This window comes from Stegastes partitus, unplaced genomic scaffold (genome assembly GCF_000690725.1).
Source record: "Stegastes partitus isolate 25-593 unplaced genomic scaffold, Stegastes_partitus-1.0.2 Scaffold77, whole genome shotgun sequence".
In the NCBI taxonomy this organism is placed as follows: domain Eukaryota; kingdom Metazoa; phylum Chordata; class Actinopteri; family Pomacentridae; genus Stegastes; species Stegastes partitus.
Window position 1 is genome coordinate 760,809 of NW_007577808.1, and position 113,184 is coordinate 873,992.

Here is a 113,184-nt window from a genome sequence, read left to right on the forward strand (position 1 = left end):
TTAAATGTCAAAAAATTTAAAATTATTCTTTCAGTTCCTGCCGCCCTTGTGCATATTGTCCCTTAGAGAGTGATTGATTTGTTTTTTAGGAGTCAAAGTTGTACATTTATGGAGTTCAAACAGTTAAATTAGGGAAAACGAGCTTCATGATGGTTAATCCTCGGGAGATTTTGGCCTTTGCTGACGAAATTATGCGTGCCTCTATGTGCCAAACAGTCATCTGTATGTAATGTAGAACCTTCTAGAGGTTCACTGAAAGTGACCACTGGTGGAAAAAGAACTTTTTTTAAAGCAAACCAAGCGAAGTCTCGCTCTGCAGCCAGTCATGCTGAAACACAACAAGAACTCTCACTTAAGGAACTTGAGCTCGATTAAAGGGAACATTCAGTCCAGCTTAAAATGATCATTTGCGTTTAACCACCATCATTTCAAGTTTTTTTCTTTTCTGTAGGTGATTCTTTAGCTTCTCTGCATCATAAAGACTGCTTTCTGGCCTTGTGCCTTTGTTAGTGTGTGTGTGTGTGTGTGTGTGTGTGTGTGTGTGTGTGTGTGTGTGTCGCATGTTTCTGTGGAAGGATCTGAGTTTGTGTGTGTGTGTGTTAGCCTGGTGAATGCATTAGTAAGATGTCAAAGGCGTCCTCTGAGAAGCGAAGCTAGAAATGTGATTCTGGGTTGCTGGGGGAAGGTTGCTATGGTGAAGCTATGCTGAGTAATAAAAGATGGGCTCCGGTCTCTCAGACAGATGGGCTCTGGGGAGATACCTCCCCTAGTCGGCTCAGTCTCTTTCTCTCTGCTCGATCTTTTTATCATCATTCCTCTGATTATTTCCTCGCTGGCCTTCTGTGTATTGATCCAAAGAGTGTTCTTGGTCCTTAAAAATTCTACTGAAACAGGGTTAAAGAGGTAAACAGTTTAGAACACAAGAGGGATGTGGGTTTTTGAGGCATGATAGTGGTGAGATAGAAAAGAGTGTTGGGGGGGGAAAAAAGAAGTGTTGAAATAGACTGAAAGAGTGAGACTGAGAGCGTGGAGGCGACAGACTGACTCTGGCGTGTTTCATCACTTTATCCCTGCTTCACTTTAATTCTCATTCCAAGCTTTCTCAGACGTTACCTGTGAAAAGCGGTGAATTTCGCAGACAAGTGACACATCAAAATTGCGTGCTGGTGGTCACAGAGACATAAATTAAACACGCTGAATAGGAAATGTACAAGTTGCTCTGCCTGTGTTTTGTTTGCACTCATTGTGTCACATTCTATGTACTGCTATAGCACAACAAACACGCTGAATGCATTTCCTCCCTCATGAAACATTTCTGCCCCAAAATGTGTAACTCATCCAAATGAGCTGTGTCTCTCAAAATGCCATGCAGCCAGACGCTGCGTAAAGCCACTCAGGCATGGAAGAAACAGCCAGCGGTTGCAGCTAATCAGCCACACTGATTTTGATTTTGCGGCCACGGCTCCGCTCACTGCTGGTCACGCTCACAACAAATGGTGTAAACGCCCTCACAGACGTCACCAGAAGACCTGTTTCCAGGATTTGTAGAAGCACATTTAACCAAGGCTGAGTGACAGCGAGCAACAGACAGACTGGTGCATGTAGTAGATTGGCTTTAATGGTACCCTGGAGATCCCTTTTAAATATACCATCTTAAAAACATTCAGCCACTTGTTAAAATATTTAAACTCCTGCGTTTTTCTAAGGGTTTCAGTAGAAGGCAGCTGGATGGCTCCTTTTGGTTCTTGAAAAAGCTCCCACTTTCATTCAAGAAGGTTCCACAGTTCTAATGGAGGAACAGTTCTAGCAGGTTGAACTCAGTTAAAACCGAGGAAACCTCTTCAAGGAGAGGTGCCATGTTTTCAGGAACCAAAAAGCAAAGTCCAGTTGCCTTTTACTGAAGGTTTACCATGACCTGGAGAATCCACACAGACAAAATCCTTTACTATTTAGATCCATGTTTGCTAGTTTTTGTTAGTTTAATAGTGTTTCTTGGTGTGTTACGTCTGTCATTTAATGATAAAATGTAAAACCTCTGGAGGGGAGGTCTGCCATTTATAGCAGCACTGCTTCATTGCGTAAGTACTGATCAAAAACTAGCACAAAAAACTCAGACAGAAACAGACGCACATCACTGAGAGCTGTTGAAGTACGTATATATAAGAAGAAGAAAACGTAATGTAATATTTATTGCATGTCTACAATCTTTAAATTCAAATTGACTAAATTAACAGAAGGTGAACAATGTTTTCTTACAGGCTGACCTTTACTTGGCATGTAACATGTTCACATTAGCAATTTGGAATTTACACATTTAAAGAGATACGATATGATACGATACGATACGGTACGGTACGATACGATAAGAAAAGATAACTTTATTAATCCCAAAGGAAATTCTTGTTGCCAGATATTGTTCAGGGAAAAAAAGAACTAATGAGATAACAGAAGAAATGCAGTGCCTGAAAGTAAAAAGCAATAAGTATGATAAATTACTGAAATTATGGAAATAATTGGCTGAAATGAGGCTAGAATGGAACAGTCAAAAAGTAATTCTGGCAATTATTCGGGGGTAATTAGTAGTATCACGCATGATAATGAAAAAAATGAAATATTATATTGCACCTGAAAAAAGAAAATGAAATATTGAGCATAAAACTGAAACATTACACCAAAGAAATGAAAATATGAAATATTGCACATGAAATGCTCGACATGATATGGAAACTGATGTTGCACAAACTATTAAAAAGGAGCTATACAGACTTTATCATGATTTCAGACATGCCTATGCCTTGGTTTGGTTTCTAGTATTATAATTTGTACTGTATTTTTAAGCTCATCTTTCCACTACAAGAACAGAGACTTTATTTTAACAGCATGTTCTGAAACTGCAACATGGCGCATCGAACATTTTCTTCTACCACAACAATATCTGAGTGGTTTTCATGCTGCTACATTCTCTCTAACAGCATATGAGTGTATGTGTGAGAATCCAAGTCAAGTCCAGTCAAGTCAGTGTTATTTGACATGACTTGACTTCAAGCTGTGTCCGTCCGTGTCCAGCTGCATTCTAGTTCGTGTTTGTACGTCCTAACGCACATGAAGCATGTGACATCTGAAGGTGTGTTTCAGGTGTTTAATGCGGCGCCACGGCAGCTAACACGGCAACAAAGGCAGACTTGAAAGGCCGTGACGGCAAAGTCAGGAGTCAGACTTTTAATTCAAAGTCTAACCTTTCAATATTCATAATCCTCCAATGTTTTATTCTCTTAAAAGTGGAGGGAAGATTTTCTCAGTGAAGAGACCGAGATCTTTGAATAGAAGGTGCCCGAGGGCTTGAGAACTTCAGAACCTCAGATCCACAGCAGTCCGTCCTCAAATGGTTTCTGACATGGTTAGAGGTGAAAACAGGACATTTCAGCACAAGCTTAGATATTCTTCATCCAAAAAAGAAGGGTGGAAGGAAAAAAAGACTCCTGCTTTATACAACTTATTTGTCTCGGGATCATAAAAGTTGCATGCTGATTGAGTGAACGGTCGATGGGTTGTTCCTTTCATACCCTCTGTCTTCTCGTGTCAAACTTCATTAAGGAGACACAGTATTTTCCCCCGTAACTGCTGTCATTTCTTACCTGCAACAGACTGCTGCTGCCATCAGTCACGTTCTCACTCGCCGTGCTTTTGGCTTCTCCACAGGTATCAACAAAGGAAGCTGTTTTCGTATCAATCACTTTCCAGAGGATAACGACTACGATACAGACAGCTCAGAGTACATCTTACGTAAGTCGCTGCAACCCTCTTCAAACACTTCAACCCCTTAATCCTCTCTTTTTTATCCTGAGTGGTGATGGAGTTATCACAAGGCTACTTAATGTGTCATGACATCTCTATCCGTTCCCCATAAAAGCCTGATGTCATGACAGTAATTGGAGCCATAGAGATGATAAAGTGTGCTGGGTGAAGGGAGTAGTCTGGGGGAAAAAAAGGGGGCAGAGTTTACCCATATAAGAGCAGGTTTTATGTTTGACCAAAGTATCGTAGAAAGAAAAAAAAAAACCAAAACCTTTCAACAGCTTCATTCCAATCAGTCGAGCTTTGCGATCAGCCACACTCAGCATGCTATATTTTGTGTCTAGTTTGATTCCCTGTAGCCTGAGGCAACCGCTGCCATTTATACTGTTGTCTACATTGATGAATTTCAATAAGCTCGGGAAAATTAAATTATGTGCTCACTTGGTCAGTGTTATGGAGCGGCTTCTGCAAATTAGGCCTTAGCATTTATCTTAGTTTACGTAGAGACGTTCATCCCTTAAAACCTGAAGTTTCTTTCACTTCTTTTGTTCCACTTGTAGCAGATCTGCCATATGGTGCTATTTCAGGAGCAGAAATTGCATTAAACCGAAGTGTAAGTGGTACAGTGCTGTGCATGCATTATAGTAGTTAGACTTCTTATTGAATCATGTCTGACACAATATTCCCTCTGTGATAATTGAATGCAAGTTAAATGTCTGGAGATGTCTCCATTGTGTAACAACAACTGATTCTAATACTAGCAAACTGTGCTTAAATTATGACTTTATGAGAATAATAATAATAGAAACACAAGGTGAATAAATAAATCAAATGCTTTTATGAATATAATAAGTACTGTCCAGTGAAACGTGACCAGTCCTATTGGACATTTAGACCAAAGCCAGTGTTGAAATATGAAAGATCAAATCTAATTACAATGGATTGGTAAATGGTCGGCACTAACTCAACCAAAGTGAAAAGCACTTTACAATGTGTTTGTCATTGACCCTGCCATCAGTGGGAAGTTCAGTGTCTTGACTAAGGGCAGAGTTGTGGGTGTGGAGAGGAAGAGGATTGAACTGCCAAGCTTGCTATTAGTGACCAACCTGCTCTACCTCATGAGCCAACCACAACTTAAACTCAGCAGACATATTGGTGCTTTTTCCATCTAGAAAGAACAACAGGCCAACAAATAGAAAATGGGGAAAAGAAAACACACAGAAACATTCCTGGTTAGGACTACTGACATGTTATTATCAAAAGGTTGTGGGCAATGGTCTACGTAATCTGAGGGGGATATTTTCCGTTATTTATATTACTTTATAACAACAACAACAACTACGTTCTCCAAAGCGCTTTCCAAATGTGTTGCTTATCACCAGCTCACACCTCAGTAGCAGTAGAGGTACTTGACTGCTATCAGAAGAAGTTTAGGGTTCACTGTCTTGCCCAAGAAAACACAGGGAGAGGCCGGGGATCAAACCGTCAACCTTACAATCTGTGGACAACCTACTGCACCATCTGAGCCATTAACCACCTGTGTAGGTACCCTGGTGCCACCAAACAGATTTAACTGGTCATGACAGGAACATGGGACCTCTAAAGGTGTACACTGGTGTCTGGCACCAGGATGCTGTGGGTCCAGTGGGTTGTAAGATGGGGCTTCTATGGATTGGATTTGTTCTGGTGCTCTGTGGAACGTGAAGGCTGGGTTAACCATAGATATGTATAATAAAGGCTAGATGTCTCGCCCACGCTGTCGGCCAATGGAAACGCACAGCCACACTGGCGGCCATCTTGGTACGGTGCGCTCGCTCACCCATAGCATTATGTTGTCGTGGTGCATGTACTTTTTAAATAACCATAACTTGCTCAATTTTCTACCGATTTTCAAACGGTTTGGTTTGTTCTAAATGTCAGAGGTGTAGCTATAACACTGCGCTTATGGATAATTATGTTACACTCTCACGACCAACAACAATTTGTATTTTAATTATTTTGTATTTTATTAGTATTTTTGTAATTTAAATTGTAGCCACATTAATAACGTTTGTAAGAAACCAAACCGTTTGTAAAGATTTCAGCGAGATAAGAGTATTTATGTGTGCAGATCACTCACCTTCCTTCACGTACCACAGGTTCTGCCAGAGAACTGCCCCAAATCAAGATGGCCGAAGGGTGATCCCATTCAAAACGCTGCCTTAAGACATCTAGCCTTTATTATACATATCTATGGGGTTATCACTTCTATCTCTTTGTAGTGTTGCTTGTTCTAAAACAGGGTGCATTGTCCTGCTGTTAGGGAGTGCCATTGCCCTAATGGCACTCCCTAACAGCAGGACTCATAGCAGCAGCACTTGTGCAACACTGTTCAGATGGTTGGTACATGTCAAAGTAACATCATACAGTAATGCCGATGTCCCACCGGCACACTGGGATTGTCCTGGTATGCCCAGCAGCCAGTACACCACTACTTGTCAGCCAACATGTCTCCATGTGCCAACACCAACGTATTTGTGTGGCGAGTAACATTGTCCAGCCAATTTAGTGCCTGGCCTCTACTTTAGAAGTGATTTATGATCTCATTTGCATTGACAGGAAAGCTTCACTCTCTCTCTGTCTTGTGTGAACAGGTATAGTTCGTGCATCAAGCCTGTTCCCCATCCTGAGCACCATCCTTCTCATGTTGGGCGGCCTGTGTGTCGGGATTGGACGCATCTACAGCAGCAAAAACAACATCCTGCTGAGTGCAGGCATCCTGTTTGTGGCTGCAGGTAGGACAAGACTGACAGTGTGCTTTAGATAAAAACACAAACTGGTAGAAGCAGATTTTGTGCAATGCCACAAACTGAAAGGAGGAGAAGGACATGAATTCAGTTCAGTTCAGTTCATTCAAAGACCTCCTAAATTTTCCTTTATACAAAAGAAGATATTTCTTCTACTTTGAGATCAGCAAAAGAAGTGTGTTTAATTCTTATACTGCAGCTTTGCACACCCACACAGTGCTGTGACCCACATGGAGAGTTGTAAAAATATATATCCACTATATAACAACCTTTAGGTTTTAGTAATAATTGTTCTTATTAACCCTCTGACCAAAAAACCCTAAAAAACACCAAAATGACAACATTTGTCAGAGCCAGAAACTGCAAAAAGAGAAAGATTTCCAACTTTCTGACAGTCCTTGAACTACTCATCAATGGCGTGCTGTTCCACTTTTAAAATTAGGCAAATCTAAGCTTAAAAACCTGAGTGCTCCAACAGAAAGCCATTACTGACTCATCTGCGATCAGTCGTCACATGACACAAAGTCAAGGGCTGAACTGCAGGCTGTGTAAAACATCCATGTGATGTGGAGCCCCTGTTTTTTCTGTTGTCGGTAATAGCTGTTAAACAGGTTGTACTGTTGATTCCTTTTATTTCTCTTTCTTTTTAAATAAGCAAGTAAAAAAAAACAGCTTTAGTTTGTTTGTTTTTACAGTTTGTGACTTTGTTGCACTACACATAAGACATTTTTGAGTTCTTTCTGCTTCTGGCCACGATTCTGCTGTTTCCATAGAGATGCAAATAAAAATGTCAGGAGCCAAAAACCCCCCAGAAACTGCTTGGGGGGCTCCGAGAGTAAACAGTGCTTTTTGTTATTCTTAGCATCTGAGTATTAATATTTCTCACTACATCTTTCCTTCTCTTGTTTGTCCCCTTCTTCAGGCTTGAGCAACATCATTGGCATCATTGTCTACATCTCCAGCAATGCTGGAGATCCCAGTGACAAGAAGGACGAGGACAAGAAGAACCAGTACAACTACGGCTGGTCCTTCTACTTCGGTGCCCTCTCCTTCATCGTGGCCGAGTCGGTGGGCGTCCTCGCAGTCAACATATATATCGAGAAAAACAAAGAGACGCGCTTCAGAGCCAAACGTGACTTCATCAAAACCACCTCGTCCTCGTCCCCGTACTCTCGCATACCGAGTTACCGCTACAGACGACGGCGCTCACGGTCCAGTTCGAGGTCAACCGACCCGTCCCGTGATCCGTCCCCGGTGGGACTGAAGATTGGTGCAGGGGGAGGAGGGGGAGGAGGGCTGGGGATGGGTTTGCCAATGGGGGATGTATCCCTGTACGCCCTCAGCAGGGACCCTTTGAAGGGTGGGAGCGGGACTGCAGGCCCCTACAGCCCCGAGAGGGACTCTGGGTTTTTACAAGTGCACAACTGCTTCCAGAAAGACATGAAGGATGGAGTGAACCGGAGGACCACGCCCGTATGAGGTCAGGAGTCTATTGTTGTGCTAAACAATAAGCTTGATGGAACACATTAGAGGTTGTACAGTTGATGAGAATGGACAATTTCTCCCCAGGACTGTTCACACGGTAGCGATGCTGAAAGGTCAGAGCTCAGAATAGGTTTTCTCACATCCCTCTGAGACAGAAAAGTGCGAATGCTTCATTTGGTGGAGGAGGAACGCTCATATCAAAGTCATTTTCTTTGATAGGACTCTTTAAAAATTGGTTGCAGAAATTTTGTAGCAATGTTTGAAGAGTTTTAAAATATGACGCCTGCCGTTTGAAAAGAAAGGAACTTCAGCTCTTACAGAAAGCCTTGAAAATCTTTTACCTGTACTGGTATCCTTTAAAGGTAGTCACTCAGTGGCTCTGCCTAATAAGAGGATTAACCTTTTGTAGACTTAAGGCTCGATATATTAAAGATTCAGAGTATTGAATTTATGGTAACAATGTTTTTCTTCTGAATTGGTGTTTTAAAATGGAAAGTGATTCATGTGATTGTTATCGGAGTATTATCGTGTTGTACTTGTTTGTAACTTAACACAAATGGTGCTAATCTGTTCACCTTTGATGATCTTAAGCCTTCTCGACTCCCCATTTAAACACTTTTATTGTATCTCAATAACCTCTCTCTCAAACTTCTATGTGAGTTCTGTGATAAATGTTGCAGTATGATGTGAGTGTGTGTTACGGCTTTGAAACACTGCCACACTAAGACACATTCATCCTATGAGTATGGATACCTGTAGATATGGATTAACGAGGATGCCGAGGCGCGCCGTACATTCAGTACATTCCAGTATGCTGTGAGGTGCATTAGTGTAGACATTATTTGTACAGACAGCCCGTGTAGTTTACTCTCCATTCACTCAGGGACGATGTAGGGAACTAATGAATTCCTTACCGAAGCCAGACAGACTGTTACAGTTGGTGTGCGTGTTAAAGCAGAGGTGAGATCATGCTCTGTGTGCGTTGCTGTTAATTAACTCTTGTTTCTGCATTTACTGCCTTTGTGTTCAAAGTTTTTTTTGTTTTGTTTTGTTTTGTCTGGTACAGATTCTTGATCATGCTGCAAGAAAACACACTTGTAGATTCATATGTAAAGTATTTCTGTATTGCTCCCCATCAAGAAGAAACGATGATTTTCAAAGAATTGACGAGAAACAATAAATCATTTTGTGTCAGGATGTAGTTACGTGGCTTTGTTTTGCTGCTTTTGCATAATGGATACTGGGGGAAAATTATTATGACATGTAATTGCTAAAGTTGTATAAAGAACCAATTTTTTTTATTTGGTTGATTTTCGTGCACAACTCTTGAAGAAAAAAGTTTGTCCCGAACATTTCTTTTAGGGTGTTTTAGAACAATGTTGGCTTGATCACCTCTGATTTTCCTAAATTTTTGATTGCAGTAAACATGGATATTTAAGAATGTATTTCTCATTGTTATATCAAATACTTAACTGGACAAAATGATTAAAAAAAAATAAAAAATCAACCCACTTGAAAATTCAAGGCTCTACGCTGCAGATCAAGTAGATCCAAAGTAGATCAAATAATCTCTGATAATGGGTGAGCTCAAATATGAAGATGTGAACTATTTTGAAACTCCAGAAATCTGTTTTACTTGGATCAGGATATCAAGCAATATTTCTGTTAGGGCTAGGGTGAGGCTTTAGGGTAAGGGGTTAGGGTTAGGGTAAGGGTAAGGGATTAGGGTAAGGGTTAGGGTAAGGGGTTAGAGTAAAGGTAAAGTACACATTTCACATGTCTGCTGTTCCAAAACATCTGCTCAGGAGGAGTTCAGGTGTCCAAGTTAAAACTCGAAGCTCCTAAACTACAGCCCCTGGCCTCACCTTCTGCTGCCCCCATCACGATGCCTCCTGTTACCTCCACCAACTACGAAATGGAATATTTCATTGGTCCATTTGAAATGGAGGAACAAAAGGACAATAACCTCTAATAACTTGTTTAACTGTACACTAAATTGTATAATTCATCCCACACCCACCCAACCGGTCGATGTAGATGGCCATTCCTCCCTGAGCCTGGTTTTTTGGTTCCTTCCCACTCTTGCGGGCTGCTGACGCTTATAGGGAATCCAAATGTTTTGGATTGTTGGGTGTTCCTGCCTTTGTTAAGCGCTATGAGATGACTTGTTGTAAATATGCACTATATAAATAAAACTGAATCGAATTGAATTGAATTGAATTGACTTGAACCTGTTCAATCAGTTATGAAAGCTCATTGTTGACCACTTTGGTCTGCAGCTGAGGGATGGAGCTCCGCAACTCAACTGAACTCTTGATTGCTGAGACATCAGATCGGATGCTGTCGATCAGTTCTTTCATGCAGTCTGGAGTGATCACGCCGGAGCAGGTGCTAGCTTGTGAGCTAACATCGCTATGGCTAGTCGTGTCTCGCTGTTTTGTAGTTCAAAAACCCACGCACTAATTCTTAAGATGCTGTATGACCGACTTCTGTTAGGTTACCTCACATAAGGATCAAATAAATAATCATTAACAAGAGGAGCACATGTGGAGACACCGGATCTCCCTGAGTTATGAAAGTTCAATTAAACAACTTAATACTGATTAAAACTGCTAATTAAAAAGTATTCTTTATGTTTTGCTCTGTAATATTATGACTTGCACCTACATGTGGTTCAGAAAGTATCACTTGTCGACTTCTGCATTATCAATGTTTCTGTTAATCTCTGCTCAAAGATGGGACTTTGTATGATAGGTTCAATGTTTTTCATATTTCAACTCAGCCATAATTAAAAAATGTTTTATATACTTGTCCAATATTGAGATTCCTAAACCATGGCATGATTAGAAATAACAGAGAAATGCTTTTACTTTTAACAGTTCCTGAGACATTGTCATCCAAACATAGCTTCAAATTTCAATGTGCAAAAAATGTTGTGGAAGTGGGTTGAAAAGCAATTTTAGAACATATAAATGTCTAGGGAAGTATTTATTATATCTGAAATATCGCTAAAAAGTCACAGATACCCTTTTAAAATTAAATTTGTTATTGCAAAAGACAAAGAAAAGCAGCAAATTCTAAGTAATGACCAGCAGTCTAGCTTGAAATGTTAGCATTTAACATCCTTAGCTGAACAATTAATTACCTAAATAGTTTTTTTATACCTTTACAAATGCTAGGTCAGCTAAATGTGGAGGCAAATTCCAAAAGTCAACTCCATAATTACAGCTAACTTCACTCGTACCTTAAAGCAAAATACGAGCTGAGAATTGGTCCGAAGAGACAACATGGCGTTTTTTTTCACAGCTTTTTGCTTTTCCTCATAGAGGACATATTTAGGTAATGACGCAGGGTTGATGGGCCTGTTATGTTCTGCTATGAAGCTGCACGGCAGACAGTCGGGCAACCACAGGGTGTTAAAGGAAATCGGCATCAGCCAACTTAATGCTTGACTGAACTAACAGGCTCCCAAATGCTCATCCAGACTTCGAAAAGCTTGTCTGCTTGTCTCCAAACAAGAGCTGGAGTAAAAGGGAGTTGTTGTGTGTGTGTGTATGGAGTGCTGGTAGAAGTTCAAATTACTCATTTTTGTTATCGTGCACGCTTGGCTGGCTTCCATATCTGCTTTACGGCTTGTGTCCCAGTTGAATATTTTCTAGCAGAAGCTGCAATTGGCTTAATTTGGCTGTTGGTTTGTGAATCGGGGTCAGAGAGGTTGCTGTGTGGGTTTGGACATGCAGGGCCATGAGAGGACATGCAGCAAGTTCCTGCTCTCCCAGCTATAGCCGTCATTCAAGCCATTGAGTCGGACAAGAGGATGCCTTGAATTCTAATCGACTTATTTCCACCCTGGATGCATGTGATGTATTTTTGTTATGCCAAACTGGTTTGATGACCTTGTCTCCCTTTCCAAATCCGAATTTGAGCAATTCTTCTTCACCCTTCACCCGAACCGTTAAACCCTGTGAATTTGAATGCCCTGGACCCTTACTGATATTTTCATCCACATTAAAGCTGCTGCCCCTCCCTGCTGTCGTGTGCCAGCGAAACATCACCCGTAATTGAGAGGAAAATGGCGCGGTCACCTCTCCGTGCAGTCGCAGGACCGGACGGCGCGCTTGTTAGCATCGGTAGCTCGCTGTGCGGGACGGATGAAATGACATAACTCGTGTTCTGTCTTTGTAATGGTAGAAGATAACAGTTTGTGCAGAAGCTATCTATACACCAAACCTGATACATGACATGCCATAACAGAGCATTTACAGCCAGCGGTGACTTTTTTAACTTGATTTTAAAAAGCAGCTGTAATTGTTATCATCAAAATTCTGCAACATCCCAGGTGGAGAGAACAACGCCAAACCCCATGTTGATGTTTGGAGAGCATTTCCATTCATGCATATGAGGGAAACAGCAGCACACGGTTTAATATGATAACTTTATTAGCACAGCGTGTACTTTGAGGCTATAGAATGAACGTGAAAGTCAGACGTGATTTCCCTCGGCGAGATCATCTCCGCGGGCCCCCTCTCGCTGTACTCCGAAGTTCTTTTTGAAAATTTAAAATGGCTGACATTTTTCCCAGCAGGGGGTTCGATTCCTTCGCTCCCTGTTGATACCGGTGCCATACTGTCGATCCGGGAACCGCAGGCCTCCATTAGGATGACATCTGTCTCTGCGCTAAGACTGGATTTAGCCAGCAGCAGTTGGAGCTTAACCCCTTTTTTCATCCGCTGTGACACATGAAAAACATCAGATGTGGATGGTGCGTAGGTGTGCGGCGCAACGCGGCTAATTATTTTACAGTCCAGCTTATCTGATGTCAAGCTTCCCTTAAAAACTGTGGAAGTAAAACCTTTAAAAATGCTATATGTTGCAGAGTGGTTAGGGTGCGCGCCACATGGGTGTAAGTGCTGTCAGCAGGGTTGGAGACCCCCAGTGCCAGGCAGACCTTTCCTGCATGCCATTCCTCTGCAGCTCCTTTTAAATAAGGGCAACAGAAAAGAAAAAAAAATCTTACAAGGTGTTCGATGTGTCTTAAGAAGCAGATAGAAGTTTTGTAACAATTTGTTTGGTTAAAGTTTAGAAGGTCTTTCCAAGAGAAGTGGGATCCAGTGACACCATTTTTATTTCTAAGATCCAAATCAGTGCACTGACTGGGGGAAACAAACAAGAGAAATGGCGTCATTACAGCCACAGATGTGAGATTAGAGCAGAGAGATTTATATTTCTGTTACGTAATTTGTCACAACCTTCCGCCCTCTGTTGCCCGGGTGGAGCACTTTCATTGTTTCAGCTGAAATTATAAAATATATCAGTGATGTATAACATATGGTAGTACCAAGCCTGTAAATACAGAATGGCTTTAATTGCTTCCATGTTTTTGTTTTGTTTTTGTTTTGCATCATTTTTGCTGAGAAATTACCCTGAAATAAAATGTAAAAAAAGAGTTAAAGGAAATGCAACATCTGTTTCTATTGCTTAACAGGCTGTAATGATCTGTATTTTAATATATGACGTTTGTGACACATTTATGTTTTTTATTGTTGTTTTGTTTTGATGTGTATCATTTTGCTGAGAAATTGCTCTGATTTTTTTTTTTCTTTTTAATTTTAAAAGAGGACTAAGTGGAAAAGAAACATCTGTTTTATTGCTTCACAGGCAGTCATTTCCCCATCATAATTTACTGAAGTCCATGACACACAAGTCGAGTTTCTTACCATTACATAATATCACAATACAACAACTAAATGAATTTATAGGTCCGATTATGGTTTTCAACCCCTAGAAAGAAGTCCCTAAGAAGAAAAATTTAAAAAAAAAAAAAAAATGGACATAACAACGGAAAGCTGGATCTGTAGAAGGCAGCGATCGTCCTTTAGTCCTGACAGAAGTGGTGAGGTCTGGTGGATGTCAAAAGAAGAAGAAAATCACCTGAGAATGGCCACAGTGGCAAGATACACAATAGAGCTACAGCTCACCAGGTTGAGCTGGCGTCCCATGTACAGGGCTACAGTCCCAATGTGGAGGTCATGGGTTCAAATCTCGCTCATGACCCTTTCCCATACGTCTTCTCCTCCACTTTCCTGTCTCTCTGCACTACACTGTCAAATAAAGGCACAAAGGCCAAAAAAATTACTTAAAAAAAGAAGATACACAATAGAGAGTTGAAATTGCAGTGCGGCGTCCCTCAAAAAAAAACACTCTATGAAATGTTTCAGACTGTGTGAAGAGGTGTTAAAGCAGTGTTTTGAACATTAAAGCATGAAAACATATTCTAGTAGACCCAAAACATTAAATTATGAACCTGTAGGATCCTTGTAATATTTCTATCATCAAAAGTCAATCAGTGCGCTCAAATAGCTCCATGTGATTGATTTAAGTGATCGTGATCATCAGTTATTACACCATCATGTTGTCCGTGTCCACATTTCAAGAAATAAACCAGCTTTCATCAGCTGAGACCGAAGATGACCTCATAACTTTCCACCAAGTGATCACTGGCTCCTTTGGCCCACAACAAGGTTTATCGCTGCAGTTGAGAAGCCGTCATGATAAGCCATAGTCGATGCTGCCTCGCGTCCTCTGTGATTACAATCAATGGATTTAGTGGTTCAGGTTCTGTCCACACCATTAGTCCGCAGGATGAGATTGTGTCCCTCCTGGAAGTTATTTGACGAGCCACAAGCCTCCCTGAGGACCCAGAGTCAGACCTGCAGCTCCAGTGTGGCTCTCCCAGCGCAGCAAAGGTCAGAGGTCGACCTGGCTAATGTATCTGAGGTCAGGTGCTGTTGCTCTTTTTAAAGTGATTATGTCAGCGCCATCAATCAGAAACAATGGTGAGGTGTGTGAAGGACTAATTAAGGCTTCACTGAGGGTTGTTTATCTGGTAAGTCATCCAGGCCAGCGCACACAGAGTGTCACATAGCACACCTGAATACACACAAACACACAGACAAACCACCTGCACTTCCTCTACTCACAGAGACACACACATTAAACCACCTATACTCAAAAACTGTGTATCAGTGGTGATCAACAATAACGACATTTGGAGAAAATTGAATTTTTAAAGAAAAAAGGTAAAACATCAGAACTTACAAATGACAATGAATCTAATAAAGTGATTTCTAATTATTATCATATATACATAAAACATAAATCACATAAACTCGGTTCGTTGGAGATACTGACCCATCTACTGACAACGTTTTTTCCCCACATTTTTCACTATTACTGATCTGGATACAAAAAAAATCCCTGGTAGGGGCCTTCACCTCTTGGGCTAGTTATAAAAACAAATTATATATATTCTGTAATATTTACAGTAGCATCAAATGTTTGATTTTGTTCGAAATATGTGTTTCTGTTTATGGAAACATTCACTCAGACTGCAAATAAGAATGATCTACATTACTGGATAATCTCGAGAATATTTCTATGACAATATTATTCATGATTTAATCTTAAAATGTCATAAAATAATAAAAAAATGTTTTCAAATTTGGCTGACCTATAGTCCTAAACTCATTTTAAAGAAAGAAAAGGGGTTAAAAAAACAACAACATATAGCTGAAGACTAAAACAGTGAATGTTCAGTATTATTCCTTCATCAATGACAGTTAATCTATTATCACAACTTTTGACAGTTACCTACCTATTAATTGAGCATCTATTTCAGCCATAAAATCAATTTAGCTTTAACATCATGAAAAACAAACAAAAAGTGTCTCTTTTCCCACCACAGCTTCACCTCACATGAACTTCAGCACATCAGAGCCTCGTAAATAATGCAGATGAGGGAAGAACATGCAAACTCAGGCAGCAGCTCGAGGACCTTCTCGCTGTGAGGCATTTAAAGTCACAGACTGCCTTCAAATATCCTTTACCTCATCACAATCTGGAACATTTCCCGCTGTGATATTCTTCTGAAGAGAGACGAAACACATTAACGTTGTCACAATTTTGGACGTCCAGTGACAGACGATCGATGAAGCAACTCATCAAAGGGAAACCTGACACTTAATGATTTAGCAAAATGTGGAATCAAGTCAGGGCTGCAGGGTGACGCAGTTGATAGCACTGTTGCCTCGCAGCAAGAAGGTTGCCGGTTCGCGTCCCGGTGGGGGCACCGGAATCTTTCTGCGTGGAGTCTCCATGTTCTCCCCGTGCAGTGTGGGTTCTCTCCGGGTTCTCCGGCTTCCTCCCACAGTCCAAAAACATGCTGAGGTTAATTGGTGATTCTAAATTGTCCGTAGGTGTGAATGTGAGTGTGCTTGGTTGTCTGTCTCTAAGTGTAGCCCTGTGATAGACTGGTGACCTGTCCAGGGTGTCCCCTGCCTTCGCCCTAAGTCGGCTGGGATAGACTCCAGCCCCCCACGACCCTCGTGAGGATTAAGCGGTGTGTAGATAATGAATGGATGGATGGAATCAAGTCAGCTTTACAGTGGAATCGGTGAAGCGTCACATCAAGCAGCTTTAGAACACATCTACTGGAATCCATTTGTGAAAATCAGTTATTATCTAAACATCCATCAGCTCCACTGCTAGGATGGATGAATGATTACAATGGACACTTTGGGAGAAGACGCCTCCGATTTAATGCCGACATTCTGGAGGTACCATTTGAATTTACCAGATGATCCAGCTAGCAAAGTGAGACAGAATCTATTGTAAAGTTGCCCTATCCTCACGCTGCCACATCTCAGTAAAGAGTCACCGTCATTAGTGATAGTAAGAACGGCCTGATTTACAAACAGAAAGAGAAAGAAAGTGTAAAACAGTAGCGCTACCAACAACAGAGTCAAAGTGGAGCCCTGCCTTTTCATTGAGGACCTTCAGAAGTCTGTTTTCAGGAACATACAGTAAGCGGGTGAATGTAGGTGACTGACGGATCTCTCAGCTCACACGCATATGTTTGTGTGTCACATGTGCTGGTTTGCACTGATTTCTCAAGGTTCTACTTGGTTGCTGTGACAACTTTTTGACTTTCACTGGTGCCTCTGCTCACACCGGGGGGAAGTGGGTCACGATTCTTATAAAGAGACTCAAAGTGGGCCAACGCTTATAAAAAGAAAGAAAAAAAAAATAATGTACTAACATGAGTTACCGTAGAGGAGTTATCAAAGGGATTAACACACCTTTTGTGCTTTTCTTATCTGAAGTTTTCTCCCGTCTCCTTTTCTCCTCCACTTACTTTACAGCTACGTTTGTGGGGGGAAAAAAGGAGCTTTTACATAAAATATTCTACTTTTTAATGCCAGAAAGCAGAGTACATTTTTAAGTGTTAAAGAAAAACTCTGTGAAAGCTTTCTAGATTTCACAGAATATACCTTTTGGTGATGTCGTTCTGCGACCACTTTGTTGTATGTTGATTTATCTTTCATATGAGCAAATGTAGAAGAGTGCATGTTATACAGTAAACTGTCAGCCATTACATTAAAACCACCTAGTAGGTCCCCTCTTGCTGCTAAAACAGCTCTGAATCACTGAGACATGGACACTGGGCCTCCATCGATCAGGCTTGTTTAGGTGCACACCACACATGCTACATTAGATTAGATTTTTTTTTGAAGTCCACACCTTCAGCTCTGTGTCATGTTCCTTGAGCACTTTTCGTTTGCTGTTGCCAGTGAGGGAGGCGTGAATCAAACTAACATCCACATGAACGCCAGGTCCAGCAGAACAACACACTGTAATGAAATTAGCGATCCACTTCTAATGTTGTGGCTAATTGCTGACTATCATTAGAAGTTTCAGACCTTGTTTCTAAACTCGTTTTACACCGGCTGTGAAGAGTTTGCTTGGCTGTGACCATCAAAAATGAAATTTGTTACCCTGACACAACAGAGTGGAGAGCTTTCAGAAAGAAAACAATATCTAAACATGAATTGTTGTATCAAAAGCAAATGTTTTTAATGGCATTACCAACGGCAGTATCGTTAACAATACAGTAAAACACCAGTTCCCTATGACACTTTTGTTCACATATCTTTACATTCTACATGACATTTGGCCTCATTTGCTGCAAACTTGATCGACTTTAGCTTTTATAACACTTTTGAAAGCTCAGTTATTCTTTTTCAATGATTAAATATTGTCATTTCTACTATTGTGGTAATTGTACCCATACTCATATTCCTTAGGTACAACAGGATTGATTTCGTTGTGGCAGGAGAAGCTTATTTCTAAACAGATGTGTAGCAGCCATCCGTGGTTTAAGATTTTAAAGCCACTTCTGAGATATCCTCCCTAACTTGGGGACACATTAAATATACACTGGTTCTGTAGAGATCCCACAACAAGCAGTCCAATAAAGCAACAGTTATGATTGTTTTAATATGGCCTACAAGCACGGTAACAAGTGGACATCCTGACAGGAATTACTAAAAGCAGTATTGTTCCATCGGGGAAACGCTTCTGTTGTCGGTTGGAGCCTAGCTGTTGCTCTCTATAAACACATCCACTTTCTTCTTATAAATAGTTTACAGAGACAAATCCGCACGAAGACGGTGTCGAGGTGAGGCACAGAATGAAAACACAGCCAGCGTCGATGGATGGAAAGTAGACGTAGGGGAAACTATTCTCACAATGCCGAAACATCCATTTTGAAAGTTTGCGTGTGAATACAGTCGTAGGAAAACTGTTTATGTTGGTCCACTTATTGTGGCACGTTACACATCTCCACCCACTGGCAATGTAACCGGATAAGAAGACAGCCTGACAGCTTGACTCACCAGTCACATTTATAGCATCCGACACCCCCAGAAAAACACTAACACTTGCAACAGCCCCCACACCCATTGCCCACCATGGCAGGCAGTTTGGTCATCAACTTCCCTGATCTACCTCAACAGCTGTATATCTAAACTTGCAGCCCCTTAGCTGTGCGGCAACTCATAGTGAGTAGGGAAAGGGGGACTAGAAAGTAGGACAGAGCAGTCTGGCCCCTTTCCTTTCGAACCAGAAGCACAGATTTGCGGCAGGGGGAGAGAAGACATTAGTCTTGGGTGGAGAGAGGAAAAGAGAAGAGATTTTCTGGGAAGCTTGCTGCAGTCACTGAGGAAAAAAGCCCCTGGGACACAGACCGGTGTGTCCACACTGCAGAACATCACATTTTATAGATTTTTTTTTTTTTTTGTTAAATTATATCAAGGGGAGAATATTCACTGAACTGAACTCTCATCACCTGGAAACATGCACAAGCGTACAAAGATAAAGATTGCCGTCTTCGTGCTGCTGGTGGGTATGGCATGCATGTTCACTGCGGTGGTAACGGACCACTGGGCAGTGCTTAGCCCGCGGGTGGAGAAAGTCAATGAGACCTGCGAGGCGGCCCACTTCGGCCTGTGGAGGCTGTGCAAGAAGAACATCTACATCAGCTCGGAAAACTTTGTGGAGGGGCTCGGCTGCGGACCCATCAGCCTGCCTGGAGGTAAGAGAAAATCTGACTGGAAACTTTTTAGAGCACGTCAAATGAAATGAAAGCCGAAAGACATGTTTGGCGTCTTGTGTCTGGGGCTGTGCCATTTACAGCAAAGGTTTGGTGCTACGCTGCATGAACATTGCATGTGCATGAGGTCCTTCCTGCAACCCAGCCCCAGTTCATGAGGTATGAAGCTACTAAGAATAGAGGCTCTGGGGCAGGATCACTGAACAGGTCATATGACTTTCTAAGCTTCCCCATGTAACGCAAAGAGGATCCTGTTATCAGTCGCATGTTTGTCGCCTTTATTAATGGAATAAACCTCTTTCTGTTTGCGATCGGCTTCAGAAACACACGTGAAAAAATAAATGTTTTCAAATGTGTTCTGATGAAGCAGGCGACGGTGACACACAGTCTTAGAGTTTACATTATGCTCCAGCTACCTCGGTGGTCTGCTACTCCTCCTCTAGACAAACAACAGGGCGATGGTAACAACATCCAGGCTGACCAACTATGACCAGACCTTGAGAGGACGCCTGAGCGCTCAGTTAGCCGCAAGGACCTAAACCGAACACAGCAGATATTTGACATCAACCAGACGTACCCAAGCTTATAATCCACGGGGTTACAACAGACTGCAGGCAACACTAAACACCACAACAGCTGATTCTGCTCGCTGGCTCCTCCCCTTTGGCAGATGATTTTATTGCTAAAACCAGCTGCCCTGGAACTTGCTGACAATTAATAGTGCTAGCTGTAGATACTGATATCCATAAAACATGGGTGCTTGTTCCTAACAGGCACAGGAGCAGTAAATAGTATTTACACAAGCAGTAGTTCAGAACAACGTTGAGCTACTTAACACAAAATGTGATCTTTCCCACAATATTCTGACTAGTTTTTAAAGAAGAATGCAAGATTTTTTTTCCCCTGAAGTGCAGCATAATTAGGTAGTTACTGGAGAGAATGTCGTTTTTTAAGCAACATAAGAATCTTTCAGTGAATACGCAGCAGGTCAGTTAAAAAAAGAGTAAAATTCATCTTCCTGTGCAGCTGTAAGTTACATGCAGCATACATTTTAGTAAATATGAAGAATGATACCACACATCGAGGCGAATGAACAGCCACCCAACAACACACGAAGCATTTAAATGACTTTCCCGCTCAACGTGCTAAAACTTTAATATGTTGCTCAATTATTCAGTCGGGCAATCTAACATACATATAACGCAACACTCTGATGCAGACCGTTCTTCTGCTGATAATACAACTTGTAAGGGGATCTGTTTACACTGTGGTATTAATACATTAAGTGAATGATCTGAACACTTTGTCCATCGCAGCTTATAGGTCATGTATTCTGATGTACTAACAACGCTTCAGTATGATGCGCTCCTGCAGCTGCCTGAATAAAAAGGCACACTGTAATTGAATTAAATGTAAGCAGGCTTGAGCCATTGTTGACTAGCGAAAGCTCACATGTCAGCGATTCGTGATGAGAGTCATTTGTCTGTAGAATTGGGGGAGGTGGGGGGGGGGAAGGGGACCCTGCTGGCACATTTATTGTTATCCGAGAAGCAATTGTCTTATCTTTAAATGCCATCTAAGCTTGTTGGTCGTTTTTTGGAGACGAGTCTAGACGACCCACCCAGATTCACTCACAAAGAGAAACTCCCAAAATACGTCCTGACTGATGGTGGCTGCTAGACGTTTGGAATCCCGGACGCTGTCGGCACCGCAGGGCCTTTCCAGGAGCAGATGCGATGCCTGAGGGCGGTTCACCGGCGCAGGCATGTGCTGAATATTCTATATCAGCTTGACCCGCCCAGTCACACAGGAAATTCTTCAGATGACAAGCGACAAGTGGCAAATGTTTCAGCTAAATGGTTTTATCCTCAGTATTTCATTTTTGAATACATATAAGCAGATTTATTATTGAGGCCTTTTTTTCAGTAGCAATGTGCTGCTAACAAATCTAAAACAATACGTGTGATTTGTGAAGGCCACCTTGGCAACCTTTGTTTATAAAGCAAGGGAATCTGATAGATGTTCCATCAGTCTCCGAGGGATTCCCTCAGGCCCAATAGCTCTATTTGGAGAGGAACATTATTGTTTACCATTTGCCACATGTCCTGAGAGACGTGTCAACCTCTGATCCAAAGCAGGACTTAAACACCGTGTGACGAGACCCGGTTCCCTGGGTGACACTCAACTGGAAAATATGCGCCGACTTGTTTAGCTCAACTGCTGACAAAGCACGAGCGCTGAGGTGATCTCAGAAAAACTCGTAATATGCGCATAACGCAGATTTTACAGTTTATGTTGTGTCAGCTCTAAGAAACTTTGCATTTACCTGAGGTCTGCTTTGGGTTTGAGTTCTCTGTCCTACTTCATTCTGGATCTCTTTTCAGTTGGCTTTGTGAGCTGTTGTGAAATGTAAATAGGCAGCGCCAGATATTCTATTAAGTTGTGAAGCTCCTCCGTGTTGCTCACCCAGTGTTTAATTTTCATAGAACTTCAGAACACTTGGAATTTTGTGATCTAATTACATTTTGGTGGTTTCAGTTGCCACAACAAACAAAGATGGCACTGCAAAAGGGTTCCAGAAAGTGTGTGACATGCAAAATGATTTTTTTTTTATTAGATTGTGAGGAAAGATGCATTACGAAGCTTCAGAACAGTCGAGACTCAAACCATGGACTGCCTATGCTACTGACGCCCATGTGGTCTACACCCTAACAGCTATCAGGTCTACCCGAGCGTGTGTGGTTTTTTTTTTCTTTTCTTTTCTGAAATAAAATTGTGCAACCTGCTCAGCAAGCAGTCGCTGTAGTTATAAATATAGGCCATGTAAATACTCAGCTGTGCAGGGTGAAGCCATGAGGGTCAGGTGTTCATGCCAAGTCCGGCCGTTCCCCTGACTGACGGGGCCGCCTGAAAGAGTCAGGCATAACTTTATGGCCTGCTGTCTCACGAAAGTGTTCCCACAAGACCTTCCTGCAGCTTCACATCTCCAAGCAGCCCACACAGTCACTCAAATTACTTTACACTCCCTTGGGATGGGATGCAAAGTCCAAAAGGGAAGTGGAATCACTGGTATTTTTGCCTTCATAGGTATTGAAGTACCATACAAATCCAGGGATAGGCATGGTATATGAGGACAGGATGCCAGTGATGTCTTCAACCCCTATATAAACATCTGTCCATATGGGATTCTCGGTTTATATAGAGCTAAAAGCTTTACTTATTTGGAGGGAGAGTGTTTACATTTACGGAGCCAAACTCAGAAGTAAAAGCAAATGTAAAATGTACAACTTCCTTCCTTTGATTTTGGTACATGATTTACCAAAAAAGTTTCAAAAAGCCACTCTTTTGCCTACAATGGATGCAATTCCAGTGATACGCACATTTATCTTGATGCTGCAACGCAACTTCACCTGTCATGAACTGAAGAATGAGGAAGGCTACGACAGCCAAATATAGGCAACATAGTAAAAACATGGGCTCAGACGTCTGGGCCAAACTTAGCTGTGGACAAAATGGATTGACAGCACACATCGGCGCTATAAAAGACATTTCCCTGACACGACAATGTGCAGGGATGCTGCTAATCCCATGTCCTCACCTGATCTTTGGAAAGATGACAGATTGCCCTATTTGAAACGAGGGGAGGCTTTACGCGGCTTGTCAGTGCGGTCTAGCGGGTCGAGGACCAACAATAAAGTGGCACAACGCTGGTGGATGTGTGTGCTTGTCTGTGGCAGCCTGAAGAATGCGGATTCGTTTGTGACCACGAGGTCGTCCTGATGTTTTTTAATTAAAGCATGTAATCTAAAGATGACACAAAAAGTGGCGACACACATAGTCACATACAGGGAAGCCATTCACCTCCAGGGTATCATAGTGAGTTGTTCCCTTCAAACATACACAACAAACAAGGTATGCTTTGATTTCGAGAATAAAGAGACGATAGAACTCAACCTGGAACCTAAAAATGAACCCTTATCTTATGTTTCCTGCCATTAAAAATAAAGCTTTTATGTTACAGCAGAGGCATAAAGAGGGCACAGCTGGATTAGCATTTCTTTAAAAATGCGAACATTTAGACTTTTAAAGCACTCAGAGTTATTTTTCCAGCCTCTCTTTTGACTGCGAAGTACAACTAGACGACAAACGTCTGTCACACCCTCATATGTGCCTTCTACAGTGAAAAGCAGTGGGTCTTGTTGCTTAGTAACAATCTCTGTGTTTTCTCTCTCTCTTTTTTTATTATTTTTTTTTTCGTGATGGCCAGTCCCTGTCCTCATTCATAAAAACATCATTTTTTTTTTTTGTATGTGGACCCACGCACACAGCATTTTTGTAAACATTGCAATGTTGCCTTGGAAAAAAAAACATGATTCAGAGATGTTGTTTGCGACTATTATATTAAATTACTGGCTGTTATTTCCTTTTAGGGGCACCTGACATCCCTTTTAGCTTATTTTCATGGTTTCCAGGGTGCACATAAAAAATGACTATTCCATCCCAGCATGGGTCGCCAGGCTGGTAGCAAAATATGATAGCGTGCAAGTCCTACGTATCTCCATATGAAAGCATTTCACTTCCTGTGACAGGAGCGTTCAAAAAAAGGGATTAGGAACATGCGTCTGAGTGGAGACTTCATACCGCCGAGATCACTGACGTACACGTGACTTTTGCATGAGAGGTGTGGTGTTACATACATAGACGTTCCTATGATCATACAAACCTTTGTGTCATGTCTTTTTAATACCAAGACATCCTTATGCTTTCAGAAACTCGTGTTGCGTGATGTGCAGCCTCAGATGCTAAGCGCGAGCCGCCCTGTGTGCCCTTGATCAGCTGCTTTAAAACCATGTTTACATTTTCATACCACAATCGCAGACGTGGTGCGAGATAAGTCACACGTAATCAAGATCCGACAGTAAACCGAGCCTTGTTTCTGAACCGGATTCCAGTGTTTTTTTTATACATATACTTGGCAAAGCATCAAAGAGCCTTTCCTCCATCAAACCGCCGTGTGATCGGATAAGGCGGTTTGGCTTTATTTGTGCAAATCCCTAAAGGTTTAACACCTTGTCTGCATGAGAAAAATTTGAAAGTGTTGTCTGTTGTAACCACGTTTACTTTGACGGTCAACCCACACAAAGCAGACCAAGAATGTGAGATAGATCTGAGTGAAGCGTTCGATAGATGTTCACAATGGCGGCAGGTGGAGGACAGCTAATAATGGAAAAGATCTGAATAGAAAAGTTTAGCGGGTGAGCAAAGTAAGAAGATCCGGCCCTAAGCACAACTTTAGATTATTAAGTTTTTTGTACATAAATTAATTTGGCAGCTGTAGGAGGAAAGAAAAAATGTGAGACTTACCTCCCACAACATCAAAAGCAAACAATGCGGTTAGTTCAATGACAAGGTGAACAATTTCTTTTTTTTTATTTGACAGCAATTAAAATTTGGTTGAATTTGAGAAACTTGATGTCAATTAAAGAAACATTTTGGTAAATAATGGAAGAGAATAAATTATCATGCATTAAAAATTAGAGACTCAGATCATCATTTGAGAGTTTCCAGAATCGTCCCTGTTTAATTAACTATTGATTATGCTATTGTCCCTCCAAAAGCCTCCTTTGCCTTTACGCACACAGCATGTATTTGCATGTGAAGCAATTTTGACTTGAAATTTCATGAGACAGGACCAACTAAAAACAACACTGATTCTGCAGCTCTGTGCTCTACAGACAGTTTCATTGTCATTTAATTCATTGCATTCATTTTACAGCCCAGAACTTGACTGATTTAAACGGTAGTGGGGAATTCAAAAGAGCTTCGTGTTTAACTCTGGAGCTGGTGGAGACCAAAACAGAGCAAAAAGAAGAGTGGATGTTTGACTTATGTTCATTGTGTGGACACAAGCATGACTTAAAATAATGTTGCTCCCACATGTGCTGGATGTATGCTAACACACTAATCCTAACAACTTTTTAGGTAACAGTATGTCATCGTTGTATTTATAACTTATTGTGCTGCTAAAATGAGATCTAAGAACTTTGTACAAAATCCTGATTTCTTTCTTTCCACAGAGGAAAACTGCACCTACTTCAGGCACTTCACTCCGGGGCAGGATGCCGAGATATTCGAGTACAAAACACAAAAAGGTACATTTTCAGTATTGGTTTTACCGTTGGGGGTTGCTTCATTCAATCCTGTCTGAAAATAATAATAATATTTCCTGAATTAATTCTGTAAGTATGCTGCTTACTCTGTGTGAAGTGAAACATCAAACGAGTCCGACTGGCCGCCTCACAGTTTCCCAGCTGACCTCACCTGCTGCTGTTCGGCTCTGTGTGAGTTCAGATGTTTCACTTTGACCACGGCACAGCCGGCGATGTCGCAGCAGGAGCATTCAATGACAAAATCTATCACAGGACATAATGAAATCCCAACTGAAAAGAAGCTGGATTTTCCATTACGTTTTCCCAACTCTTTTCTGCAGCTTCTTATGCCTAGCACCACCTCTTTGCAAAAATAGAGCCACTGTGCTCTGGCACCGCATTGCACGCTACATATTTCAGTTATTACAGAGTAATGGCATGCCTCAAACATTTTCTTGGAATTTGTCTCCTGTGTGATAACAGCTGCGGATCATTCACAATGTGTACAAACACGAGGCTGACAGTATTTCACACACGATACCTCAGGAACCATGTAAAATATGTTCTTAACATAAAGTGTAGTCAGCGCTTCATAGCTTTGTGCATTTCTTTCAGCACTCATTCCCTTTATCTTCCATCCCTCCCCGATCCCTTCGGTGACCCTGTTACCACTGAGGCCTCACCGAGCCAACGCATGTTGTATGACAGCCCTCCCATGTAGAGTGTGTAAGTGGGCCGAGCACATGTGGAGCTCTGTCACACTCAATTATTGGGGTGTAAATGTGAATTGACTTTTTGCATGAAGTTGTGCCCCAAACCCCGAGACGTTAATGTAAGGATTAATGGGTACCCCTCCCCCAATCCTCCAACCCCCACCCACACACACACACACACACACACACACACACACACACACACACACACATATGCAGCTTCCAGTTGCTGATGGCCAGCCCTTGAGAGATATACTGCAAGTTTACTGGAATAATTGCAGCACTGACTTAAGCTCCCTACAGCGTTATTCACTCTTGACTGAGCCGTTTGGCTGTACCATAATGGTGCACAAGGCTGAATGAACATAGTGTATGTATGTCACTGCAGACGAATCTATACGTACAGCAAGACTCTTGTGAGCCGTCGGGATGTCGGCAGTAAAAAATAAATGAAGTGTGTGAAGCGAACAGCTTACAAGTTAAGAGAAGGACAGAGGCTATAAGAAATGGATCTGTAGCAACATCAACTGTGTTTTGTAATTTCATGAAAGAATTAAACTTGTTCTTTTTTATCTCTTACTCTGAACATCCACATGTGCACAAGACAAATACTAAAAATCATCACGTACTTTATACTGCAATCAGTGACTTCCACCTTAAACACTTTCTGGCGATTCCCTCAAAACCCAGTCCTTCTCTGGGGCAGAGGGTCAATTGTGTCACATGTTTGTATTTCTGCAGGCTGAGAAATCTTTTCCAGTGAAGCAAGTCCCGCATGAAGCGCTCATACCTTTTTGATGTCTCTTCTGGTGTCGAGAATCTTCGGTGTTTTTTGAGACTCGAGTTAGCCAACGAGCTCCACACTCGTGCAGTATCTCAGAGAACACAGAGCGTTCGGGGTGCGGCCCATCTTCCCCTGCCAGCACAAGATGAAGGCTCCATCCCCCAAAGGAGAGCCTCTCCCCTGGGTGCGGTTCACAGGCGAACAGGCGGCAGATCAAAGGCCTCCCATCCGATCCACCTCTCGGCTCAGAAAACAAGCCAGCTGCTGTTCCAGCTCGACAGACAAACTGTATCTGTAAACACAAAGATGTTTAGATGTTGGGATATTTGTGACTGTCAAGATTATCTCCTTAATATCAAAAGCACTGGAGGATAAGTTTTGTGATTTCCTATGTTTTTTTTTTTTTTTGCTATCAACAAACCCCATGAAAAGATCAAATAATGAATTTATGTTGCCTCTGTGCCACAGACCTCTATTGTTGTGGAGACACACTGTTGCACTGGAGTGATGTGATGACACTTCCAGTCGATCCCATCTTCTTTGCCCTGTAGCTGTAAAAAAAAAAAAAAAAAAAAAACGGTGGAATAAAACTGTCCCACCACTAAAAATAGTCCAAAATAAATGTGCTATTTAACCCTGTTTGAGTCGAGGCTGCAGCTCGGCTGCAGTTTTAAAAATGTAACTCAAAATAAAACCATGTGATTTATTTATTTTTTTTAAGTTTTATGTCTTCAGCAGAAACGTCAGAGAGACTCAAGTGTGTATTGGTCTCTATCTCAGAGTCAGAAAAGAGAAACAATGCTGGAAATGTTGGGCTCAGTAATGCATTACTTGTTTACTCCCACTATTAGCTGCTTTGTTACTCTACTTCATACATTACTTTTGCGTTACTCCACAACATCACATGACGTGCATTGTCCCATAAATGCCAATTAACAATATAATTAAACCTTACCTGTGCCCATAGAGCAGGGGTGTCGAACTGCGGTCCTGGAGGGCCGCAATCCTGCATGTTTTAGACGTTTCCTTCTTCCAACACACCTGATTCAAATGATCAGCTCATCATCAAGCTCTGCAGAAGTCTGATAACGATCCTGATCATTTGAATCAGGTGTGTTGGAAGAGGGAAACATCTAACACATGCAGGATTGCGGCCCTCGAGGACCGGATGTCGACACCCCTGCCATAGAGCAATCCCCAATCTACTAAGGAGGACACACATATGCTGTTTCTTTTATGCTCTTTATCAAAGTGTTACTACAAAAAGAACAGCAAAACCAGCACAAATGGCACTTCTCAGAAGAACAATGTGGTTAGAATGAGGTCTCAGTTGCATGTTTAATAGAATCAAAGCTCTGCTGCTTCGGAAAAAAAGCACTGACTGATTAGTGACTGTATTCTCGTGGCTGAATGTGTTAACAGCTTCACTGCTTTACAGGTAAATGTAATGTGATTACAGTAATGGGTTACTTTGTAATGTGTCATCCTGCTGCCTGATTGCTGAGCAGAGGGAGAGAGAGCACATTATGCCCATTTTAAAGTCCATCCAATGGCTGCCTGTCAGCTTTTGTGTTCATTCATGATTATTATACTATAATATACTTTAAAGGACGTCATGGCCTTCTTCTTGTCTCATACGCTTCCAGTGCAGGAACCAGGACAGTGTCTCGGGTCCTTTGGCAGAACTCTTCTAGGCCTGTTTTTACTTAACCCTATTCAGGACTTTCATGTTGCCATACGTAGAAGGTCTTTCAGGGTTCATTGGACCCCAAGAAAGAATATGTGCAAAATATTTGTTGGTATTCAATATAGACTTTTATACTATCCATCAATCCATCCATTATCTATACACCACTTAATCCTCAGTAGGGTCGTGGGGGGTTGGAGTCTATCCCAGCTGACTCAGGGTGAAGACAGGGGACACCCTGGACAGGTAACCAGTCTATCACAGGGCTACACTTAGAGACAGACAACCAAGCACACTCACATTCACACCTACGGACAATTTCTGGAGAGAACCCACGCTGCACGGGGAGAACGTGGAGACTCTACGCAGAAAGATCCCGGGTGTCCTCACCGGGACGCGAACCGGCGACCTTCTTGCTGCGAGGCAATGGTGCTAACCACCGATCCACCTTGCAGCCCTCTATTTGTGTTTGTTTTTTAAAAATTCATTCGACACTTTTTCATTTTCTTTGTGCTCTGGTCTCAGAATCTTGTACTTTGCTGTAACCTGTGCAAAAAGATGTGATTTTTTTCCCTGAGCCACAAAAGGTCAACACTGTTGGTTTCTTTCTCTCCAGAGTACAACATCTCAGCCGCAGCCATCTCCATCTTCAGTCTGGCCTTCATGATCCTTGGCTCTCTGTGTTTGATTGGATCGTGCACCGGTAAAGGCAAAGGAAGAGACTACCTCCTCAAACCTGCTGGCATGTTTTTTGCATTTGCAGGTGAGTTTAGTTAACCAACAAGATTATATTTAGATATATAGTTTGGGATGCAAGAAAAAATCTCTTTTCCTGTATGGTCACTTGGTGGAAATCTGCAGTTAGCGCTGCTACCTGACTCACATTTCCACCTCTCTCTCCCTCTAAGGTCTCTGCTCCTTCATCTCACTGGAGGTGATGCGTCAGTCGGTGAAGCGCATGATCGAGAGCGAGGAAACGATCTGGATCGAGTACTACTACGCCTGGTCCTTCGCTTGCGCCTGCACCGGCTTCGTCCTCCTCTTCCTCACTGGCATCGCGCTCCTCATCCTCTCCATGCCCCAGATGCCCAGGAATCCATGGGAGACTTGCATGGACGCCGAGCCGGAGCAAGTTGAGTGATGAGCGGACAAAAAAAACCAGGACGAGACTGATTTTCTTTTTGTTTTGAGTACACGTTAGATTCATTTCAAGAACAAGAGCTTGTCATCAAAGAGTAAAGTCAAAAACGAGGGGAAACCGGTGCTGATGTTAGTGAATATTTACCATGATGGGAAATGTACCTGACACTGAATACGGGCCTTTTGTATGAGTTTGGTATGTTTGTCTTATCTCCACGTGGTCTTCTGCAACACCTTTATCTTCTTTATCAAACCTGACCCGTGGCTTTAAACCAACCTTGCTTCTCAGTAAGAGCAGAACTCGCCCACATGGCATTCACAAACATCCAAAGGCACTTTCAATATGCTTCCCTTTCCCTGTAACAACTCAAACTTTACTGCCGGCACGTCTAGAAATAATGTTGACTGATGGTAAGTTATTGTTGCGTAACTACAGGCTCCCATGTGTCATTGTCATGCACTTCTTAGCTTTAAAAAAAACAAGACATTAACATTTTGAGAATAAAAATAAATACAGTAATGGCCTGACATGGAGGTAACTAGATTTTATGTACTGCATAATGTATGATATCTTGTACATAGCTAATGTATTTTTTATGGAGTCACTCAAGAAGTCCCTCACAATGTCAGTTAAGTAGGTCAAGATCTATATATTAAACTATAGGATTCATAAAGCTGAATAACGTCCACTTCAATCACAAGTTGAACCAATGGTTTTCGAGCCAAGCAGCTACTCAGAGCAGGTTTGTGTGTGTGCGGTAGGCTGAATGCTAAACACCCACCCAGTCTGCAGCACCAGTCATGTTGGAAAAGGTTCAGTTCTAGCAGGTGTACATACAGGGGCCTTTTACTTTTTATTGACAGCTCCTGATCCAACGAGGAAAAAAAAAAAAAAAAAGAGACTGTGTTCATCTTCATGCGGCATCCTGACCTGTATTTGCATCCACAAATTGTGTGCGTTTAAGAAAAAATAAATAAAATAAGTAACGCAGAGAACATCCACAATCTGACGGAGGAATCTAATCCTGCATGCCGAGCTGTCACCGGCTGGATTCAAACACGATTTCATTATCTAGCTGTGAACACCAATGCAACTCTGAGCGGTGGAAGTTTGTCATCTTTAAACCACCAATATGAGTCTTTTACCTGCAGCTTAGGATACATTGTGCAACAAGAATCTGCAGTATTATGAACGGCAATGCTAGTCGGCCACAGCTTTATAAACATTTTGGACAAAAATGAACAAAGACGAACATGTCGTGAGATAAAGAGAAGCAGAAAAAAATATATCTGAAATCATAGACAGTCATATTCAATTATTTCCAAATGCAGAGTTCAGAAAAGAAGCACTAAGATTTCCAAACAGAAAACTAATTATCCCCCTAAAACTGTTGTGTACACCGGTTGTGGGTATTGAGACACACCGAAAGCCGTCCCCTATGCTGTCCTGTGCATATGGAGATGAAAGTTAATATATTTGACCTTCATGTGCAGAAATCAGGTGTCGTGTCAAAGCAGAGCACGCTGCTGGTGATCTGTCAGAGCAGCAACCGTTCATTTTACGAGCCTCTGAGCATCGGGGGCAAAAAAAAAAACCCCAAACTATCTTGTATTGTTTATTTTAAATTACTTTTGGCTTTAATATTCAGTTGAAGGATAACATACAGGTAAATAATCAAACAGAAATACTTTCTATACTGGCAGTTTTTCTTATTTTCGTTGGGTATGGCATGTTAAGGTTACGTTTTGGAATGCGGTAGCTTCTGTGTGTGTGTGTTTGTAATTTGCTATAACTTTGTAATGAAAATTAAATCTTGATAAGCTTTGGAAAACTTGTCTCTGGGATTGCTTTTTTTTTTTTTCCCCCAAAGTAAAAAGCCTCCAACAGACCCAGGTGACCCGGCTGATGTATGCAATTTGGGCACAAAGGGTTCTTTTATGCCACCGTGTGATGCACGAGATGAAAAGAGGCCGAAGTCAAGCGATTTCAATAAAAACACTTTAATAGAGAAACAAATAAAAAAAAACAAAAAAAAGAAAAGAAAAGAAAATAAACCTTTAAAACACAGTCTAAATCCTTTATTATAACCACCACCAACTGAAATGAAGAAGAGTAAAACAGATCTATTCATTATTTTTTGTACCCACGAGGGAGAAACCAATGGGACTGGGAAGCTGGGAGAACAGGTGTGCCATTGATTCACTGCAGCGAGGGAAGAACAGAGGAGAGCCAACAGATAACAGGAAAAGATGGCGTTTATAGAAGGCTGAACACAGTGCTCTCTGCTAGCTGGGCAAAAGGTTGCTCCCTTTCCATGCGCCACACACACACACACACACACACACCAGTTGGTTTCACCGTTTTCTTAAAAAAAAAAAAAGGCAAGACAGAAGGCTTCCAAAAACATATCAAATTCAGATACGGGAGGTGAAAATATTCAAAATCGTTTTCTCAGTTTTACTAACAAACATCCAGATTTTTTTTCTTGTTTTTCTGTTTGGAAAGATTCTTGACAGGGCAAAAAAAAAAAAAAAAAAAAGTGAGGCAATTAAAAATAAACCAGCAATAAAGAAAAATTGAAAAATAAAATCCCTTTAAAATGTCTTTGGCTCAATCTCTTCTGCTTCCAAAAAATCAAAAATAAAAAAAATAAATAAAAACCGTAGCTGATGAAGCGGTGAAATATTCGTATTGCACAACTTCAGAGATTAGCCAACAACCGACTGCTTTGTGGAAACCTTGATTCCTCCCCAAAAATGAACAAATCCTTTAGAAACACGCCAGGGAGCAACCTCAGCTTTAGCCCTGCTAAGTAACCGCAGAAAAAAAAAAAACAGAACTTACATGAACCATTACATATTTGATTGACACATTAGTAAAATAGTATAATAGTTTTGTTGATAATGTCACAAGTTATTGTACACATCAAATAATATACCAAAAAATTTGACTCTGTAGGTTGAACAAAAGCTTTTTTTTTTTCCTTTTTTTTTGTTTTTCAATCCATAAATCAATACAAACTGATAAAAACAGGGATAAAAACCAGTCAGGTCATCTCAACATGCATGAAAAGAAAACAAGACTTCACATTTAAAAAATAAAAATCCATGTTGATTGTTGTACAACTGTGAAGTGATGAGAAAAAAAAGAGGACAAATCCAGCAACATGTACTTAAAAATACGTATTGTACAGTGAAAGAAGTTGTCTTGTAACAGCTGCAACGTAAATTCTCCTCTGCTAAATCAGCCAGACACCATCTTAAGAAAAAAAAAGTAAAGAAAAAGAGAAAAAAAAAACATCTAAAAAGTCACAACAAGATGCTGCAACTACCAACCGGGTTGTTGTCCGTTTCTAGATTTATTCTTTTTTTTTTTTGTGAATTTGCATAATTAAAAAGGGCATACCTCTTCTTTGAACAGCTTCTACAAAATTGAGGCGCTCCCAAAGTTCTTGTTTGTAAATACCTAGAAAATGCATATTTACACGTGTTCTCTGCTAAGTCAAAAAATCTGGACCTTGGAATTACAATGTCAAAATAAAAACCAGAACCTTGTGTGAAGCTCTCCGCTGACTGTTAAAAAGTTATTTAGCCGTGGGGGGTTCTGATGAAGTTCTAAGAGATTAATCAGCCATGAAACAGCAGCATGAGTTCCTAAAATTATTTTATATCAATTTGTCGATGGGGGCAGTGGCGTTTTAACAGTTAATGAATTACAGAAAAAACTGGATGACTGCTTCCAGTATTGCCTTTTAATCGTAGCATTTCAAATAAAAAAAACTGGCAGAATAATCAGCTGCTCACAAGTAAAAAAAAATCATGTGTGGCCTTGCTTGTGTGTCAACCAATATAGAGGAAAAGGTATAGAGAGGAAAAAAAAAACAATGTGGCTGTAGCAAACGCATCATCACAGCTTTTTTCAATTCAAATAAATGAGATTTATCTACCGCTGCAACAATAATATACCAATCAGATCAGACAAAAAGTGGATAATTTCACTCTGTGGATGACCAGGAGTAACTTCCCCAACGTCGCCAGTTCATTCTTAATATGCACAGCCTCAAACGAACATACTGACAGTCAAATGTTTTAGCTTTATGCTACTTTTCTGCATTTGAGTAACTGCTCTTCTTTTAAAAAAAACACCCTGAAATTAGAAAATATAACTAAGCCTTGGGAAGTTCCTTTGACCTGATGGGAAACGTGGTGGAAATCAAACATCAGGAGGTGGTGATTATTGTTCAGAAAGTTTATAATAATCAGTATCAAATGTCAAATACAAAGTGTGCCGTTTGCCGAGTAAAATCCAGACGACGTCCAGAAGTAAGAAGGAAGCCAGACAGGCTTCACATTTACAGTATTCTTCACATGTGTATTTTCAAATTTCAGGGCTCTCCAGTTAAAAACATACAAATCAAAACAATGCTAATAATAAGAATTTTGTGAGTTAAAAACATTTGACTGGGAGTACTGGTCACCCCCTCTGTTTCAGCCTGCCTGTCATGACACACCACTCTGACCTCGCCAAGCTCTCTTCACGTACACAAACCTTCAGAGTACTGTAACCTTAAAAAAAAACAACAAAAACAAAAAAACAAAACAACAACAACAAAACCCCTTCGCTGTCTGTTAGCAACATAAAACACATCTCACATGTCCAGCAGTTAGTGGAGCAGCGTCCCTACTACAGATCCGATGACATCCCATTACCGTCTCAAGGGGGAGATAAAAAAAAAGAAAAGTTTAAAAAGAAAAAAAAAAAACACACAAACAATTTTTTTTTTCTTTTCTTTTAAAGGACTGCGCGCAAGCAAAGCAGTTCAGGATAATCTTATCACAGAAACCGATGTCTTTTGTTTTCTGATCTATAAAGCAAGGAAAGGAATGACATGGGGGGAGGGGTTTGTATTTCTGACAAGTTCACACTGGATCTATTTTTTTTTTTTTTTTTTTGCTGATGGTGAAAAGTAAAAATATGCAATCGATAAATCGTATTGTTAGTTTTTCCATAAATAATCACATTTACTACGAAATCACGGAGGATGATTCCCAGGTAAAGGATGTCTAAGAGTTGAAGAGGAGAAGCCGAAAAAACAAGAAAAAGAACTCAAAATGCAAAAAAAAAAAAAAAAAAAATGCTAGGAAGCTAAAGGAGTTTAAGGACATGTCTGTGGCATACAATTCAGTCTTTTATTTTCTTTATATGTACAGATTAGAGGAAAAATTTGTATCTACTTCTATACACTGTTCCATGTAGTTTCTGTCAGTTGACCACTTAGCTTTTTTGTCCGTTACCACGACTACAGTAGTATGAAAATCAAGACGTAATGTCCACTCAAAACGGAGGAATAAAAAAAAATAAAAATAAAAACGTCAACATACTTATTTAGTAATCAACAAAACCAACTTCAGAAGAAAAAAAAAAAAAGAGCTGGTAGCTAAGTGGTCAACCAAGCCTCACCTTTTTAATGTTTTTTTTTTGTATTTTATTTTTTGTTTGTTTTTTTTATTTTTATTTTTTTTAGCATTACGTACATATACAAGTGTAGATAATATAAGTATATATTCATATATACATAATGAGTATGTATATATACCAGTAATGCATTCATTATATATACTTACTTTCTTCACAGATATGTGAAACAGGAGGAGAAAAAAAATGACTTGTTACAAATAAAAAGTTAAAATGAAACAAAATGCAGAAAACAAACCTACTGATAGAAACAATTTGTAAATGCACTTTGCACTATTTTTGTGGATTTTTTTTTAGAAATAATTTTACCTTTTTTTTTTGTAGTTTTTTTTGTTTTGTTTTTTTTAATGTTGTGGGAGATGTGACACTCATTTAAAGTAGGAGTAGTACCCATTGCTACCATTTGAACTTCCTATACTCAGCTCTTGTAGGAGGGACAGGGGGTCGCTGTTCTTTTTCACCTGTTCAGGCCGAACAGCTCGGGGTTTGGGGGGAGCGCGGAGGGCGCTCGCATAAGACATGGTGGGTGGTTTGCTCAAATTTGGAGCCCCCTGGTTGGGTTCTGGGGGAGCCTGTGGCGGCTGTTGCTGTTGCTGTTGTTGTTGTTGTTGCTGCTGCTGCTGCTGCTGCTGCTGCTGCTGCTTGTTATTGGGCATGAGTGGAGGAAACTGGTGCTGCAGGGAGTTGAGGGAGTGTGGATGCGTCTGCTGTGCTGCTGTGGCCTCGGCCTTTACCTGCTCTTCTGTCTGACGAAGCGCCTTGGAAGCTGTCGCACGGAGGAGGAGGCGGCCCAGAATGATAAAAGAAGTAAATGAGAAACAGAACAAAAGCACAAAAACTATTCAAGCAAAAAGGACGTATTGCCTAAAAATACCTACCCAGAAGGTCCCGGTGCTGAGCGAGTGAGCCGGCTCCGTTACATGGAATGTTCTGAAACGGACCGGGACCCCCACCGTTGCTGGGCCACAGGTGCTCGTGTGGGGGGTAACTGTAGGAGGCATGTGGGTGCTGATGATGCTGTATGTGCGGGTGCGGGTGGTCCTGGGGGTCTGCCGGACAGGGCTGGGGCTGCTGGGACAGGGCGTTGTGGGCGTTGGCTGGAGATGGTTCATCTGGGTAGCTGGAGGAGATGCGGCGCTGATAGAGGGGCCGGCCGGGTCCTCTGGGTTCATACTGTGCAGACAGGTAGAGATGGATGGAGGAGAGAAGAGGTGAGAATGAGATATTAAGTAACCCCGGAGGGTTTTCAATACGGCCTTAAAAATAGAGAATGTGTTGGACATGAAAATGGAACAATAGCATCAGTTTTTCACAGAATTTTTTTTAGATACGGAGACATAAAGGAAAGGGAACAACACTCCTCTGAAAGGGTTTGTCATTTTTAGAACTAATAACGGCCTATCACACGTTACACAAGATATTCAATATACACATAAAACTCTCTATGTATGAGGTAATCTGAGCCTCTAACACAAATAACACTGAGATGAAATAAAGTCCAGCGAGCGACTGTTAATGTGGAGAAAACCTGAAAACTAAACTCATTTTTCTTCTTCAGCCTTTCAGCAACACTTCCTAATATGTATTCTGCGTCTGTCAGATTTTTAATTTAAGCCCTTAATTATCCACATTTGCCTGTTGCCACTTAGCACAGAGCGTTTTGATTAGCAGTATGAAACTTCTAATTAAAGAAAATATTGTTTTACAGTTTTACAAGCTAAAGCACGGCTGTTGTGAAAAGATCACGGAGAGAGAGAGAGATTCAACACAGATGTTAAAAACACTTCTATCAGATCCTACGTGCCTCTAACAGACACAACACTGAGATGAGCTGAAGTCAAGCAAGCAGCTGTTCATATTAAAACATTTTAAACATCAAGCAAAACGTTCTTAGAAAATCAGGAGTAGCAGATCTGCAAAAAGCAGTGAACACATTGACAGTGTTTTTATCAGGTCAACTTACTTTAATTTTAAATCTTATCAGAACTGCAGGCATACAAGGAATGTAATGATTAATGTAAGACGTTTACCTCGTCTACATTGTGAAGGGCTGTGGCTGCTGATGTTCTGGGGGACAAAGGGTGGTAGGACTCCTGGTCTGGGCCTTGATTTTGTTGTTGGTGTTGTTGTTGTTGCTGCTGCTGTTGCTGCTGCTGCTGCTGTTGTTGTTGCTGCTGCTGTTGTTGTTGTTGTTGATGTTGTTGCTGCTGCTGCTGCTGCTGCTGGTGCTGATGGTGAAGTTGCATCAGGTGGACTTGCTCCTGCCTGCTGGGATGAGCCATGATGGGCAGTCCGTAAGGAAGGCCGTGGCCCTGATTCCCTAGCAGGTGGTTCTGCTGCGGTGGGCTCACCGACGCGGTTCCGCTTTGGGACCAATGGGCCTCCTGCAGAAGATATTTCACCTGCGAGGGAGGGGGGCTGGCAGACTGAGCTGGTGGCTGATGGGGGTAGCTACCAGTGTTGTACAGGGGGTTCCCCGGGTGCTGCGGTGGCAGAGCTTGGTTATTGAGAAGGCTTTCGTTGAGGAGATCGCGACCTGTGTCATGGGAGTAAAGTCCTGATGGGAAAGGGCCGGCGTGATTGGAGATGGCGGCTAAAGAGGATGAAGGGTCACCTGAGGCACGGGACTGGGATTGGCGGTATTGAAGGAGACGAGACTGAGGTGGGGGTTGCATCTCGGCTGCATCCCTCGGTTCAGGCTGTTCCTGTGGGGTTATCTCTCTCAGGAGGCCCGGGTACCTAGGAGTTAAAAATGGATTTGTTTACACTTGGATTTGGCATCATGGTGGAAAGTTAAGTTAAAGGATTGAGGAGGAAACAAATACAGACAACAGGCAGCAGTTGTTACAATAGAAGTCTCATTTCAATAAGTTATTTAGCTTTTTTTTTATTGAGCGACATGAAAAAGAGTATTTCCAGTGTTTCTATTGGAATCAACTTATCGCACCATTACAAATGACTAATGAAGCACTCTGTTTAGTCTAACCTGGTGAAAGTTGGCCCAGTGGAGGCAGAAGGAACAGCTTCATCATCCATATTGGCACTAAGGCCCCAGCTAGCTGCCCGGAGCAGTTGATGGGGAAAGCGAGCCATGCCGGGCTGAGCGAGGTGGGCAAGCTGTTGGGGCAGAGGAAAGGCGACGCTGCCCTGAAGGAAGGGGCCTGCTGCCTCCCCCCACTGGCCCAGCCTGGCTGCCTGCTGCTGCTGCTGTTGTTGCTGCTGCTGCTGCTGGCTCAGGGCCTCTAGAGCCAAGGGACCCTGGAGATCTGAAAGGGTAACCACAAGATTAGGTTTGGAGTCAATGATTGTGTGTGCTAGGACTGCTGTACACAAAAGAGCTGCAATCTCTTTCAACCAGTTTTCTATGGATAAGTGTCCAGTCATTGATCATGTGAAGGGTACAAACATGCTAATATAACTGCATTCTTCTTTGTATATTCATGCCACCCTTAATTTACAAAATTCTGCCAGAGTGAGGTTCGTCGTCACAATGAAATTCTCTCAAGTTTTTTAAGACGGACTTTGAAGGACACTCAGGATTTACTCTTTAGTGGCTGGAGAAGGACAGCCATCGCTAAACACTTGTACATGAAGTTGAGGAGCTCTGCAGCTCATCTTTAACACAAGAGCACTCTGCATAGGTATGAAGGACATGGAAAGCAGTGCTTGCACCAACTCAGACCTACTGAGTCTGAGGCCACTGCTGCACTGTTCGCATCCGCAAGTACATCAGGGGCCACTAGGATTTGAGTAGCAAAAGTTTGCACTGAGCCCTCCTTTGCAGATGTCTGCGTGCAACCCAGAGTTTGTGTCGGTGTGGTCACAAGAGCAGTAGTGTGTTTGAATGAAACGCTGATCAACTGCGCATTTATTAAACACACCCTCAAAGCGGACTACAAAGTAGCACGATAACTACACATCTGTGGTGTCCGCAGCTGTCTCTGCGTCTCTAAACAAGCGGGAACAATCAAAGCCTGACACTGATGATGCCTATAGGGAAAGATATTCATATGCACTAATGTTTCAGCTGTACGATGGCGCTAACTCAGCCACATCCTGTTTTCCAATTTAATTTAACATTAAATTGCAACGAAAACAATGTACGCCTTGGGATTTAAAAAAATAATATTACATTTAAATCAAACCACAAATGACAATTCATTGTTAAATAATTTCTTCAGTCTCTCAGTTAACATTTATATCATAATGAAGATTGCCATTTCTAGCAATTAAAATCAAAAAAATACATTAATTAAGGCTCTCATTATTGCCTTTTAAGTTAATGTAATGTGTTGCGTAATCAAACTTTAATGTCATCCGCTATCCTTATCATTGAAAATTAATGATGTCACCAGGGGGGAAAAAAATCATTGGTTAACCAGTGACATAAACAACACCAGCTTTATTTACATAGATCAAATACCAAGTAATAATATGGGGAAACATCAATGTAACAGTGCATCTAGACTCGCTATTAGGAGAGAGTGGATGCAGCTACTGATTAGTCTCTACAAACACAGCACACACACACTATTGTAATATCATTTCCAAATATTAAATATCTTGTGTTTTCATTGTTTGTTTTTTTAAATAAAATTAATTACTCAGTGTAAAAGGGAACTTTTAAACAGAGAAAAGCATGTCTATAAAAAGTCACTGTCACACCCAACACTAGATCTTTTCTACTTCCTACCATTAACATGCGATGCTGATGAATTTATTAACTTGCTAAAAATAAACTAGTAATAGGTATTAGTTGTTTAACAAGTGGAAATCCCATTTAGAATTTTAGCTATATGGAAGTTGAGGCAATTACATTTTTGCGAGAAAAAAAAAAAGTGGTTCGACTCACCCAAACCATCTCCCAGGCTTCCATCCTGTCCATCCTCCCCAAAGCTGCTGACCCTGTTATGCTGCGAGAGGCCTGGGTGATGGCCCCCTGGGTGGCCCATTGGAGTCCTAATGGAGCTACTCATCTCCTCCACCCCTCCAGACTCTGGACCATCCAAAGTGGGTGACTGGACAGATCTGTGAGCAGGTATGGGGCCACTGAAGAAGGAAGCGCTGTGGCTTCCACCAGTGTAGGCAGGACTGAGCTGTTGCTGCTGCTGCTGACTCTGCTGGGCTATCCCTGGGTGTTGAGGCTGGTTGACCCGATAAGGAAGCCTAGAGACTGGGTACTGTTGGGGGAAGGTTCTTCCACTGGCAGGATGTGGAGGAAAAGCTGGGCTGGGTGGCGCCAGGTGGTAGTTGAGGGGTCTTTGGGCAGCTGAGGGGTCTTTTCGATGGAGCAGCGCATTGGGAAATCCAACTAGCCCGTCTGTCTGAGAGTCCAGATTTCGACTTTGGCCTGTGTCTAAATCTCCCTGGAACAAAAATTAAACAGCAATCAAACACATGAGCAATGACATTAGAGTTGTTCAGTGCTGCTACCATCACCCAAAAACTATTTCAAACATGTTTCAGCCTTAGGAAAGTTAGTTCTACCTCTACAAAACACATGAACGCCATCAACTTGCCTGTTTTTCCTTCATGTCTGCGGTTTTCCTTTCAGGGGTCTGAAGACGGCTCTGTTCTGACTTTGGACATCCTTCTAATTTACCTAAGACAAGGTCAAAACCAAAAGCACACTTAAACCAGCTGGCTATTCTCTACAGACACTTCCTCTATCTGACGGCATAAAATTGCAGTAATTTGTAATTTCAACATTTAACTTGATGAGGTAAAATAAAATCAAGGCACACCATTTCTGATGGGGTCAGCCTGAAGCTCCTTGTCAGGGCTGGGCTGGCCCATTCCCAGCGGAGACGGGTGTGCCACCCCACTGTAGGGGATGGGGGAGCCTCGATTCTGTGCCTGCAACAGATTGAAGTTGTAGGCCATGGCTGCTGGGTGGCTCATGATGCGAGGGTCCACAGCGAAGCGATTCTGGTAGCCTGGCCAAGGCAACTTAGAAAATGAAAGAAATCATAGATCAGTAACATTCTTTCTGCAGTACATAGAAGAAAGGCTGTTGTGACTTTGCACACGGCCACTTGTCACACGTGGCAAACACATTATTTGGATTGATTTGATGTTAATAAACCTGGGCTGGCAAAGACTAAAATACAGACATTGTAAAATAAATGCAATTATTGATAAAAATATGCAAATACTGTATTTTACACATAATCAGCAGTGCATTGTTACACTACTACTTAAATTGCTGTACTTTAATAGACACTTTCTTATGAAGTAAAATACACCAATCAGCCACAACATTAAATCAACCTGCCTGACACCTAATGTGTAGGACCCCTCCTGTCATCAACAGCTCTGACCTGTTAAGGCGTAAACTCCACTAGACCTGTCCTGAGGTTTTAGGCACCGAGATGTTAGCAGCAGATCCTTCAGTGCTTTACACTGCAAAGTGGGGCCTTTGTAGATCTGACTTGATTTTCCAGCACATTCTACAGATGCTTGAATAGATTGCTATGTGAGGAATCTGGAGGCCAAGTCAACACTCTGAACTCTTTGACATGCTCTCCAAACTGTCCTTGAACAATGATAGCATCAAACTGCCTTCACCGGCTTGCTTCTTCCCATTGTGTAACTACACATTTGTCCTCTGCCGTCCACAGGATGGAAAAGAAAACAGGAGTTACCAGACCAGGGAACCTACTCCAAATGGTTCAGTTCTGATGCTCACCTGCCCATTGTTTTAACCCTATTCAACGCTTACACATCAACATCAAGAACTGACTGCTCACTTGCTGCCTAATATATTCATCAGGTGCTATTCTAACAAGATAATCAATGTAATTCACTTCACCTGTATGTAGTCTTAATACTGCGGCTGATCAGAGTATCATACTTGTATTTATCAGTATGCTACCATAAGTAAAAAAAAAAACTTACAGGCAGGGGCATGGACATGACCATGTTTCCACCGTACACAGCTGGAACGTAGAGGATACTGGCGCCTGTATGAGGATCTATCCTCTGCACTGGACTGGGTGACTTGCCCATGCCAGCTGGTGTGCCACCCAGAGGTGGTGTGAACGCCCGAATAGGGTTTCCCATTAGCACAGCTGGATTGGGTTGAACTGCAACGACAAGAGTTGGCGAAATGATGCCAGTGTAATGGAAACAGTTTGTAACCTCATAGCAGATCCATCTCAGGAATGCCATTCATATCTTGGGCAAAATATAAAAAGCTGATGGTCAAATTATAGTAATCTTGAGATAGAGGGCAGAAAGAAGTGTTTTTTTTTTTAGATCTTTTTAAAGTTTACACTCATGTAGCTGGTTGATAAACTACACTTCTAAGGAGTTGAAACAAACTAATTGTCTTCCTCTAGTCAATACTGTGTAATTCGAGGCTGCTCTCTGATCACTCCGATGGCTTCAATAGCCTCAGGGCTTGATGCATCCATCTGGGCTGCTGCATTAAATCGGCTCATATCAAGCTGTGGAGATGTGCCTTTGTATGTGCATAGAGAGACCTCGTAAAATGAAACAGTGGAAACTATTTTACTGTAGCTCTATTGTAAAAGCTGACCCCAATACACAAAATTTAGTAAAAAGTATATTCATAATCATATATTTCTGGATTTGATATCTTATTTTACCTTAATTTGAAATTGTTGTCATTACTGTCAATATACCAGAAATCAGATCAACTGATAATTGCTTTTTTTTGTTGTTGTTTTTTCTGTGCTTGTACTTAACTATATGTCTACAGTAGAGAATCAGTGACTTACAAAGAATAATAAAGCAATTTGGACATAAAAAGGGCATTTTTCCATATGGTACTGTAAATAATCATCATCAGCAGCAAACATGGGCTGTAGGCTACACTCACCATATCCCTCAGGTGGAAGGTGCTCTGTGTGGTTTGCATGTTTCCCCTGCAAGACAAAACAACGATTAGTTATAAAGAAAGACTAAGAGTCCATAGGAGCCAAATGGAGAAGAAAAAGTCAGCAAGGGGTAGAGCACGGATGAGTGGGCAGCAAATACACTATGATAAGCAATTGAACAATAAGCCTGGCAACTGTATAGAAATATAAGAACTGGGGGTGCAGTAGTTGTTGTAGTATGGTCCCTCTTGTCCCACATCTGTCAAAACAGCTTTATGAGCAACAACTCATCAGTGATGGGGGGATGCAGGAATTAAGCTGGCTGGCAAATGACGCTAAATGAATCCACAATGTGTGATGTGGATGTTTTCTGCTCTTATACACACAGTGAAGCTTGTGATTTTGTTGCAAAGGAGCGATTTGCTTTTAAACTTATATAAATCCAACATACAAGTTTAGTAGCATCACACTTTTCCAGCTGGTTCACTCATTCAAGTTTTGTAAATTGCAAATTACACGGAAATTTCCACAGCGTCTCTGTGGTTCCCAAATTACGGAGGGTGAACAATTGCCCACTGAAATACAACGTGTCCACTCAAGGTTTGCCACGTTTATTCACACAACAAACCTCTCACGGTGACCGCTTCCCTTGTAAACCACAGATCTAATTAACATTAGTGACAGCACTTAAATGAAAGGGCCATAAGTAAAGGATTACATCAATAAAGCCCATTAAAAGGCCGACGCTAGCAATTAATCTGTCCTACAAACAGTCGTAACCTGTAGTCCAAACTCTATTAAAAAGAGTTACTGCAATATAAAATATTCCTTAATTACAAAAATGGCTGTTGTTATTAATCCTGGATCAATTTTGTACATTTCTTTTTTAATGCTTTCACAAGTTAAGACAATCTAACTATAAATGACAATCACTTAGATCCACAATTCATTTCTTCACTTAAAACAGAAGCCGTTTCTTCCCAATACAGTTCCATCCACTGTACGTGTGCACAGACAGTTCGAAGGGAATTAGCATCAAGTGACACGTCTACACATGGATGACAAAGACGTACAAGACGTGCACACAAAGACAGACACGCAACAGTGAGCTCGCATGAGACCTCTCTGTACCTGCGCCGAGGTGGACCCTATCTGCTGTATTATTCACCCGTTACAAGCAAGCGTACACAACAATCTACTTTGAGCTCTGTCAGCGACTGGTTGTGTAGGATGCAGTCTTTCCCAGTTCAGTGTGGTGTTAACAGATTGTAGTCGACAGCGGGTTAGAGTCCTCGGAGGAGGTAGAAACTAATGACCGTATCCTTTCTATAAGATCCACTACGTTGCCGTGGTGATAAAGATGGAATTAATTATGTTTTTGGTGTTGAACAAGTCATATTACAAGAAAAACAGTGATTCAATTAAATGATTAAGCCTACAAAGTATTTTGAAAAAGTGTTAAAAAAATCAACTGAATCAACTGAGCAGTCGACATAATAATATAATAAATACAACTACAGCCTGAAATATAGTCAAAAGACTTAAACACAACTGAGCATAACAGAGCTGAAATGTTAAAGTAAAAGCCCTTCTATATATCCAAACAAAACATGTGTTAATGTAAAGGCTAAGACCACGTGTCAACCACAAAAAACACTAATATTTCAAAAGAGGAATTTAAGAACGAGGCTGAAAACGTCAGAATCCAGCATAAGAAAATGTTCAGACAGATAGAATCGCTAAGTTGAAACCACTCTAAGAGGCAGAGCTGAGGTACCAATCAAAAAAAATTAGTTCAGCAATCAAACAATCTGCCAAGGCCTTATTCCCTTCAGTCTCAGTTTGTTACACAGAGTAAAGCCAATGTTTATGGGTCCCTAAAATATGGTTCTACTTGTGAGGTAGCGTGGCCGCCAGCTTGAGCTGAGGAGCAGCCAAAAGAGACCATCATAGACAACGGGAGAGATATCCGATACTTTTATTCCATTTATAAAAAGATTTAATCCAACATGGCATCTTTAGCATTGGCACGGCAGAGAAACAGAAAAGTGCCTGATGTAAAAATCCGGTTTAGCAGAATGTCATCACTTTGCAATAATACACCAGATTTGCATTTATTCCACAGGTTAGCAAGAGGAGAGCCCCCTTCCTAAAAAACTGACTGAGGTCTGGCCATTTGTAGCAGCAGCAGCAGCTTCGCCTGGCTGCTATTTTAAGGAGTAACATTAACTGAGCAATGCCAGACACACTGGACTGAAACTGGTGCCTATACTCCACCACTGTGGTTATTTGATCTCATCATAGATCGACTGCTGTAAAGCGTCCTCTGAAAGTATGAGTCGAATACCCGAAGGATTTCACTGAAAATGTATCTCATATGATCAATTCTTCACCAAACAGCAGGAGTTTGCTATAAAGGAAGAGCATTGCTTACTGGATGCTAGATAAACTAAATGATTGTATATTGACCGTCATGCACAGGATTTTGTTGCAAAAATGAAAACAAAAGACAAAAATTGCTCTACTTGACTCAATGGAATCCTGGTTAGTGTAGTAGTGATGTATTACTGCACCAGTGCTGCAAAACCCTGGTATTACAAAAAAAATGGTTTTCATCATTTTATTAGTATAATACTTTAAGAAAACCAGTGTTTAAATAGAAGCCAAATTGTCTTGTATTCGTGTGTGTTTGCAGTGCTCTGCTTCCACTCTCTGCGAGCACAGTGGGCGTTCCAACTGCTTATTTTTCTCTGATAAGCACACAGCAGCTTTCATGGTGACAGAATGAGGTATAGCTTGAAACACGTACGCTCGCCGACCATCCGTGGATTGTCCACAAAGTAGACGTGCAAAGCAAAACGTGGCATCATTTTGCTGACTACCCGCAAAGACCTTTTATCTTGAGGGAGCCAATATGTCAGACTTTGGAAAAGCGTCTTGCTGACAGACAGGCTGACTTGTTTAACGTCATCGAAATGTGACAGGTTAGCAAAAGTGATAGATAACGTGCCCATTCCAGACAGATGAGTGTGCTTTAAGTTGTGACAAGCACACTTTTTAAGTTAAAAATGATGGACTGCATTCAGGCAGAAAGCGTCGCAGTGGTAGATTAAGATACACATTAAAGTACAACTGATATTATTTATCCTTCAAAAATGTAAAGAGCTGATCAAATGTATAAACACAAAAGCTTGCATTGCCACTATCAAAGTATATTCTGTTTAAAATTTTAGGTTCCATGTTCTATCAGCTATTATTATAATCCAAAGAGGTTCAATACAGACTGAAATGGGGGGACATGTACGCTCAAGAACATATGCTAAGAGGAAGTCAGACATACTAGACTACAAAACTATAAAAAGCTTTTTGATATGAGACATAATTCAACACGAGTGCCACAGTCTTGCACCAAAACACCATCTGTGGCAGATAACAGAAATGTGAAGTCAACTGAAGCACAGAAGCGTCTGGTGACATGAACGCCTAACAATGACCGTGCAGCACGCTTTGTTTTTCAATGAGCGTGTTTCACAAGGAATTGCAACTACAAATGTTCTCTTGACTCGTACACCTTTGAAATATCAGCTGATTGACACTCAGAGTGGATTTTTTCCCCCACAATGGTCAGATGGAAAAATTTTTTAAAAAGTGTTAAATTGATTTACAGCCAGTTCTTTTGTTCTCACCACTACAATAGCTAGGACAGCTGAATGCTAGAACTTGGAAATGCACAGGAGTTAATGTATTAGCAAAACAGTGGTAGATGTGAAGTTGCACTGAAGCAATCACATTCAACCCAACAACAAAGGTTTCATCAGAAAGAAATGATTGTTAGATGCCTTTTAACATTTGGAGAATTACTCATATTATTATTAATTTGCATCTGAATGAACAGTGGGTGCACCAAAAGCGTACAAAGACACCGAGAATGGTGTGACCTTTAAATAAGCACCAAGCAGGATACGCTGGTGGAAACAATATATTGCATATTTTATATATGTGCATATACATATGGGGAGAGAGAGAGAGGCAAGAAGACTGTGCGTCTCTACAGCTGACTGATACAGCGGAGCTGTGGCTCATTAGGCTCAGTGGGTGACGGCAGCAGGTTGGCAGCTGTGGTGATTTGGTTAACCTTTACCTCAGGGCAAGCAGGCAGGACAGACAGAAAGACACACAAAGACATTTCAACCTGAGCTAAACAATTAAATAACAGATCCATCCGCCAAACCTGCTATGCTAATTTCCTATCTGTGTTGTTTCCTTTTTTCCAGGGGCTGAAATGAATGATCATACAATTATTTCCTGTGGCGAAAATTAAATCGGGACGCATTAATGGATATGTGCTTTGTTCACGCACATACAAAGCTTTTATCATTTTTCATCTCGAAAAACAAAAAGCACTCAATTTATTTCTGAAAATTTGTTTACCAGTTCCATAAACCAATAGGTGGTTACCTAACGTATCACACTAACATAGAAAATGTTAACAGTCTGAATTTCATTTACCATTGTGGTTACCAAACTTTTCAAACAATCCAGACACCTCAAGCCACCAAACATACACTATAACACATATTTACAGACATTTCTGTTTAAATTATTACATTAGAATATTGTATCAACATTATGTTAGCAATATACACAAGATAAATAAAGTGGCACTGAATACTAAAACCAACAGGTGCTCTGAATGTTTAGATATATATGTAACTGAAAATTAGCAATGAATTCAATGAAATACTCTAACTTCTAAAGCTCATTTTTATCTTTTAAGATATGCTTAAACTCACAGTGTACAAGTACAAATGAGACAAAAAGAAGCACTTGCTAATTTGGTTTAAGAGGGCCAGATAACAGATATATGATGTTGTGAATGCACAGTACCGCAGATGGTGATGGATATGGGTTTTCAGGTTTGTCCGTCAGGCAGAGAGCCGCTCAGCTAGGTTTGTTGGCTCAGATTCAGTTGTCTCAGACTGTGGTCTGTTTACTGTGTTAAGTCTACCACTGCTTGCTCTGACGTCACCATTTTTCGGACTGCTGAGCTCCTAAAACACTTCCAAGCTGATAAGCGTGTTGTGTCACTATGACAAACAGCAGAAGTGGCATAACTACATATCAAACACTTTCTAATTTTGAGATTTACTGCATTGCATAAAATGTAGTTAAATTGATGACATCTTTAATGTAGTAAGATGTACATTAAGTGAACAATACAATAAGTCCTCTGGCCTCAAGGCATATGGTGTATGCTCTGCTCCACCTGTTTCTTTTATTTCTACGGCTTCCATAATGTGAACCTTCTTTTTCAGATTTCTATTGTTTAATGCCAGGATTTTTAAGCCACAAATTGAAAATGCCTGAGAAAAAACAGAGGAAGCTGTGCCAACTGTGCCCTCCCTCCTGAGAGACACCTTACCTTAGGGGGTGACTGCTGCTGCTGCTGTTGCTGTGGACCCGGCTTGTTGGAGGCGGGCTGTGCATGCTGAGGATGTGGATGATGGTGGGGATGGAGAGCCTGCGAAGAGGAGTGGTGTCCTTGCAGGGGCCTGAGGGCACGGGGGATGAACTCTGGGGCCAGTGGGTTGAGGACGTAGGTCTTCTTGAGCTCCAGGGCCTCCAGCTGTGCCTTGATCTGCTCAAAGGTGATGCCATGTAGGCTCGTGTTTTCATGGCAGATGGAAATAAAGTGCTCCCAGAATTTTCTAGAAATGGAAAAAGCGGGAAATAAAAGATGAGTTTTCCGTCTATTCTCTTGCATCTTGTTTGGACCGAGTGTTTTGTGGATTATCTTCTGAACATTTCCTGCTTGCAGTGAAGGAAATTACTCCTTGGGGGCTGAACGTAACAGATCAAGACTGTTAAAGATAGAACTTGGAAAAAGCTTGTTTATAGAGTAAAGAGTACAGGGGAGAGGAAAAATCAAATAAAGGGAAATCTAATCCTGCAATATTATTGTGCTAATGTTTGTTGCACAATCTTTTTCATTGGCATATCAAATAATAGCATTGTACTTCTTTTGAGTTGCAAAATGTGCACTTAATTGTGTGCAGAGGTGCAAGCCTTTTGCATTTCAGTACCAACCTGTTGAGAATATTTGCGGTTTAATTCGATGCCGTTTCACATAATGTATGTTTTAACATTAGAATATAGTAGCAAGGGAATTTAAAGATTCAATTCAGATTCTTGGTGTCAAAGTAAGATTCTGAATCGATTCTAAATGATTCTTGACTCAAAAAGACAAAAAAAATGGCACTGTATATTGACTGAAGTCAGAGCGTTAACTAAAATTATTATAAACATACATTTATTTAACTGAGTCAGAATCACTGAGAACTACAATTCTTATGAGAGTTATATGGGAGTTTTTTGGGGTTTTTTTTGGCCCACCCACCCCTAAAAGCTGCAGCTTGTCACACCGTCACTTCATAAAACTGATTCAATACAGACCCACCAACACCAAAAAACGGGGAACAAAATGCCCTTAATCTTTAGTCCTTGCTCATCAAAGCAACTCCCTATTGACTACATCCCTATTGACTGTATCCTTCTTCAGCTACTTCCCTGACCTAGACCTTTTCGTTTCAGGAGATACAGTCTTGGAAAAACTATGCATCCGTTCTGAACACATCAATTTTACAGGTCTTTGCCTGCAGGCTGACATTTGCAAACAACCAAACTGTGAAATTCTTGACATGTTGCACCGTCTCGTACAGACAAAACACTGTTTCTATGGAGATGTCTGCAGCGGCGGTCTAAACACACTCAAGCAGAGAAAGGGGTTGGCAGCCAATGGCGACCTACTCATGATTACATGAAATATTATGATAGCTCAGTATATGGGGGGGGGGGGGGGGGGGAAATACAGAGGCGTCCACATGTAACATAAACAAACTGGTCAGATTTTACTTATTAACTTTGATACGTTACATTTATTTGACCAACTGGGACTGATGTCATGTGTCTGTCTAATAACTATAGTGAACAGATAAGAAATCAGGTAACATCAATATAATAATTTAAGATCAAATAACAAAGATCATCTGGTTAGGAGTCACGATGTTTACCTGCAGCGCCCAACAGAGCACAGTGCTATGGGGTCTCCCACGACTGCGACCAGGGACTGAGCTCTGGTGATGGCCGTGTTGAGTAGCTTGTAGTTGGACAAGAAGCCATAGTCGAGATCCTCTGTGGAGTCCTCAACGAGCTGCTCTTTGCGCTTGATGGCCGTCTGCTTGTGCTTGCAGGTGTGCCGTGTCCGCACCGTGCTGAGGAACAGCACCCGGAACTGTTTACCTGCAAACAAATTTTAACAAAATACGAATTATTATGAAGTTTCAAAGCACTCTGAAAAGCACCAAACCTCAAAAGCATATATTGAAAAAAAAGCAAAGACCATTTTTAAATCATTGCCAAAAAGTTAGCACCAACTCAAATTCTTAATTAGCTTCCTAGATGTTAGATATCAGTGGAAACTGGAGCTATTTGCCTGCTGTTTTAATTAGCTAATTTTGTCATACTGTTTCAAGTGTTTTAACAAAAAATAAAGGGAGCAAAATCACTAGAAATTACTAGATAGGGAAAAAAAGCTATGGTAATAACAGACAATTACGATAGAGGCTTTGGACCGAACGCAAACACGAGTTTTTCTCTGTGCATGCGTCAACGTGTTTCATGTGTGATTCATGAGGGAGCTAATGACCTATAGAAAGCAGCTGGATGCAATACAAGTGGGAGCTGCGTGAAGCTGAGGCAGAGGACAGACTGAGAAATTTTACTGTACAGTCTCCCTCTAGTGAGATTTAATAATATATGGTACAACATCCCCACTGATAAATTACAGTGGAAGATTGCATGCATTTGCCTTTTGAATGTCTCTTACTTTGAGCATGATTTTGATTGCAGATAGACATTATCATCGACAGCTTTGTGGTGAAATATTAATGAAGCCCTTGGGGATTTCAGGTTTTGGATTTCTTTGTGTTTCTGGTTGCCTGACCAGGACTACCTTCTTAGAATTTATAATTTCCTATTCTTTTGATCCCTAAGGTAAACCTGATACCCTCAAATTCTAAGGCTGTAAATAATAAATGTTCTGTAGATGCATACATGCAGGACACCGCCAAAGCCTGTCAAAACATTAATATAGTGGTTTATTGATATAACACTAGTTTTCTGTATAATTTCAGTCACATAGATGTAGTTCCTTAATACAATCCATACAAAACAAGGGCACGCTTGTTAACATGTTTTCTCACCTTGGACATTGAGCACTCTTTCCACGCTGACTTCAGGCATTCGCTTCTTTCGGAGCTCAGCACGAATGCGGAACACCTGGTCAGCGTACGGTGACACCACCCCAATGCTGCCTTCATCCAGCTTGCCCCAGGCCACTGGCCACTTCTTACGCAACTCCTCTACCCGCTCTACGATCTCAAACACCTGAGGAGATAGACAGGGCAGGTTAGAGATGTTACATTTAAGACTTCTTGTGATCTTTGCAAGACCACTTTAATGAAATGGAAGACATCAAGCTTACAAAATGTCCAAAGCCATTTCCTCTTTTTTTTCTTTAGCTGGTTAAGTTTCAACCAGATGAAACATAAGGCTTAAAAAGACTTAAAAACAACAAAGCCACAACTTGCAAGAAACTGATAGAACAGTGATGCCACAAACTGAATGAGGAAAAATTTCAAATAACATGAAACATGCACATGTAAAAATATGTATAAATACTTGACCAATAACATTCTAATTACAATAATGTTTGTCTTTCACAGTAATTTGTTGTACTGTCACACTGAGCTACATTCTTCCACAAGACTTTAAGCAACAGAACTAAACAAAATATTTAAAAAATGTCAGTTTTAACTAAACAATGTTTGGTGCATCATTTCCCCTCAACAAAGTCTCCTGACTGATGGTCTTTTTTACAATGAACCTAAGGTGATGCGACCTAACGCTATCTCGATGAAGTAATGTTTCATTAAAAAATTTGCGCTCTTGGTCGTACGTTCTTTATGGTTGAAGTCTGCCATCTTGGCTGCAGTAAGGTCACAAAGACTTTAAACTAAATAGAATTCTCATTTGCGTTAGTGGTCATATTTTTTACAAGCACTGATTGTTGAATTTAAGCACTTAATTGCTATTTTCAAGGACAATTAAGGCCTTCATTTTGAATAAATGTACTTAAACCAGTTTAGGAATCTGAGGAAACCCTGACTGGAGGAGAAAGAGGCGACAATGAGGCGAGAAATCCATGTTCTCTTCACATCCTGGTCCCTGCGCATATCCTGATGTAAGAAGAACCGTGTGAAGTCAGGGACTAAGTGATATTTTCCATCCAGGTTAAAAGGCAACAGTGGGGGACAAAATATCTAAAGAACAAAGGCTGCATGTTCTATATAGCACTGAGGCATCAAAGTCGACCCATAAAATAGGAAGCTATGGATTAATAACAGAGGAAGTGCTGTGAACCCCTTGAGATAAAGGCTGACCAACAAATGCATCATCATACCCTGATGAACAGCCTGCAGTATGAAATGTTCCCAATAAATTCATATTTGGTTTACCGACCAATAGGCTTAGTGTCACATCTGCACTCTGATTTTGACTGAAGTTCCCATAACAGGTGAGCTTCCCATGGGAGTAACTTTTGAGTCTCAAGCATGGATTTCATGTTGCCTAAAATTTAGCTTTTGAGTCTCTATTGTTATTTTTGTTGGTTTGTTTTTGTCACATGAGCAGTTTTTCCATTTCTGTAGAGCTTTAGGCATCGTGCTGGAGGCTTTGAAGTGTCAGGAAAATATTGTCTTCCACTTGAAGCTAAGCCCATCAAAGACACTTGCACAAGTCTAACAAATGGACACCTCTTTTTTTTTTTTTTTTAAAATGCATTTTAATTTCCTAAGATTATGATAATGTTGTTAACAGTTTGACATGGGTGTTGTATCGAGGAGACAGGAGGTAATTCATTTGGCACTGCTGACAGTTTGGGAGCAAAATCAAGCAGCAGCCATGTTTTAATTGGTTGGAGCGTGTCAGCAAAGGGTCAGGGGCCACAGACAGCCAGTGACCACGACCAAGAGAGTCTACAGAGGAACCAATCCTGTCAGTGAATCATGCATCATGAGTGTCAAGTGGTGCTCTTGGTTGATTCTAATTAAGTTCATGGGTTTCATCTTTGATTATGATTAAAAGACATTAAGTGTTCGAAATGCACTCTGCTAATCAGTTGAGAGTACTCATTCTGCTTCAGAAGGTTTTGAGAAATCAACCAAACAATAACTGCAATAAAATTTCATTACAGCTAAATTATTTATATCAGCCAGCAATCTAAGAATCATGCATATGTGAAGGTTAAAATGTTTAAGAAAATAAGTTTCATGCATGTGCTAACAACATAATTGTCAAAATCCAAATATTTAATTCTTTACTCAAATGTAGCTGCATGTGTCCACCCATCAAAACGTAGATGTTTACTTATAAACTAACAGCTAACTTTGTAACGTAACACATTGCAATGAGGCTGCAATTGCAATTTGGCCACTGTCAATATTGTCAGGCTGTTTTAGAAAGCTAATACTGGCACCGTCACATCTCAGCTGTCACTATTGTCACAAAGACACAGTCATTGTGTATTATTATCAACTTTTACTGGTTTTAGAAGCAGGCGCAATGGAAACTTCTACAATCCAGTCTTACGACAATTCTGTTCTCAGGTGAATAAACTGAATGCATACAATTTGAACTTTTACATGTGTGAGACACTGGCAGGTATCAGTGATGGATCATCTCGGCCTGATAAAAAACAACTACTGGCAGAATATCTGTTATGGTTGAGCATTTTTATATTGCCAATTTTGCCCACATCCAAAGAGTAAAGCTTTAGCTTATATTAGATTATATACGGTGCTCATTTTACCACTACTTAATTAAACCTAACTAAATTAAAATGGTTGCGTATCTAAGACCGATTAACTTTACATATATAATGTTTCCAAGCTTTGATTGCTGTTCCCTTGCCAGAGGCAGGGAGCAGAGGTTTTGTATTACAGTCTACCTCTAAATGTAACTTGCAGATAGAAAATTGTGGGATTTTTATACATTTCAAAAACACATTTGCCCCATGGCACAGAACTGGAAAATGTGCTACTGAGTTGAAGCGACACTATAATTGCTGCTGCTTGTAACTGCATTTCTTATTCGTCATTAATTTTCTTGTTATGTTTTTTTAAAATTGAACATTGCTTTTTTTATTTTTTGCCTTTATTACATAGGACAGTGAAGAGAGACAGGGAAACGTGGGGAGAAGAGTGGGGGAAGGACATGCAGCAAATGAGGACTTGAACCGCGGCCACTGAGTCGGGGACTAGAGCCCCTGTACATGGGTCGTCGTCTTATCCGGTTGAGCTACCGGGGTGCTCTGAACGTTGCTTTTTAAACATAGGGTGAACACACTAGCCTCTTAATTGACCTAATAGCATACAGCTTATGTTTTATGACTGATTAGCTGGTTCATAGTTTAAAAGCAAGATGAGTCACCGGTGACACAGAAAGACGACAGCAACAGTTACAACATCCATTCTATAACATGCTAACTTCTACAACTAATAATTAACTACTTCAGCACTGCCTTATTTGTGTTTTCAATATTTACAATTGCAATAGTCTCCTCAAACCCTGTCTGCACAGAAGGCAATGGCGACCTTGTATGTACACACTGAGGGACACTACTGAGTAGTAGGCCACCCACGTTTGGTAGTGGTCTGAGCCCAATACACAATCACTGCTGGTATGCATATAAAATACAGGAAAATAGACTACGAGTGTGAAAATATGCTTCAGGCTGCATATATGGCATGTAGCAGGGGAGCCATTACATAACCTTTGCAGACACATGGATTGATTCTAATAGGAGTAAATCTGTTCCGTCAGTTGCAAGTGCACAAGTGAGATGAAGGACTCCAAAAAAAATCCATCTGAAATGTTTTCTGTGTGGACATGCCGTATCCATATTCAGACGTACCTCAGCGTTGTTGTAGTAGGCAGTGCTGTTCTTCTCCTGGACATCTTCTCCTCTGGCTGTGAAGAAGGTCAGAGGGTAGAAGTCCTTATGGGAAGGTTGCTTCCCACTTGCCATTAGCTTCCCATCATAAAACAATTCTGACGTGTAGCTTTATGAAGAGAGAAAAGGAGTGAGGGGGGGAAAAAAAGGAGACACATTAATATGGAGTATGTCTAAAACATTTATCACAAAACTACTTTTAGGCACAAAAACCTGATAACAGTGGGCATTTCAATGCTCTGTACGACATTATTCCTTGTATTACATCCAGTTGTAGTTGAAGAATGTTCTGTGGAGGTGAACAGCGCTTGATCTCAAAGCACAAATATGTCAACACCTTCAATATCACCTTTGAGTTTCAAGGAAAAAATCTGATTATTAGACCTCAAATTTTCCATCTGCTTCTTTAAATATTTTTATTTTTTGGTGCTTTACTTCTATTGTAACTCAAGGCAGCTTGTCCCAGCGAAGGCACTGCACTGACCAGCAATTCCATCTCCCTGAAATAATGTGCAAACAAGGCACACACGTTGTAGCATTGTGCTAAACCACAGTTTTTTAAGAACTATAATGGCAGACAAATTTTGCCAAAATTGAGTATAATCCTCCCTCTGTGTCTGACAAGCCATCAGTCTGGAAATTCATACTTAATCTTCTCACTGCATTTCGAATGTTTGGATACCCCTCCTCCACATGTCAACCGTTCTGAAATAACAATCAGATAGTCACTCTAATGCCCAGCTCAATTTCTTTCTAGTAATGTAACACTATTAATGTCTCCCTGGAGGGATTCTGTCTTTCAGTGGGGCCACTCGGCATGTCTACAGGCCCTCCTCCTCCTCCTCCTCCACCTTTTCGGCCTCCGCTACCATCGTTTCCACACAAGGCGGTGTCGAGGGCTCACACCTACTTGATGATAGCTTCATGGGAGCGGTAGTTCTCGCACAGGAGGATGCGACAGGGGAATTCAGGGGGGTAGTGCTCGTATAGCCGGTCCAGCAGTGACACGTGCAGGTTTCGTTCCCGAGCAAACTCGCTGTACACAAATGGACTGAGCTGTGAATCAAAAGAACAGAAAATAAGGGTAAGGGAAACCGACCATACGTAGCTGTAAAACAAAAACACAGATACTTCATCATTTCTCTCATGTCATTAGTTTTCCTTTCTATGCAATCTAGGATACTGAATGTATTCCAAGTGCGACTAAATGATTTGTGGAAAATATGTAATTGCTATTGAGATTTGACAGCAGCTTGAGAGTGTGCCAAATTCAATTTTGTTGGGAATGTATATGCACTAGCCAGTGTTAGGTACGGTTTAGCCCCAGCTACCGTAGCAGAGTAGCATTTGTTTCACACCAAACCACAGATAGCAGTTAATTCCACTCATCTTGGTAGCAAAATGAAAACGCTATCATACCATAAATGCTCCAATACTTAAAACAGTCCAAATTGTGTATTTTCCTCTGGCCTGACCGTATAGAACATGATCTGGCATGGGCTTGTGTTTTCATTTAAATGAAGTGACACAATTAAAACGGCACACGCTGACAATCACAAAGACTTGTTTACTTTCTCTTTGCTGACTGCCGCTGTGCACAAAACAGATTTGTATCTTTAGTCTGAATCTTAAATTGAACTTGCCAGTGAGAGAGGGCTAGCTTGTTTTAATGAGGTCCCACACAATAAGAAAGAAAGCAATCGATAGAGACCCTGGCCTTCATTGACTATTCAGTTGCCTCGTACACTGCTGAATGGAGAACTGTTGTGGTGGGAGCAAACGGGAAAGAGTGAAGAGACGAAGAAATATAAAGGGCATCGTCCCTCTCTGGCCTGTAGAGTGATTAAGCTGTTACACAGAATAAAGGATTTGACAAAAGAAAGTGCGAGAGGGTGATAGAGGAAGAAACAGATGGATACACAGGTGGACATTGTGTTTTTAATCCCGTTTCCTTTGCTTCAAGAGATCAAGTAATTAAAGCAATTATTGCATGGGAGATTTGTGCCTCGTCCTCATCCACTTCTCTCTGGTAATCCTGTGCACTGTCTAAAAACCAGGAGACGGAGAAATTAAGTTTTAATTCCTTGTGTTGGATTTGAAAGCTTGACTGACGTGCGTTTATATTTGTATTATCTGAGGTTGAAATGGTCTCTAAAACCGCAGCTGCACAGTGGCTTCTGTCTGTTCTTTTGTACTTGGAGGTGGGTAATAGTAGAGTTAAATAAACAGATAATAAAAAAAAAAGATGGGATTGCCTCTACGCGATGTCGCACCTACCTTCTTCTGATATGTAACATCCCCTTTCTAAGGGTGTATTTTGATTTAATTAAAGATAAAAACAAAACTTTTCAAGCCTCAGAGAAAGTGACCCTTTACTTACCTGCATATGGTCTCCAGCCAGCACGATGCGGGTGGTCTTGCTAGCTAGAGCAAAAGGCATGATGGTTTCACACTCCATGGCCTGGGCTGCTTCATCCAACAGGATATGAGTGAACAACCCTGCCAAAAACAGACGAGAAATCAACATCAATTCATTTAATATTAACTTAGTGTACTAAGTATATACCTTATAAACACAGTTGCACTGCTCCAAAATTGCCAACTCCATTTACACTTGAGTACTACGTTGACAAAAATAGGAACGCTTTTAACTTTTTTTGGAAAGTTTACTCAGATATATAAGACAAATACACACCAGTGTAAACCCAATTTAACTTTGAAATCTGAAGCAAAAAAGAGCAACATAAATGGATAATGGGGAGAAACAAAAGCAGAGAAAAACTCACAGCCAGAACATAAAACTACACATAATCCAAATCCCATCTCCAGCTTTATGACAACACAGCTTGTTTTACTAATCAAAACACTGGTACTTATTGAAATGCAAGTTTGTAAATAGCTTTTTATTTTATGATTATTCTATAATTTGATATTAATCCATGAAATCAGTGGCTGTCTTCCTTCTTCTTTTTTTTTATTTTATGTGTTTTGACTGCGAAACCCTTAAAATGTCTTTTAGCAGGTCCTGCAAACCAAACGTGCAGTTTCGTGGACATCTGGAAAAGGATCGAACAGTAGTCTAACCCTGATTTAAAAAGCTCAAACAGTGCTTGGCAGTGTGAGGGGAGGGGATAAAACAGCATGGCAAATGAGTGCTGGAGCAGGCAGCGGGGAAGGGAGGCTGAATAACAACCAGCAAACAGCCTCTAAAGCTACACCATTTTCCACAGGAAAGTATATGCAGACATGAAATGTGACAGCTGAAAATAAAATAAACTCAAGGACTGTCAAATAGTAAACAAACAACAAAAACATGGGCTGCCAAGAAAGGAGGTGGAGCAGTTTGATTTGAGGCAACGTTCACTCTTTAGTATCTGCCTTTGAACAAATGTCTACAAAATGCATTTTGCAGGCATTTTTTTCCAACTATAAAGTCTCAAATCAGTCTTCTCCCTTGAATGTGTATGCACTTCACTGAAGCAGAGGCTGGAACCGCATCCCCACCGCATGCATATAGAATGGAATACACATCGTTACAATGGTCCATGTTTTAGAGCGGTAAAGTGATGGATCAAGACTATATATGGGATATAATACTGTTGGGTTCTCTGCATTTTACAGTGTGTAATCATGCCTTCTAACAGACTGATTGTCAGAAATTTAAGAAAGACATTGATTGTAAATATCTAAAATATTTGCATGTATTTATGATAGAAAATAATGCACACAAGTATCTTAGGATGGCAGGAATATCCTTACTATCATGCACTTGATGCATGCAAATTACAGGATAAATTGATAGCCAAGCTGCACAGTGCTTCACTGTTTTAAAAGCAATGAAATGCTGGAGGGAACATTATTCCAAAGAGTGCTTTGAGGTCTTTATTTTTCTCCTGTTTTTCCACATGGCATGGAAAACTACGTGTTCAGCAATACAGCCAAAGACTACACGTAGATGAGCTGGCCCTTACTTACAGAGGTGAGGCCCTTTTGATGACCCTTGCTATCAATTGTAGTCAACAGAAGCCCAACTGCATCCCGGCTGCTCGCTCTTTTACTTCAATACACATGAACCCACAACGGCCTAATAACACTCACAAATGATGTACATGGGTCATTACAAATGAGAATGTTTCCCCAGGCAGGGAAGTAGAGATTAGTTGGGAGGCAAGAGAGAGGAAAGATGGTCTTTATGAGCGCCAAGTAGACAGAGAGGCAGACATGAAGGAACATGATGCTTAATGTTTCACCTGGGACATAGCTGCTTGCCTTAGGGAACCTATCTCCAAACCAGAGGTCTAAATTACATTTCTGTAGCCGCTATCTGTCATTGGGCTAATAATGGTGTTTGAATCTGGACAAAACAGTGGTAAAAGAAAAGGAGGAGGGAGGGATAATAAGCAGAGGTGAAAGAGATCAGAGGCACAGTGCTGCAGAAGTGATTTGGGGGAAGAGATGACTCGTTAATAATAAATGGCAGCTCCTTCCACTCACACACCCAGTCTCTCACATTCTTCCCTTTTAGAATATCTACCATCTTCACACTGGGAAGGTGATTTGGAAAGTCTGTAAGTGTGAAACGGTCTATACGTGTACCCAATAAAACAAGCACTGGGCTGCAAAGCTTTTTCAAACTCTGTCAAAATCTTATAAAATGATTTTCTAACCCTGATCTGAGCAGAAACATAATTTCTAACATTGCTCTTGGATGTGTTGTTGTTCTTGTCACACAGTGTGGACCCCATTAGGAATTAATGTAATTTCAGATAACAACATTGCGTTATTGACAGCACTGCTAGCCATAGTCTTGAACCCGGGTGCAAGATCCAGCAGCCTTTATACAGATCAATATCTACCCAATCAACAGTGCACATCTGCTGCAAAGGGAAAATAGGGCATCATCTTTTGAAGTGCCCACATCTGTCCTGTATCTGGCTCATTTATGGCATTTGGGTTTTTTTTTCCACTGCTTTGTTTAACTAAATTTAATTTTCTTGAGCTAAAGAAGCAATAATTAAATGTGGCATTCATTCAGATAATTGTATTGCTATCTTGTGACTAACCAATTACAAGAATGCAGTTTATCCTGAACAGCAGCTGGCAATATGGCTGTCACACACACACACACAGAGCATGTCATGCTGGGGAAACATCTTTTAAAAATCACTTCGCGATAGTTTAACTTCATTTAATACAGAATGTACACGGAGTACAAAATCCAATTTTTGGGGGGGTAGTTGCTGGTTAACAAAAAGCACAAAATCAAGACTGTGTACAGAAAACTTTGGCTTTGCTGCTTAATTATTATATAGGTTGAATTGAAGTGAAATTAAGACAACTGAAGATGTCTGAGGAACAACTACAGACCACTTTGCATGTCTTCAAATATCAAACAGAGTTAATTTGAACAGTTGAGCAGGAAAAAACAAACTAGAATGGTTAAGAATGATTCAAATTTTCTTCTGCACTGTCCTCATTATGATGAGTTCAGAATATCTGTCCGTGTATCTATGATGAAACATCGGCTCCAGATCCAGAAATGTGTTGCTGCACCGACAATGACAGAGTGGAACAGTGGGTTAATTTCAGTGCTTATAAGTGGGCTACCCCTGCCTCTCACGCTTGAAAAATGTTAGGATGGCATATTTGTTTAGTATTTGTGATTTATGTCCCTACTCTGGTTTCTTTTTCTAAATAATGGTGTCTTGTAAGCCTCTTTGGGCAAGCAACACAATAATAAAATCAATCACGCAACATACACACAGGCACACTGAACCATGCAGGTCCAGTTTCCACACACTAGATCCCATATCTGGGCCATGAAGAAAGACTAAAGTCAAAAAACCAAACATGAAATAGATAAAAGCCAAACCATCTTTTTAGTGGGGGTGGGGGTGGGGGACCTGTGCGTTTGGGGGTGGGAGATTTGTTATCGCTACTTAGTAGACTTTCTGGCTCCCAATTGCCTCGTTTCCTGGCGATTTTCATCACCATCAAACACCAGGAGAGCAGGATAGATGAAAAGTAGGGAGAAGGGCTAATGATGTAAAGTACATTAGAAACAGGCAGATGGTGTTCCCAAGCAACAGACAAAGCCCCCTCTGCTGACACATTAGTGTCGGTTATTAGCCTGCACTGACAAATTGGTTTGTTTTCCATGTCTTTTACACAACTTAAATGAGTATCATCCCTCTCTAAATAGTGGGCCCCTGCCAACACCGGTTGTCGGAGTCACTGGGGATGACCGAAAAACAGGAGACTAAACCACCGAGCTGTGTTTGCATATAGCTTTGAGCTTTATCATTTATATGCTAAAAAAAACACTTTTACATTTGTATTACAATACAAAAGCATAGCCCTGCTGTAAATCCGACTTGATTTAAACTGTTTATATGCATGTTAACTCAGTTTGGTTAATTTAAGGCAGAGTTTTTGGTTGCTATTGTGCTGGTGTTCTGCAAAGTCATTTACATACACAGTGGTGCAAAAAAAGAAAAGAAAAGCCTGAAGTGAATCAACTCATCTACACAAAAACTTAATTTCAGTGGGAGTTCAGTGTGTATCCTTGATATAGCGTTTGTGCCTTTTGAAATAATTTGTTACCCTTGTTTCATTCTTCAAATGTCATTTGAGAAGTACGAGTGGGGCTTTTTAGTTACTCTGATCCACTTATGAAATTTAGATCATTTAGACTACTACTACTGCTACTCAGAGGGTTCTGTCCATCTGCAGCTGCTCAATCCTGCCAAATTAAAGCTGCTGAGGGCAATAGTTGTCTGCATCAACCATCACTCCTCTGCTTTACTATACTCGGGATGACAGAATATACCTTCATGCCTTCAGATGACTTACCAGGCTCCAAGTCAAGCTGGCAGAGGTACTGGGAGGTGCTGAGGGTGACCACAACCACGCGGTGCCTGAGGATGTCCTCCCTTGTGGGCATCTGGAAAGTGACCTGTGTGCTGGAGATGAGACAGTACTGCTGGACCACTGGGTGGACCGTCTTCACCCAGCGGTTCCTGAAGTATACCCTGGAATCAGCAAAGAAAGCAGAGATATCATGAGAACGAGTTACGATCACAGGAGGACTAGAGTAATTGTCTAGCTATTAGGCGTGTTTGATCAGAAGCATAAAACTAGCAACGTGAATGAACAGTATTAGCTTGGAGTCACTTTTATGTCTTTTGTCTCAGTTGGCAACCATAAATTAGGGTAAAAATATGAAAAGGGGTTAAAAGTTTGTTGTGAGGAAGTATAGAATATTTCAAGGATTCTTCTTTCTATGAGAAAAAAAGGCCCAGCAGCACATCAGATCTGCAAGAAGAGCCCCTCAAGATAATGTGATGTTGGTGACGTCTTTTCCAAACCTTGGCCCTAAATATTCATAAAAGGTCTGTATTGTTAATTTATTTATTTGTTCATGTAGTCCATTCAAAGGAGACAACTGGACCCTAGAGGAGCTTGTGCCAGGATTATGGAGGAATACACACTTGGAACCTGTTGATCTCAGACTGCCCACTCAGGTGAATCAAGTCATTTGACTGCCCATATGCTTTCCAGGGCAGAATATGAAGACGCACATAAACACACAGCTGTCAAATTAGGCCCAGGCTGGTCACAGCAGACGCTGCTTTCCTCTCCTCTGTGACCTCTGGGGCTACTGTAATGTGATTAGAAGTCACTGATGCGGTCGAACGAAGCTGTCAGTACCTGTGTGGGTATGTGTGTGCATGTTTATTGCCACAAGGTGTAGCTCCAAAAGCAGGACAGCTTTTGAAATCGCTTCCCCAAAGTCAGCAAATGTCTTGCTTGTTATTACTGTGGGGCAAAAACGTCCCAGCTACTCAACCATCTCGGTGTAGAATAGAGGCATTACTCTGACAGCAGGCTTTCCAATAATGCTAATCCAGTTGATGTACAGGTAGGATGATCTATGCTGATAGACAGGCCAAAGCCCATGAACACAAACAATCTACTTTAGTGGATGCAAATGTTAAATATCAGCAATTTAAGAAGTTTTCATGCAAAGTGTGTGTTCACTAATATGAAATATGTTTCCCTTGGCTGCAATAATTCACTTTTGTGTCTTCATTTTTTACTAACAGATGCTGTGTGACTTGTGGGTCTGCAAGTTGAACCTGAGAAGTTCAGCATACAAATATTCCAACAACATGACCACTTACAAATCGTCGTATACCTTATAGTCTACCTATATTAATGTAGTGTTCCCTTAAAGCCACTGATTTATATTTTACTGCTGTATGTTTCAACTGTTGTGCACCGTACATGCAAATACAAAGAGCACAGCGCACAAGGTGAAGCATGTTTTGGCACTTAGCTAGTGTGTGTTCCTCAAGTGAGTGCGTTTCTATACCTGAGAGGTCTGGCATGCGGATTGCCTGCGTCAACATAAGGATGAAGGTAGTCCTTAATGTAAAGGTCAGCCGCGCTGTTGGAGTGGGTGCAGATCAGGACCCTGTAGAGACACACACACACAAAAAAAAAACAAACACACACAATGGTGAGCATGAACTATCACAGTTGCAGTGATAGGGGCTGAGATCTCTGAACTCTGGCATTGTCCAAAACTATTTGAATAAATCTATCCAAATACGAGCAGGAGCAAGTGTGGGTGTTTTATTGGTGTTGTAATTTGGGCCAAGTGACCCTTAAAACTACACTGTAAACTGGCTTCCTTTCATTTGTAATAGAAGAACACCAGTGGAAGGTCAGTGCTGTATCTCGTAGTTTTGAATATTAACAGTGTGACCCAATGGGCTCTTCCTTTGCCTTTGTTCTCTACTTCATGAAATTCAGCTGGGGTGTTTTTGTGTGATCGTGCAGGCAACAGAAAAATAGCACTGAAAACATACCTCTGCCTTCACTCTCACCTTGGCAGAGGGAAAGGTTTCTAGTGTCAAGATGTACTTGAAGGGTTTGTTTATTTCTCTGTAATCAACAGTGACTGTGTCTTAGGAGACAAGGCGTGGGTGAGATATGGTCTAACACCAACGCATGTGGTGGTGCTATAGGGTTTGATTCACATGTTACTCTTGGGCCGGACTGATCAAAAACTATTTATAAAAACATCCCACTGCTCAATAAGTGGTAAATTCAGGATACCGTGGGTTTGACTTTGGATATCTATAATATTCCACTTTCATTTCACACTCAACTATTGCTGTAACACATAAATTGTAAAGAAAGTAGGATTCAGTCAATACAAAACTATTTGAACAGTAATTACATTCTTAGAGGGACAGCAGAGCCAGTATTGCATACCCATTAAAACTGAAAGCAGCGTAAAACTGTCATTTATAATTACATATTTAAACGTTGGAGAGACATCATAGCGACAGATGTGCATAGAAAGCTTCTGGCATTGAACATAGAAACACATATTGAGTACAGCTGACCAGGGCCTATATAACACCTTGTTCACCGTTTTAACAGTACGATAAGCTGGTAGCACCGGTCCAGAGGGGTCATCTCCTCTTGTCTTGGCTTTTAAAATATCTATAATTCATCCTCACCATAGAATATTAAATGTATTCAGAGTGAAACGAGAAATGAATATTACATTGCAACACATTTTTTAAAGGCAGTTTTTTTTTTCTTTAACATTGCATATACAGGCCCTGCTTTCCCTTATTAAAAAACAAAATGGTAGCTTCTGTTAGGGGACAGTGTCCAGATATTGCATTCATTTTTCATAAAGACCAGGGAACCATTTACGTGCTTGTGCTACATTGGTTTGCTTCTAACTCGAGACATTGCAGAATTTCCTGTGGGTATGTGCACACAGTGAGGGAGCTGGCTAATGATGAAAAATGCCAATGGAAGAAAATGTTGCAATGCTTTATTGTTGTACAGCATTGTGCGGCTCGATGAAGTGATGCACCTCGATTGATCGCATTACGGCTCGTATGGACTTCCATTTCGGCCCGGGAAACGCGTTTTGATCTCACTACTGCGTCGGCCACAAACGGTGCATATTCATCCAAATGACCCGAACGCTTTGATTGATGAAACATGCACACTACAAAGCATACATGAGCACACAGCACAAACAGAAGCTCCAACACGCCCACGCCACTGCTTGACACCTTACAGCTCTGTGTTTTCTTGGCTTTAAATGTCAGAACCAAGGCAGCCGCTGCCCTGAAGCTAAAAACCAAGGCCGCTGAACAGCTCAGCATCCCTGCCACCTCTATCATGTGTTTTGACTGACCTTCCATACCACTTGATGCATTCATCATTTGATGCAGCACACATACACCTTTTGTTTTTCCTTCCCTATAAACAATCCACGATGCTCAGTAGCATCTATTATTTACTAATGAGTAACCTATAAGTGCTAAGACACAGGCCTTGAACATTAGGGTTGTTGGTTAAAATCCCACAAAGGTGCAAAGCTGAGTTAACGTATAGGTGAGGAGAAAACAAATAGTAATATCTTAGTATTGTTTATAACCTGCAGGGTGCTGGTGAATTATAGTACATTATATTAGAGAAAGCTTTTAATATTTTGCCCATTCCCTCATAACAGTATTTTTTTTTCAGAGCTGTTAGACCACATTATCTACATGTACCTATTAATCTGACAAGAGTAAACTGATGATTTCATAATAAGCTCATAAGTTTGTTGCCATATAGCACAAAATGCCTGCAATCTGTGTGGGATTTGACAGTTTTGTCAATCAATAGCAATAACTGAACATTGACTTCACAGTGTTCAAGCACTTAGTGTCACACCCATTAACATGTCAAGACACATTTCTTTCCGTCTGTAAGCTCAAAAACCTCTCAAGTGTTGATACAAAAAAAATAAATAAATAATGCTTGGAGCTTTTAGTGCAAACACTGAATTTCTTAAGAATTAAATGTTTATTCTCAAAGACAAAAAACGTGAATGCTTTGTTTTGAGATACGTGACAGAATTAGTGGAAACTTTTCTGATCATGTTAAAAAGAAATCCCACATTGCCACGTCTCCACAGAGACTTTAAAAGAAGGTGATGACATGTAAACAAACACAAATCCACCTCCTAATTGCCACGAGAGGAACAAAAATATTCAATAGATCTTGTAACCAAAAACCCAAAACAAACATGTCAGCAAAACATTTACGGACCTGCTGTGGTCCTGGCGGAGGATGTGCTTGACAGCCTGTGCCAGGGTGAAGGTCTTGCCGGTACCGTAGGGTCCAATGATGAGGATCGGTGGCAGAGAGATGGTGATGGGTGTGGTGATGGCCAGGATGGCTTCTTTCTGCTTGGCATTCAGACGGGGATCCAGCTGCTCATCCCATTGCCTGAGGGCGGACGTAGGATGAGGAAATCGTTAGACTATTAATTTAACTTTTTGTCTCAAAGTGGCCATTTTCAAGTATTCTGAAAAAATACCAGAAAATAAACAGGCCTGAACATGAGAGGCAGTCTGTTGATTTAATTAACTTCATTGGGACGGAGATGAAAGGGAGAAAAATACGTTTTAGCACAGAATGACAGGAACTGTATTCATACACAGATTCAAAATGACAATTTTTGTTGTGTGGCTGGAGACAGTGTGTGGCGGGATGTAAGAAGATATTGGCACAACGAACAAGAGAGAAGGAAAAAGCGAAGATGCGTAAAAGATGTGGGGTAGAAGAAAGACGGAGAAGAAAATAACAGGGGTAGAAAGTGAGCGTATACATTCTGCTTACAGCCTGATGCATCGGAAACATACATCTATTCAACATACACATCTCAGACTATGGAAAAATAAAGCTGTGACTGCCCAAAGCAGCTCATATTGTTGCCCATTCAGTGTACTACGCAGTTGAGAAAATCGTACATTTCACAAATACAGAGTTAGATGAGCAAAGTATGTTGACGTGCCTGTGCCTACACGTTAATATCCATTGATGAGAAGCAGCAGAATGGCTGCTAACGTATTTCCACATGAATGTGCAACAGGCGTGAGTACGTTCCCACCAACAAAGTAAGTAGCAGAAATGAATAGAACAACATAACTAATGCACGGGGGTGGGTGCATGTATGTGTATTCATACAACATAGGAAGTGATTCTCATATGTGATTTCATATGCATTATTGTGGCCGTGTGTGTGTGTGTGTGTGTGTGTGTGTGTGTGTGTTTGTCTCTAAGCATCACTGTCCTCATTACGAAGACTGCATCTTCTAAAGCTGTGAATCCACCAACACCAACTGATTGAACTCCAGCTGAGACATAGTTGGGGGCCTGAGAGATTTATCGGCATTCAAGAGTGAGCGAATGTGTGTGTGTGTGTGTGTGTGTGATGGAGTGATGGATGGATGGATAAGATCAAGGGCTACAGTTAGAAGTTATGAAGCGCCTTATCTCTTTGAGGCCAATGGTACTTTCTTCTTCTTCTTATCTTACCTGGACATGGCTAAGGAGGACCTCTGAATTATCCTAAATATTACAATAATGCAGTCGTGTGTGACTTATTGACTAAAATGTTAGGATTGAAATCCTTATCTGCTTTGCTGACGTGAGTCCTCAGATTCACACTGCCAGTACCAACATGACATTTACAAACTCTGCCTTGCTCCAAACATCTTAACTACGAGGGTGACAGACGTGGACTACATCATATTCACTGATGTTCAGGTGACCGTTTTAGTTTTCACTCCTCAGTTTTTGATTAATCGCTCCGTGTGTGCACATTTGCCATCAGTAATCTTGCACCAAACCCAGATGATTATAAAGACGGTGATGTTGTGCACTGCCAAAGTAAGAATTTATATAAAATCCAATCAGCTTTATCACTACAAGTGTATACACCTGTACACTGATATTAAAATTCAAATAACCACAAAGAAACTGTGAGCCCAAACCTCGGCTAAAATCCCTCCTTTGTCTCTGTTTAATGAAACATCCTCACTTATCCAAATTCCAATTAAGACAAAAGTCTACATGAATCCTATTCTGGAGCCTAGGTAAAGTAGCAGCCAGGAAAACCACAGGGGATTATATTTGACTTTGGCTCTTGTCAATAAAGATTACTGCCTCACTTCTCTCACCTGTCCAACTCCAGAGAGCGATATCTAAAGCTGAAGGGAGCTGCAAGTATTTCTGAATGGCCAATGAGTCAGCAAGGCGAGGGATATTCAGTTAACTCTCAAATTGATGTGGTGTCCCCTCTGTGAGGGTATTTGTCAAACTAATATGATGAGCAGGTATTAAAAGAGTTTCTGTATAATAAGCGTCTTAAAGATTAGCTGCATAAATACGTGAGCTTACTGTGTGCAAACATTTTCCATTACTTTTAATATCAATGGAAGATACAGCCTTTAATAAATATCAGACATCTGCCAGTCATCAAAGTTCATATGCAATATGAAAGAAGGTTTCCTCCGCACACAGCAATATGAAAGTCTGCCATGTTTGCAAAGCTGATTTCATTTTCTTCTAAACAGTTTGCTAGCATATTTGTATTTGACATTTTTGTGTTCCCACTGATTCAGTGTATGATTCCACTCCCGAAAGAGGCAAAGCTTTCATTGTAAAAACAATCCATCGTGGTCAAAAAATCTACTGTATCACAATGAATATTTGTACGTCTGTGTTTGTGATGGTTACACAGTGGAATACACACCTGTTGGGGCTCCATGGGATGGTGGGGACGAGGCTAACATCAGGGAAAAGGATGGTATTATCTTTGATGCGATCCAGGGCGTAGTGCATCTCACAGAGTGGCAGTCTGTTCAGCTGGAACTGGAGCTCCACCTGTCAAAGAAGCAACACACAGAGCTTCTTTATTTACCCCATCATCTCGACCCACCTACAGGCCAAGAATATTATGTGATAAGGAATACAGGAAAATTCAACACAATGTTTGGATATACAGTTTGTATGCTTTGTTAACACAAGTGGGAAACAGTTGTTGGTTGAGCTCGTGATTCTTTGAGGTCATGCTTTAGAGAGAGGCCCAGTTCAATAAAAAATAACATATGTAAAACATGCAACACATTGCATCACAATGCAAAGTGTGCACTGGTGAAAGGTTTTAAATTATTAATACAGGCAATTAATTTCAATCCAAGAAATCAAGATCACAATCTGGCCCATCGCTCTAAAACGCCCCTTCAAAACTGAAATTAAAAATACATAACAAACCCCCCTTTTTTTTTTTACCTTAACTTACATTCATAATCAGCGGACTTTAACGGAGCAGACGTAGCAGTTGGATATACTGTACATATATGTAAGTTTACAGAAAAAACACTGACACATGTACGATATATCCAGCCATTATCACACAAATCAAAGCGCGTCTAAATATAAATAAAAAGCCCTAAACAGTTACCAACTTTGATGAAAACTAGGCACTTTCAGGGTGCAGGCAGCATTATGGAGTGGATGTTCTTACAACTGAGAATTACTCAGGGACTAACAGGACAGTACCATCCTCATCAAGATGTATAATAAACTGTGCTGTGCACTGGCTTTTCCACAGCTGGACACGATGAACAGTTCATTTTTAGCTTGATGCCTTAAAGAGCCATTTACAGAGTCACCAAGTTTACTGACATTGCTATTAAATCTCTTATCTTACACCAGGTGTATGCCATCTCAAGGATGCTTCTTCTGTTTGATGGCCTAGTCATCTCAAGGCTGACAAAGGCTTGTTACGGCTGTACTGTAGAGTGTACAATGCATTTTGTGTAGGAGTGTGAAAATCAGACGGATAGAGAACAGATTTAAAAAAAAAAAGTATTAAAAGAAAACGAACACCGTATGTAAGAAAATGGGGAGAAAAGACAAGACGTAAACAACAAATACAAGAGAAAAGAAGGTCTGTGATATGCAAGAGTGAGAAGAGTATGAAACATCGGGGCTGTGTGGAATAAGAACCCACAGAGGAGATAGGGAAATGAAATTGTGACACGTAAGCAGGCAGGAGAAGCATATGCAGAAGAAAAAGAAGATTACGCTCATACAGTGATAGAATGAGGGATTTTTGATAACTGTTCACACAGTGCCTTGTTTCCGCTGCCCACACTGAGGCTGGAGGGGAGATAAATATTAGGCTGAGGCTGCCGAAGGTTGAGTCATTCAAAAAGAAAAAGAGAAATTTCATTGGCACACTGACGTTTTCCTGAAAAACGTTGTAACGCTTTATGCAAACACTAATTAGGAGGTGAATCTTCAGGTTTTTATCTTTCATCTAAGTTTTTCAGGGGCTATAACACCAGGGGGGGAAAGGATCATCAAACGAACTAATCTTCTAGGCTGTACAAACTGCATTAAATCAAATTATTTATGAGCCCTCTCTCCACCAGTCTTGGTGGGCCAGAGATAAGCCAGAGATGCCATCTTGCTCAGCACGTTAAGTGTTGCGCAACCTGTACCTGTAGTTCTCTGTCAGGCTGTAGCCCCAGCTCGTCACAGCAGTCCTTGCAGATCCTTAGGAAGATGTAGTCCTTGGTCTTCTCCTCGATCACAGCCTCATAAACACGCTCTTTGACCCCAGGAGGTGGCTGGCTGCTGATCCCCTCACGGCCCAACGGCAGCAGCAGAACTGAATTCACCTTGGTCATCACTAGCCGCCCGGCCAATGTGTCCTGACAGAAGAGGAGCAAATACAGTTTAGGAGAGCAAACTAGCAGATGTCTTGGGGCTCCAAGTGATACCAAGAAGTATTTACAATTCTTGGAGTGAAAAGGCAAAAACCAGTGTGGTAATGCATGTATGGAAGTTGCCATTGCAGTTCAGTTACCTCAGAAAGTGTTTCAGTGAGTCTAAAGCGTGCAAAGAGCTGTCCGTTCTGGGCATACTTGGCTCCGACAGAAATGCCAGTCAGCATAAAGCTCGTGACCAGCTGCAGGTTCACCTTGATGTTAAACCTGGGAGACAAACATTAGACATTGCTTATGTATTTAAAGACTTCTGACCTGAACGTAATGGTCAGAAATTATAATCATATGAACAGTTTTCCACAAGCTGCTACCATCATCACAATACATTCACAGACACAGCTAAGTCCCTGCTTTAGTGCAAAAATCTTAACCCTGGAGCTGTTCTACTTTTTGCCACTTATTCATACACATATTTAATTTAATTCTGCCAAAGTCTTACAAATTCTTCAAAATGTAAGGCCAACGAAATAAAACACTGTCAGTGAAGAGCCCACAAAACAAGCAAACCACTTTAAATAATATGGTCCTTGAGAGAAAACATCCATTGACACAACATTTATTCAAGCTCATATTAAGTGGCAAAAAGAGGCACTTTCAGGAAAAAAGATTGTTGAAGATTGCCTCCCTGGTCTCGGCTGGGTCTGAAATGATGAAATAGGAAGCAATATTGGTGATGAACTCTGATGGATGATTGGCATGTGGAGATAAGTTAACATATTCTGTATTTACTTGCAAACCAGTGACGTTACACAAGCAAAGGACTTCTAAAGGTTCCTTGTTACGGTTTTGCATCAGCTTTCTGGCTCGATTCTCAAAGAGGGAAACTTTCAGACAAAAACAGATAGTGAGGAACTCGCATTTACATGACTCACTTCATGTTCACTTATGAAAATCAGCTGATGTGCCTTGTCCTGCGACTGCCGCAAGATTAGACGTCACTCTCATGAAGCAAGAACTAACTATAGTTTGGTATTATTCTGTGTTACTATATTGCATTTAAATGACCTTTAAATAAGCCTTTGCCATTTGCAGTTTCAATGAAATCCACATTTGACTGGAAGTTTCCTATCTGCTGAAACTGGTTAAACCATGAAAAGCATTAGAAGATGGCAAAACATCGATAGTTCAACAGGCGGAGATTATTCGTACGCACATTGGAAATGGTGGAGATTAAAAGACTGCCTCATACTGCAGGTAATAACAGAAGAGGATCCATTTTTCAATTCTTTGCTAAGTCAAATGAGACTGTGAGTCATGAAACAAGATCAACTTAAGAGCCCAAGGGAAATAAGAGACATTTAAAGTGCTGGGGGAGGGTCTGCTGTACTTGTTTCAGTCAATCTGGGATTAAGCTGTTACTGTAATGTAACTTGTAATAAGCAACCTGCTGAACCAGTGGAGCAGCAGGTGAAGATTTTTGTCCAAGGAGCAAAAGTCTATGTCCATTTCGAGAGTAAGAAAACAGTTTCATCTACCTCAAAGCAATCATGTCATGACAAGTCATTAAACGACAGTGGCACCGTTTGTGAAGCTGCATGTAAGATACACACTCACCCTCGCTCACACACACACAAAGCAAAGTTATAATGAAGGTCAAGTCTGACACCTTGTGGTGGGTTGACACTTCATAACTTAATATTTTTAACACTCAATCCCTGACAAGGTCTATATTGGCATTATTTCAGGTCAGTATATAATCAAAAAATATATGTATTTAGGTTAAATAAATTAATTAATTAATAGTTTGGTAGCAACAGTCACGCTGTGCAAAAAGACTGCAGTACATAAATGCGGCATTTGTACATATTCTAAAACCAGGTTTCATACATTTTACTGGACTTATGGTTATATATTTTTTTGTAATTGCCCATCAACATTTTATGTCTATATTTCATGTAAACATTGTTTTTAAACTCTCAAATAGTGTTGGTACTTTATTGCTAGACTCAGAATTAGTAGGCCCTTAATATTTATCTACTCACTTGCTAACTTCCTTATATTGTGCAATCTCCTCTATGTAGAGGAGGTCATGCAGTCGGGCCTGGTAGTTGTCTTTGGTCAGAGTCTTGTCCAGGACCGACTGGGTGAAGAGCTGGTCGGCTGACAGAGGTATCTGATAGCGGGAAAGGAGGCTTCGCTCCAGTTCAGCCATCGTCTCATTGGGACTGAATTCTACGATGGTTTTACAGGAAGAGTCCCAGCGCTTTGCAGTCATCAAGAGCTGCTGCCTGGCTGCCATCAGGTGTTCTAGGTCTAGAGAAAAAAAAAAATAAGGGCAGGAGAATTATATGTTATTAAATCATACTTTTGAAATAGTGAAATCTATAGTTTGTATGTAAAATGCAAATATGCAGTGTAAAATTAGCCTGATGGATCTTTGAAATCAAAACACTAATCTTTGCAATCATTTTATATGCACACATTTTACATGCAGACCTCTGGATAACCTCTTTGCTTTTGTCATACCTTCAATAGAGGCAGCATCCACCATGATACGCTGCATCAGCACAGGTTCTGAGCCAAAGTCAAAAACAATGGTCTGTCGGAAGGTACCGAAGATCTCTGTACTGAAGCCCACAGCTACCTTGTAGATGCAGTGGTCCAGGCCGTTGTCTGCTGCCACTGCCAGAACAGCAACATTTATTGTGAGTGCATGTAGACTTGCAATACGTTGTTGACGAAACAAAAGAAAGCTGTCATTTAAACATCCACTGAAATGAAAGAAAAGTAAACACTGCAGGGTGTGAATTCCAGATAGAGTGAATATATCGCACTTGAACCGAAAAGAACAAAAGCAACATATGTGATGTCCAAGTAAGTGATTTAAATGTGCAACAAATAAGACTTTGTACTACTTTAAATTCGTATAATTTCTGATTACTATGGACTACGTAACACGGCTTGGCCAAAAAGTAAGAACGTACAAAACCTATTTAGGTCATATAATCCCGACAAATTTCATTTGCACACAACAAGACATCACATGACCTTATCAACTACTAACGCTCAGTACAAGTCTGAGATGTGCATGCAGCTCACCTAAATACACAGTCTATGCGAGGATGGCTAGTTCTGAATTTAACTCACTATCTCCATGTTCATATTTTTTTGCCAGCTTTGAAAGGTCAAATGTCTTGTAAATATCATGGTCAAATACTCTCTGAACTTTTCAAATTGTGCTAGCACTGTCACACACACAAAAAAGAAAAACACATTTTTAAAAAGGGGCAATGTTCAACCACACAAGTCAGAATCCCCTCCCTCGTCATGACATATGGATATACATATGACACACCCGCCGTTTCCTCTGACGGAGTCCACTCTTGGCAGCCTTTAGGAACAGCTTGGAGTCGCTCCTCAGCTGATACGCCCGTGATGAAGAAGTGTGGTCGGTGGGCATCGTAGAGCAGAGCAATGCGGTACAGCTTTCTTGCCGGCTAGAACAAGAGAGCGATATGAAAATGAAAAGATCATTCACGAATTTGAACGATTTTTAATAAACGGACCCAAAAAGCAGTGACAGGCTCACAGTATAAATACAACCTGAATGTCCAGTGTCACATGGATAAATAATCTGGTTAGACAAAGAAGACGCCAAACACTTCACCCTACCTTGCACAACAAGGAGAAGATCCATGAGTGGGAGGATTTTTTGGAGGTGACTGTAACCGAGAGGCTCGAGCTGGTCTCCACATTCACTCCTTCTAAACTGTCACTTAGCTGGAAGAGAAAAAAAAATGGCCATGTTTAGACAGAAACGTTCGCTACAAATCTATACAGAAATAATTCACAAGAAAAAGTCTACAACTACAGATGGACTCAACATTCACTTCAAACTTTTAAAAAGTATCCATCACATACTGCATGCCACACACTAGGTAAGAACACATCATAAAAGGTTCAACAACCTTAATAAAGGCTTGTGAATGTGTGTCCTTCACTGTCACTCCTGTAGAAAATGTACGACCCTTGCTATTCTCTATTGTCAGTTTGTGTTAGAAGCACAGCTGTTATTCGATTCAATGTTGTAAATCTTAAATCTGACGAAGGAAAGGTCAGTTTTCTTCTGCACTGTTATGATATCAATGCATCAATCGGGGGAAAGGTGACATGAAAAGCGCAAAAAAGAACTTAACTAGTAGCTTAAAAAATACAACTTACATAAAGACAATGAAAGTTTTTGTGTATGTGTGCCTACCAAAGCATTTCAGCAGGTGTGCTATGTTGGTGTAAACGCTGCTAGATTTACACGTTTGGACGCTTTTTTTTAACCTACTGAGCTACTTTTGAGCTTGCATGCACCACAAAGTCACTCACCACTTTCTCTGGGGAGAGGGAGTTCATCCACTTCTCTATTAGGGTCTCCATGTAGTTCTCAGTGAAGTGTTTGCTCTCCTGCTGCTGTTTGAGGCGGATGAGGCGTGACGCATAGCGCTTCTGCCACTCCATCAGCTCCTCCTGCGAGTGGGCTGATGTACACTGGGCCCCGTACCGACACAGACCCTGCTCCAAGTACCTACGGGAAAGCCAAACAGCGTGTTAAAGTGGTGCTAAAACATGCAAAACGATTGTTTGACTTCATGAATTTAAGAACACTTGACAGTTAGTGGTTACATTTCCACATTGAGAATTTTCTGCATGTATTTGTTTTATACAACGGTGAATTCAGTACCAGTGGGTTCTAAATGACAGCATACATCGACTGTATATTGCACCAAGCATTAATTGCTTTTGCTTTATAGAATAACACCAGATGTCAGATTTTTAAAAATGGGGGTGGGGGGTATTCATCTTCACAAAAATCCAGGATATATACCTATACAGTGCTGCCCGTTTATCATCATACCCTTGGTCCAGGATGGAATTATGACTACATCTGGGACATTCCAATAAGCGTTCTTCAAGATGGACAGACAGTGTGAATAACTCAGTGAAGCAGATCTCAGGTGAGCAGGTAATTGACAAACATTGCCTTCCATGGCTGACCGGGGTGTGATAATCTGCCACACATGACTGATGCTCGGCCCGTGAGCCGTAACGATCGGCTGACCATGACTTTAAACGGGCAAAAGTTACTCCTGGAATCAATTTCGGGGAATTTTGTTATGATAAAAACTGGAATATGACAATAAACGGGCTGTTTTTACTATAGGTTATATAGGAAATGATTCAGGACTTCATATTGTACGATTATAAATGGGATATTCCACACAGCTGTATGACACTGAGTGGGCAGCACTGTACTACTGATGACTGTAAAAAGATGACATCAGTGTGAGGAGACTAAAATTACAATTCACTGCAGTGAACTACTGTGAATAGTACTGTTACAGGTATCAGTGTGTAATGCAATACCATCATCACTTCCTGAAAGCTGCATTAGTCACTTTCCAATCAAACAGCTCTCTATCATGAAACCTCATACAGTGAACATGGACTTATAATTTTTCTCTTCTGTTTTGGTGTCAGAGAACCGTTTTTCATTACTTACAGATGTGTGTAAAGTTTTCATTACCTTTTACAAAGGGTGTACTCCTCACTGCTGGTGACTCCTCTGGGAGGAGGCCGAAACTGCCAGCCATCTTGGACCTCTGTCAATACATAAGCCAAGTGTTCAACATCACACTGAGCCAAAGCCTCTTAAAAAAAACATAAGATGTGCCTTCAGCAAGCTGGTAACCTTTTTAGAATTTGGTCAAGATCCCAACTGGTTAAATAAAATATAGGCTTTGTAAACCTAAATAATATATACTGCATTTAACTATGTGCACCTTTTTTTTTTGGCACCAAGCACATTTTTAATTCTTTTTTCCAAATCGACTAATGGTTTAGATTCACTCACCTTCGTCCTGGTCATCTGTGTACTCTGGCGCCATCTCCCTATTTATAGCCTGACAGAGAGGAGGATTGGACAGAACGGGATGGACAGAAGATTATTACTAATATGTCAAGCAGTAACTTAGCTGCATGCAAGCAGCTGGAGCGCCATACTTATTAAAAGGGAAATTAGTAATAAATTCATAACAGACACAAACTAGGCAGGAGAGCAAAGCATAAATAAGTGCTGGAGTCTGAACATTAAATTATCTTTATGATTCTCATCTGCAAGCATTTAACCACCGTCTGTAAAACCAATCACCAAGGGGCAGAAATAAAGGAGGAGAACCAAAACAGAAGTCAGGTGCACAGCTATAACCCATAACCACAGGGACTTACCTCTATTTCAGAGAAGAGCATTTTTAATCTGGTCAGGTCTTTTGCAACAATTCCATTCTGTGAGGGAAAGAAAAAAAGGATCTTCGTAAAAACATACAGCAATTAATGGTTTCAGTATATGCTAATAATAGCAACATTTGCATAGTTCAGCTTTATCACCATCACAGTAGGCACTATAAAAGTTATTTGCACCTCCGAATGGCAGTAAGAATGTGTATCAATAAATCTGAGCAAATGCCATGTTGCCACAGAGCGCAACTAATATTTATCAAAGAATGCAAAAGGATCCAAAGCCGCAAGATATTCTACACTTTCTGGTCATTTATTATAATGATGGTTTGCTAACAGCACATACACTGTTCCCTCAATTTATCACTTCTGTGGGCATATTTCCTTCCAGTTCCTTCACCCTAACAGTATATATAAATTATTGCGAATGCTCTGGCTCTTGGAAAATGTCGCCCTAATCAGTTATGATTGTTGCCGACACATTTATTACTCAAAATTGATGTGTGTTTATATTTGACCATCTTAAATTATGCCAATTCGTCCTCTCACCCTGTACGTAGCGTCATGCAACTTTATGTTGCTTCAACTGCCTCCACAAACTTCCTGCTCAACACTGTTTTGTATAAACTGTCTGTATTGTACACGTGCTATTTCGCTTGGTTTGCTCAGTTGTATTCATGCATATATTGTATATGTATTGTGCATCAATCATACCATTGGCTCTCCATACAAGGCTTTAGAGAGAATGCTCGCAACCTCCTGCAGGCTGCCGTCCAACAGCATGGAGCGCAGGCTGGCCTGTAGCGAACCATCTCCCCTGGCGATTTCTTCTGCCAGGACTAGGACAGGATGAAAAAGACAGAGAGGTAAGGAGGGAGTGCAGTTAGCTAGGTTTTTCCTAATGTATGTAAAAGTTTCCACATCTGTTTTCTAGAAGAACAGTGATTGGCTGGGTTGCAGTTTAGAATTTTGCCGAAAAGAATTGTAGAATTTACAGGCTGAAAGCAGGTGTATTGTAGGGCTTTTTTTTATTCCGCAAAGCAGCTGAAGCTGCTTCCCGTTTAGCCAGGTTTATTGCAGTTATATGAGTCAAACTTACCTGTACTGGGTCATAACACTAAACATAATACGTGGGCAGTGAGATGTCAACATTTTTGAAAAATTGAGGCAAATTACTGTACAGCATGGGATTTTGTCAATACAAATTTTTAAAAGTTTCTGAAATAGCTAACAACATTAGGAGAATAAAACATTCCAAAATAAAAATTGTCTCTGAAAAGTAAAACATCTAATTGAGAAACAAATCACTGGTGTAAACTTTTGGTTTAATCACTTTTTAAATTAGGGTTGGGTATCATTCGTATGTTAATGATTCAAATTTAGTTTTTGATTCTGTTTATTAATTTTGATTCTTTGAGTTGCTAGTGGTTTTAAACTCATGCATGTGAAATAACAATCTACTTTAAGTTACTTTAAGTAGCATTTTCACTGCAGACCTTTAACGTGCAGTATTACTACCTTTACTTGAGTAAAGGCTACAAGTATTTTCTCAATCACTGCCCATCTCTGACTACAGAGGACAAACATTGACTAGCTATCTGAATGAATGTGTTTTAAAGCAGTGACGATACACAGCCTGACTGCACATCCCCTTTGAAGAAAGCGGTAGCATATACCAGTAGGTGTGCTGTGTGAAGTGAGTCTCTCCTGGTATGTGACGGAAGAAGCAGCACATTCCTGTAGTTACAATAAAATGTGGCTATAAAGGGCACTACAGTTATTTCAGTCAGCTGTAATCAGCCTCAATAAGCAAAACACAAAGTCTGTGTTGTGTTTACTGTCACAGAGGAGAAATAAAGAGTCTCTGTTCATGTAATGTTACTACAACATCCTCCTGTGTTCTTTCAAACAGTTTTAGAAACTTAGAAATGCCAGCAGCAGCAACACTGAGCTAGATAAAGCAATCGTAGCTGTAGTGATGGTGTTTTGCTTTCTGGTTTATAGTTTCGTGTTTACTTCGACTACTTTACAGCAACAACAGCAAAGTCTTGTGAAGCGTTTGGTAGCAGCATTTGCTAAATTAAGGTGCTTGTTATGAGACAATCACACAGTTTGTGCAGCTCACTTGACAATCAAGCAGCACAGCAGCAACTGAGCAGGATAACAGAATAATGCTAGAGTCATGATTCATTAGGAAAAATACATCAGGAGAAAACACAGAGGTTTTCAGCTTGCAGGATTTTGCTGATTGATAGTGGTAGATAAACAGTAACTGCTGTACACTGTGTGTAGCCTTTGCTCTGTTGTCCAGACTTTAGTCATGGAGCAGAGGGAACTTCTCTCAAGCTGAAGCAGTCATTAGCATCGGGGCTAACCCATCACCAGTGGCGATTCTAGGTTTTATTTTCCAGGAGGCTGAGAGGGGGCCAATCAGATTCCAGCAGGGGCTGTGGCCCCTTTGGCCCCTCCCCTCCCTTCCCTTCCCTTCGCTGGTGTCCATCACGCTCACACTGCCAGCCACTTAAAACTCTGTCGCTCACATCTTCTCTGCAAACACATCTGCACTGCTCTATACTCTGTAACAACTGTTCATACACTAGCACAAGTGAAATGTGTTTAGAAACCGATGAGCAGAATCGAAATTAAACTTTTCTTGCCAATTTCTTCAGAATCGAAACTAGGATGCCCAACCCTATTGATAACATATTCGTTTTTTCAGTTTCCTTCTGCTTCATTTGCACTGATCTCACTTTTGCCTTTACTCTCTGCTTTGTAGGTATGCTGTCAGGCCTCTTTGCGCTGCCTAACTTCTTGTTTGCAGTTCTGAAACAAACCTTTTGCATGGGTGTTTTTTTTTTATGGGTGCATCCCCAATGACAACTGAGTTTCTGTGTGGCAGCTCAGTGCCCTTGTGCCTGGCTAACAGTGCGTTTCCATAATTACTGACCCAAACATTTGTTTTCTTAGCTTGTTTTGTTTCAGCTCCGACATTCACAGATTCATTTTCTGAAAAACAGCTCTGATTCTGCAAAGTGAATGAACACGATTTTTTTTTGTTCTATTACACCAAAACCAGGTCATGTTAAAATTTTTTCTCGCACAGGTAAAAACAGACAGCCTGTATACGGTATCAGCATATGGCTCCAATTTAAACTGCCACTCACCATGTTTGCAGTCTTCATCTGCTTCATCATAGTTTTTCTGTTGGCAGAAGGAGGAAAGTGGTAACCATAACAAATGGGAATGCTTTGCGTTTGAGGGTCAGAGCTTCACATAAGCTCCAAGAATGGCTATCTTTGCCTCACAGCAGAGTCCCTTACACTATCATTACAGGACTTAAGTAGTTTCCATAATCTTAGGGCTTAAGTAACTGGTGTAATTTTAGAGCTCTGGAAAGATAACATAACAGTACAATGGAGGCAAAAAGTAGGGTTTTATATTCTCATTTCTAGCTCTCTCTCTTCATGGTAATTTACCCAATGACTCAGGGATTGAAAGCACAATGACCACCCTAAGTCATTTCAGTGTAATGCATTAATTTAGGGATATAAGTAAATTATATTCTATTTAGTGATATCATAGTTCTTTGTCATTGTTAGGATTTCTAGAATTCTGGTAGAAAAGTCAACAAAAATCACTTTCCACTAATGATACCGCTATTCTGCCCACTGGCACAAGTATAATGAAAAAAAATTTGGGGCCACACAGCGAGATGAGACGCGGGAAAAGAGTGATCATCTTAGATTAGAAGTCGCATGCTTGATAGGACAGTAACAGTACTTTACCAGCTGCAGGAGGGCAGCGATTCGGTAGAGCAGGGCACGACTGCGGAGGGGTCCGGTGGCGGCGACGAGGGATGGAGGGCTCGGCGGGACGGGGGCACTGGAGGATGGGGCTTGGGGTGCAAGGACCACCAGGGCATCCGTGCTGTGGCTGACTGCCGCCTCGTACTCCCGCCTGGCTAACGATCTGCTGGCTTCTTCACATGACTTCTCCGCTCTCCTGTCCGCCATGACTCAGGGACAAAACGTCTATGAGCAGAAGAGGACAAAGACCAAAACATAGAGTTAACGTCCTTTCATCAATAAGGCCAGGCAGTAGAATAAAAAGCAATTTTTTTTCCTCCTTGCTTTCCAATTGGCAACTGTCTCCCTGATTAAAGTGACAAATCCACAAATGAAAAGCAGCTCACATTAGCAGCCTAACTTTTCAGTGTCACCCTAGATGACAAAACATGGATGACATGACACCAACCGTTGCAAGTGCTACTATAGTTTTATTATTGCACAGCTGCTCTTATTGTTGTCTATACAATGTTAATATAAAAAAGTAGTGATGCACGATATTAACATTTCTGGCCAATACCAATATCAAGATTTCTGATATCGCTGATAACTGATGTCGATATTCAATTTTTGTTCACACCAAAAACTGAGATTAAGTAAACACTGTCAAAATAAGCCCATACCAAATTAGACCACATAGTCTTCTTTACAACACAACTAAAGTAAAACATATTTAAACACATTTAACGTTCAAGTCCAGGAACAATTAAGTAAAAACCTTTGTGAAATAGCAGCAATATCAAATGTAGAGACGAAGGCACTAATGCTAGACAATCATCGGCTAAATGTGTTCATTGGACCGATACCGATATATCAGAAAAAACACAAATATCGGCTGATACCGATGTGGTCGCCGATATATCGTGCATGTCTAACAAAAAGAGACAACAGTCTTGCTAGCATTGCTTTTCTTTTGTTGGTTGTTTACATATAGTCTGAGTCACTGAGGAAAGATGTACAGTTTAATATAGATAACTATTCTTAAATCATGTTTTCTGTTGACTTTATGAGAGAGAAACAACTTGAATGAAATCGTTAGATTGGCTCTGAAGTGACCCTCCAAAACACCAACGTCTCACAATAACACAAACCAACAGATTTAGGCAATGGTAGACCAGCACATAATGGAAAAATTACAGTTTTTCTCCTGGTGCTTTTTGCATAGGTGGATATAATGGCATGGTAGACTTATGAAAAAGTTTTTTTTTGTTTAAAGTAGTTCTTTTTTGGTGGCTAAAATATGTATTGGTGTTGCCCCCGAGCACAGCAGTACACTCGTTGGTTTCTGTGTGGCACTCCTTTCTGCTTCCTGTCTGAACACCACCTACTATAGATAATACACCAACTATGAACAAGAACCTCATACAAACCAAACGTTAAAACATCTGTATTAGCCCTTTAAGGCAGTGTGTGTACACAGTCTGCTTTTGTCAACTCCAAACTACTGACTATTTGTACGCGTACATCAAGTTACACAATCTAAGAAAAAAAATCAACAACACTCCCACACACAGAATTACAGTGGCTTTAGAGAGTATTCAGACTCCATTAGTTAGCTGGAGGAAGTGGGTAGGGATTGGGACACCTGGGTTATATTGGTTAGACTGTTGCTCCTGCGACCTGATTCCAGATGACTGGCAACGGATAACAACGTGACATAATCCCAGGAGCTTCAGTAGGAAGCAACTGGATTTCTGTTTTAGGTTCTTGAAGATGTTTACATGACATAATGACATGTCAGGACTTTGAAATTTTCCAGGGCCTCAATGATTATAAGAAGTCTGGAAGCACCAGGACTAGGGATGGATTGGTAGCTGGCATATCAATGGGTGATACTTAGTTCTTTGTTATTGGTCTAACAATGACATTTGAGTGCAGCGTGTAGAAGACTAGAGATGCCACTTAAAGGTAAAGTCTTAGTGGTTTCAGTGTGCGTCTCTCTTTTCTCACCTCTGCTCTTTGTGTCGCTGCCTGTTTACACGAAGGCAGCAGTGACTTACACAAACAGCGTGGACAGAGTGTGACTTCAGAGGCCACTCGCAGAAATGGACTTTGGGTTACAGGTCATTCAGCTTGGCAACAACAATGCCTATTATCCTCGCATGTATTTCTTATCCTGTTACCTATTGTGTTTTATTTGGATCTAGCTGCTATAACGTATGAATTTCCCTGGTGAGGGATCAATAAAGTTTATCTTATCTTCAATCGGGCAGTACGAGAGACAATCAAAGCCATTTATCAAACACACGGACAGCAAGCAGAACATCATAAACCTGTAAAAATGGGGCGCGTTTAATAGTTGAACCTAATTAGCTACGTATCCGAGAAGTAATTGGATTCTAGAGAACTTTGAGGAAGAGACTAACTGGCCTCTACCAGCAGGGAGTCTCCATTTTCACGTGGACATTATGGGTTGAATGTAGGATGGTGGACAAAACCAAAAACATTTCGTAGAATTAAATCTACAACGCTATAAAGTATGCAAAATGTGACAGGGCGTGAATACGTTCTGAATCTACTGCATTATTGTTTCACTTTCCAACTCCACTATAACACGTCATGACTAAGCGTCTGCCATATTTTTAGAGTCTTCCTGGAACACAATGTGAAACTTTAAGGGCTATACAACAGACATGCAAAATCTGTAGGTCCACTTCTTTTTTTTTTTTTTTGAGATCCCTGACCACTAGAACATTTCACAGAAAACCTTCCGTAAGAGCTTCAAGGTCGAATTTACAGGAAACTAAGTTAATAACTACTGATTACCACATTTACCCACAGGACAGACAGAGCTTGAAATGCTGAGAAAAGGCTCCACTCCACATCTATCTTGGTAGTAGCGGTCATTTGTTGACACTTGCTCGCCAAGTTTTAAATGTCACAAAGTTGTGCAGCCGACTGCCAAACTCCACTCATCCACAACACGTATATCCATCTTTTGCAAGGGCAAGAAACTACTTTCAGGCAGCGGATCAAGTCGGAGTGCACTGGACCACGTTGGACCCATTGATATAAGATAACAGCCATTCTATTCTCACCGTTACCAGAGACATCAGTCTGCAGTGTAGTTCCATTGGCTGATAAACAGGAGAATTAACATTAACTGCCTATGTGATGACTTTCCATAACATCTCAAAACTTGAACGTCAGATGTTTTGGTATTAATAATGTCATAACTGCAACCAATCACTTTGTGCAATAGGTGCAACAAAACTAAAACTTGATCGCTCAAGCCTCTCAAATGTGAAAAATAAAAATCTTGGGTTTTGGTCTTCGGTAGGCCAAAGCAACACAAAACTTCATCTTAAGATCAAGGAAGCAGACGTTATTTTCCCCCCTAAAATGTACATAGTTTTGGTGGTAGCATGCCATGTGAATCGCCAAGAGTCATATGCTCATGTGGTTGATCTGTATCATAAATCAAGAAGAAAAGAAGATGAGGCAACCAAGAGCGGTTACTACATTCCTTATATTACGTGCCTCTTCTCACACAGTGTAAATTAAAATACATGCAATGAGCTGGGAAAGCAGCGCTCATATGAGAAGCCTAAAGCGTTATGCGAGACATAGTTATTTTATGATCTCAATCTCTAAAGCCATCAATAGTGGAGTCGACTGTCTGGTGTCATCTGACTTCTAAGACTAAGGGCATGGTTGATAAAGCAGAAAAAAGGCCTTTATTGAGAGTAGACAGCATGACATGCTAGACAGTATGCAGAGAGAAATAGTAGCCTTATAACACTTAGTAGATACAGAGCCTACAGTCATCACTAAATTCTTTGTCAGTGGGATTACACAACAATATGCCGAGTCTCTACTGGACTGCATTTCAACTTTTTTTAGATAAAGCATCGTCCTCGTGTGCACTGATGAGACTTGTATATTTGTGCAAGTCAATTTCTTTCAATATTGCCTCAATTTGTGATGAATTAGACTGGCTGAGATTATTATTGAATATACGAATTAGCACAAAGTGTACCATCATCAGTTAAATGAGGTCCTTAGAGGTCAACCGTCACGCCAGCGTGATATAATTATATGACATCTTCGAGACGTCACGACAGAAAAAGTAGCGCATGTACAGCAATGCCATCAACTTCTCTCGAAAGTGCAGACTTTAAACTCTCTCCCAGCTTTTGTTTCATGTCGATAGACCATGTTAAACTGGAGATATGATGCTATGAACATGCGTGGGAAAAAAAAACGTGTGTAAAATATAAGCTTATGAAATATGCAGTGCGGGCGTCGCATCTTTTTCAACATCGCAACCGTTTTTTGGGTTGGATTTTTTGTGATGAACAAAACAAAAGTGAATGAAAGTCTGTGGAAGTGCAGGTCTTGCAATGTGGCTGTCTGCCTTACTCTGGACAGAAATTATTTTCAGGAGTGGCACAGATAAAAACAGAAAGAAAGCCACACCTGCTTCGTATATACTTGCATATAGAGTTGTATTTAGTTGATTTTATGTCAAATTTACTTTTTCAAATCGATATCTGCAACCTATGGTTACATTTTCAACTTTCAAAATGCTTCGTTAAGCATGTTTGTGGTTTTTATTGTAAGAAATAATACATTTTTTCAAATCGGATTTTGTATTTTTTGTGTTTTTGACCCCAAAATGTTAATCTAGTTGGTTCAGGTGAAAAAATAATAGTTAGCTCATATAGGTGATGTTGATACCAAACAGGGGCATGGTAAACATGTTTTTCTTTGGCATATAAACACAAAACTAAATGTACGCAAAAATGGCCCAAACTGGCACGGATCTCTAAGGGTTAATGCTTATTTTTTTCAAATGCCTGCTACCCAACACAATGCATGTAATCAAGGGGATACAAGTTTGTAAATTCAGTGGGTCACATACTCACATCAGTCAACTGCTGTCAAATCAAAATAGCGCAAAGACACAAGCTTGGATAGACATCAGACATTGGATAGATAGAGATCAGATGCAGATTTTTTTTTTTTTTTTTAAGATTAGATGGCAGTGAGTTACAAAATGTTTAGAGAATCAACAACAGGCTGTGCTGGATCAGCAGCATCCTCTGAACTGTACCTGTTGCCCACTTTTAATTACAGCTGAGTGTGAGCGTTTTTCACCCCCACCATTCTGAGATACGAAATATGTAAACACACACATATGCAGCATTCAAGCCTGTGGAGGAGAAGGCTGTTTGTGGCGGTGTGGGGAGATGCTTTCTGCTCCTCTTCTGCATTTTAAGGCGCAGTGAGTAAGGAGCTACATTTGTTTCCTAGAAATTCATGTGATATTCTTTTTTTTTTTCTCCATTCGTGTGAGTGTTAAATGGGGCGTTAAGTTTTCGTTTAGAATTAGAGTTTTGGTTTTAGAGCCACTGACTAAAAGCTTTAAACAGCTTGTAAAAGTTGAGAAAGTTTGTGGCTTTTTTCCATAACATTTAACTGGGCTCCAGATGAAAATGAAAAGTCTCTCATTTGCCCGATTCGATGGCACCACTCTCATTTTACTATCCAAACTGTGTATTATCCCTAACAATCAGATAGGCAAGAACAGTAACTCTGGGAAAAACCAAAAGACATAATAACGCTAAATAATGATTTTCAGCTGCCAATTTTTCTTCTGGAGATCAATTTCTAATTCGATTATCGTAACAGACATCTCCTCTTCTGTGATGTGATACGCCGTATTGATCTGACATTGCGCTCGACTTTCCCGCCCATCAGGCTAGCGCTCGCTTGCTTTTCCATTCAACATTCTACGCCATTCACACAGTGCATCCCATTCTTCATTTTTCCGTATCACACCCAGGAAACCTCTGCTAACCGCTCATTGCAGCACTGTCTGCTTGACCTGTATCCAGCGTTTCCGCTGCCTTCTCAGCGTTATCTTGTGGCTGCGAGTGGAGCACTTTAAGATGTGCTTAGAGCAAAGCAAAAGTCGATCGCTGCCCATGTTACCAAACGCTACCAGTAATGTTCCCGCTAGTGGAGCTAATGCAGCCGTGTAAACTTAATTCAAACACAACACCACATCAGTTACTTCTTTTTCAAAGCAACTGTTTGTTTTGCTCTGAGCTTGCAATAACTTTGCCCTAAACTTGGAAATTACTTCAACATTACTGGTCACGACAGTCAGATGGAGGTGTAGTTCTGAATCAGTCATCTGAGACAAATCTTTTAAAAAAAATCACTCCAAAAATATCAAGAAACAGGACCAAAAGTTAAAATTTTAACTTATTTTAGGGTTCCTATTAAACATACAACACTGCTAGAATAGGTTGTAGTGGGTGAGCAGGGTAATCCAGCTTACTAAGCAGTGAACATTGTGATCTTTAGTTCAATAATTTCAATAAAATAAACTGTAGAAACTAAAGGTCACACCGTCATACTAAGACCTAGCAGTTGTAGCTGAACCCTGGTTAGAAGGAGGATGATGTAGCCTGCCAGACACAATTGGTTTACCAAAAACCAAACTCACTGGTGTGGCCTGAATGCTTTTCGCTTTCAGAACTACTGAGCCTCAAAATGGGGTGCAACCTATAGTGGATGCAAGGCTAAGTCTGCTGTATAACTCCTATCGCTAGTCCCTCTCATCCCAGCAACATTTAACCTTCCCCAAATGCAACAAAGCAGCAAAGCAGAAGCATGTGAACTGGGATCTCAGCAGCGTGCTCTCCTTCACACCACCCAGCACACATGAGGATAAGGAGGGTACACCGTGACCTGCTGGGAAACACCAGAGCCTCAAATGCTCAACCTTGGCCAACAGCCTAGTAACTTTTGGTCCTATTTCCACCTCACTGGTTTTCACCATTGGCAGTGGAACTTATCTCAGGGTGGCAGATAAAGAGCTTTTATCACAAAAACGCTGCCCCAAAAAGCCCCATTATAGTTATTATGTGCAAAGATGGCTGGCAAAACAAACTTTCAGTTGCTAATTAAAATTCCACAACAATTAGCCGATGCTGAATTTCCATCCAAGCACTCACCACAGCCTGGAATTCAGCTTTTGATTATGACTGGCTCAGAAAGAACGGTGAAACTGTGGCCTGTGGCACAGTAAATTTGGGTATATTTGTAACAACCAGTCCTTGAAAGCACACAGCAAACAAATACAAGATGCTGAGGCTGTACTGTACGGTGCACTAAACAGGACATAATCTTGGATTTCGCTCTGGTGCATGTATGATGTTTAAAATTATCCATAATCTTACACCCTCTCCTCAAAGAGGATGCCCTTCCTATCCATGCAGTGGCGGAGCCTTTAGGACTAGAGCATTTACTCAAGGTGACTGGGTATTGCAGTTCAAAAAGACAAATGTTTGTCAATCGGTTTTCTTGGTTAAAGTTCTGGGGAAGCAGAATTCTGTACCTACAAACATTAAAGACTCAGGAAATTTGGCAGTGTTTAAAAACAACTTCAAGTTTTGGCTAAAGTTAGCACAAACCACCAATAATTGTGATTTATTTATTGTATTTAACATCGTGATTCTATTTATTATCACATACTGATGGACTTTATGTAGTTTGCTGCTTTATGCAGTAGAATTATTTTTCTGTGGTTGTTGTTTTTTTTGTCTATTTGCCAAGAGACAGACATAAATTTGCTGCTAACTCTAGTGCAATTACTTTTAAGTGTGCATTGTCCCGGCAAAAACAAACAATTACAAGAAAAATTTAAGCTTTTGTAGAAAATCGTGTTTTTGTAAAAGAACATTAATCGGGAATTTTGTAAATCGAAACTAACTATGTGGGACAGGGTGAAAAAAAAAACAACCAGGATGTTAACCTTCCAGTAATTGTTGCAGATAATTCTTACAGAATACCCAAAAATAGGCCCTGAAGCTGCCGCTCCAGCCTCTGATACTGATGGGTCTTCTCTCTTAGGACAATATTACACACACACATTCTTCAGCCTATTCACAGTACATGACACACATCAAATCTAAGTGCTGATGTATAGTTTCTATCATAGATTTTAAATGCTTTGATTTAACATGAGTTAAATAAAATGCAACATTTGCGTCACATATATTCTTTTTTTCAGATGTTGCTGAAGACATCACAACCAATCTCCATCTCTTCACACAGACATTACATGAGTTGGAACAACAACAAAAAACAACAACAACAACAAACTGAGCACGGTGCATTACACTAGCAGTTATATATACGCATCTGACGAAACATGACAGATCTGCAGTTCTCCATCATGCTAACTTTTCCAGAAGAAACAAAAAAGTGAACTGCTGATGAGTTCACTTCCTCTAAAAAACATTCAGATGAGGAACAATGCTGATTATCTATACTATGCTAGCATTTATGGAAACTGGTCAGTGTTGCAGCGTCTGCCATACCATAATATAAGAGTATTCTTAACAATATGGTTTAAGCCCTATTCGCACAATATAGGTTAAAGCACATGCAGGTAAATGTGTTTACTGTACTTGTTGGTGTTAAAAGCATCCTGAAACATGTGCTTTACAGGCAGTTACGAAACCATTACCACTGTGGCACATGCTCTGCTGATGTTTTAACAGCATTAAGTCACAATATATAAGCTCAAAATCTAATATGTGAGGGCTGGAAGTTGCTAAGTAGACGATGTTTCTTACTAGGATGGGAAAACAGGATCCTAGATTTAAAAAAAAAAAAAAAAAAAAAAAGCAAACAGAGGACTGACCTTAAAAGCAGCACTACTCCAATTATTAGAGGTTATTTCAAAACCTATGCAAAGCGTTTCACAGACCTATTTGTAACTGCAGGGGATAGTCGTTACCTTGTGTTATTGCCTGCAAGCCAGCCACTTCATTGGGTCAACAACATAAAAATAGTTTGGCGGGATACAGTGGGTGGGCACCTGCCTTATTTTTGGTGTCCAGTCGTGGGATCCCACAAAAAGCGACTACAGCCTCGTCTGCTGTACAGTGGATGAGAAAGCTGATTTTATAGCTGAGTGTAGTTGAAACGTTATTTTGGTTCGACAGACTCAGCAATGTGTGGGAAAACATGGCAATAAAACTTGCTAATTTCTCTGAGCCCAATTAGCGGATATCGAAAAAAAAAAAAAAAAAGCACACACTGCTGAGCACAGACATTGGGGACGACTTGTTTCGTCTTTCAGCTGATAGTTGTAGCTGTTGTTTGTCTGGCAAACTTGTCATGACTGCTGCAAGTCAGAGCGATGACGGCAGCGTTACAAAGCCCCGAAAAATGTCCCCACAGTGCTGGTTAACTTATCGTCCGCGACTGCACGGGGCAAACAGTGTTGCTACTAAACAGGCTATGCGTAGCTAGCAGCTAGCTCGCTAGCCAAAACACGGCCTTTCTTGGAACCAAACTGGCAAGGCTCACAACAAGAATAGCTGGCTGGTTTGTTAATGTTAGCAGGCTAGCTAGCTAGGTTCGCCGAAACAAAACGGGTTCGGGGCCTGTAATTTTGCCACGGTGTTTGGGCGCATATAAAGGATATGACATCGTGTTGTTATCCGTGCATGAACTCAAAGCGTTCGTCATTATCCTAATGATTTATGGAGGGGATTCGTGTCAGTGGCTTTGTGATGAAAAAGACAACTGAAAGGGCTGAAAATGGGAAGTCAACACTTACCTAGCTTTACTTTCTACGCCATCTTGGATCCACTTGTCAGACCATCGCAAAGCATAGTGGGATGTACTGATCTGAAGGTTGAGAGGACTGGTGTGTGCGTGAGCGTGCGCGCGTCTGTCTGTCTGTGTGTATGTGGCCTCTGATGGTTCTGGTCTTACATGTCAATAAGGGGTTTGTATTAAAATGCAGTATATTTTATAGCTTGTAAGCATTTAATTATAGTAATAGTACTAACTCCTCTGGCTAAATTGGTTTTGTATTTATCAAAATAAAATAGAAAAAACATGGAATTGATCTATTCTCTACAACTTTGTCAAATAGTTCATGCTTATTAACTCGGTTATTTGTATAAATAAATACATTTAATTATCTATTTTGCCTCAGAAATTTGGTATATCCTGTTTTATTTTTTTAAATATGCTGAGCAAACAAAGGGAATGGTACTTATAAAGTCACCATTATTTATATAACGCATTTATAACAACAGCAGTTTCTAATAATGTCAGTTCATGATAATGGTGTTGCTGCATCGTCTCAGCATTTTGTACAGAGTTCACTTATTTGTTATTTGGGACCCAAAAAGTAGGTAAAATCTGTTATCTTTAAAGTCATTTTTAGGGGTCAGTGTCTCTAGAAATATAACTCCCACAGGCATGGAATTAAGTGAGGTAGATGTAAATATGAATGAATGGCTCCAGCAAAAGTGTTTCTTTAATTATTATTAATATTGGCCCATATAAAAAATATTTTACTCAATTTACTTTTGGATTCCACATAGCATATAAGTAAACCCTGAATTTCTCATTATTAGCCCTTGAAAACAAATATTTTGCAGAATTTAGTCCAAACTAACAACAAAGTAAACCCTGAACAAAATCTGAGATGGTGCATCAACCTATTAAGGTTAATACCCCATTGTGTCATTTACGAGGTCAGTTTATTAGAGTAACTTAAATATCACAGGTAAACCCTCCAAAAGTAAATAATATCCAAATTTACATGAAAATCTTTTGTGAAAATGTTCCTGACAAACTTAAAAATGAGACTCTCCAAAACTATGCGTGGAAAACCCAGTGAATCCAAAGATACCTAATGTGCAAGCATATTTGCAGCAATGGAGGGGAGGGACTCCTTTTTTTTTTTTTTTTTTTTCTTTTAAACAGAAAGTGATCTCCAGTAGAACCAGTCTCAGGGACGGCAGCCATCTGCTCAGCTGGTTTGGGTGAGGGTGAATGGGATAAAGGATAGCACCGATAAACAGCCAACCAACAAGAAAGGATAAACACTGGACCGATTGGTGGGACAACTAGAGGTACAGAGAGAGCAGACAGAGGTAAAATAATCAAAATACTAATAACTATTTGTGTGTGTAAGCTGGAACAAATGTTAAGTAATGTATAGTCTGCTGTTAATTACACTAAGAACTCAATAGGAACCAATGTGTAGGCAGGGTTAAACTATGTGAGGAATAGAACTGTTCAAAAATGATGGTGAAGATGGAAACTGCATGTTCAATTGCCACATTCTCATAGATGAATGTCTCAAAAATGTAATTCCGATTGCTCTGAAATGCACAATGTAACCCCCATAGGGCAGTCAATGAGGCAGCACACACAGTAAACCTCTACAAAACAGCAGACATTTGAACTCATCATAGGACTCACAACAAGTGTAATCTGTCAAGTGAAACATAAAACCTACATACAACTGTTAACCAAATACAAGGAGTTTATTGTTTACATCGCCGTGTACACACTGACAGGAGTTTACAGCCATGTTTTGATACAGCAACAAATGCTATAGTGAATATATATATTCAATCGAATGGCAATCGGTAACATATTTGCAGATAACATGTCACATGTAGGCATTGCAGATTGTTTTCCCCCTAATTGTATGACATTGGAATTTGGCTGCATTTACAGTCTGCCAGTATACCGTATATCCAAAAAGAACATTTCCACAGAAGGAAACAAAACAAAAACAAACATGAACCAAAATGTAAAATAATGCACTCTGTTTGTGTTTCACTGAAGGTTGTGGATCATCTCCTCCTTGGCAATGAGATGCGTGGTCTTGTTGACCAGAGACATGAGCGAGTTGAGTTTGTGCGACCAGTCGTTGAGCAGGTCGTTGGGGTCTTTGGGCCTCTGGAAGTTGATGATGCCAGCCAGCCGGTCCACCTTGGCGTAGATGGTCTTGTTTACAACTAAGCTGGAGAGGAACTCCTCTGATTCCTGACAAAAGTGTTGGGAGGAGACAAACATCTTGTTGTTATCATGCAAAATGTTCTTCAGTGAACCCAAAGCCTGAATATTAGTTTCCTTAATAAGCGAGGGGAACTGTGCAGGTCAGATTGGTTAAATTAACATACTTTGCAAAGGGGGGAAAAAAAACACACCCAGAATTACTCATTCTGTATTCCAAATGGCAAATCAATTAGTTTTAATTGTACCTAATTATCCTCAATCTGTAATTCCACACATTTATGACGTAAGCATGTAGGTCAGCTGCTAACCAGAGAACTTAACATTGTTTATGAGTACATTTAGGGCTGTTTTAACCAGAACACAGAATTTGTAAACAACCTATAAACATCCAAACAAGTACATCTGACCAACTGCCTTAAATATAAAAATCTCAAATTCACTGCAACTCCAGCAATGTTAGAACTGATCTAACATGACTGGACTGACAAACCATTACATCAAACATGTTTTTTTTGTTTCCTATGCTGTCAACAGCAGCATCATTTTGCTCCAATTAGTAAAACTGATGCTTACATCAATGGAGAGGTCAAGGAGTCCAGCCATCCTCTTCATTGTGATTCTGGTGTAATACTTGGCCATTATTCTGATGTTCTGTGGGACAGGGGAGAACATCATTAACATACATATATGCAGCAGAATGTTTACACGTTTGCAGTTTGAACATGGGCGCTTTAAGGTCACATCAGCGCTCACAGACGAAAACAACTAAATGAAAAACACATCCATTACCGATCTACTTTCATTGTGTTGTATGACTGTACATAGCAGACTGTCACATGAGCCATTGTGTTTACACACAGCTTCAATATCCTCTCGATCGTTTGTTCATGTTGCTTTCTTTCCATATTATTCTCGTGTAATTTTATTCTATTTAGTCCAATTAGAGTGTAGCCATTTAAATAGGCCTCAATGAGTCTTTCAATCACAATTGAGCTTGTGACACTACATGCTAGTGATTGAAACCTCCTTTTCATTGCATGGTCTTTATTACATCTACTCAAGGTAACATGATCAAACTGACACAGCAGCACTTTCACTGTCTGTAGGTAGTTTTCAAGTCTTTGACCTTCATAGCCGCACTTGGTAGAATTCCTCTTAGCGCTCACCGCTCTAATTACCAACATTCAACTGTGCCAGTCAGTCTAGTGCTGGATGTAGCTAAAAACCCTTCTGAACACGTGTTTCATCTTCAAGTGAGAAGCCATCGCTCTTGGCTGTGGGACTTACGTGCTCCACTACTCTGTTCTTCAGGTCTTTCCACCTTTTCTCGGCCTCCTCTGAATAAGAGAAGACATCTGTTGCGGGGCTGTCGGGCGAGCCCTCTCTCAGCTCCTTTCCGTAATCTTCAACCAAGGAGGCCCAGCGCATCAGCTCCATAGTAGTGAACTGCTTCAGAAGATCCCTGAGAGCGGTTGAAGAATATATTGAGAATTCTGTAGGATCTGCACCGAGCTACAAATGGTGTGCACCTAACGTCGCCACATGTGAAAGAAGCTATTGTCGGTTCGTCTGAGTAGCACACAACAGCATCAGCCTTCATGCATTTAACGTACAACAAACATTGATCAACTCTACTGAAAGAGATTGTGCAAGTGACTGCACACACAGATTCATAGTATTTGAGAAAAGTAAACCGACATCACATCATGTCAGAGGCCTATTCACTGTATTAATGGTAGTGCCTAGAACCCAAGCAGCACCAAGTGTGTCTTACTTGTATTTTGGGATTTCTTCCAATTTCTTGTCTGCACTGATTCTGTGCACAAGGTCTGATTGCTCGTTGTCATAAGGAGAGAGAATCACGTACAGCACCACACTCTTCAGGGCCTGAAACACAAATGCAATTATTGTATTAAAATAGAAATACCCAACAAGTAACAAGCAAAGGAACGTTTAGAAACAGATTTTAGTAGATTTCAGTACAAAAGAAGAACCTTCCTAACAGGGATGATCCAGCATTATAATTCACAGACAGAAATTCCAAACAAACAGAACTACAACACACACTATCTCTATTTATAACTACACCAAATGCTAGAATTTATTAACAAAGGGTGATTTCATCAGTAAAATTGAGACATTAGTAAAACACTTGAACATGTAACTGTCAAAACAATCTTGATATTCTGCATACTGTGAGTCAAAAGAAGACTGAGTACCTGTTGCCACTTGCTGCTGTCCTCCAAGATGCAGGGGGTGTCATAAATGGCCCGGTAGTGTTTGCAGATAGACAGGTAGGAGCCCTCATGCTGGTCCACCTGAATCATCAGGTTGTAATACTTCAGCTTCAACTCCTGAGTTGTTCAGAAGACAAAAAGAAAAGTGTTAGTTTTCAGTTACTTCAACCTTTGTGGCACATGTTTACCAAAAATGACCCAATCGCTTTCAAATACTGGGGAACATTACATATTTGACAAACCACCAAATTCATGGTCTCTCTCTTACCTCTGTGCCTTCCTCCTGGAAGAATTTGGTGTTTATCTTCTTACTGATGATCTGGGTGCGGATGTAATCCTTGACAGCAATGCAAAGCCTCATCTGTTCCAAGATGAACTCCACCTTCTCCTTTTTCTCCATGGAGCCATATGTCTCCACCTGACCAGAAAACATGTATATTGTGAGTACTTTTTTTTTTATATAGCACACTATGAAACCTCACCATGGAGTTAGTTTATGTAGTTTTGCTCTGCATAAACCAAACAAGCTGAGTCTTGTACTGATTTGTACTCATCCTGAAGGAATGAAACAAAGGCCATCGTCTGTTACCTGCAGCTCTTGGAGAATGGAAGCTGCCTCTTTGACTTCTCCGCTCTGCTCCTTGATATTGGCCAGGGTCTTTGTGAGCCTGGCACGCTCGATCTCTACGTAGATCTGTGAGGTGAACAAATTTCAGTTTATTATTGATAAAAAGGGGACTAATGTGTTGAGTAACTCCTAAATACCACATCCTGACCTTAACATACTTAAATAATTCTGCAAGACAACTATTTTTTTTGTAAACCAGTTGCTGCAAATTTAATTAAAAAATGCATGTTTTCCCTAATATGTGCACAAAAGAGGAACATTTCAGTGACACAAGTATGTGCCTTTGATAAACATTAACAACTTTAGGTTTGTATGCATACTGCAAGGCACAAATTGTTGAATGTGGCAATGTCTTCCTAGTTTACCTGCAATGCTCAAGTCACCCCTCAAGAGCCCACCCCCACTGCTTGCTTTATTTGACAGCAGTTAAAATCTTATGTTGTCCCTCTTATAGAAGCACAAAAAACACACACCTTTCCAGCAGTCACAGTGCGAAGTGTGTCGATGAGCCTAAGCTTGATGGTCAGATCGGTCACAGCATCCACGTACTTGTAACATTCTTGCACCATTTTGGCAACAGCCTAAGAACAGAGAGCAAAACAAAAAAAAATAGATTTAGTCCCCAGTAACACAAGACATTAAAATGTCTATTTTCCATTTTGGGAAAATGTTTCATGAGTAAACTGATACAAGACAGCCAAATTTGTACAAAAAAGCAGTGAAGGTGAAATAAGTGTATGACCTGTTTGAGCTGACTCCTCCGTTTGGTGAGTAACATGATGTTTTCATTCAGCGAATCCCAGTCTTTGGCTTCATAACACATTTGGACCACAGCCACAAGGATTCTGGATGTTGACACCATGTCTGAAGCCTGAGGAAGGGTGAAGGCAGAGAGGTAAATACACAGACATACAAAAACATATCATGTACACAGATCACAAAAAATAACTGCTTTACACACATTTAACTAAAATGTTATTGTCTTGTAAAATGTTTGATGTCTCCCACTGTACTTCTTTCTGGAGAATTTTAGTGCTAAATGCTTCAGGGTTCCAGGTAAACTGCTTTACCAAGGCATTTTGGTTATTTAATCAGTTTCTTATTAACACATTATCCTGACTTATAAGCAGTATTACTAAGTTTCTAAGGATGATTGAAACCCTTCCTAGCCAACTGTTTGACATTTTATTTAAAGTTTATAGCAATGAGACAGTTTTAGGATGGAATGAGAAATAATCAGATAACATCATGAACTACTAATAACACATTTCCCAGATGTAAAGAACCTCCAGAACTAAAAACAAAGTCACACTCATACTGTACAGCACCACACAAATGCATATTGACTTACTGTTCTGGTTTGCTTCTCCAGTGACAACAGACTCTCGATGGCCTCCTGCAACTTTCCCTCCTGTAGAAGACAAATTTAGAGTTTGTTACACTTACTACCTCATAAATGACAAACTTCTGTTTTAGGACCTGCACAGTGGTAAAAGTCACATCGCCTGGCAGGTTAGCAAAGGATGCTGCCAATGACTGTACTGCTAACACCACTAGCATGCTAGCAAACTCAATCATCAACACATAATTGAATGAGAAAATAAAAGGCAGCTGAAATGTGTGACAATTAAAAAATACATAAGAAATTTAAGAGTAATTTGCGTTCAGTATATTTAGTAATGGTAGGTTTCCGGGTGGTGCTAAAGCTCGTAACGCTAGATGTTAGCTTGAATGCTAACGCACTAACGCCGATGCACCATGACTCAGCCGGCGCTGGCCTCTTTTACACCGCACTTACTTTAGCCATTTTTTCACATTCGGGGAGACGCTGGTCTACAGTTGAACTGTAGTCCACCTCCATCTTCACAATCCTCCCATCGGACCTTTCAGATCGCTCCTCGGACATCTTTGCGGTGTACAAGTGTAGATAATGCACGGAGCTTTTCTTCTCTTTCGGCCAAACTCAGCCCAGCTCTATTTTGCTTGTCAAATGAAAGGAGACCAATCAAAGGCGAGAGCCAAGCAGCTGTCCGAGGCGCCTGAAGGACCCACTGAGGACCCCAAGGATATTTCAGACAGGCGTGATAAAAGCATGCTTTTACGGGTGACTAAAGACTTCTCTGCTGCGACTCTCCTGGTCAGTGTTTTTAATACACTATTTTTTATGATCGTCTTTGTGCGCTGGTTGGTGTAGGTACGCGAAAAAAAGCCAATGAAAGCCACACGACTCCGTTCATGTCTTTGAGAGATGGATCATCAGTGTGTCAACCAACCAATCAACAAATAGAATGAGAATATATATGTCACTCACAGTCCAAATTAAAATGTGCCCAGACAGGATTATAATCTCATTATGATATAAGAAGGAGTTTTGTTTGGTCTTAGTGAAATCAAAATTTTAGTTCTGCATAGGCAGATTTAAAATTTGCCTAGACCAAATCAAAATTTCAATCTTCTATCCATCCATCCATCCATCCATCCATTATCTATACACCGCTTAATCCTCACTAGGGTCGTGGGGGAATCTCAATCTCGCCTAGACCAAATCAAATTTTTTATCTTGCCTAAGCAGATTTAAAATCTGCCTGGATTTTAATTTGGACTGTGACATATATTTTTATTTTTTAATTTTTTTAATTGAATGGAATGAAAATCAATATATTTTCTATTGCTTTACATGATGATGACTTTCCGGTTTACCTGTGCAGGCTGCCTAATAATTACCGCATGCACTTCAATTTGTTAAAGACACTGAACAATTATCCAGTTTGAGCTTGTTAATAATTGGCACTATCCCCAAGGAGCAGCTTTAATCCTTTAATTCTAATTTGAAGAAGATGCTGTCTGACATATAAGCTGCGATGAGTTCATCTTTATTATCAGTAATGTTGCTCTCTGCTCCATCACAGTGTCATCTACCTGCCTGGTGTGTGTAAGGATCCATTAACCCTGAATTTTTTGTTAAAAACTGTATTTATTCGTATCTTCAAAATCTGTACAATTTGCACTAAACTTGATCCTCTTTTACACAGATGTATAGCTGTGCACAGTTCAGCACTTTTCCTTCTTTTAAACTGTTACCCTTGTTGAAATAAATGTTTGTGTGCGCGCGTGTGTGTGTGTGTGTGTGCAAGTACTTTGAAAGCAAAGAAGATAACAAGATCCTTTTATGTGTATATATAGTCAGGTATTCAAAAACTGGAAATTTGTCAGGTATTGCAAAATAGTAAATGTAATTGCAAAATATTATCTGACTGTACATCACCGGTAGGGCATACTATAACACCTATCAGTAAATCTGAAAAAGAAAATTCAGGGAGGATGCCAGAGATATGTAGTGCTCAATGTTTAGGACATGTGCACTTGTCCAATCATACCTCTGATCAGGGAAAAACTTCTTCAGCTAATCAAATATGTCTGAAATGTGCACAAAGTGCCAAATGTAAGCAGAAATTTTGTTAAAACTTAAATCGGCTATTAAAGTCCAGAAGTTTATAAATTAACTCATCCTCTGTGTCCTGGATGTTTTTGTTCCTTTCACATTTTTACTCTATGTGGGCTCATATTCCATATTCTACCGTCATTTGTGCAGTATAACACAGTTCTAATATCATCCATCCATCCATCCATCCATCCATTATCTATTATATAATGGATATATCATATCCATATATATCACTATCTATACACCGCTTAATCCTCACTAGGGTCGTGGGGGGCTGGAGTCTATCCCAGCTGACTTAGGGTGAAGGCAGGGGACACCCTGGACAGGTCACCAGTCTATCACAGGGCTACACTTAGAGACAGACAACCAAGCACACCTACGGACAATTTAGAATCACCAATTAACCTCAACATGTTTTTGGACTGTGTGGGAGGAAGCCGGAGAACCCAGAGAGAACCCACGCTGCACGGGGAGAACATGCAAACTCCACGCAGAAAGATCCCGGTTGTCCTCACCGGGATGCGAACCGGTGACCTTCTTGCTGTGAGGCAACGATGCTAACCACCGCCCTACCTTGCAGCCCCAGTTCTAATCTTATTAATCATAAACTGGCTTCACAGTTTGGGTTGAGGAGCACCAAATTTCTTTGTTTTCCACAGCATCTGTTTAGTGCAAATGATTATTCTTGCCTAAATGTCAATAACAGATGTAACATCACAATTTTAGGCTTAGAGATGGTTCATTTCTCCAACAAACCAGCACATTACAGAGATTAGTTCAAGGACAACTGGATATGTAAAAATCTGACAGTTCTTTCTGTTTTTATAGTTTCTGGCTCCGATAAATGGTATAATTTTGGCATTTCTTTAAAAAAAAGATTACATGCCTTTCAAACCCACTAATGGGTTTTGCAGTTCAGAATGTTAAAATGATGTGAAAAGGTGTCATATGCACATTTAAAGAGGTTATATCCCCCGAACAGGAGACATAAAAGAAGACAGAAGAGTAGGCCTAAATATGTGTGTCGAATCGGCAGCGGTAATGAGAAGAGTTGATCCACACGAGTTCAAAGCAATACAAAATGCCTGAGAGTCTCACTGCATTATATTTCAATATATTTTGTAATGTTGCCAGTTGAATTTAGAGATTTCTTTTACATTTACACCATAAGCTGATTCAAAAAAGGTTTCATTGCTTGATAACAATTCTTCAGAATGCAGGAAATAAATAAAGACACTCAAAATTTGATGGGACTGGACCCCTAGACATCTATTTACAAAATCTGCACCCAAGATAGCAATTGTGTTGGTGACGAGCATAGTGGAGGAAGGAGACATATGCTCACCTGCGCTCACCAATCAAATGGTCAGGGTGGGTGAAGAACTTTGTGAATGGACCCAAATGTCTGAATGAAGTCACAGTGCAATGACCACAGTCCACCAGCAGATGTCCTGTCAGCGTCTGCATTGTGCACTCCTGTCTTCGCCCCCTGTTCGCCGCTTTTAAAGGCTCTCCGTAAGTAAAGCTAATGTGGGTCAGTGATTTTCCTGCTCGTGGCACAGAAAGCCCCCTAAGCCCTGAGCTAAAATCAGTTTGATCCCAGTGCAGGCTCAGCATAGAGCCTCGGAGGCCTGATAAACTGAACATGACTCGGATCCACTGAGAGGAAGATCAAATGTGGAACAAGAACTCTGATTGCAGAGGCATAAAAATACTCTCAGTGCTTTCAGCAGACTTGTCAGGCTTTGAAACCATCAGGAAGAGCTCGGCTGAAGAGGGGCTTCAAATGGCCGTCATCACCGTCATCATCATCATCGGTATTATCTTACTCAATACCGCTGATGACAATACCAGGCTGCAGCGCCAGAGCCAACATCAGTCATTTACCGGATTCTGAATGAGCTTTATATTCCCATTTTTAGTTCTGTTGATGTAGACAAACCATAACTCCCAGGACAAGTCACAGCAAAGAAAAATAAGCAGAATTTTCCCCCTGCTAATATTCCGTCTACGCTGCGGTTCTCTGCTAAAAAACAAACAAGGTTCTGATCTCCTTCTTAATTAACACAGATCCTATTGAAACTGTTCAGTCATCATTAGGTCATGGCTCGCCGGTCCAGAGTTACTGCTTGCATGAAAGCCTATCACTGTCCCATGGCCTCTTAAGCTTCGGGGTTTTAGATTTAAGATAAACATAGACTGTCAGAAATGAAATACAGACCTGGTGCTATAAAAAGCTGCTCCTTGTGTTCTGCGTCAGACACAAATGAATAAAAACTTTTGTGTGGTTGTTGTCGTGTTTTGATTTATCTCGGGTTGTTTTGAAGAAAGTGTTATTTCTTGATACCCCTCGATAGCGTCTGAGACTTTCTTTGAGGCTGTGTTTGTTATTTGCTTTTCTTGTTAACAACCTGGGATGTACAGTAATCCAGATGTGTATATGAAAAACAGCAATTCTCCAGTTCTTGGTCTGATTGTCAAAACATTCATAAAGAATATCACACAGCAGGTACTGAAGCGTACGTTGAGTTTTATACTGTGCATCAACCCTTTAATGAGAAAGCAGTAATCTAATATATGTTTTCGCGGTATTTGCATCCACTGTCCCGCTACTGCTAACGAGCAGTCGTGACTGTGCAGCTCGACTGTCCACTAGCTTTAACGTTTTGCTTCATATACCACAACTGTCTTGCAGCTAAATATGCAAATACAGTTACACTGAATGATATTGTGCTTTATGAGACTTTCTTTCCAGCGAGCGCGCGTAACTGCATTTTTATGTAGCTTCCCAAGGTCTGCAATAATGTGGTTTATTACTGTGCCAATGGGGTTAGTTTTCTTGAGTGCCATTATGTAAATTCTGTTATTGAAAATATAACTCACTCAATTCATAAGGCCCATATAATATGCTGCTATGCAGTGTTAGACCATTTAAACGAACACACACACACACACACACACACACACACACACACACACACACACACGGGTGAACTTTAAAGTTGCCCTCCAGTCAAATGTGTTTTGCTCAATGTTCTTCTATTGAATGTGTAACTTTACTATGTTCAGAGACTGACATTGAAATGCTGTCTTCCAGTCCTCATGTAAAATCTGATTTCTGACACAACTGGTTTGCTCTTAAAGGCAGATAACACCTGTGTGATGTAGAAATGTGAGGCCTATTTTTGCACATATACAAAGAATGGGCCTTTGGTTATGTATGAGACGTCTTGCACCAGTAGTAAGTTGAAATGAAAAACCATATGTGGATCCATAGATTGACAATTTCCCACGTAGTAGATATAATTGTAAGAATTTCTATCTGACCTTATTAATGGAAAAACCACACTAGAGACACTTGTGATATAAAGCTTTACTATAGGACTGAATTCCAGAGGAAATATAAAGTAAATGTTTTAACAAGATGCACTCAGAGCGGCTTTTAATCTCATATATTTAACTGCGAACATAATAATGTATTCCTTTCAGCTACACTTATGCATCAGGCAGGTTATGCATTTAATTAAATGTTAGTCATTCTGTCTTGTGATCTGCCTTTAATATTAATGATGGTACAAGACTGTAAACAAGTCAGATTTGCAAAAACATGTCTTTTGCATTGTATATGTCATTGATTTAAAGACTCTGCAAGTCATGTAAAGGCATTACTGTGTCCAGTAGATCCGACAGATGATGCTTTGAGACGCAGCTCACTCGCAAGTTTAGGTGTAAACAGGAGAGTCTACACTCAGATGCTGTTGCAGAGGGTTTTGCCACCTTGGCACAAATATATTTCTTGGGGAAAATTCCTGCTGACAGGGCATCTTCAGAGCAGAAATATGAATTTTGCTGAGTGGGCCCAAATACATCAAACGTGTCAATGAAGTCAGCAGACCAGCTCCTACTTGAATTAAAAGTGACTTTTTGATAATGTCACTGCGTTAGTCTCTCTGTTTTTGTCAAGACAAATAGGGCTCCAAATGAGTAAAACATTATTAATAAGAACGCTGGCATCCCAGATGCTGCACTGTCAGACTTGTTACTCGGTTGCTGAGTTCTGTATACGGCTCAAACAGGCACGTATTTATTTATGGACAGCCACATTAGAGCCACTGACCTGATTTCTTGTTTACAAGAGGAAATCTCCAACTCCACAGAAAACCTTGTAGAAATATATAAAGTCTTTTATTAGAGTGGAACCTGAGTGAAACAAGGTAGGACAAGTCAAGAACATTTACAACAATACCAATAACACAACATTAAATTAAACTAGGCCTCTAACTCCTCGACCCATTGGAGGGTTTCCTGAATTAACAATTCTACTGGGAGCAACTAGCGCCAACATGTTTTACCACTGGACAAAAACAACTAGGTTTAGATAAAGATCAGCGGTTGTGTTAAAAAAAAAAAAAGAAGAAGCGAGACCCTTCAGTTTCACAGTTACAATAATATACAAAGGGTCATAAAGCAGTCGTGGTAAAAGCAGAGGTGGGAAGTATTGTAGTACATTCACTCAAGTGCAACTCTGAGTATTATTGTACTTAGTGTTTCCATTTTTTGCTGCTCTACACTTCCACTTCACAACATTTCAGAGGGAAACATTGTCAAGCTTTACTTTTAACATGAACATTTGATACAAGGGATAAAGAAGATGTCTATGATTTGTTAACAGCTCCACCAAATCGGGATTTTAATCCTCTTATGTGGTATCATTTCAAATAAACTGCAAATAATCCAATATCTCACCAGAAGTTAGAGGAAAAAGTCCAAAAACTGAAAACAGATTTGTGGATCAGAACTTAGTTTTTCTTCTTCTTTCCGTTCCCATCGATCATCTCAGAACGCCTCAGATTTATCTGCTGCCTATAAAGTAGTTCAGATTAGCTCCATGCACGTCCACCACCTGTAACAGTGACGTGCTGACTACATGCTGATATTTGAGTGTTTTATATATGCAGCTGGATGGCCTGGTGGTGACTGACACTCTGGGAACAGCAAGTCCATTTCCAGGCCAGTCTGGGAGCCTCCAGTAAGAGCCCTTATGCTGCACAAGCCCAACTCAGAATATGACTAAGAGTAAGTCTGTATTGGCTTGGAAGTCTTTCTGGAACAACAAGGTTTGCGTTTGTGCAGGGACCAGGACATGCTGAAAAGAAGTGCGCTACTGGAACAACACATGCATGACTGGGACAGCACAGACCACGAGGCACTACCAAGTGGTTGGAACAGTGTACGGGAACATCTGTGCCGAGTATGGACTCAAAGTCCCCAAGTCCCGGAGGCCATAAAAGTGAGAGCCTGTGGGATCCTGTGAGGCTTCAACTTCCAGATTAACAAGCAACTGCTGGCAAATCAACCAGACACAGTAGTGTTTGACAAGTGGGTTAATGGGAGAGTGTTGGTTGACAAGGAGCAGAAGATGTGACAATCCTGAGATCGAGTAGTACCAGGGGTTGAAGGAACAACTGGAGCAGATGTGGAAAGTGAAGGCCAAGGTGGGCCCAGTGGTAACAGCAGCATTAAGGGATGTAAACCCTCAAACTGCGAGAGTGGCTCCAGCAGATTCCAGGTACAACATCTGAGGTCTTTGTACAGAACGGTTCCTGTGCAGAACCATCAAACTCCTGGGCCTCTGGGAGTGTACCCAAGCTTGAGGGAAACATACACCCGGACAAAGACTTTCTCTTTGCCACAGTCCCTTTGAAGGTTTGACTGTTGAAGAACTGGTGTCAGCACAACCTCTCCCAGCTCAGTTGCTGAAGCTTGTAATTCCTTTGGAGAAGTCATAGGTGTCTTGGTGACCCGAGCTCAGCTTTCTGGTCTAGGCAGCTATACACGTGGTCCATATTCCTTCCATTTCCAATGATGGATTCAACTGTACTCCAGGAGATTGTCACAGTGACTTTCTTATATCGACCCACTTACTTACACTTATTAACGACCTTTCCATGGAGTTGCTTGGAGGGTTCTTTTGCCTTTATGGCGTAGTTATAGTCAGGAGTACTGATTCACTAGTGACCAGACCTTCCAGATGCAAGTATCTTTATACTATAGTCCCTTAAAACACATTCACTGAGCTCTGTTTCACTAATCATGTGGCTTCTAGCTGTGTTGAATTGGATGAGTCACTTTAAACACTAAATACTTGAAATTGCACATCTGACATTACTTTGTAGAAACCTCTTTTCACTTTGGCATGAAAGAGGCTTTGATTGAGGAACGTTCTCGTCCTTGAAGGCAAATTAAAACGACCATGATTCAATGTTTAAAAGCAATGACAGAGAAAACGGACACTATAGGTTTATTTCCTGGTGATGCTCTGCTGTGTCACCTTGTATTGGAGAGCTGCTTTTTTTCATCTACATGCAGGCTTGGTTTGTCATCTGGAACCTTCATCTTCCAGAAACTGGGTGGAGGACAACAGTGAGGACGCAGTTTATAATAATCAATACCCTGAAGGATGACAAAATGCTGCCCCGTGCGCCATGTGAACGATGAGACTGGATGTGCATTAGTTTTTTCATAACTCGGCCTGAAATGAACTTTGCGTGCTAAATGTGTGAAGATAGAGGCGTGAGAGCTGACTGAGGCAGAGGCAGGGCTGAGCTGATGTTTCCTGTGCTGTGGTTGAGTGAGTCGGCCGATGTTTCCACCGAGCACCGCGTCCTATTTCAGCCGGCCGAGCGCAGCGCAGCGGAGGGGGGCTGCTGCGGCTGCGGCTGCTGCTGCTGCCTCCTGCTTACATTTTCCGATTCGTCCGCAAGCTGTTTTTACAAGTGGAGGAAGAGGAGCCCCACAGAGCAGAGAGCCTCCTCCTGATCAAGGCCTTTGGTTCGCCCGCAACTTTGAAGCACACCTTAAATTATTATTAAAATGATTTTGGGGGGCAGTTTCACAGTCGCTGCTTTTTAAAAGTCACATTTTCCGTATCAGCAATTTAGATATACTTCTGGCGCTATCCCGAACAGACCAGTGTGAAGCCAGCAGGCGTGAGGCAAAGCCACATCCGGTTGAATTTATTTTAAAAAATAAAATATATTTAAAAAAAACGATAGTTCCTTAAAGCAGCTTTAAAGGAGAATATAAAATAAAAGTCGTTGACTGAAAATGTCAGTAAATCTTATCTTCTCATTAGGATATCCTTTTTTTTTTTTTTTTTAGAACTTTTTATTTAGATTTTTAAAATCCATTGAACAGTATCTGAGACAAGATCAGTGATGTAAAAAAAAGAAGAAAAAAAAAAGTGTACAAAACATATTACATACATAGCAAAAAGGCCAAAAAATAAATTTAAAACTGACTGTTGTTCTTCTCATGACGTCACCGAAAGTCCCCTAGGATATACATTTAAAATACATTACATATATGTTACATATATGTTACATATATGTTTCAAAACATTCAGCAAATTTACATTCTGGCCTTGATAAATCAGCCAGATTGCACCAAATTTGAATTAATGTTTTTCTTTTTACACTGTGCTACCCCAGGACATTTGGTTTAGGTGACAGGTATTGTTTTTTTTTTTCAAGATTTTTTATTTTTTTTTTAATATAAAAAGAGGAACATTTGTCATGCATTTGGAACCAAAAATACGTCAACTTATCAGAAAATTTATATAGCATAGTTTGTAGGGCTGAAGGTGGATCAGTGGTTAGCACCGTTGCCTCGCAGCTAGAAGGTGGCCGGTCTTTCTGCGTGGAGTTTGCATGCAGCGTGGGTTCTCTGGCTTCCTCCCACAAGTCCAAAAACATGTTGAGGTTAATTGATGATTCTAAATTGTCCGTAGGTGTGAATGTGAGTGTGCTTGGTTGTCTGTCTCTAAGTGTAGCCCTGTGATAGACTGGTGACCTGTCCAGGGTGTCCCCTGCCTTCACCCTGAGTCAGCTGGGATAGGCTCCAGCCCCCCACGACCCTATCGAGGATTAAGTAGTGTATAGATAATGGATGGATGGATATTCTTTCTTGGGGCCCAGTAGACCCCCGAAAGATCTTCTGCATATGGCAACATGAAAGTCCTGAATAGGGTCAATCTATATCTAATCTCTTGTTCTGCCTTATTACCGGCCTACTGGTCACCTTCTTCTGATTGTTATCATTTTATTCACTAAGTTTTGTCTTTTGCCATTGTGTTACATGATTTTACCTTTACAGCACTTTTTTTTCAACTCCTGTTGCTTTTGTATGTTTTATGAATAAAATCTGAAGTGCAGTAAGATGTATGAAAGGTGCTATGCAAATAAAGTTGAAATATTTGATTAATGATGGTGCAAATAATAATAATAATAAAAAAAGTGAATTTAAATCGGGCACATTGAGGAACATGCTGATAATTCACACAGACTATATTCAGTTGAAACAGTCTAGAACATTACGTATTTTTGTGTATTTGTAAGATCACAAAGACGTTTTTGTTTTTTTTCCCTTTAAATTCTATCCATGCTTTTATTTTTAAAGCTCCACCCTCGATCTGGTTCCGCGTTGATCGCCGACAGCTTGACTCGGCAGCTCTGATAGGAGGGGACAACCCCAGAACCGAGCTCATTCCTGCTCTCACATTCAATGCCGGAGAGAGTGCGCGTCGGTTCCGATTAAAGAAGTCGGTGGTAACTCGGGCTGCTTCCCCAAACTCGCTCCGATCATCCCGTCACATGCGCTGACACGTCTCCCGACACAAGACAACATCCCGTCGGGCGGCGGACGGATCGTTTGGGCTGCTTTGACACATTGTGAGCACAGAGGAGCAGAAGAAGGAGAAGAAGAAGACGCGGAGAGGAGGGGAAGATGTTGCTGAAGGAGTACAGGATATGCATGCCCCTCACTGTGGAGGAGGTAAGTTTTCTCCCCGTTCCTTTGTCTCGTTTTTCCTTCCAACACCCCACAGCACGACTCTCTCTCTCCGCTCCAGCGCTGCTTCACACGACCTTGGTAGCTTTAACCGCTCCTGGGCTCCTTCGCTGCTCCAAGACATGTGGCAGGAGGTCACATGAAGTGTGAGAAATGCATTCACATGAACTTGAGGCACTTCATTGAGGACACTCTTTCCTGTCACTTGAGCAATGCAATCACTACTTTTTTTTTTTTTTTTAATTTGATGCAGCCTTTTGGAGGTAAAATCCAACAATCCTCATCTCTCACAAGTACAAAACAAATCTTTACAGTGAGCACATCCTGCAATCAAATCATCTGATCTGCACCATCTTCCAGAAACCACGCTCCCCTCCTTCACTCACATGCACGCACCAAAACAATTACACGCAAATTGCATTACATTAATTTCATCACGCCCTGTTGGCTGCACATGATGAGCCTAACACCATGCAGAGCAGGGGTCTCCACACTCGCTGGTGATTGCACTTGTGCAAGCGCTGATTGGTGTTTATCAAGAACAAGTCCATTGTGTTGCGTTCAGCCCGTCTTGTCTGTTTAGTCTCACGACACGGTCTAAAATTAGAAGACGAGGACGACCGCTCTCTTGTTCTGGCATGCACACAGCAGCACCTTTTTTCCGATTATCACCCCCGTGTCATTGTTTTTCTCATTCATTGTCGTTGTCGGGGAGGTATGGTGGAGGCTGAGGGCTGGTGGAATGATGGTCATGCTGCAGCAGCGCCAGATCTCCACTGACATCTTGTCACTTCACATCTTCAGATGAAACCCCACATGAGATTTGGTCTTAAAAAAACAAAACAAAACACAACACAAGGCCGGAAATAATCATATTTATGTTACGAGACAGAAAATGTTTCAGATCTTTCACGTTGAACTCTTGAACTCGCATTTCCCTTCTCTCTCTCTCTCTCTCTCTCTCTCTGGCTCTGGCTCATACAGTAGAGTGGTAATTGGTTTCTCCACCAGCATGCGTAACCTACAAATGACTGCACCAATTTTCTACCCATTTTTCTGGGCTTTTCTTTTCTAAGGCATTTAAGGATTTGAGGAAATCTCTTGACTAGCGGGAGAATAGAGATTCTCACTGAAGTGGAATGAAGTGGATCCCCACTTATACCCTGTGATGATGCGATGGCTTTATCAGTAAAAGTCTTGGCCAAAATAATAATTTCCTCTCCCACGGTCACCACTAATCTCCCAGCGCTATATTGTCTCAACGCAAGCATCGAATAAGGCGTAACTCCGCTGACTCATCTCAGAAACTTGACAGAAAAATGCCATCCTCCAGCGTGCCATGGGAGCAGTGTGTTCCTACATATATATTCTTGAATACCTTTGCGATCCATGTGTGTGTGTGTGTGACATCGCATGTACATGGGTGTTTGCATTCATACGTGCTTTTTTCCGTTCACTCAACCAGCCTTTTCCATACATATATTTCAAGCCTGGAGGAGTAGCGAGAGCGTTCTTGTCACGTCTGTTGAACTCCTGAACAGATGGTTGTTATGAGAGGCAACAACAGCGTAATTAAAGGCTCAGTCTTTGATCCAATTCACACAAAAGGGTTATCATGCTGTAAAAATTCAAAATACAGCTTGGGATACCGCTTTAATTCCAGAACAGTCGAGTCTGTCAGTACGTGGTTCAACACCAAACAGCAATTATAGCTAATGTGTTCATAATGTTCTCACGAAGGGTTGCGAGGTGGATCGGTGGTTAGCACTGTTGCCTGGCAGCAAGAAGGTCATCGGTACAAGTCTCGGTGAGGACACCCGGGATCTTTCTGCGTGGAGTTTGCATGTTACGGCAGCAGATATGTCTTGTAGGCAGTACCTGATTGAGCCACCAGGTGGGGCCTCTCACTGTTAAACACTGTAGCGACGCGAGGAGGCGTCACCCGGATTTTCGTCAGTTCCATGTTGGCAAGCAGAGAGGATTGTGGGAGTTTAGCTAGTAAAGTATCCTGTGATGCCAGTCGAAGTTCTCAAAAATATAGGAAAAAATACGTTTAGCTACTGGTTGATTTACTGAGATATTCGTACAGAAAACAACTCGTGACATTGCACCAACAACAGATGTCACATGACCAAAACCAGGAAGTATTAAGACAACTGGGTTAATTTAGCATTACTGATTATTCGATTAGGGGCTGCAAGGTGGGTAGGTGGTTAGCACCGTTGCCTCGCAGCAAGAAGGTCGCCGGTATGAGTCTCGGTGAGGACACCCAGGATCTTTCTGGGTGGAGTTTGCATGTTTTCCCCGTGCAGCGTGGGTTCTCTCCGGGTTCTCCGGCTTCCTCCCACAAGGTCCAAAAACATGTTGAGGTTAATTGGTGATTCTAAATTGTCCGTAGGTGTGAATGTGAGTGTGCTTGGTTGTCTGTCTCTAAGTGTAGCCCTGTGATAGACTGGTGATCTGTCCAGGGTTTCTCCTGCCTTCGCCCTGAGTCAGCTGGGATAGACTCCAGCCCCCCATGACCCAAGTGAGGATTTAGTGGTGTATAGATAATGGATGGATGGATGTTCTCATGAAGCTAGATATATCTCTACATGGTTGCACCTCATTATCATTCTGCTTCAGTGAAAGAAAACACTCAAGCTTCTTTGTATTTCCTCAAATAATTCATAATCGGCAAAGCTCAGAATGCAGTGATGGTGGCGCTTGCAAAGTAATGACAGGGGAATTTGCTTGGTGAAGCATTTGAGAGGGAAAACTTTGGCTAATTCACCAGAAGAACCAAGCAGGGCTGTATTATTGCACGATCCAAATCTTCAGCAGCCCTTTTCAGCTAGCACGGAGGTTGTTGTTGTTCCTCATAGCAAATTGGATCTTAAAAAAAGGTACATATCGTAAAGGATGTGGATAAACATGTGTGAAATGTGGATTAGAAATAGCAGGCTAAGTCAGACTATGATTACACTGTTCTGTATGCTGAGCTATACTGTAGCTGAAGGCTTGTGTACATCAGTGATGTTTGAACATAGGTTTAAATTAACCTTTAGTATCATTAAAAGATTCATTCAGACCAGAAAACTGTCATTGCTGGAACCCCGATCTGCACACAGCTCGTCCCAGAGCAGCAGATACAGCTTTTAAAAAAAAAAAGTTAAAAAAAAAGTCCTTTCCCATTGCGGTGCCCTTTAGACTCTTAAGATGAAGCAGCTCCCTGGAGATGTGAAGGGTGTAACAGTTGGGCTGCGTCAGTGTCGCATCTGTGCTGTCACCACGTGCATTTGAATAACACTGACACTTTAAGTTAGCTGACAGGTTTTGGAATTATATGGCAGCTGTTTTTCTGACATGTTGACATTTTTTGAGGTTTCCTGTGACGGCTGCTGAGCCTAGCTACCTAATAATCGGCCATTGTTGCAATTCCTCATGCTTCCGAGGAGTTTAACTTTCTGTTTCTTTCTGCTCATGTTTCACAGAGTCTTGCTACTTTACAATCTTCCCTCATTGCAACAGATTTCTGGCGAATTCCTTGCAAACACTCTTCCCTTTGACTTCCGTGAACAAGTATTTATTTTCCCAGCGTGTCTGACATTTTTGGCACCACCTTGCTATTTTCCACCTCTTTCTCTCACTCTGTCTTCTCTCCCGCTGTGTTCAGCCAACTCAGGTAAATGACCCTGCTGCAAGTTCTTTTTTTTTTTTTTTTTTTTAAATTAAAAGACCAAAAAAAACAAAAAGGGCCCCTGTTGGCCCGGGGACCGTAGGTTGGTCGGCTGTGTTTAGACGTGTGTTATCAGCACTTCTGTCGTAACTTCCTGACACTACAAGCTGCGACAGAGAACAACACTTCCCTTGCAATGCGCGCTCAACGTAAACTGTGAAATGCACACTTAACTGGGGAACCACCTCGAGCTGCTAATAAGCCTCCGTTTAGCAGCCGCTGGAGCCGTAAGACCGCGATGGAAGTTCATGTGGACGCCTGTCGTGACGCTGAACCGCATAAATACAATCTAACTGGATGTGTACACGGGCATCCATGAGTGCAGAAAAACCAGATCACTGAAGCTTTTACACTCAGAATGTAACATTTAAAAAAGAGGATGGACGCATTAGTCTCACATATTTCAGTAAACAAGAGAGCGAGAGAGAGGGAGCGGTCATCCATTACTGCTCTGATCGGCCCTGCACTTTGCCACTTCTTCTTTTTTTTATTTTTTTGTACAGATAAAACCCCATTTGGTTGAATCCCACAACGCAGGGCGTCATCTTTTTGAGAAAGCTCCTTAACGGTCCGGAGGAAACCTACAAGTTTTTTTTTCCTGTTTGTTCTTATCGTTGCCGCGCACATTGAGGCGAGTGTCATCCCTCCTCTCCTGAAAGTTCAAAGTTTCCTGCTGGTCTGAAGGGAGAGGAAGGACGGGTTGATGGAATGAAGGGAGGAAGGGTAGAGCGGACAGATGGTGCGTAAGGACAAGCTACTTGGCTGCAGAGAGGATGAAGGGGGTAAAAAAAAAAAGAAAAAAAAAACGGGGGTGAAAGGATGGCAAAGAGGACAGGGAGGAGTGGCGGTTATGCGGAAAGTTCTGGGAGATTTATTTTTTCTAATTCTTTGAAGTTCCCCAGGGTCACGCACTAATACAGTGTGTGTGCTCAGAACGGAGTCACGGGGACATGCAAGGTCACGTCTCTCTCTGTATTGTCTCTGGGAAGAGATTACTGTCTGCTGCTCGGCCGTGTTGCGTCATCGCAGCGCTACTACTGCAGATGTTGGACCGGCTACCCGAGCTGTGTTTATACAAGTCTAACAAACATGACTGAAGGAAGCGTTTGGCAATACCGGAGCGTATGAGCTGTTCCGTGAGCCTCAACGCTACGTCGTTGTGATCGTCTCTGGGCGTGTGCGTGACGTGTTTCTACGACTTTCCCCCCTCTCCATAATCCGGTTTATTCATTCCTTTAACAAAGATATTAAGTAATGACTTTCCTCCTGTCTTTGGAGTCTAGTTGTACCTAAAGAAAGACATAAGCTGCAGCGGTTTCCTTATGTTGAAGGAGAAGTTTGACATTGGGCTTTACCCACCCAGAAGACAAACTCTGGCACCTACACTGTAAAAAAAAAAA

At 40.9% G+C, this 113,184-nt stretch overlaps 5 protein-coding genes across 6 annotated transcripts in view; 3 read left to right on the forward strand and 2 right to left on the reverse strand.

Annotated features, from left to right (window-relative positions):
• Positions 1-9,263, forward strand: part of LOC103353559 (voltage-dependent calcium channel gamma-4 subunit) — a 12,226-nt gene extending 2,963 nt beyond the window's left edge. The window contains exons 2-4 of the mRNA XM_008276600.1: positions 3,700-3,783; positions 6,429-6,569; positions 7,504-9,263. Of these exons, the coding sequence (XP_008274822.1) occupies positions 3,700-3,783; positions 6,429-6,569; positions 7,504-8,060 (782 nt within the window). The 3' untranslated portion in view covers positions 8,061-9,263. The remainder of the gene's footprint in view (positions 1-3,699; positions 3,784-6,428; positions 6,570-7,503) is intronic.
• A 6,336-nt stretch (positions 9,264-15,599) lies between these two features.
• On the forward strand, positions 15,600-31,820 carry LOC103353560 (voltage-dependent calcium channel gamma-1 subunit). 2 transcript variants are annotated; one of them, XM_008276602.1, is made up of 5 exons: positions 15,600-15,612; positions 19,033-19,497; positions 25,593-25,667; positions 29,465-29,611; positions 29,757-31,820. In XM_008276602.1, exons 2-5 carry the CDS (start codon positions 19,260-19,262, stop codon positions 29,987-29,989), a joined length of 693 nt encoding a protein of 230 aa, XP_008274824.1. In that variant the 5' UTR covers positions 15,600-15,612; positions 19,033-19,259; the 3' UTR covers positions 29,990-31,820. The 2 variants fall into 2 exon arrangements, with proteins under 2 accessions (XP_008274824.1, XP_008274823.1); XM_008276601.1 differs by lacking the exon at positions 15,600-15,612 and having other exon boundaries at positions 18,885-19,497.
• A 2,402-nt stretch (positions 31,821-34,222) lies between these two features.
• On the reverse strand, positions 34,223-90,751 carry helz (helicase with zinc finger). Its single transcript, XM_008276603.1, has 33 exons — positions 90,700-90,751; positions 81,054-81,299; positions 80,433-80,469; positions 77,983-78,107; positions 77,260-77,316; positions 76,886-76,934; positions 76,559-76,634; positions 75,361-75,559; positions 74,656-74,763; positions 74,339-74,480; positions 73,510-73,665; positions 73,026-73,296; positions 71,124-71,250; positions 70,756-70,968; positions 69,000-69,130; positions 66,509-66,688; positions 63,750-63,851; positions 62,228-62,406; positions 57,756-57,874; positions 56,286-56,431; positions 55,337-55,484; positions 51,567-51,750; positions 50,376-50,604; positions 48,728-49,013; positions 43,308-43,353; positions 42,362-42,549; positions 41,209-41,413; positions 40,984-41,066; positions 40,317-40,830; positions 38,451-38,730; positions 37,495-38,203; positions 36,343-36,637; positions 34,223-36,230 (listed from the first exon to the last, which is right to left on the reverse strand). The coding sequence occupies exons 2-33, from the start codon at positions 81,279-81,281 to the stop codon at positions 35,833-35,835; spliced, it is 6,210 nt and encodes a 2,069-aa protein (XP_008274825.1). The 5' UTR covers positions 81,282-81,299; positions 90,700-90,751; the 3' UTR covers positions 34,223-35,832.
• A 1,656-nt stretch (positions 90,752-92,407) lies between these two features.
• psmd12 (proteasome 26S subunit, non-ATPase 12) lies at positions 92,408-97,772 on the reverse strand. The gene is made up of 11 exons (XM_008276604.1): positions 97,573-97,772; positions 97,126-97,185; positions 96,517-96,645; positions 96,248-96,355; positions 95,736-95,840; positions 95,415-95,564; positions 95,129-95,263; positions 94,684-94,796; positions 94,197-94,371; positions 93,483-93,560; positions 92,408-92,936 (listed from the first exon to the last, which is right to left on the reverse strand). The coding sequence occupies exons 1-11, from the start codon at positions 97,678-97,680 to the stop codon at positions 92,727-92,729; spliced, it is 1,371 nt and encodes a 456-aa protein (XP_008274826.1). The 5' UTR covers positions 97,681-97,772; the 3' UTR covers positions 92,408-92,726.
• Positions 97,773-107,742: 9,970 nt separating this feature from the next.
• Positions 107,743-113,184, forward strand: part of LOC103353563 (phosphatidylinositol transfer protein cytoplasmic 1) — a 79,382-nt gene continuing 73,940 nt past the window's right edge. Inside the window, exon 1 of the mRNA XM_008276606.1 lies at positions 107,743-108,051. Within this exon, the coding sequence (XP_008274828.1) occupies positions 108,004-108,051 (48 nt within the window). The 5' untranslated portion in view covers positions 107,743-108,003. The remainder of the gene's footprint in view (positions 108,052-113,184) is intronic.

What these genes read in the sequence shown, in the direction of transcription:
- psmd12 (XM_008276604.1), bottom strand. Translation starts at nt 97,680, where the DNA reads ATGTCCGAGGAGCGATCTGAAAGGTCCGATGGGAGGATTGTGAAGATG. An exon ending in GGAGGAGTCAGCTCAAACAG is followed by an intron (nt 96,356 to 96,516) that starts GTCATACACTTA and finishes CTCTGTTCTTAG; the next exon opens with GCTGTTGCCAAAATGGTGCA. An exon ending in AGAACAGAGTAGTGGAGCAC is followed by an intron (nt 93,561 to 94,196) that starts GTAAGTCCCACA and finishes CCTGTCCCACAG; the next exon opens with AACATCAGAATAATGGCCAA.
- LOC103353560 (XM_008276602.1), top strand. Translation starts at nt 19,260, where the DNA reads ATGCACAAGCGTACAAAGATAAAGATTGCCGTCTTCGTGCTGCTGGTG. An exon ending in ACCCATCAGCCTGCCTGGAG is followed by an intron (nt 19,498 to 25,592) that starts GTAAGAGAAAAT and finishes TTCTTTCCACAG; the next exon opens with AGGAAAACTGCACCTACTTC. An exon ending in CGAGTACAAAACACAAAAAG is followed by an intron (nt 25,668 to 29,464) that starts GTACATTTTCAG and finishes CTTTCTCTCCAG; the next exon opens with AGTACAACATCTCAGCCGCA.
- helz (XM_008276603.1), bottom strand. Translation starts at nt 81,281, where the DNA reads ATGGCGGACAGGAGAGCGGAGAAGTCATGTGAAGAAGCCAGCAGATCG. An exon ending in TGGCTGGAGACCATATGCAG is followed by an intron (nt 56,432 to 57,755) that starts GTAAGTAAAGGG and finishes TTTGATTCACAG; the next exon opens with CTCAGTCCATTTGTGTACAG. An exon ending in ACTGGGCCAACTTTCACCAG is followed by an intron (nt 38,204 to 38,450) that starts GTTAGACTAAAC and finishes TTTAACTCCTAG; the next exon opens with GTACCCGGGCCTCCTGAGAG.